Genomic DNA, 144,179 nt, shown 5'->3' on the forward strand with positions numbered 1-144,179 from the left:
TCTGTGCCCTAGTTTCCTTATCTGTAAAATAAGGATAGTAATAGTGCCTTCTTCCTGGGGTTCTTTGTTTGATTAAACAAAATATTGCATGTGTGGCTTTTAGGGTAATGCTAGCACAATAAGAGCTCAATGACCTATTTTGAATATTTACTATACTGTCTTCAGATCCCCCCTTACAATGACTTTATATGATTAAATTGAACAGACATAATAATACCTTGTCTGATATTGGATATTTAAGGTGTTTCTCATTTTTTAGAAATTTTATTTATTCATTTGAGAGAGAGAGCACGAGCGGTTTGGAGGGGGGTGCAGGGCTGGAGAACGTGATTGGGGGAGAAGCAGAGGGAGAGGGAGAAGCAGACTCCTGCTGGGTGGGGAGCTGGCCTGGGGCTGGATCCCAGGACCTCTGGATCTTGACCTGAGTTGAAGGCAGCAGCTTAACCAACTGAACCACCCAGGTGCCCTTAGTGTTTCTGATTTTTCAACACAAAATTATTATTCCTAAGAAATGAAAAAAAAAAGTTATCTTGTGGTTTAGAGATAGAGGCAGAGCAAAAAACTTAAAGAATTAATTGTTGAATGAGTTGACATTTATCCACTTCAATTAGCTTTCAAAATAATTCAACATTTTCTAGACACATTACAGGGTAATTAACCCATTTTAGAAGCCTGGTCATATCCCTGTCTGAGGCAGAGTGCTGGCACTTTGGTAAGGGCTTCTAGTTTTTCTCTGTGATTCTCCAGGCAAAGAAGCTGCATCAGCTTTTCTTCCCTACTGCCAGAGAATCTCTGATCTAGCACATCTTAGGGCCAGCCCAGCATTTTTCAGCTATCACTTGTGGATAGCTGGTAGGGCAACCATCAGACCATGATCACCTGATGGGGAAGCTATGACACAGGTTTTTGTCGTGGTCCTTCAGCCAACAAGGCTCAAAGTCAGCACTGGTCTAAAGGAAAAATGAACGTACACAGGTTGAGCACTTTCGGTATACCGGGCTCTGTGAAAAAATTTTCTTCGATCTTCAGCTCCCCTAAGTGAGACATAATTTACTGACCTCACTTTATAGACAAGAAAACTAAGACTCGGAGAGGTAAAATATTTCCTCCAAAGTTACATAGCTGGCGAAATCATGAGCCAGGTCTCTCTGACTCTATGAGTTCTTTCCATGGCACCATCTCTTTTCAATTTAATTCAATTTTATCAGCATGGATTAGTGCTCACACATATTACCCCTGCTAGGCACTAAGAACAGAGAGAACAGCCTAATGGGAGAGACAGACACATAAATTGCAAGTTTTAGTATTAATGGTTGATGCGTGCCTGTGAGAAGTAAAAAAAGCCGGGTGGGCAGTTCAATTTATCCTACTATATACATTTCTGAAAGCCATTCTTAATCCTTTCAGGAAGAGGCAGGGGAGAGATAGACTGATAGATTGGGACTCTAATCAATGAATAAACAAAGGGCCATGGGCAGATGGGAATGGAGTGTTTAATTCCAGGAAAGTCTCTTAAAGGATATGGTATTTTGGTTGGGGTTTGGAAGGCTAGGAAGAATCAGCAGGAGGACATGGGGAAGGGGCTGACCTGTCCACCTCCTTACCCAAGAGAAGTAAAAACAGAATCTTAATTTGCATTTGCTAAATATTGGTCTGAAACCAGAACACCTACACACACCCCTCTCATTTTGCAGTCCTCTTCCATACATAGACAGACCTACCAACACACACACCCATATATGCTCAGAAATAAAAAGAAACTAACCCTGCAGAAAATACCCATAAAACATACACCAGTACGTGTGCAGATACGTAAAGCACACAATACACAAAATAGACACCAGTCTCATAAACTCACACAAACACATATAATACTCAGACGCACAGACTCACAAAGATGTTTATGCTCATCCACAAGCCTGTGCAGATCCTTTCCCCACTTACTACTCACGCAGGTGAATAAACGCGTTTTTAGATTAACATATACCCAAGTCCACATACAAATCTCATCCGGCCTTTCTGGTTGGAGGCCAGTGACTAATGGGAAACCATGCACAAAGGCAAGCATCCCGTAGGAGAGGCCAGGAATGGGTTGGCGTTGGGGCTGGGATTAAGCCCTGTCAGATGACAAACCCGCCCGGCCTGGCTCTCCCTAGAAGCCGCAGCGCCTGAGCAGGCTCTGGATCCTGGGCAGACGGCGCGAGGCTGCGCGTCGGAATTCCAGCTTTACACAGGATTTGGTGTCACCCGGGGCCAAGCTCTGCTATCAGACCCACCCCAATCCCTGCAGTGGGCAGGCGGCTGAGGACACTTCAGGGCTGGGGCGTGGGACTTGTCCGAGCACAGTACCCTGCGCCTAGTGAGCATTGAAGAGGGTTTACTGCGAGCCGGGGACTGGGTTTAAACTCTTTCAGTGCATTACTGAATTCTCACATCATCTCTGTGACAGGAGGTGTGGGGGTGTTCTGTCTATCATGCCCATTTTAGAGGTGAGAAAACTGCGCTCAGGCCACAAAATCGCTCAGCAGGAAACAGGACGCTGAGGTTCAAACCCCATCCGAGCCTGTTGTTCCGCGGGGAGGGGATGGGGTGCAGGGTCAGGGCAAAGTGTGCACGTGAGTCTGTCTCCACTACACGGGAAGCTTGCACCTTCGGCTGCCGGCGGGTCTCTACTACCCGGGTCCCGCCTGGCACGGCGCCGAGGCCCACAGCAGGTGTCTGGTCCCGGCCTGGGTCTTGGCTCAGCGGGGCCCTCAGCATGGGCCTCAGTTTCCCCATCCCTGAAATGGGAACGGCAGGGCGGACCTCGCAGGGCCGAGGTCAGGCGTTCTCGGGCAGCACAAGCAATGCTGAGCTCTACATCCTCGCTGCTGCCGCCCTCGCCCATTGTGGGGGTTCCAGCCCAGTCTCCACCCGAGTCCGGGTGCGGCGCCGGCGCCCCATTGTTCAAGAGGGCGGGGAAGCTCCCGAGAGCGGATTCCCCGCCCCGGGTCGCCCTCGCCGCCCAGTGGAGTAGACGACTTGGCCCCGGCGTTTGCCGCGCGGGGCGCGTCCTTTGTCTGCTCGGCGTCGCCCGATGCCCGCGGCCCGCGCCCCGCTCCTCGGGCAGACAAAGCCGGGGCTGCCGCGAGCCCGAAGGGCTGGAGAGGGGCTCGCACCACCCTCCTCCCGCCTTAACACCGCCCCCTCCCCTCGACGCCCTCTGATTGGCCCGCGGGGCTACAAAGAGGCCGGGAAGCGGGCGGATCACGTGGGCCAGCGTGGCCTCCCATAGGTCGACGAGACTGCCAATCGGGGAGGGCGGGCTGTCCGCGCTCGGCCGGGTCGCTCCCTCCGCGCTGGGGCCCGCCCGCGGGGCCGGCCGCCTGTCAGAGGGAGGTGGCGATGGTGCGCCCGGTGGCGGTGGCGGCTGCGGCGGCTTCCCTGGTCCGAGTGCAGGGAGGAGAAGATGACTGACCGACCGACTGAATGACTGAATGAATGAATGGCGGAGCCGAGCGCGCCATGAGGAGCCTGCCGAGCCTGGGCGTCCTCGCCCTGTTGTGCTGGGCCGCCGCCGCCGCCGCCGCCGCCGCCGCCTCAGCTACCTCGGCGGGGAATGTCACCGGTGGCGGCGGGGCCGCGGGGCAGGTGGACGCGTCTCCGGGCCCGGGGCTACGGGGCGAGCCCAGTCGCCCTTTCTCTAAGGCGACGACTCCCACGGCCCAGGCCCCGAGGACCGGAGCGCCGCGCACTACGGTCCACCAGCCTCTGGCGGCGTCCTCGTCAGCCCAGTCCCCGGAGACCACCCCTCCTCGGGCGACGGCCGGACCCGCCTCGACCACCTTCCAGGCGCCGCTCAGCCCCTCGCCGACCGCCCCTCCGGCGGCGGACCGTACTCCGACCGCCCCTCGCGCGACAACCCGACCCGCGCCGACCACCCTCTCGACGACCACTGGCCCGGCGCCGACCACCCCCGTTGCGACCACCCTCCCGGCGCCCACCACTCGGCTGAGCCCGACCCCCGAGCTCCCGGGCGGCAGCAGCGTCCCGCCCACCCCACCTGCCACCGAGGCCCCCTCCGCCCCTCCCCCAGGTGAGTCCCCGCGCCCCTCGCGGGCTGCACCCCGCGGCGCGACTGCCCACCCTCACCCCAGCCCCGGGCCTCCAGGCTTGGGCTGGTGCCCGGAATTGATCATTCCTCACCCCAAAGTTTCCCCGGATTTGGAATCCCAAGGGGGAGGTTCGAGGTCCAGCTCGAACGCCTCCCCCTCCCCAATCTGGAAAGTCTTTTGTCGCCCCCCACCCCTCCCTACCCCGGGCTGGGCTTCCCCGGGAGGGGGGCGGCTGCGATATGGAAGGCATCGCATCTCCTTCCAAACCGGGCTTTCGGGCCTTTGTCAGAGACCCTGAATGGGCGCAAACTTTTGGGTTCGGTTCATTCACCCTGCCTCTCCGCCTGGGTTATTTCGGGAAGTTTGAAAGCCAGAATAGTACCTCCTTCAACAAATGGGTCAAAAACTGAGTAGAAGGGATTCCTTCCGAACCCTCCGTGTGCTTGCTCATTCGTCCCTGTGTGTGTGTGTGTGTGTGTATAATGTGTGCACGCATGTACACACAGTGCATATATGTATAACGTGCATGTGACAGGTGGAAGAGATACTGAGGAATTTGTTTACCACAGTTGGACAGACCACGGGGGCGGGGGGAGAAGACATTGTAATCCATGTTTTCCCTGCAAATAAGTGGATTCAATAGGTCATCTGGGACAGGTGTGTATCTAGGTTGAGCATGCCTATAAATTAGGTTAAATCCCTTCCTTGCACCATTTTTTCCTTCCTCAATTACAAGGTCAATAGGTTTGGACCAATGCACAATTTAAGCAGGGACGCCCATTTTTTTTTTTTTTTCCTCCTTAAGTTGGAAGGTTCAGTTTGGAGGATGCTCATAGATGCCGGCGTCTGTTTTGAGTCCGCATAGAAAACAGGCCCTTCTTCCTCCTGACTGGAGTCTTCAAGCAGAGTTGAAGACAACTCCTGTTGTTGTCTCCTTTTAATCTAAAACGGGCCTGGAACGAAACAAATAAAAACTCCCTTGTCAAGACCTCGGACAAGAGTTTCTGAATTCCTTTGCTACGTTGGGGTGGAGATTTGTCCAAACTATTTGCCAAGCTGTACTTACAGTAATGGATCTCTGACCTAATTCTTAGGCTCAGTGATTTGCTGTAGAGTCAGGTATGGACTTTGGACTATAATTGAATTTGTGGAGAGTTTTCCCACATGATTATGAGTCTTAATACCGTCTTGAATCTTGGGTTGGAGCGTGGCATTGACATCAGTAGGAATGCAGATTATTCAACCATAAAAAGCTAAGTTGGCATCTCTTCTAGCTTGAAGGAGTATATTAACTAGTGGGATTTTGACTGTAACCTTTTTTGGCTCTGGTATAGAGAGATTGACATATTACTAAGACACAGGAAGTACAGTGGTTCAGAGTATGGACTCTGGAGTCCATTTTTAGGTTTGAATCCTAGCTCTGCCCCTTATTAACCGCGTAATCTTGGTCAGGTCACTGAACCTCTCTTCAACTGTGAAATGAAGATAATAATAGTACTTACTTCATAGGATTGCTGTGAAGATTAACTAAGTTAATACATTTATGGTGCTTAGAACAGTTCCTGGTACAGAGTAAAAGCACCATGTGTGTGTTAGTTATCCTTATGACTACAATTTTTTTTTTTTGAGAAACATAGTAGTACTGTGATAATTTTTTTTTGTTGTAGTAAAACATAATAGAAAAAGGATGAATTAGATTTTCCAGAGTTTGAAGCACACAGTAGAATTTAAGTAGTAGCAAGATTACTTATTTTGAGTGGTTAGTATACGATAAATAAGTCTGTATAATTGATGTTATTTTACCTTTATTATTTTTGTATTGCTGTTTTTAAATCACAAAGTTAACCTTTACTTCCAAAAAATACAAAGAACAAGAAGTCTACAAAGGAAAAAGTGAAAGTCACTCCTTTACTGCTTCCTAGTTCCAGTCAGTCCCTAGAGGTTCCTACTGTTAACAGATCTCTTTTCAAATGTTTTTCTGGGCATATATGAACATACATACACAGACGGTTCTTAAAAATAGTTTTAAAACCTCAAAATAATTTTACACATACAGTTTTTACAGCTTGCTGTATTCACTTAACTATATATCGTGAATTTGTTTCCATGTCCATACTTAAGACCTACCTTATTCTTCTTAACAGTTGCATTTTTTGGTATAAGCATAAAATAATTTTTTAAAGCAATCCTTTACTTATGGACATTTAGATTGCTTCGGGGGTTCAGTTTACAAAGCTCAGGGAAGAATGTGTTCTTGTTAAGCCCATCATGGACATATTCTCCAATACTTCAGTTGGAGTTTCAGAGAATCCAATTTCAAGTGAAGTAAAGCTGGATTGAGTAACAGGCGCCATCCGAACTGTTCAAGGCTCTAGTAATTTCCATGGGCTAACTTAGACTGTTGTCTATCATGGTCTTTGGGTGGCAAAAGTTTTAGAAGGCTGTCCAACTTTGGTAGCTCTTCTGTGTCTTAAATATAACACAGTTCTTACTTTTTTGATGTGAATGCACTATGGATTGCCTATGTCCAGTTCTCAGCAGCTGAACTGCACTTTGTGGGCCTGTTGATATGTAGTTTTGGCTTTACAGTGTGATGCAATCAAGGATGACCTTTTTATCTGAGCATGGGTTCTAGTCTACTTCAAACAGTACCCACATCTCTTTGACAGAAGGAAAGCTTCTAACTGATCTTGAGATACCTAGTTTGATTTGCAGAGTTGGATTCTCTGGCATTTGGGAAGATGATTGTACTGGGTATTTTATTTTAGTGTTCCTGTAAGGACTGAATGCTACTGATAATATATTATATAATTAGATGAGTCTTCTACCTGCTCTTTGATTTCATAAGAATTTCTTTCATTTCTCAGGTCTAGCTGAGAGCTCTTGCCTGCCCCTCAGCTAGGGCCCTCTTTTGTTTATAAGGACACTGATCTGCAAACTGAAACTAATTGCCCAGCAAACAGGCATTTTCCTCCCACAGGCTTCGCAAAACATTTGGCTGATTGGTTGCCTGGGTAGGACATTTTAAGAAGAGTTAAGGGAGAGGTTGTGATGCCAGAGGATGGTGGTTACCAGCAGTAAGAGATTAAAGCGATGACAAGTGTCTGATTTTTTAAACTGTGGACCTTTAGGGTTAGATAGGACTTTAGAAGCCACTACCTCTTAGTGTGGCTCTACATTTTAAGAAGTACTTCCAAGAGTTAGCTGAAATCTTTCTCTCTGTTGTTAACACCAGTTGGTTCTGGTTCTGTCCTTTGGAGCCATGCAGAGCAAGTCTGTTCTCTCTGTCTCTCTCTGTGCCATGACAGTTCTTCAGGGGCTTGGGGATAGTGAGCGTGTTGTCTCAGAGTCTGGACTAAATAACTTTAGCTCCCTCAACTGTTCTTTATGTGACATGGTTTCACATTCCCTCACTGTCCTCATCTTTCTGCGTCTCTCCCAAAGCGTGGAGCACCGAGCTGAACATAATACTCCAGATATGGTCTAACTAGCTTGCAGTAGAGAGGGCAGTTACCTCGTTCCTTCTGGATGCTATACTACTCTTGATGTAGTTAGTTCCTAATCACAGTACCGTTGTGGGGCAGCCACATTATGTTGTTGACTCATTGAGTCCATTAAGATAACTAAGCCGATTTTTTTTTTTTTAAACAAAACAAAACATGTACTAGATGACTGTTTCTTCATTCCAGGCTGGGAAATTCTTGTTATTTTCTAAAGTATGAACTGAGACATTTGCCAGACATGTAGATGTATTGTGTTAGATTCAAGCCATCCTTTTAGATCCCAAGTCTGTTAGTGTACCCCACCCAGTTTATTCACATTCACCTACAGGGTGTTCCTATAGACAGAGTCTAAGGACAAGTTAGAGCAGGTTATTCTTACCTCACAGGGTAGAGCAAATTTATGAATTATAAGATAGTTTGGAAGGGAAGGAGTAATAGTTTAGTTCTAGCTTTAAAGTTCTGTGATGATTTGGTATGCATGATTCAGGGCACATTATTGCCCCCAAAGAGTCTTAATCATTTATTTATGGTCTAAGTTAAGAGAATAAGCCTTGTTTAAGCAAGCCTTAGAATTTAGAGCTTTTTAAGAGCTTTTCTGACTGGTATGACAAGTAAATAAAATATCACGATTGGATTTTGTTTGAGAGGAACGTTCTGGGAATGCAGGGCCCTCCTAACTATACCGGGTAATGTTTTCTTCTTCCTAAAATTTTTTTCCTCCTAAAATCCAAAAAAAATTGCTGTAGGTACAGAGCATCATTTGCTTGTGTTTATTTAAGAAGATACCATTTGTTTTAGGGACATAGAAATTGTTCAGGCTCCAGAGGTAATGTAGGTCCACTATCTTTTATCCAAAACCTATAGGGCTTGATGTGTTTCAGAATTTTAATTTTTTTTCCCTTGGATTTTAGGAATTTAATAAATGTACCCCAGTGAAGTCTGGGGCAGCATCTTGTGATCAAATACATGAAGATATTTGCAGCAAAATGAAGAAATTTGTAGCAAAATATTTGCAGCAAAAAAAAAAAAAAGAAAAGAAAATTTGCAGCATGTATATTTACAGTGAGTGGGATAAATAAAGACTGTAAATAGCCTTGCATGTGTTTGGGTCAGGTTTTGCTGCCAAATGAGTTACAGAAAGAATTTTGGTTTTTGGGTCTTCTGATACTTGGCATCAGGTCTGAGGGCTTATGGGCCACTGTAACAGTAATTGCAAACACATATCGTATTTACTATGTTTCAGGCCGTGTTCTGAGCACCTTATACATACCAATTTATTTAATCTTCACAACAGTTAGGTACAATTGAGTTAGATACTATTGTTATCCTTATAGATAAAGAAACTGGGGCTCACAGAAGCCCAGCTATGGCAGAACCTAGATTCAAACGTAGTCATTCTGGTTCTAGAAGAGAAGGAAGCTGGTCTGCTAAAAATTATTGGTCCTTGGATACCAATCTGAGAAAATGTCTACTGTTCTACTGGCATTTACTCTCTTCACTCCATTGTATGCTATTCATTCACCTCCTTAAATTTTCAGTTTTGCGGTGTTTTACAACTGTGATTTTAAATTGTAGTTCTAAATCTTCCTTTGATTCAATTTTAATATGGTCTGTGATAGAGAAGTTTGTCTGTACTCATTTTAGGGCCAGGCCCAGGGACTTCTCAAATTTACTGTATCTTATTCATGGCTTAAGTGCCTAGCTTTCTGCAGAAATTCCTTAGTCTGATTTATTTTTGGAATAGCATAGTTAAACTCCATAACATTAGTTTCAAATCTTCTGAATTACAACCCCAGGGAGCCTTCTGGCTAATTGAAAATGTACACATTGAAATAATCTGACCAGGTCTTTTTATTTTGAGTTTTTTTTTAAAGACCCATAAAATTAAAGTGTGCATTACTTTTCGTCTCAGCATTTCTAAACATGTACATATTAACTTCCAGACGTTCTGGCACCCATATAAAAAGAATGGAAGAAAAGTATCACAGTACTGTTTTTACTGATGGGTAAATTATGGGTAGAGAGATTACTGCTCTAGGGCACTTAATAGATCAGAGGAGAATAGAAATATAAGATCTTGGTTAGCTGAAAGACAGTGTTAGATGATATTTTTCATTATAAAGAGCTTTAATTCATGCTTTTTGCCTTGATCTTGATTTTTGTTTATTTACTATAGATGTGATATAAAAATCTTTATTACTAATGTTGAGATTATGTTACAGGCACCTCTTCTGTGGTCATTTAGTCTTTTTCAAGTACGTATTTTGGTTTATCTGTTTTTCACTGGAAACAACTACCCAGACTACACTAGTAATTTTGAAGGGAGATTTTTAAAAATTGTGGTGAAAAAGATAATGTTTGGACACCTATATGTTTTGATCACAGAAAAGGCTTATTCAAAAGAATTATCCTCGTAGATGTCTCTTTTAAGTACATATGATAAACTTGTGTCAAAATAATCCCTCTGGTTATGCTACTGTTTCACAGATAAGTACTATTGTAAACAAAACAAAACACCAAAAAACCTTTCCCCATTATTTTTCCCTCATTAAGAAAACAGAAAACAAAAACAAAAAAACCAAAATCTTTCCTCTGTTCTCCTTGCTCATTTTTCCACTTCAAATTCCTCTATATGTCCCTCTCACTCTTGTCTTTCATTCTTAGCCCCATCCATTCTTCCATGTTCTTTAAGGAATCAAATTATCCTCTCTATTTAACAATTTACCACTTTGTCCTCCTTCAGTGCCTTCTCAAAGCCCAATTCTTCCAAGAAGTCTCTCTGGAGGAACAAAAGATGTCCTTGAAGATGGCCTGGTAACAGGGTGCACAGGGTTGAACACTTTGCACTTTGAACAAAACCTGTCTGTCTTTCTCTGTGACTTTGACTTTTTTCCTATGGATTTGTTTTTAGTCTATTTAATTTAGATTATTAAGCCCATTTGAGAAGAAAGTGTCATAATTTATATAGTTTTCAGGACATGATATTAATTCTTTATATGAAAATAATGAGAGGAAAGTTTTTTCTTTTCACTCTGAGCTCTTTTTTTATTGCCCAGATTTTTGTCTGTCTTTCTGTCTTCCTTTCTTCTCCCAAGGAATAATACAGAAAAAACAACCAACAACCTTGTCACAACAGAAATTATCTGCTTCAAAATAATTAAATACTTTGAATAAGTAGCAAATGTATTTTTCTGTTTACAAATAATATAAGTTGTTTCTGTTGGATAGGTGGATTTGGGCTTCATACCAATATGAAAGGTTTAATTTGGTTGAGAAACAAATGTTTGATCTGTTGAATGACAGAATTTCCTTTGTAGAAATCTAAAGTTGATTGTGAACAGAATGCTTCTAATAATTAACAAGTATACAGTACTTTACAGTTTATAAGGTATTCTTAGAGAATCCAAGACATTCATATTTTGTTGAGTTTTCTGTGTGTGTGTGTGTGTGTGTGAGAATAAAGCTTAATTTCTTTCCTCTGTTATAATATTCACTATAACTGGTGAATATTGACCTAACCTTTGCAGGTTTTTGTGGGTTTCACATTTGATATTTTGTATTTCAAAATATCTTGTCTTTTAGGTTTATTCTGTTGAATATAAATCTTTGACTGATTTGCTGCCCATAATTACAGGATGGAAAAATGGTATGTGAAGATGAGGATTTCTTTCTTTCTTCTTCTTTATTTAAAGATTTATGTTTATTTCAGAGAGAGAGAGAGAAGATGAGAGAGAGCATGAGAGGGAGGGAGGGTCAGGGGAAGAAGCGGACTCCCTGTAGGGAGCCCGATAAGGGACATGATCCTGGGACTCCAGGATCGTGACCTGAGCCGAAGGCAGTGGCTTAACCAACACAACCACCCAGGTGCCCCTGAGGATTTCTTTATATTTTCTTTGCCAGACATTCTGTGGGGTTGACTGTGAAGGAAAGAGCCCACTGGTCATTGAAAACAAGTGTGATGTAGATGACAAGGTGAACTACAGTACTTGATGGGAGGGCTCATGTAAATATCCTTTTTTTCCCCAGATTGATATATTATTTACTTTCTTTCTAGTGTAGAAATCTGTTTGGAATTACCTTAATATACTATTTCAGGTGTATTCCCTCAAATCAGTGTGTTAGTAGCACAGAGACTTGATACTCTCACTTCTCACTTCCTGATATTTGACACTTAGGCTGGAATAGTAACTAATGTTAACTGAGCGCATATTACTATATGCCTGGCTACCTATCAGGATTGTTTCCCCATATATCATGTCATTTAACTCTTCAACAAAGCAGTAGTTCAATATTATTTTTACTTTCTGGATGGCAAATATAGAGATTCAGAGGGTTAAAGTAGCTTATTCAAACAAATGAGGCTTATAAAGTTCATGAGGGCAGGGATTTCTGTTTGTTTTGTTCACAGTTATGTTCCCAGGGTCCAGCCCAAACAGTTTCAATAAATATTTAATGATTGAATGAGTGAAGAAGAGGGAATGGTTTGTTGCTATACTATACTCAGCAGTGTATTCTTTTTTTTTTTTTTTAAGATTTTATTTATTTATTTGACAGAGAGATCACAAGTAGGCAGAGAGGCAGGCAGAGAGAGAGAGGAGGAAGCAGGCTCCCCGCTGAGCGGAGAGCCCGATGCGGGACTCGATCCCAGGACCCTGAGATCATGACCTGAGCCGAAGGCAGCGGCTTAACCACTGAGCCACCCAGGCGCCCCTCAGCAGTGTATTCTTGGGGAAAATATTGTAATCTCATGGTCTTTTCCCTCAGTTTTGAAATGAACTTTTGTCCTTTTATCCTTCACTCACAGAGAGAGTATGAAACTTACTTAGGGTAAGTGGAGTTCTTTGAGATCTAGCAAATTACATTAATTACTCAGTTTTTTTTTTTTTACCTAACTTTGTTCCTTCTATTTATCTTAGTGAAGGAAGAAGAGCAGTAGGCAAATGAACATCTGAAGACTTTTGTAGAGAGAGTGGCTAAATTGGAGAAGTTGAGCGTTTGTCTGTAAGCCATGGGACCCAACGTTCTTTCTCAGTTCTCTCACCAGTTCTGGGATCTTGGGCAAGAAATTTCTTCTGTAAAATGAGAGAGGTAGATTAGATTTGTGGTTTTTAAACTGTATTGTTTGGGGGGACCTGAGTTTCCTCAAATGTGTTTGGGAGCCAGTAGAGGGACTAAGGAGACCAAGTGAGTCTACTTCTGGGCCCTCCTCCCAACCCTCACCTCTCACTCCTACATCATTGTTCACACTTGAATCAGTTCCACTCTCATTTGGTTTACATACTTGTTTTGTTCTTTCAGTAAAGATTTTTGAAATAGGAATTCTTCTAAACTTCTGTGATAAAGAAATTATGGCAATCTCTGAACTATTATGCGGGCATTAAAATGCTTACATTATGTTTAGTAGCAATATACGTAGGAAAAGAGAAACACACCAAAATATGAAATGGCTAAAGCTAAGTAATGGGATTATGGGTCATTTAAATCGTGTTTTTCTGAATTTTCCAAGGGCTTTTTTTTTTTCCCAATGAACATATCCAATTTTAATTTTATAGTCATAAAAAATAAATGAATAAAATGGGGAGAATGAATAAAAAGGTATGACAAGCTTTTATTTATGTGAGATTAAGTCAGGTGATATCACCAGGGCTAGTTTAATTTTTAATTCTTGACATTGACTCAGCAATTTTGATCTGCCTCAGAGATAATTGTTCTCTTTGAGTTGTGGTTCTGAAGAAAATAGATTACTGAAGACAATACCCAAGAAAGGAAACAATTCCTGAGGACTGACAAATTTTAAACATAGGGTCGGATCAACATATCTACAATTTGATCCCTCTAGGGGATATTTAACTGATATCTTAGTAAAGGCTGAAAACGGAGCTCGTTCTTTATCTGTCTTATTCTGTTTGGGGGATGTAATTCATACATCCACTTCAAATTAATTAGTAGTTTAGTGAAGTATATCTGGTTTAAATTGTGCAAAATTTGAATTCATAACATTGTTCACAGCTCTTACCAATAGAAGAGCTTTGATTATTTCTTCTTTTAAAGATACAGAGCCCCCAAAAGTTTGGTTTCATTCTGTCCATATGTTTTGCAATTAGATCAGCTGGGATTGCTTTTATACTGGTAATACAACAGCTGTTCTATATGATATCCTTGCCAGGGAGACAGCTAAGCTCTGAGGGAAGGGGAAATTTATTCAATTACAAAAAGGAATGTATTCTGCCTAGTCATAAGGAAAATGATAGGAGTAGGAATGTTTTCAACCTGCCTGTAGAATGTTAAATAACCTTGCTTAGTAAATTGTAGACTCTTTAGATAACTCATTTTTGTAACTTTTGTTTCAGTCTTAGATGCATCCTAGAAACTGGTATATTACCAGGAATCTTGCTAGACTTTTATTATTTATTTTTAAAAATTGAGTGCTTTTACTTTTTTTTAAGTACTTTTTACTTTTTTTCACTTTACTTTTACTCGCAAAACCAAGAAATTATGAGTAACATGGTTAAATATAAGGAGAACATCATATTCTCTGATCCTTTTAATTTTGGAAATGATTTTTTAAAGTGTAATCCTTAAAAAATATTCCAGAGAAAGTTTAGATGTTGTTGTCTCTGAAGGAGATTGGATGAACTGAGTAGTTTTTAGGTTCTCTTCAGTCTCATCTATCATTTTTGGGATGTTATATTCAGTTTGGGAAGCATTAATGGAAATAATAAGGAAAAAGAAGGGATGCTTGGTATTTCAACAAACTTATCCTGTTTTATTTGTGGATTGAAGTTTGATTAGAGGAAAGCATTGGATTTTTTCTGCTGTAGTTTTCTCATTTGATTTTACAGTCATTATAATCCTATAGTATGTTTTTACTTATTCATTCTCTATGAACTGCATTAACAATATAGCCCCACCATCCATTGATGTTGTGTGGGTTAATGAATAGTTATAAAGTGTACCAAAAACACAAAGCAATCTAGCTGTTGGGTATTATTATACTGAATTGTTGGTGTATTGCCTGCAAACCTATCCTGTTCAACTGGTTTTAGTTTCTAAGTTAGTTTGTTGCTTCAACTTGTCCACAAAGGCAGGGCTAAATGGCTTAGCTAATCAGTAGAATAGCAGTCAGAACTAAATCCCAGTTTGCCTTTCTGTTCACTTTGTATGTTCCTTTATACAGTTTTTAAAAAATGGCTCTGTTACTTAGTTTCTCTAGCTATAAAATGAAACTTATTCCTTACTTCCAGTCTTCCAAGGTTTTTGAAAAGTCTCACTTGCAAATTACTGTGGGCTTTTTTCAAGTGCAGTGGCTTTATAGAATTCAACCTGTTTTCTGGTTTTCTTTCCTGATTACATGGTTCATAGCTTATAATATAATGTGGATAAGATAGGTTTTGACTAAACAGAACAAAGAAATAAACAGATGCATTTATATGTGGCTTTCTTATAAAATGTATTTTACACTGTTTTGTAATTAACATATTTGTATAATTTATAGACCGTAATGGTATTTTCCAAAGTTTGGTATACTTTCGTATTATTTTTCTTTGTATACTACCTTGAGAACATAAAACATAAAATCTTTATCTCATATTAAACATAAAATAAGTTGTTCTTTTGTAGATCTTTAGTATCACTTTTTGCTGAGCTGTTTAGAAGGGATTCACTTAACCATTTTTATGATTATAGAAACAATATATGTTCATTTTAGAAAATATAAAGAAGTGTAAAAACAAAAAATGAACCCAGATAACTAGAAAGTTAACATTTTAATGGTAACTATGGAATTTTTTTACATCTATATTTACTTTTCCCCCTTCTCTGCCATTGAGATAGTTCTATGTGGATGTATTACTCTGATACTGCTCTTGAACAGAAAATATTTATAATAAATACAATAAAATTAGTGCAAATATTTTAACTTTTTAAAATCGGACATTTTTCAAACAAAGTTGAGAGTAGCAGTATTGGTGATATACTGTAATCTGAGTGATCAAATTCTAAATGCCAAGTTACTGTATTAGATGCTTCCTAATAGCTACAGAAAAAATAACTAAACCATAAAGCTTTTTATTATTGACTGAGTTTAATATTTAATTACTGCATACATTGCTCCATTTCTCACAAATGGATCTCACAAATGAGATCACTTATTTTTTTATGAAAACAGATGTGTGAGTTGGGTTTAGCACTCTTCTGATGTCAAGTATATTACAGATTAAAATGGGAAAGAATTTACCACATTTAAATTATTTGTCATATTACCAAAAAGAATGTGACTCTGTTTTGAATGGAGATGTTAGTTTCCATATGATGCTCTGCTTGAGACTTGGTACTCCTTGTCAGAACCAAACTAACAACTACTTCTCATGTGTCTGTTCCAGCACAAGCATGATTTTTCCTGGGTTCAAGTGGCCTTCAAAAGCCCAAAGCAGTCTGGAACCATGCCAGGCATTTGATATTTTCAATTCTATGATGAGGGAAGTCAAAGTGCCCATCTGCCTGGCTCAGATATTGCCAAAAAAGGCCTGGGTGCTGTGTTAGAAAATATGCCAGAAAAATGGCTCTGGCCTCCAGGAAACTGATATCCACCTCACATAATGATCTCTGTTCTCTGAGTTTTGTGAAGAAAAGGCTATAACTTTTATATCAAAATAGTAATGAACTACAGTGTTATTGAGAGAGGATGAAATTAATGCATGTAAAAAAACCCTTGATTTAGTAGTGCTTAATAATCAGCACAGAGTAAACACTCAAAGATAACTATTATTATTATTAATATTGTTTTTATTACCTATTCACAGCATTTAAAAAACAGCAGAGAGAACTTTGTCAGTTCTAGATTAATACATTTACCGACTTTTCTAACATAGTCTGTAGATTGGCAAGACATTGGTAATCAGGAAGGCTTGCACATTGTCACAGATCAACCTTTTCTAACAAGTGGTTCTAAGGTATAGGTAGGACCTTTTGCTTGATGCAAAAGGCTACCTCCTGTCCTGTCAGAGTGGCCTAGATTGAGCCAGAATTATCCTGTGCCATGTTGCCAGATACACAGTAATGGTACTGCTCAGAACTGAACTGAATGGAAGCTTTTTTCAAAAAGCAAATGCAAAGATGGGACTCTAGGGAATCCCTGAAATAGCCATTGTCCAGTTCTGACAGATGTTTAATCCTCTGGGATCTTTTGTACATATTCATCCCTAGCCACAAATGACCCAGTAAAGTGAAAATCAGACTGGGGCCTATAGAAAGACAAGACCACTCAATTTTATATTGGTTTCACATTGATATTTTTGAAAGTATGGCAAATACAGCATGCATATACACAGTGCAAGTCAGTTAAGCTTTCTGGGCTTCTCTATTGTCGTCTGTAACATGAGTATAACAGTGCCAACCTAATAGGGTTCCTGAGTGTTGGCCTAGAATTCAAACCCAGCTCTGTCTGACTTAAAAGTCTGTGCTTTTTTCTTTTGACTAGACTATGCTGCGTTGCCAAAGCAGATGGGAGTAGCAGAAATGAAATAAAGCATTCAGTGGGCACAGAACACATTTTGGGTTCTGTTTTGTCACCTTCCCTAGCATCCCCCAGCAAGCCCATACATTGTCTTGTCAGCACTCATTTTGAATTGCACAGTGACTCTGGTTTGATTTTTTTAGCTACTGGGAAAATCAAAATTAGATCAAAGAGTGTTTCTTGGAGGTAGATATGGGTGTGGAGTAAGGGTGGGGAGAGGAAATAATGGTGGAAATTAGATGAGAATAAACAGGTAGACAACCATAATAAATGGAAAGCAGAACTGAACACTAACTGTAAGACTGTCTAATCAGCACCAGAAGGATTAGTGCTAATACAGACAATGTAATGCTTATTAGCATTTGGCAAGATATGCCACATACTGCAAAATGGTAGTATTGATTGTTCTTGACTTGACAATAAAGCCTTTCATCTTTAACTTAATATGGACTCTAGGTCAAGATGCTAGTGCAAAACAATGTTATAAAAATAGCAGGTGATATTTGATTACATTAAAGTCAGAGAAGAATCTCAGACTGGCAAATGTGGTTCATAGTTCTATGGGTCACCTGAGGATGCATTCTTCCTTTCCATTTTATAAACTTCCCTCCTCACTAGAAGGTTAATTGTCTCTCAGATCAGAGAAAGGAGAAACTATTATTTCAAATATAGATCCAGCCCCTTCTGATCCAGTTGTAAGGCATATTGATGAATGATATATATGCACACCTTTGGACAGTTTGTATTTATCAGAAAGAAATCGTTTCAGTTTTTATGACATCAAGACTCCATAACAGCAATTTATATTACTACATCCTACAGTGTACAAGTACAGTGTCAGGTTGAGCTCTACAACTAGCTGTGGAGGATATATATATATATACAATGCAATCCTGGTTATATCATCTTCTAATTCATTTAAAATATGATATTTATACTTCGTTATAATTCTCCTATTTAATGACCATGAGCGGTCCCAGCCCGTAACCCAAGTTTGTTATTATGACTTGTAACTTCTCCATAATCTGTCTTTGTCCTCATTTCCTACCACCCCTCTCCTTGTGCTTTAAATCCCCGCAGAATAAAACTGCTTATATTTTCTCCCAAAAACCATGCTATTGTCGTCATCATTATTATTAATAAAGCAATCACCTGTGGAGGTCTTGTTCTGTATGTGATACTAAGAGCTTTAAATGAGTTATCAAGGCCTTGTTTAATTCTCAAAAGAACCTATTAAGAAATACACACTACTATCCCCACTTTACTAAGCAGGAATCAAGGCTTTGAAAGTTTAAATACACCGAGCAATGGCTCATAGCTAGTAAAATATAGAACCTTGATTCAGATTCAAATCTGTCTAGCCTCAGAGCCCTCTCTCTGAATCACTAAGCTAACTAACTGGCCTCTTGTTCTTTTGCTTATACTGTTCCCTCTGCCTGGATTCTCCTTCTGTTCAGTTTTAATAAAGGCCTTAATTGTAAGCAATAAAAATCCAATGCTTGCTGATTTAATCAGAAGTGGAAATTATTAAAAGGATATGGAAGATTTCACAGAATCTCCAGGGGAACCAAATTCAGGATGTGGAACTGAAGATAATGCTCAATCATGTCCCAGGGAGGTCCACTGAATATGCCACTGGCACCACCACTGAGCTAGATGCTGTTGTTTGCACCGTTGACACTAACACTAGGCGGTGGGTATGTTGTAGTAGCAAGTACTGCTGCCACTTGCCATACTGTAACCATCTCATCTGCTACCAGAGAAGGGGCCTCATGCTCATTCTTGGAATCTTTAGTTGCTCATTCCAAGTGGAGGGTGGATAGGATTGTTGGAGCCTCAAACACTTTCTCAAGGCCTGGATGCAGGTGGGGGTGGAGGGCAGGGAGAACAATAATTTGGCATTACGAACCTTTGAGATGGGAGAGCCAGGCTTCTTTCCCTAGATAGGAACAGATTCTAAAATAGTGGGAAATTATACAATGATACTAGGTGGCCAGAAACAATGACAGATGTCTACCATATCCCTTTCTTTTGCCTGAGAAATGTATTTGTCCTTGAAAAACACCACCCACGTGGCCTGCTATACTATGGTACCTTATACAGTCTAGTGTGTAATATATATATATATATATATATATATATATATATATATATATATCTTTGATTACTTGCTTTTTAAACATTCTTATTTTAACTATTACTCGTTTTTGTAAATGACTCCTCTATACCTTGTCCTCAAGTAGCTTATAGGCTGTTTTATTGATGTCTGTACTCTAGCATCTGCCTAGGATACTGTTTAGCACATAGCAAGTATTTGATAAATATCTGAAGGGTAACCCTCCTGCTCACACCCACCAGAATGTAGGTTCCATAAGGGCAGAGATTTTTGTCTTTGTCTTTCTCTCTTTCTTTTTTTTAACCACTGTATCCTCAGAACCTAGATTAGTCCTAGGATATAGTAGGTCCTCAGTAAATGTTTATATAACAAATGTATAACCCTAAATAATAAATTATTCATTTCTGGGAATGACACTGTCAGAAAGACCTTTGAATGTGACAGCCGAGTCAAAACACTCTGGCTTAATTTCCAAGTAGAGCACATACAATGTGAGGCCAAAACTGGCCTCATTATTCTCTGCTCACCTCTTCCATTTAGAAGCATGACCTGAAAAGGGCAATTTGGAATTCTTTCCCAGACCTTCCACAATAGTCACCAGCCACAAAAAGGGCCTGAAGTACCATACCTGCTTGACATGAAACTTTTTTTGTCCCCTTTTGTATAACCAGCCAAATCCTGAGACTGCATGTATTCTGGGAAGAAAGGCTTTTGGACAAACAGTCTTGTATCTTATATTAAAAAGCACAATAACCTAGGGAAGTTAGTATTTCACTTTGAAGAAATAAGGAAATGAGGGCCTATAATCATGGAATGATTTGTACAAGGGCAGCGGAGTAGTGGAGAGGTACTACAGACCAGGGTTCTGTGGCTTTTAGAGGTTAGATTTCTGGAGGGAGCAAAAGGACAATTTAGTCAAGCTGAAAGAGAACTTGTGTTCAAACTAAATTAATAATAATAATAACTATTATTATTATTATGAGCAATACTATCATCTAGAGCCAGACTGCCTAGATTTGAATCATTTTCTCTGCCACTCACTGTGTGACCTTGGGCTGTGCCTCAATTCCCCCATCTGTAAATTGGGACTAAGAATAGCACCTACCTCACTCCATTCTTATAAGGTTTAAGTGCTAATGTATGTGAAATACTTAGAATGCTGGCATAAGTAGGCCTTCTACATGTTAGCCTTTCTTTTTATTATTATACTTTGAATTCCTGTTTATTTTCACTACTTTCAGTCTGTTTAATTCTTCACTACCTCTAACCGTTTCAATTCTGAATTAGTAGCATTACCCTGTTTTACCAAGAACCCGGGTCTGAAATGAGATTAAGTTGTTAGCCCAATAGTCACTAGCTGAAAAGTACTGGTTAGCTGGGATTTAAACCCAAATCTGTCTTATTTTTCAAGTTTTTATTGGGGCAAAATAAAAATCTCAAATTGAGTTTCTTGTGCTCTATTATATTCTTCCAACCACTCCTTTTAGTTTTGATGCATCTTTTTTCTCGTGCCGCCTTCACTCTCTTCTGATTTGTAGTCATTCTCTTTCTGTCCATACCAAAGATCCGTTTACCACCCTAATTGGCTTTCCTCTTGATGCTTTGGACTTTTATTTTTTATTTTTTCCAGAATTTATTTATTTATTTATTGATGCTTTGGACATTTAGTAGAAACTATGCTGTTTACCTAGAAAGACCAAAGCATTTCCTTGTTTAAGTTAAGTGGACATGACTGTCTACTTAAATTTCACTTTTACTCTTTTGTTAGCCTAATTGATCTGTTCAGTGGACTGGTTTCCAGAAAAGAAAAGTTAGATATCTGTTATGAGTCAGGTAAGGAATTTTGTACATTAGCTAGGATAGCATTGAAGGGCAAATGGCATACATCCAAGAGATAAGGGCCATTTCAGCCAGTGTACAAGTTCATCAGATATAGAGACAATATCAAATAATGATATTGAGTTGTTACAAAAGTTTGCCACCTAGTAAATTACTTCTCTGTGTATTGATTAACTTGTGCATAAAACTTCTGTTGAGAAATTCCAAATGGACTCCAGACATTTGGGGCAAAAAAAAATTATGATTACTTAAAATTTACTGTTTTAGAGAGTTATTTGGCTTAGTATGTGATCTTTCTTGTTAACAACAAGCCTTTAAACAGCTTATTGGAAGGATTTCTCTTGCTAAATTTATTTCAGTTTATAATCTTATATAATTGATCACTTATTTAGAAATACACTTAAAATCAATGATCAAGTAGTCTTCAGGGACTAAAGCCACAAGTGTCAGGAAGCTATTACTTCTATTTCCTTATTGCTTAACCAATCTACAATGGTAACTCCCTCTTGTTTTCCCTTTTCTCCTTCTCCTCCCTCAGGCTTTTGCCCCCCTCCTCCCTTTTTTTTTTTTAACCAGAAAAGACTTTAGGCCCTTTTTTCACCTGTTTTTTCCTAAAAGTTTATTTATTTATTTAAGCAATCTCTACACCCAGTGTGGGACTTGAACTAATGACCCGGAGATCAAGAGTCGCATGCTCTTCCTACTGAATCAGCCAAGCGCCTCCACGTGATTTTTTTTTCTTTTTTTTTTTTTTTGTGGGTCTCATGATGCACAAACTAGCCTTCAACTGTGTTTTCCTAAAACAGCTCAGCTTAAGACTTTGCATTCATTTTTACTTAAGTAATAGGGAAGAGGGTCTGCCTTTGTCAATAAATTTACAGTGGGCTTTCCATGTTAACAAAATAAGATTCTTTAATTCATGTATTAGATTGTTGTTAGTCATCTGCTGTACATCTAGTGCTGGGCTAGAAAGATGCTGTTGAGACAAATAACACATGGTTTCTGCCCTTGAGCGCCCAGTGGAGGGTAGAGAAGATCAGACTGCAGAGTGATAAGTTCCATCATAGTGGTGTGCACACACTACAGGAACAAAGAAGGACTTCTTCTCACCTGGACTTTTGATGGGGGTGAGGGCAGAGGATGTTGTCAGAGCAGCCTTTCTGGAGGAAGTTTGGACTGGACTGAAATAGGAATTACAAGGTGGAGGAAGGGGTGGCCCTCTGGGAAAAGGGAACAGCATATGAAAAAGCACGGAGGTAAGAGAGCACGTGCCTAGCCTGAATGGCTTGATTAGGGAAGAATAGGATATGTGAGGAAGAGGAACTAGTGGGATTTGAGTCTGAAGTGGTTGGCAGCCATCAAATAAAAAAGTGTTTTGTATGTTATACTCAGGTGGATTCTAAAAGTAACAAAGAAGTATAAGCTCCCAGGTGACATAGTAGGGTTTGTGTTCTGGATCAGCCTAGAAACTGCAGTGTACTCCTAAAAGAGTAAGTGATCCCCAGCAAAGATAATTAGAGGCCACTGACGGTCTCTCTAAAACTTTTCGAGCATTAATTTTGAATTAAAGGGTTTACATGTTAAGATAATGTAATAATAGAAGGGTGACATGAATTAGTTCTTCTATCCTCTCTTATTAAGAAAACATTTTGCCTGTTAGTATAACACACAGACTTAGGTGACTAAAATTAGAGACTAAAATTAAAGCCAACATTTGGTGCTGGACCTCTTAAGGGATCTGGTGTTAGGTCAAACAAACCTATTGGGCCTCCTGAATGCCAGGCACTGTCCTAGAGCTCAGGGTGGAATTGTGAATGACTTAGGCATCTAGAGTCTGGTGGAAGGACGGACTAATATGCAAATACGTTCGGATACTTGTGTATTAGGTTCCTTTACATACATTTTCACTTGCCATCTTATATCTTTGAAGTATGGTTGAGGAAATCAAAGGTAATAGAGTTCCCCCCCCCAACATTATTGAGATATAATTGACCTATAACATTGTGTGAGTACACTATACAGTGTGATGATTTGATATACATATATATTGCAAAATGTTTACCACAATAAGGTAAGTTAACACATCCTTCATCCCATGTAAGTATCATTTTGCTGGTGGTGTTATGGTGAAAATATTAAAATTCTACTAAGAGAAGTTTTTAACTTAGTCAAGATCATATCATGATGAATGGTAAATAGCTACAATTCAATATTCAGCATACCTAACTCCCCAATTTTTTCCATTCAGCACCCCCCCCCCCCATATATACTGCTTCCCTGACAAGGCAATGCATATATATTTTTGACCCTGGTGTAGTTTTCTTCTCTTCTCTTAATTCTTTCCAACACAACCTAAACAAATATTGAGGAGCCTTGAAGGATCAAGTCATTGGTGGATGAAAGTGCAGACTTTGGGGGTGCCTGTCTGGCTCAGTCAGAAAAGCATATGACTCTTGATCTTGAGGTCACAAGTTCCAGCCCCAGCTTGGGTGCAGAGATTATTAAAACAAACAAACAAATTAACAAATAAAAAAACTTAAAAAAAATTGCAGGCTTTAGAGTCATAATGTCTGGATTTAAATCCCAGCTCTGGGTGGGCTTCCTGCTAGGTGGGAAGCTTGCTTCTGCTTCTCCTACTCCCCCTGCTTGTGTTCCTGTTCTCCTTGTCTCTCTGTCAAATGAATGAATACAATCTTAAAAAAAAAAATCCCAGCTCTGTCACTAATCTAAGCCCACTTCATGGAGTCACTTTTATGAGATAATGTTGCTAAAGCATTTAAAACAATGAAAGCACAGAAAAGACTTCAATAAAGACTTCCGTTAGTTGTTAAAATCATCTTTGGAATAGCAACCCATCTTTTTTCATTTTATTAAAATGAATTTAAATCAGCCTATTCTTATTTAAATTAACCTTAAAGAAATGTTTACCTAGCATGCATATTTGAAATATGACCTCTTATTTAGGGGATCAATGAGTGGCCTTGTTATTATAAACAAAAACCTAAGAAAAATATGCCTATGAAAGAAACATAAAGACACTTAAAAAACTCTATCATTATTGAAAATTTTGGAAGAGTTAACAGAATAGTGTAATGACCTCACTCATACCTATCTCATACCCACCCAGATAATCATCTAGGCCAATCCTGCCTCCTCCATACCTACATCCACTTGCTTTGCCCCTGTATTATTTTGAAATAAAATCCAGACATAATATTATCATTTCATCCAGGAATATTTCAGCAAGTATTTCTAAAATACAAGGCTTCTCTTATGGTTCTTAAATAATCACAAAGCTTTTATTAGATATAGTCAGCAAAATGCTTTCTTTATGACTGAGGGGAGATCCTTTTTTCTTTTTAAGCTAAATCTAGAGACTTGATCATTTTTTTGGGTGAAGTAATGAAAATTGGTAGCTTTTTTGGTGGTTGTTTCTGACATGCTAAGTACTTCATATAGCCCAACTGAAGATGAAAACTAACAGAAGGACAACTTGAATTGTTTGGGTAGAGTTGGGTACAGACTATTGTCCAGTTTTTACATATGAGTAAACTGACTCAAAGAAATGATTTGTCAATGCGGTCATATAAACAGCAATTTGAAAGTGCTGAAATCCATCATTTGAATCACGCTCATTCTATAAAAATTTACTGAGTTCAAGAAACTTGCTATTTATATTTCTTTATAAATGCCTATGACCCACATTATTTTTATAGTAAGGACATTCTTCTCTTTGATTACCTAATTTCTTTTATCTTTTGTTGTCTTAGAATTTAAAGTACTTTCCCCCTCCCTTGCTCTACCCTAGTTTTTAGCTGGTGGAGTGATGACTTCAGAGTAACAGAGGTGCAGTTTTGGTCTCCAGCAGAGGGTCAGTTGCAATGATGAAAACAACTCAGGCAAATGGTCTATTGATAGTAGAACTTTTCATTATAAAAAGTCCTTTTCAAATTCCAGGATATTGGTTGCTTAGTCACTGAAGAGTCTGTCCTACCATTCACTAGCACCCTGGGTGTCTGAGCAGACCTGGTGAAGAATGTACTTCTCATTTTGAAAGAGAAAAAAGGATAGAGAAGCTGCCTCAAACATTGTATCACCTAAGTCAAACATTCTATACATTATATACAGTTGATATAAGACATTAGTCTTTTAGACTATACTGTAACACACAAATAATTTTCATTTTGAGTGGTGCCATCTTGGACCACAGCCACAAATCTTTTAATATAAGTTAAAATGGGCATTGATCAAAGCACATTGCTTTCCTGGTCTCTGTGGGTGAGTTAAATTGTTTTAATGTGTCAAAACTGATGCTGCCAACAAAATATCCCAGTGTACCTACCTTCTTTATTACCCTTCTTTCATTTTTAAGCCCTTCAACCTCAAAATTTGCCCTGAAGTTTTATATACTGTCCACTCAACAGCGAGCAGAAATGATAGTGCTGATGAAATCTGTCTTTGATACTGGTTCAGTTATGTATCTGGAATGTTTATTCCCCTGGGCTTTCCAACCGAGGGAACCCGGCATGAACTCCTACTTTGGAAAATATCTGAGTGGGCAGACTCGTTTGCCACATTGCCCTCATTGTCTGTCTTTGTTTATTCAGCTGAAAAGCTGTACTTGTCTCTTATACAGCCAGGCATGAATCTCAAGGTCTCAGATGCTGTTAAAATGGGTAGAAAAATTGTTTGGGGGAGGGAACGAATGAAAATTATTATTATATTATTGTTATATTGAAAATTATTATTATATTGACATAATGTGCAATGAAGGTGCTGTCTTATGGAAGGGCAAAATGACTTTCGGTGGTTATAAAATACAGCTCTGAGAACAGTTTTATGGTTCTGTTTTATTAGGGTCTTTGATTTTCTGTGATTTCCCCCACCTTTTGGATAAGAGACATTGATTATTTATCAGTCAATATGATTTGGTTTTGCTACAATAGAAAACTAGGTTTTTGGGGCATAAGCATACCTTTGGACCCAAGTAATGATAAATTTCCTGTCGTCATAGTATCATATACATGCTCTTGGCATTTATTTTTCTGGCTATCTTTATCTTTCAACATGATTATTTTAGCAGGCTACTAAAGGACTCTTTGCCTTAGTTCTTTCCCAGTCCATTCTTTCCACTGCAGTCCAAGTTATGTTTGTAAAATGAATATCTGGGGGCACCTGGGTGGTTGAGTTTGTTGAGCATCAGACTCTTGATTTCAACTCAGGTCCTGATCTCAGAGTTCTGAGATCGAGCCCTGCATCAGGCTCTGTGCTCAGCAGGGAGTCTGCTTGAGATTCTCTCTTCCTCTGCCCCTACTCCTTCCCCAGGAATGCTCTTTCTCTCTAAAATAAATAAATATTTAAAACAAATAAAAAATAAAATATAGATATGATCATGTCATTCTATCTTGTTTAAAATTCTTCCATGCGTACTTAAATGCCCTTGACCTGTCACTACTCTGGCCACCTATTCTATGCCTATGCCACAGTGAATTTTTCTCTATTCTCTGTGGTACTACGCTGTCTTAACCTCTAGGTCATTACATATCCTGCCCCCTTAAATTTGGGATATTCTTCCCCTTTACTCTTAGCTTGGCTAAACCTCTTCTACATTTTTGTGTGCCTTTTTAGATTTCTTCCTTTGGAAAGACTTAATTAGGTGTTTTTCTCCGTACAAACACACATACCATGTTTCCCATAACACTGTATGCAGACTATAAGCTGTATGAGGTCAGGGACCATAGTTTTCTTCTACATTGTTGTATCTCTGGCATCTAGAAACTATATTCCCCATTTCTGGTACCATACTATTTTGTAGAATGAGTGAATTAATCATTATGTGCCTTGCCAAGATTCTCTTCTTTTTTTTTTTTAATTTTTTAAAAATATTTTTATTTATTTACTTGATAGACAGAGAGAGATCACAAGTAGGCAGAGAGGCAGGCAGAGAGAGGGGGGGAAGCAAGCTCCCCGCTGAGCAGAGAGCCCGATGTGGGGCTCGATTCCAGGACCCTGAGATCATGACCTGAGCTGAAGGCAGAGGCTTAAACCACTAAGCCACCCAGGCACCCCCAAGATTCTCTTCTTTAGCAACCTCAGAGAAGAATTAGGGTTCTCTGTTTTCATGTTCTTGGTATTTTTCTTCCCATCTTTTAGTCCTGTTCATTCATTCATTCATTTTTTAGAGAGGCAGCAGGGGGCAGGAGCAGTAGGAAGGGGCAGAGGGAAAGGGGGAGAAAGAATCTTAAGCAGGCTCCATGCCCATTATGATCTCATGACCCTGAGATCATGACCTGAGCTGAAATCAAGAGTCAGACATAACCAACTGAGCGACCCTGGTGCCCCACATTCATTATTTATTCATTCAGTTACTCAACAAAACATTGCTTTGAACCTTTTAAAGCTCTTAACCTTGCCCAGAAGCATGTGAAAAGAACATGTCAAAGGAAAACTAATGCATACACTTACCATATGCTTCTTTCGTCCATTCTACCATTCCCCATATGCATGCTTACAGTTTCTCCTCCTCTCCCCTACCCCTGCCATGTTTCCCTTCCCTACACTGGGTTTTCTCCTTACCATTGAACTACCTTTTAACATTCTAAGTATTTAACTTGTTTGTATTTCTCCCCGCTACTAAGATATAAGGTCCATGAGGGTGTGAATTTTTGTCTTTTTTTAATTGATTGCTGTATCCCCAGCACCTGATACAATGTTGGGCACATGGTAGACTGATGCATATATTTGCTGACTGAATGAATAAATTCATGCCCATGGAGGTGCATTTTTTTTTCTACTTTACGTTTTCAGTGCCTCTGATGAAGTCCTGCTTATAAAACTGTGCTATTTATATTCTTTCTTTCATTTCTTGACTTTACATTTAGTCCTGTTTTGGGGCCATAGTTTTGGCTGCCCAGGCAAAGATTCTGTTTGTCCATTTTATTGCCTTCAGTAGCCATCACTCCACTTACATCTGACCTCTTCATCTCCAACTAGTATCTGAAGCCCAAGAAACATGTCTGTGTGTGTTGGGAAAGGGTGAGGATGCATTCAGGGATAAGTCAGATGTAAAACCTGTTCTTCTGGAACCTAGATTGGACGAGTAGATAAATACCCATAGTACAAGGTTGAGTAAGATAATATTTATTAATGAGAAATGTTAATTAATGGGGAGAAACTATGTCTCATAAAAATTATGAAATATATCAAGCTTTCAGAAAAGCTTACAGAAAGTGAACACTCTCTGTATACCTGCCTTACAGCTTTATAATATCTGAGTTTTCTCCCACATTCACTTTGGATTCTTTTTTCATTTTGAAATAAAACTACTAGGTATGATTAAAGCCTCAAGTGTTTCTCCTTTATCCTGTTTTCTTCTTTCCCTATTCAGATGTAACCACCATTCTGAATGTGGTCCCATACATTTAAGAAAGCTTATACACACATGCACACACACACACACACACACACACATAAATATAGTGCTGTTTCAATGTTTTGGCATTTTTTTTTAAAGATTTTATTTATTTATTTGACAGAGAGAGATCACAAGTAGGCAGAGAGGCAGGCAGAGAGAGAGAGAAAGAGGGAAGCAGGCTCCCTGCTGAGCAGAGAGCCCCATGCGGGACTTGATCCCGGGACCCTGAGATCATGACCTGAGCCGAAGGCAATGGCTTAACCCACTGAGCCACCCAGGCGCCCCAATGTTTTGGCATCTTATCTTGCTGTTCTCCCTCAGCAATTTTTTTGAGATTTATCTTTGTTCGTTCATGTAACTCTGAATGTATTCATTTTCTTATTGAGAGTCACTTCAAATAATGTTACAGTGAACATCCTTGCACATGTCTCTGTCTTCAATATGGGAGACTTTCTCTAGGGTAATGCTCCTCAACTGATGTGCATAGGAATCATCTGAGTACATTGTTAAAATGTAAATTCTGATTCAGTTGGTTTGAGGTGGGTCTGAGAATCTGTATTTCTCTTAAGTTCTCAGGTAATGCAGACTCATGAACACACACTGGGTTCCTAGGCACTACTAGGTTGTAGCACATCATTATCCTTCTAGATATTGCCACATTATTATGTAAAGACCTTATACAAGTTTGTGTTTCCATAAAGACCGTGTGAGATATTTGGTTGTTCCAGGAATAGCCTCTTTTATATGACCACCTAAATTTAATCTGTTATCATTCTCTCCTTAAAATTAGATAGATATTTGGGAAGGGAAATATTAAAAAATAAAGAAAAATTACTTCAGTAGATAGCTTACTTTCAACATTTCTTAGGAATTGATCTAAATTACATATATAGTTTTTAGTTAAAATATTTTATAAAAATTCACCTGTTTCTGGGACACCTGGGTGGCTCAGTTGGTTGAGTGGCTGCCTTCGGCTCAGGTCATAATCCCAGCGTCCTGGGATTGAGTCCCGCATCGGGCTCCTTGCTCGGCGGGGAGCCTGCTTCTCCCTCTGCCTCTGCCTGCCTCTCTTGTTTGCCTGTGCTCGCTCTCTCGCTCTCTCTATCTCTGACAAATTTTTTTTAAAAAATCTAAAATAAAAAAAATTAAAAAAAAAATTCACCTGTCTCCTTTTAAACAGTCACTCTATTTATCATTGTCAACCCAGATGGAGCTCTTACTCTAGAATGAACTATCCCAGTTGCTGAAAGGGAAAGAACTGTGTGTCAGGCCCTGTGCTACATTGTTTCATCTCCACAGTTGTCCATGCTCACATTTAAGTGGTAGAGCCAATGTCTGTGGTCTGGTCTTTCTGGCTTCAAGGGGTATATGGGAAATTACTTTACTACTCTTAGCTTCAGTTATCTGTAAAAAGGGGGTAGACCAGACAATCAGATTCCTAAGTCCCAGCACTTAACATTTCCTAGCTCATTTGTTAAAGTAAGAAATATATACAAACATTCTCATCTTGCATTCTGATTTCTCCCCCTTCATTTCCCCCTTCCTTCTCCTAATGTCCTCCCTGCTATTTATTATGTTCCACAAATAAGTGAAACCATATGATAATTGATTTTCTCTGCTTGACTTATTTTGCTTAGCATAATCTCCTCTAGTCCTGTCCATGTTGATGCAAAAGTTGGGTATTCGTCCTTTCTGATGGCTGAGTATTATTCTGCCGTGTATATGGACCACATCATCTTTATCCATTTGTCTGTTGAAGAGCATCTGGGTTCTCTCCACAGTTTGCATATTGTGGACATTGCTGCACATTGGACATTGGGGTGCACATGGCCCTTCTTTTCACTACATCTGCTATCTTTGGGATAAATACCCAGTAGTGCAATTGCTGGATCTTAGGGACACCCTCACTTTTTAAGGCTGAATAATATTCCATTGTATGTATATCCCACATTTTGTTTATCCATTCAACCATCAATGGACCTTTCAGTAGCTTCCACATGTTGGCTATTATGAATAATGCTCTAATCAGAGGTTTAAAAATGTACAAGGCTCTGCTTTCAATTCCTTTGGATATTATACCCAGAAGTGTGATGAATGGGTCATATGGCAGTTACATTGCTATAGGAAACTCTATACTGTTTCCTATAGTGATTGCCCCAATTTACAATCCAGCCAACAGTGTGGTGAAAGCTTTTAAAGGTATAGAAGGTGGTGAATGGGATGCCTGAAATCAGAAGTGAAGGAGGAATAGGTAAATTCCACTAGAGTGGTGGTAAATTTCACTTTTCTGTTTCTCTCTCTTGCCCTCTTTTTAAAAGATTTTATTTATTTATTTGACAGACAGAGATTACAAGTAGGCAAGAGAGGCAGGCAGGAAGAAAGGAGAGGAGATGTGGGGCTCGATCCCAGGACCCCGGGAATCATGACCTGAGCCGAAAGCAGAGGCTTTAACCCACTGAGCCACCCAGGCACCCCTCACTTTTCTGTTTCTCTTAGATATTTTGGCTAGTGTTGTTTGTTTCTCCAAGACTATTACTTTAGGAGTGGAGGAGGGAGTCAAAGTATTTCTTTTTCGATTTGTTATTAACCACTGGTCCCTGAGAACTTATGAGACTGCTAACCGCCACTAGTGCCTTGGGAATGATTAGGGGAAGTCTGAGCGTTGTGTTTTGTATTGTTTGCGAACTTAACATCTTGGTGCTTCCAAATTCTCATTAAAATAAATAAATAAATAAATAAAAAGCCTCCCAATGTATTTTAGCACTGACTTCTGGCCATTTCTGTTTTCTTTTGAACATCCTTTTGGGGAGAGAGAGAGAGAGAGAGAGAGAGTGTGTGTGTGTGTGTGTGTGTGTGTGTGTAAACGGGGTTTGATTAGGTTCCTCTAACAGCCTGAACAAAATCAGGAGTGAGTTGTGGAGTTGGAAAAGGGGTTTCTCCTCTCTCATGCCCATAAGGTTTTTGAATTTGAAGTGTCACCCAAATGCTTAGTCATGATGATAAAGCAAAGAACTTCACAGCTTCCAGTGTAGAACAATGTTTATACTGTATAAGTGTTTGATAATAGTGAAGAGTGGCAGGAGAGTGGGAAGAATTTGTCAACATGTTTTGAGGAGTAAGAGGATTAGATAGGGCATACAAAGTAACATAGCCCACTTCCAGTTTCAAAAGAAGAAAGTACTTCTTTTAAGTGTCCTTTGAAAGAACTCAAGGCTCAGCTATTTCACTTGGCTCTTAACTCCAAATCTATTAAACTTTTCGCAGACAACTGTAGACAGGTATATTTTCTGCTTTGCAGTGTTTATTTATTTAAAAAGCAAACAGATTTAGTTTCACTGTACGATATACAGACAGGTATCTGTATGTCCGCAGGAGCAATCTTTACTAGTGACAGTGCCCAGATTTAGATTTTCCTGTTGGACAGCTGCAGTTGATTATCTGTAAATCTGCCACCTCCAGTCTTCTCCCCCTGGTCCCTTCTTCACACATCCCTTCTGTTAAAGGTGATCTAATCTCAGTTGGACATCAGTGGCCTTCTGACTTTGGGGAAATTCCTTACTTTCCCTGTGCTTCCATTTTCTTCTTTTATCCCACTATCACCTGACCTACCTTAGAGATAGGACCTTTGAATACTTTAAATGTTTGTGCATGTAAAGTACATAAAACAGTGCCTGGCATAGACTGAGTCAATACATAAGTAAGCACTAAGTAGTGGACTGGAGATCATTACTGTTGTCATTATTGTTATTTTTGTGTTTGTTGTTTTTACTTCTGAAGCCTCCCTCTGGCCACGTCATTACTGTGCTCAAGAATTTTCCATATTTCCCTTTTGCTTATAGCAAACTTTTTAGGTACATCAGAATCACTTTTGAAGCTTGTAAAAAAATGCATATTCCTGAGTGCCCCCCCCATTCAATATGTGTATCATGGGACCCAGGAATCAGCATTTCACTATGCTCCCCAGGTGATTCTGAAGCAGGTGGCACTGATTTGGAGAATTGTTCCATGCAGGATAAAGTGCCCAAGTATAACTTTCTAGTAGGTATTTTCTTCTCCTATTTCTCCCTGTCAGTCTTTGTTGCAACCATAATAAGTAGATTTTCTCTCTACTTACATGTCCGTACATATCCCATGTATTTTCCCAAGATGGCATGGCATAATTTTGTAATCAAATACATATTTATTCCTAATAATCCACAAACCATCCACTTAATAATATGTTTAAAAATTGGCTGGGATGAATGTTAAACTGTAATATGTGCGGCCAACCTTCTTTTATTGGAAATTAGGAACAATTTCTAGGTTAAATCCTGGGTACCTTAGGACAGTATATTTAAGTTGACCTTTTCTCTTGCTCTCTCTGTGCTCCTTTTCTCCAAACTAATTTTCCAGGTATTACAATGAGCAAATAGTGCTAGCCTTTAAGTTGCTCAGCTGTGCTCTGTAAATAGACACACTAAGACAAATCTAATCCCAACCTCAGAAGCAATCGGCAGCAGTTGAAATTAAAGCTCTCCTCTTTTTCTTGTCCTTTGTGTTCTATTGCTACAAAATTAAGGCATTAATGGCATTATGTAGGGTAATTTGAGTGCATTTAGAGATCTCTGATGGTCCCTGTTCTCAATTCTTGCAGTCTGTAGTAACATCTAAGGATGCTACTTTGCTAAAAAGGTGGCTTATGATAAAAACATAGGATGGGGAAAGAGAAGGCCCTATCCTAGGTGTTTTTTGTTTTTTGTTTTTTGTTTTTTGCCTTGTCTCGGGTACTTCTTAGAACATCCTCGTAAGTTAGGTATCATTACCCCAATTTTATAAAAAATCTTTACAAAGAGGGCATGAGTTTTAAAATCATAAACATTGGTTTCAGTATTTGAACCCAGGTCCCTTGACTTCAGATTTTAAGTTGCACAAATCCATTTCCTGTATTTGCTCCTCCCTCCTCCCCACCTCCCCTTAAATTGAAAGATACTGTGAACATTTTCTAAATAAAAAAGTTCATATAAATTCAAAGTTTGATTGAGCAGTTATTCTTTCAGGGCATATAGACAGTATTTGGCCAATTCTTGCAGTACATTCTCAATTTGATAATAGCCAGAAAGAATAAAATGTCCTTCCAAAAAAGTAAATAATAACTCTTACTAAATGACAAAATTGATTTTTAAAAAGAAGCCTTGGAAAATGCAAACAAATAGGAAAACGGTGGCACAAAAAGAATTTTTTTTTCTTTTAACTTATGTTCAGGTAGCAGTTTTGTAGTTCAGCATGGTCTGTATCCAGAATTTAGAGAGATACTGGAGATACTAACAGTATTATTTTAGCAGTGAGATTGTATTTAAATAAAATAAACTGGTCCCAAATACAAAATCATGAGTGTATGTTGTAGCTCTGAACAATATATTAAGACTCGGTGACCAAAAGCAAATGCAAGGTGTCCTAAGTCTCCCGCTGAGAATTATTTCTGTAGCTTGAGCAGCTGTTTTCCCCCATCCTACTGTTTGCTAATCATCTGAATTGATGTCACCAGCTTACAAAGAAAACAGACTGGAGGGAAAAAAAAACAAAAAACAAAAAACACCCCACCTAACTGCATTTAACAGTAGTAGGTGGAATTTCGATTTCTCTTTCTTGTTTTTGCCCTTCCCTCCTTCCCTTTTTTTAAAGGAAGAAAGTTCTGTGGTGAAGTGGAATGAGGAAGAACTCTAGAATAAGAGAAACCTGGGTCTGAATGCTGTCTCACCATGTACAGTAACTCTGTGGTCTTGGGCAGTAACTTTGTTTCTCTGAGTTCTTGTTTCCCGAATTTATAAATACTCCTTGCAAGGTTGTTGGGAAGCAAAGTGTTCATTCAAGTCAAATGTGTGACTGATAAAGCCTGAGACATTGTAGGTAATAGTAAGTGGTAATTGCTTTTCTTATAATTAATAATAAGGCTCACCTAGGGATTAAGATAATCAGTTGTGTGAAATGTTTTTCTCTATTTTCCCAACAAACTGTTGTGGTTGAGGAAACTCAGAGCTGTATCTATTGATAGCCAGGTAAGATATGACCTTCAGTGGAAGACCACCATGTAATTTAAAATAGAAGTCTTACTCAAAATAATCAAGGCAAAAACCACTGGAAATAATGAGAGTTCATCAAAATGACTATGTATATGTCTCCAAAAAACACAAAGTTAATAAGTATTTCTAGCTAATAGCTAATTAGAAGAGATAATGGGAAAAAAGTCATACTAATACTGCCACTACTACCATGAATGATAAAAAGTTTGGGAATAATGTCATCAAGATATGTATGAAACTCATATACATATATTTTTAAGTTATAAAATTTTGCTGAGAGATACAGAGGAAGGCTGAGTACATGGAAAGGCATTTGGTAGTTGTGAATTTAAATTTATAAGAAATGGCCAGATTGTTTTGTAAGCATTCCTATTAGTAACATGGAATAGTTCCAGTTGCTCAGCACTGTTATTAGTACTGGGTACTGGCAGTTTCTTAAAATTTAGTCATTCTATTAAGTGTGTAGTAGTATGTCATTATGGTTTCAATTTGCATTTTCCTAATGAAAGATGTTGAGCATCTTTTCAAGTGTTTGTTATACATACATCTTCTTTGGTGAAGTATCTGTTCAGACCTTTTACCCATTTAAAAATTGTGAGTTTTTTTACTGTTAAGTTTTGAGAGTTCTTTGTATATTCTTGACACAAGTCCTGTGACGGAAAGGTGATTTGCAAATATTCTCCCAGTTGGTGACTGTTTTCATTCTCTTAGTAGTTTTGTGTGGAGTGAAAGTTTAAAATTTTAATAAAGTTCAATTTATAAATTTTCCTTTTATGGATTTTGCTTTTGGTGTTGTATTTAAAAGTTCTTTGCCCAGTCCGAGGTTAATCACATTTGCTCCTGTGTTTTCTTCTAGAGGTGTTGTAGTTTTACATTTTACATTTGATGCTGTGATCTGTTTTGAGTTAATTTTTGAACAAGGTGTGAGGTTAGGTCAAGGTTCAGCCTTTTGCATAGGGACACCAACTGTTGCAACACCATTTATTGAAAAAACGATCCTTTCCCCTTGAATTTCTTTTGTACCTTGTTGAAAACTAGTTGATAATATTTATGAGGGTCTTTTCCTGGGCTGTTTTGACCATTGACCTTTGTATCTTTTCTTTCAACAATAACACATTGTCTTGATTATTATAGTTTTGAAGTAAGTCTTGAAATTACTGAAAGTCTTCCAACTTTATTCTTCTTTGGCTGTTCAAGTTTCTTAACTTTTTAAAAAATTTATTTTAGAGTTAATTTGTGAATACCTACCAAAAAATCCTGACGGAATTTTGATTGGGATTCACAGAATCTATAGATTTAATTGTTATGTTGTGTCTCTCTATTTATTTAAGTCTTTTTAATGTTTTTTCCCCTTCAGTGTCTTATAGTTTTTAGCATAAAGATCATATATATATTATGCTAGTTTTATTGCTAAGTATTTCATAAAGGCAGATGATAAGAATTATCTACATTTTATAGATTGAGACACTGAAACTCAGAGCAGTTAGACTTGTTTTTTTTTTTTTTTTTTTTTTTTAAGATTTTATTTATTTGACAGAGAGAGAGAGATCACAAGTAGGCAGAGAGGTGGCGGGGAGCAGGCTCCCCACTGAGCAGAGAGCCCAATGAGGGGCTTGATTCCAGGACCTGAGCCAAAGGCAGAGGCTTAACCCACTGAACCACCCAGGCACCCCAGCAGTTAGACTTACTAAAGGTCATGGAGCTGGTTAATTGGCAGCAAATTCTGATTGTAAGATGTCCTGGGTCTGCCTAGTGCTTTTTTGTACTTGTTTTGATAGAAGTTTCTCATAGTGAAAAGACATGGATTTTGGAGTTCTTTAGCTTGGGTTACAATCTGTTCAGTACTGGTTGGTTGTGTGGTTGTTTCATTTCCCTAAGTCTTATGTTCCTTCTTCAAGACACCTACCTCGCAGGATTGTGGTGAAGACTGAGGGATGTGTACATGTGAAATTTTTAGTGTGGTGTTGGATATACACGTAGTGTATGCTCTGTAACTGGTCATATCATCTTGGTTATTAGTAGTAGTGAAAGCTTGTTGTGACAACCTTTCCCAGAAATTGTCATTTTGTCTCATTAATTTGATGAATTGTCTTTGAATTGTGGAAAACTGTCAGTGAGCCAGAGGCAAGCACTAACAAAATGGTCCTTAAATGTGAGGCAGAAAGTTTTCTACAGAACCTGTGCCAAGCATCAGGGAAATACAAATCAAACCACAATGAGATACCACCTCACACCAGTCAGAATGGCTAAAATTAACAAGTCAGGAAATGACAGATGCTGGTGAGGATGCGGAGAAAGGGGAACCCTCCTACACTATTGGTGGGAAAGCAAGCTGGTGCAACCACTCTGGAAAACAGCATGGAGGTTCCTCAAAAAGTTGAAAATAGAACTACCCTATGACCCAGCAATTGCACTACTGGGTATTTACCCTAAAGATACAAATGTAGTGATCCGAAGGGGCACATGCACCTGAATGTCTACAATAGCCAAACTATGGAAAGAACCTAGATGTCCATCAACAGATGAATGGATAAAGAAGATGTGGTATATATATACAATGGAGTACTATGCAGCCATCAAAAGAAATGAAATCTTGCCATTTGTGACAACGTGGATGGAACTAAGGGTATCATGCTTAGTGAAATAAGACAATTGGAGAAAGACAACTATCATATGATCTCCCTGACATGAGGAAGTGGAGATTTAATGTGGAGGGTTTGGGGGGTAGGAGAAGAATAAATGAAGCAAGATGGGATCAAGAGGAGACAAACCATAAGTGACTCTTGATGTCACAAAACAAACTGAGGGTTGCTGGGGGGAGGGGGGGAGGGGGGTCGGGAGAGGGTGGTGGGGTTATGGACATTGGGGAGGGTATGTGCTATGGTGAGTGCTGTGAAGTGTGTAAACCTGGTGATTCACAGACCTGTACCCCTGGGGATAAAAATACATTATATGTTTATAAAAAATAAAAAAATAAAGATAAAAACAACAACAACAACAAAACCTGTGCCATGGTTACCCACTTTTTTCCCATGTGTCTACCATAAAGTAGAAGAAATGTTTTGTGATAGTGAATTATGACCAGGAATTTCAATGGATACATTTTTATTTTAAAAGGTAAAGCTTAAAGCTTTTCTTTAAAAGTAGTGGCTTTAAAACTTTCCACATTTCCGTGAAGTCTGATTTAATGCAAAAAAACTCATCAGCTTTAATATTGAGTTTCCCAGTTTTGCAAAGATTTGTGATCCTACCTTGGCATAACATAAATATGGAATGTAATTTGAGTATCAGTGTTATGCTAGAGTAAGATCTTTTATAAAAATAAAAATTCTGTGTTGATAATTCCTTTTCTCCAGAATGAGGCCTTTCCAAGATTTCTTTACTCTAAAGCTACAAAGATGGAATATGGGCCTAATAAAAAGTACATTTTGAAATAAATACACCATTTTTATTTTGAAATAAATTATTTATTTTTAAATAAATACACCCTATACTTTGGAAATCAGGCCTGTAGTAAAGACAATATTATTTGTTGTTGTTGTTTTGTATTCTTTTGATGTATAGACAGAATTTGAATTAAGTATTCCCACTATTGATTCTGACAACTATTTTTCTATTTCTTTCTGATTTGAAAATAAGGAGATATGTTATTTTTGTAGATATTATCCTAGGTTTGTGGAAAAGACAGACTGGGTAGATTCGAAGTCATTATACTTACATGTATTTCCCTGGTGTTTGTTTAAATAGAGTAGTGTTTTTAATGATGAATCTCAAAGGAAAAGAAACAGTTGTGTATGAAAAAGGAATTCGAATCCTATACCTCTTTATCTTATTTTTTCTTTTTCTTTTTCATTTTATATGGGAGCAATTATAACCAAAGACTTAAGTTGGAGCCAAAGGAAAAAGATTCTACTTCTTTTAAATAACATTTTATTTATTTATTTTGTTATCAGTTGATTAATTAATATATTTTGAAATTATTTTATTTTTTAAATTTATTTATTTGACAGAGAGACACACAGCAAGAGAAGGAACATAAGCAGGGGGAGTGGAAGAGGGAGAGGGAGAAGCAGGCTTCCCGACTAGCAGGGAGCATCCTGTGGGGCTTGATCCCAGGACTCTGGGATCATGACCTGAGCTGAAAGCAGAGCTTAACCACTGAGACACCCAGGTGCCCCTAATTAATCTATTTTAAAGAAATAAAGAGCACATGTATATGTGAGAACTGGAGTGGGGGGTGAAGGGAAGGGGCAGAGGCAGAGGGAGGGAGGGAATTTCAAGGAGGCTATGCTGCACTCAGAGCAGATCCTGACACTGGGCTCGATTTTAAGACCCTGAGATTAGCACCTGAGCCAAAATTAAAAGTTGGATCTCAACTGACTGAGCACCCGGGTATGCCAGTTAAATAGCATTTTAAATCCTAAAACGTTCCACAACTTTTTAAAAACATTTTATTTTATTTTATTTTTTAAAGATTTTATTTATTTATTTGACAGACAGAGATCATAAGTAGGCAGAAAGGCAGGCAGAGAGAGAGGGGGAAGCAGGCTCCTTGCTGAGCAGAGAGCCCGATGAGGGGCTCAATCCCAGGACCGTGAGATCATGACCTGAGCCGAAGGTAGAGGCTTAATCCACTGAGCCATCCAGGCGCCCCATTCCACAACTTTTTGGCAGTAATCAACTGAAGCATTCATCAGTTCTTGCTATCTTAATTATAACATTAGCTTTGCAAAAGGGTTCAATTATTAGTTGGGCCCCATGTGATTTAATGTCACAGTCCAGCTAAAGTAGTTGCTTATGGGACACCAAGGCTTCTTGTAAAATCTAAGAATGTAGGAAAAAAACCCCAAAAGAAATGAAAAAAAACGAACAAACAAAAGAAAACAGAGTCTAGTAAAACCTCATTGCTTTAAAAAAAAAAAAAAAAAAACTTTTGTGTTTTTTAAATTTACATCCAAAAAATTTTATTCATATGGTATTCAGTTCTATTAATGTTTAAAATTTTGGCATTAAGATTAAGTGCTGAGCCTTGATACATTTTAAATACATGTCTTCTAGCTTTTGCTACTTTGACATTGAACAGCAGACACATCAGTAAATATTATAGTACATTTTTTTTATCTCTTCTGAATATGGGGAAGAATGAAAAGTTTTAGAATAGCCTAGAGCAGATTTTTTAAAAAAATATTCTTAATAGATAATTTTTTTATTCTTCCAATATCTGAAGATATTGAAAACAAGAGTGAAATCTTTGTTAAAGGAATGAAAAGGAGTCGGAAATTGAGTTTTGCAAAGGTATTTCCACAATTTTGCAAGAGGCAATAGATAGAATTCAGGCTATATTCCTGAACCAGATTCCTCTGAGTGCTCTGTGTTAGTTATATTTATGAATATTTTTCCAGCATCTGTGCATAAATGCAATACTTGCTTTGTAATCATTTTAGTTCAGTAACAGTGGTCTTATCAATGAACACTTCTTTGTTCTCTGACATTTGCATCATGAATTGATGGGGGACATATTTTTTCATTTTCTTATTCAGATCTTTCATTTACTGCTTTTATAGTTCTTTTTTTATCTGCAAAGCCTGACAGAAAAGGTACAAAAGGTTGTATCAAATTGTTTGAGTCTCCAGACCTCATAGTTAATTACAACATTCAGAAAGGACTTCAAAAAGAGACAGGGAGAGAAAACACATTAATTGGGACATAGTATCACAATTAATAAATTTCTAAAAACTACCATCAAAGTAGCTGCAGATACCAAAACACAATTAAAATTCTCTAGAAGATACGGTGAACTTTTTTACTGAGTGACATGAGGTGGTTAAGAGCTGGATTCAGAAAGAAGACTACCAGGTATATGAGAATAAGTCTTTAGTATGTTTAGGGAGACAATCTCTTACCAGTAAGGGTGTTTGTGCACAAAGGCAGTGGAGAGTTTATGGGGCTTCTAAACAAAGTTACTCTGTATTTATTTTTCATTGCTAAAAATATTCATCTTCCTGGACCTTGGTAAGGAATGTTTGAAAAAGTTCAGTATTTGATTTAAATGCAATGATTACTTTGGATACTATTACTACAAAATCATAATGTATGTTTGAATTCTCAGAGAAGAATGCCAAGTTATTGTCTCTTCTCTGGGCCTTTGTATTTCTATTTTCAAATAAGTTTGGCACCAGATTTTAGTTTCTTATTCTTCCTTAGCATTCAAGTCATTGCTCCTCAAAGTATTTCATTGCTTTTCAGAAGTCAAACAAAAAGAAAATATATTGCCAAAGATTGCCATCTCTCTGCTAACATTTATGTTACTTTCCTCTAATTATTTCTTTGTAGAGCTTTCCCAAGAATCACAGGGCATTGAAAGAAAACCCACAGCTCAAATGATGGAGAATTTACTTCATATGTACTCTCAGGCAGCCAAATGAGATTTTTGGCATTTCATCCAGACTTGTCTGGGATTAGTTTTTGTGTCCTCTTCGTATTGTTTCCCATTAACACCCATACTAGTGACTTGCCATCAGTCATGTCACTGACTCCTTTGTGCTGCTTTGCTAAGATTCTACCTCATTAAAAAGTCGGCACTTCATCTCTTGTTCTTGACTGTAGGTCCCTCCCACTGCTTCTATCATTTGAAATTCCTTTCTTTTTCGTATTGCCAGCCTCCTAGTAAATTGCATGGTTTCTGCATTAACTTCTGTCTGGTTCTATATGAATGTCAAGAACTGTGAAGGCTCTGAGTTTTTACTCTACTTACAAGCTAACAAGTTATCCTGATACAATTTATTGGATATTCATAGTGCTTTACATTTATCACTGTTGCTCATACTATTCATTTAACTTGGGTCATTTCATTTGAGGTCAGTCACTTGGACAGGGCCTCAGATTCTGAGCTCCAAACAGAAAAGACGCATATGTCCCCTGGCATTTGGTATGCTTTGGTTTAACTTCCTTTCCTTTGGTTAATTTGGGGAGGAATGTTAACACGATAGTGTATTTTGTCTCCATAAATCAACCCCCTTCCTGGCATGAGGGTCGTCCCTCTTGCTGAAATATTTGCGATGTATTCCACTACTGCTAGGATGATTAGTACAAGGGGCATATAATGAATAAATGCTCTTTTTCATCCTCCCTAAAACCACATCCACAGCCCTTCTCTTTTCATCATTGTATTTGTAGGCACCTATATCGTTAATATATGAAGCTCAGGATACATATTATACCCCTTATTTTCTTCCTAGATAACCTACAACTTGGATTTCTGAATGTTGAGACACTAACTCCATTTCCTAAACATTGTCAAAAACCACCATGGTAATAAACCCAACCCCAGGCTTTCTTGTCCACAGGGTATAACAAAGTGGCCTATGAATCTGACATCTGAATTGTTGTTTATGTTATCTAGTATCTCTTTCTTCCAGCTGTTCTACTACTTCTCACAATACCCCAGACTACCTCCAGCTTAGGGGTTGGGGCTGAGTGTAATAGGTACTATATTATGCCCTGTTTACAGAAGAGAAAAGGAAGGCACAGGAGGGTGGTTAACTTCTCTAAGGTCATAAAGTTAGTAATGAGAGTTGGACTTCAACCTATAGCTGTCTGCCTTGATGACTGTACTCATAACTGCTTCACTTGACTGCCTCTTCAAATTATTGGCATATAAGAGTTATAGGTAGTAGATGTTGTTACAGATTCACACTAGGGATGATAGAATTAGAGTTTGAGGAGGAATAAGTTTCAGCTGATTCTTGAAATAGGGGATAGGTTTGAATATGTGAAGAGTAGAGAGCATTTCAAGGAGGACAGAATGAGCAAATGTCCAAAGATGAGGCCAAAAAGAATATGTTTAGAGGATATTGAAGAGATTGACTAGGCTTTATAGAAGTATAAATAGCTAATTAACTTGATTAGTACTGAAGTATATCCATTAGAACTTTATTTAAAAAAAACAAATTTTTTTCTTCAAAGTTTTTAGATTAATTGTGTTATTGAAAATACTTATCTAATTGATTGGGAACACTGATCCAGGTTTCAGATGGAAGTACATTAGTAAGGAGATAACAGAATAAAATTCTCAGTCTTAGACTTTTTTCTTAATCTGTTCATTTTGCTTCAGCTAGTTCTGCCCACACCAACATAATTTGGTCAGTTTAATTTGTGATGAAATTGGTCCAACAGGAGGAATTGGATGTATGTTGAAATTCTTCCAGATTCGGAAGAAAAATGTTATTTTAAGCATTCTGGTCATTTTTGGTAGAGTGTAGGTCTTACCATGAAGTTGTCACTGGCAACTTTTCAGACCACTAAACATGGCTTCCTTATTTACAAAAACCACACACACACACACACACACACACATGCACACACACCAACCACTAGAAATAATGAGAAAAAAAGGTAACTCTGTCAAAGAAATGTCATGCTTACATAGGCTAGTGAAAATAAGAACGTTAACTGTGTTGAGAAAGTTTACTGATAACTTTCCTAATTTGGAGTTTAAGAAATCTTGAAGTCTTCTCTGAGATTTGTAACTAATTTACCCCTCATACTTGAATTATGCATAAAGTAAATCACTCACCGATATATGTATATTCATGCATTTGATCTATTTACAGATTAGAAGAGATGGAAAGAGCAGGGAGATAAGCTGACCCCAAAGGTTAGGAACTGAAGAAGAGTGGGAGGTATGGATTGTATGGGCACAGTCAAGTGGGAATTTCTTTGTGGAATCATTTGCTTTGACTAGTATGGATAAACAGCTTGTGATGACATTAGGAATCTCAATTTCCTTTTCCAGACTAGAGAAGCAAATGCATTTATAACATTGTATTTAAGACCTATTAAGACCCTGGATTTGCAGTTATTCAGTAACTTTTTAAAAAATCATCAAAAATGGCATTAAAGATTTATTTTTCCAAGCTACATTTTTATCAGTATAATGCCTTATCTCAGAAGTATACTCAGATGTATATGCCTTATACTCAGAAGTATAATTTATGCTAGATTTGGCGGGGTGGAGGACTTGTTAAACCTAGATTTGTGGCTATTTTGGAATTGGGGCTATTCCTAAACTGTGTACAAGGTTTTATTTTATCTGCAGTTGACTTTACTTATTTTTCACATGCTCACAATAATTTGTGTTGATACTGTGTCAAACCATGTTGAAAATACTTTCTTGGTAAAATGAGTATAAACAATAGCAAAAACCAAATTCAAGCTGACCTTTAAATACATCTACATTTAAAGGCTAAAGCCAAGGACTTCAAAATATTTTCATCCAAAGAACTCTTTGAAATGTAGCTAAAGGAAAGTTCTTTTTCTAAATCTTAAAACTTAGGAAAGATATTCAAACTGTGATTGGTTTTAGCCCACTGATCAAAATGACGGTGTAAACTTTCTCATCTGGGATTTATTGTTCATCCTTTCCTTAAAGTTTCAACTCTCCATGAATTCTTTCCAGGGAAGAGTATATTAGCTTATGATTCCAGCTCTAGCATAATTTTGTCTGACGTGAATAAGTGACCGCAGTAAACCATTTGAGCTTTAGACTTGTGCTGCTATACAATGCGAGTATTCATTATTTAACATGTTGCCATTTCCAGCATATGATCTCAGTGCCATGTAGGTAAGAATAGGTCTTTAGAGGTTTCCAGTCCAGAAAAACTGAATGGTATACAGGATTTCCCTCATTCTCCCCACCCCCCTCTATGGGAGTGTATAGTGTAGGAGGCTAGAAGATAAAGATTACTGGCAAGGACATTGAGAATATTAGCTTCATAATTATGAGTGATGTATGGTTTTACATTCTTGACTGTCTATATTTCCCGTGTTCAATAAATGGGACAGCAAGTGAATTTGAACCCAAATTCATGTTTTTCCATCCTTATAAAATTGTCATGAATACTTATTAGGAAAAATAAAATAGCATTCATTTTATTAAGAAAGCATTAAATCTTAGCTACTGATGTCTCTTCTCTTCTCTCCTTTATAGAATATGCATGTAACTGCTCTGTGGTGGGAAGCCTAGATGTGAATCGCTGCAACCAGACCACAGGGCAGTGTGAGTGTCTGCCACCTTATCAAGGGCTCCACTGTGACACCTGCAGGGAGGGCTTTTACCCGAATCACACTTCTGGGCTCTGTCTGCCATGTGACTGTAGTCCACAGGGAGCCCTCAGCGCGCTCTGCAGCAGGTAAGCAGCAGAGGGTGGAGGTGAGGCTATTTTTTCAAGAAAGAGAAAAGGCTCTTGTTCTCAAGGACCAGAGTGGTTTAAATAAAGGGGGAAGGGAGGCATCGATTTATAAAATATTTCATATACTTGTATCTCCTCACTTTGTGTACTTAATATCAAAATTTAAAAGCCTCTAATTTGCTGATCTAGTTCTTCAAAAGCACCTGGTCACCAATTTTGCTTTGTGATAATTTTTCTAAATTTCATGGAAAAAATTATTGAGAAAGCAATCTCCTCTTGGAAGTGATAACTTCCTGGCATTTCCAGTGGAAACGTTCTTGTTGTTTATTCACATGCCATTGGATTTTCAGAAAACTTACTCCTTGCTTTATTTTGTCTCTTATCCAAATGCCAGAACTGTTTCTTTGCACATCTGAGGCTTAAAGTTGGTAATATCCTAATTTCTCTAACTTTTGGGGAGAAGACTGGTTTTACCAACACAGTTTAGGGAACCAAAACTTGATTAAGTAGGAATTACCTGGAAATTACCTTTAAAATAGTACGTTATTTGGAGACTATTTAATGTTGTAAAACAGTGTCCCACCATCTGAGGATTTGCCTTCTACTACATTGAAAGTAATTATTCTTTGACCTTGTATGAGGCACCTAGCTTTTTGTGAACCCCAAATCAAAAAGCTGAAAAGACAGTGTTATGTGATGATAAAAACATAAGCTTTACAATTGGGCTAACTTGGGTATAGATCCAAGATCTTTTGCCACTTGGAGCTTTGTGCTTTCAGCAAGTTATTTCATTTTTCTGAGCCTCGCTTTCTCCTCAAGTTCATTGTGAAGGTTAAATGGATAAATGCACGTAAAATGCCTAACACACATCACACAATACATTCTGGTTTGTTTTAATGTCAAAGGAATACTGTTGGCTTAAATGAAGGAATAGTTTTGAAGAACTTTTAGCTCTTTGGTAGAAGTCTCTTTATACAAGCAGTAGTTATCTTGGATGCTTTATAAATCATACTATACACATGATATGCAATATTGTATCATATCATACCTCTATTAAAAATATGGATGTGAACTTGATTAAGAAGTTTATAATTTTAGGTGCCTGGGTGGCTCAATTGGTTAAGTGCCTGCATTCAGCGCAGGTCATAATCCCTGGGTCCTGGGATTGAGTTCCACATTGAGCTCCCTGCTGAGATGGAAGTCTGCTTCTCCCTTTCCTTCTGCGCCCAAACCCCACGCATGCTTTCTCTCTCTAGCTTGCTGTCTCTCAAATAAATAAATAAAACTGTAAAAAGCAAAGAGAAGTTTATAATGCAACCATAATCAATGTTTATGATGATTGATACTTTTAGAGAGTTATTTGTTTTAATCTTTGGAACTCTATTTACATGGGTTTTTAAATCACAGGTAAACTAAGTGGCAGAGGAAGAAGTCTCAGTTAGGATTCTAAGCCCAGTGTCCCTATCACCATGTCCTGCAGCTTCTGTAATGAGAAAACTGATAATCATTCTGTTATTGGAGACTGAGAATATAGTAGTTGCTTATCATTGCTCCCTTTGCTCCCATGTTTTTATGGGAGCAAAATAAAAACATGCCTGCACAAGCTATCCTTAGAAGGTTCAACTTTCTTACCATTTTACAAGATGAGATTTGGATAAGTTTGCTCATTCTAATATCTAATGGCATGATACCGCTTCCTTTAGAATGCGATTCTACAAACACATTGTTTTTCTTGAGAACCTTGGAGACATAAAACAGTGTTTACTTCTAGGCCAAACTGCTTTATTAGAAGAGAAAGAAATAAGGGGAGCATTGAGAGGGAGTTTTAAAAGTTGGAGAGGAGGAAAAAACAGTAATTTTAAAATTCATGTAGTATCTTGCTGTGTCCATTGATCTTTTACAGATTATTTCTTTTTAAAAAATATTTATTTATTTTAGACACACAGAGAGAGGTGGCATGTGAGTGGGGGGGGGGGGAGTGACAGGGGAAAGAATCTTCAGGCCAGCTCTCTGCTGAGCATGGAGCCCTACAAGGGGCTCGGTCGATCCTGCCACCCATGAGATCGTGACCTGAACTGAAACCAAGAGTTGGATGCTTAAGTGGATGAGCCCTATAAATTATTTTGTAATTTATAGGCAGCCCTATAAATTATTTCTGATTTTTTCCCCCGACAGTTAATGCCATTAAGTGACATAGGCTAAACACTGTTCTGAAAATAGGTCGTAACTAGAGAATAGTGGAAAAGTGCATTGGACTAGTAACTCAAAGATCCAGGGCTGGGGTCGGTAAGCTACAGCCGTGAACCAAATCCAGCCTGCTGCTGCTTTTGTAAGTAAAGTGTCATTGGGATGCAGGTGTACTCCCTTGTTTATATATCATCTGTGATGGCTTTTGTGCTGCCATGGCAGAGTTGACTCATTGCAGCAGAGACTGTGTGGCCTGCAAACGTAACGTATTTACTGTCTGGGTCTTTAAGAAAAAGTTTGCCAATCCCTGGTTTAGAGTTCCAGTCCTAGTAGATATTGCCGGGTAACCATGTAGCTTTGGGAAAGTCACTTTACTTTTCAAAGGATTTATCTTTTAATTTGTGCAGTGGTGGTTATAATCCATGTCCTGTTTCTCTCTTGTATAGAGTTGTTTTGTCTTAAGGATCAAACAAGAAAATTCACATGTCAATTTTTACAACCCATACTTTCTAGACATATAATAAAAATACTAGTAGAAACCATTTTAAGCATATACTTTATGCTAGGTCACTTACGTTCATTATCTCATTTAATTTTCAAAAAACTCCCTTGAGGAGAGCACTGTTATTTTCCCACTTTGAATATGAGAATTTTGATGTTTAGGGGGTACAGTTAACTTACATAACTTACACACCAAAGCTACCTTTCAATTCATTTGAACAAATGTAACAAGCAAGTGCTTATTCCTTGAAGCAGAATGACTTCATACTTACACAATTGTTTTTCTTAGTAGAAAGGTTCTTGGTATTTAACACCCAAATATCCCAGAATGTTTTTATCTCTCAATTCAATGTGTTTTGGCTGATGGTTATAGAAGAAAAATTTGTATTTATATCCCAGGAACACAATAATGTCATATACAACATTTTAAACAAAGTAACATGTGGGAAGTCTTGTAACTGGGGTAATGTCAGAATGCCATGTAAACAATTTGTAAAGTGCACCACACGTCAACAAAGAGGATGTGCACATGTTACTGCATATAAGGCCCCTGGTGACAACCGTGGGAATTGCTTTGGATCAGGAAGGGACGTCGTGGGCATTATACATCTTAACAAGGGAGTTTGCTACTTATTTACAGGTGCTTTATTGTGTTTTAGTTACACTTTAGAAAGTTGATTAGTAGTTTTTGGTTGATAGGTAATGGATTGTAATTATTTTCATTTGAAATATTGGAAAATGGGTTTTTTATTGGCGTTTCATGTAGAATATATGATTTTCAGTAATGGATGCTTGATGTTAAGCAGGAGGGAGAAGATACCTGTATTATTATTATTATTATTACTTGATCTATATGGACTGTTTTCTCTGTATACCTAATGTACCTATCCTTAGTAGGTCTTTTGTTATAAATAACATGTAATTTTATAATATCTGCATGCAGTCAAAGTATGTTGATTTTTCACATCATTTACCATCATCTTCTAATTGCCATGGGAAAGGACCTTGTTTCCCCTGCAGCCCTTAAAAGTGATGTCTGTTTTCTCTCTCTGATTCCTCTTATCTTAAGACCTGGAGTTGGAGTAGATCATCTTCCTTGCTCCTCATTGCTGCTTGCAGAGTGCTCTCCCTTCTCCCTTTCTAAAACCCTGCATCTGAAGCTCTTAGCAGCAGAGCACGCTGTTCTACTCTGTGTCGCTGTTCCCCTACCAGGAACCACCCTGATCTCTTATCCATGGCTCACTGTTGTCTTTCTGCCATGACATCTGTCAAAATCCTGCATGATTTCAGCATCTATAGATGATCTCAATGCTTTGGCCTTTCAGTTTCTTGACCTCTCTTCCAATAAGCCTTCCTCCTTGCTTCCAATAATCTTTATTTGTTTTACTTGCCCTATTTCTTGATTGTCTATGGCCCCAAAGTTAGGTATATTAATTTTTTGAGATAAATCCATAATCTTTTTCTGTGGGTTACTGCAGAGTAATATTTAATTTTAAAAATTTTAACAGTGTTATTTCAGAATGTCAGGCAATTTGTCAGAACAAACAGCACATCACTGAAGTCCTTTAAAAACCTGTAATCAAAGGAAGTCTTTAGAAAGAAGATTTGGGAGTTCTAAATACAGCTGTAAGCAGTGCATTTCTCACTACCAGAACGGAAGTTAAATTGACATAAGACCAGAAGAACAGAAATGGGAAGTTGCAGGACTATGTACTTTGGCAAGAACATGTGGGTGAACCATGAAGAAACACCTCTGTGTTCTGCTCTACTATAAATTATATGAGTTAAGGAAAAAGGAAATTGTAGGCAAGTAGCATATGTGTAGTAGAAAGGAAGTGGAATCTGAAATCAGTGACTTTGATTCTATTCTTAGTTTAGCCCCTACTAACTGTATAACCTTCATACTTATGGAATATAAGGAATAACATGGAGGACATTGGGAGAAGGAAGGGAAAAGTGAAGGGGGGGCATGGGAGGGGGAGACAAACTATGAGAGGCTACTTTGAGAAACAAACTGAGGGTTTTAGAGGGGATGGGGTAGGGCGATGGGAGAGCCCAGTGATGGGTATCAAGGAGGCATGTATTGCACGGAACACTGGGTGTTATACATAATGAATCTTGGATCACTACATCAAAAACTAATGATGTACTATATGGTGACTAACATAATATAATATAAAAAATTAAAATTAAAAAAATTAGATATCTGACCTCTCTGAGCCTCAGTGTTTTCATCTGTAAATTATATATTTGACTTGAAGGATTTTTGTGAGACTTGAATTGTGTGTGTGTGTGTGTGTGTGTGTCCCCACTTACATTATGACAGGCACATAGATTCAGCTCAATAACTCCCTAGAGGTTGAGTCTATTTTTTTTTTTTTAAACATGATGAATAGAACTGGTGACTCACCAAAGAGGAAGGTTAAGTCCACCTGTGTTGTGCATGAGGAGGGATTGGGGTATTTGTTTTTGTTGGTAGGCTAAAGAAGAAATTGTTCATTCTAACAGGAAAAAAAAGTTTAAATTATTTTCCTCCATTTTCACAAACATGTTAAACCTCTTAAAATTGGACAATCTGTATTTTCTTTCTTTCTTTTTTTTTTTTAAAGAGGTGAGGAGAGAGAGAGAGGATAAGTGTGGAGGGGCAGAGGGAGAGGAAGAGAATCTTAAATAGGCTCTACGTCCAGCTTGGAGCCCAATGTGGGGCTTGATCTCACAACCTGAGATTATGACTTGAGCAAAAATCAAGAGTTGGATGCTTAACCAACCGAGCCACCAGGCACCCCAACAATCTGTATTTAGTAATAATAATAATAATAATAATAATAGTTAAAGTTAATCAAACACATGCTAGGCACTATCCTAAGACCTTCATTTGCATGTAACAGTTGATTTAATTCCTATAGCAACTGTATCAGCAAGCACTATTATTATAATTCTCATTTGCACAGGAAAAAAAATTGGAAGCTAGGTAAATTGCCTAACTTATGAGTAATAACCAGTAAGTAAAAGTGTTGGGATTGAAACATTTGTAACTTGGAACATTTGGGATATATTAGATTATACATACTAAAACTATGTAAATTATACGTTCGATTATAAGATTGTTAACTCACAAAGAGGAGCAAAAATTCTGGAGTAAAACAATATTGCTTTTGCTCTTGTCTAGAAGCCTGTAACCTATGCTAGACAAAAGGGCACAAAACTACTAGAAGACAATAAAAAAAACAGTTTATTAATACATGCTGAATTTCTAGGTCAAATAGTCTAGAGCGAGAAAAGAATAAACTGAAGTAATAAGAGAAAAGGCTTTCCACAGGAGGTGGGAACCGAGATGCACCTTCTAAATTATGATTTGGGAAGGCAGAGGGCTGAGAAGAAGACCTTATCAGGAGACAAAAAACCATGCAGATTAAAGTGAATTTCCTAAGATTATACAATGAGATGAGAAATCTGAGCTCTTAACACCTACTCAAAATTCTTTTCTGTTTCCACCTCCTTGTTCTCTTTTTAAAAACAAATAGAAGTAGAAGAGTGGACTCAATTCTATCCTGATTCTCTTGTACATCTAATGCTCATGGAACAAACAGCTGGCTTTTAAAAAATTCATCTCCCTGTTCTTTATGCCCCTATATTTTCAGTGGGAGTTGCCCTAGTGAGGGTAGAACTTGGCTGTGGGAACCAGATGTGGGTTGAGCAATGTCTTTATGTGCAAACACAAAGTCCTTTATGTACTGACAGATGGCCACCCCCGCACAGCACCATTGATGTTCCAACCTGTTTAATTGGGAGGGAGTCGGTCTACGATATCTTTTCATTTTTGCTTTTGCAGTGCATTTCTAATGTTTTCCTGATTTATATTTGGACATATGTTTAATAAGTGAATGAAGAAATCATATAACATTTTATCTCAAAAAATCAGCTTGCCTGGTGAGAGCTTGTATCTCTTACTACAGCCCTTAAAATATTGTCAGGGTTGGCTTTATATGGGGGCAATTATATAATGATTTGAGATTTTTAAAATGCATCTATAGTAGGTCAGTATGTTAGGTGCATCGTTATAGACTGTCTCTGTAGGATAACAAAGAAGCTCTGCTGTGGTATAATATCCTTTTACATAAAATCTGTCATTGCTGCCATACCCTGAGTGTATTTTGAAATATTTATTATTTTACATCTTAACTGTGGGAATATGCCCCAGGACAGAGGGCAAAATTTTACTCATGAAGTCAACTTGAAATAAATGTCAAACAGAAAGATGGCAAACCACTGAGGCACACATTCACATGGGACTCAGATAAATCATCGCTTGTGTAATAATTTGGAGTAACAGCTGCTTGTGTAAACTCTTCTTTATTACTTTGCATATAATCTGGGAGATACAGAAAAAGTAATTTGATTACTGGAAACAATTAACAATTGAGGAAAGCTGTGTCATTTTATTCATTCATTCATTTCATTCAATAAAGGCATTGCCCTTGCCAACTCTGTGTCCAAAGACATTATCCCTGTGCTCATGGCACTTATTGTCAGTGGAAAGATAGAGCATGGGATATTTTTCCATCTTTTTGTGTCTTCCTCAATTTCTTTCATAAGTGTTCTGTAGTTTCTAGAGGTTAGATCCTTTACATCTTTAGTTAGGTTTATTCCTAGGTATCATACTTATGGTTTTTGTTGCTATTGTGAATGGAATTGATTCCTCAGTTTCTCTTTCTACAGTTACATTGTTAGTGTACAGAAAAGCAACTGATTTGTGTGCATTGATTTTGTATCCTGCCGCATCGCTCAATTGCTGTATGAGTTCTAGTAATTTGGGGTTGGAGTCTTTTGGGTTTTCCACATGCAGTATCATGTCCTCTGCAAGGAGAGTTTGACTTCTTCTTTGTCAATTTGGATGCCCTTTATGTCTTTTTTTGTTGTCTGATTGTTGAGGCTAGGATTTCTAGTACTGTGTTGAACAATAGTGATGAGAGTGTGCATCCCTGCCCTCTTCCTGATCTTAAGGGAAAAGCTCTCAGCTTTTCCCCATTGAGAATTATATTTGCTGTGGGCTTTTCATAGATGGTTTTTCTGATATTGAGGAATGTTCCCTCTATCCCTATACTGTGAAGAGTTTTAATCAGAAATGGATGTTCTATATTTTCAAATGTTTTTTTCTGCATCAATTGAGAAGATCATATGGTTCTTGTCTTTTATTGATGTGCTCTACCACGTTGATTGATTTGCAGATGTTGAACGACCCTTGTGGAAAGATAGAAACACAAACAAAATATGAGTATTCAGAAAAGTGCACAGGAGATTCAGGGAAGTGCTGAGTGAAAAAGTTGCATTTAAATTGAGACCTGAATAACCAGGTTATAAAAAATAAAAAATTAAATTGAGACCTGAAAGAGGAGTAGAAATTTGTATGAAATAGCAAGGCATCTTCAGTAGAGTGCAAGTGTCTCACTATTTCTCAAAGGCAAGAACACTTGTTAGTGGTAGAAAAAAAGGGTTGAAGGAGAGTGGGAAATGATGAGATGAGACTTTTTCTCTTTACTGTTGTTATCTTTAACACTTAGAACAGTGCCTGGCACACAGTACATTCAGTAAATACTGGATGAATGTATAGAATGAATGAATGAAGAATAAGAAGGACCAGACCATAAAAGGCCTAATTTTATCCATTGAAGAGATGCAAATTTTATCCATTGAAGAATATCAAAAAAGGAGTGATGTTGGATTTGCTTTCAAGAAAAATCACTCTGGGGCACCTGGGTAGCTCAGTGGGTTGAGCCTCTGCCCTCGGCTCAGGTCATGATCTCAGGGTCCTGGGATCGAGCCCCGCATTGGGTTCTCTGCTCAGCAGGAAGCCTGCTTCCTCCCCTCTCTCTATGCCTGACTCTCTGCCTACTTGTGATCTCTTTCTCTGTCAAATAAATAAATAAAAATCTTTAAAGAAAAATCACTCTGTCAGAAATATGGTAGATAAAAGAGAGTGAGCTCAGGGGAGGAGACCAATGAAACTGGACACTGGCATTGGTATTGTCAATGGTACAAGAGAGAAGGGAACTAATATAAGAGGTAATTGGAGAATAAAATGTGACAAGGCTAGGTGTTTGTTGGTACATAAGGAGTAATGAAGAGAGCAGTAGAGATGACTCCCATGTTTCTTTCTGGCTTGGGCACATGAGGGAAGAGATATTCCATTAACTAGATAAAGAATACAGGAAACTTAGCAAGTTGGAGGGAGATGATGATGTTAGGGTTCAAATGTGTTCATTTTGAAGTAATTATGAGATATTCAGATAGAGATATCTGATAAGATAGGTGCATATCCATTGTGTAACAAACTCAAGAAATTTTCTAGGATATTCTTCTGCCATTCCTTTGGAAAATAGAGCAGAGCCTTACAGCTTTAATTTTATTTAAACATAATTTTATTCTGTATCCCAGTTATTCTGGCAATGGTACGAATATCTAGTTTAAATTATCTTTTTTAAATTCACTTTTACGTTTTTTTCCTTGAAGGTAGAATTTTAAAAGGTGGCTGTCTTAGTCAAAAGCAGGTAATTGACCCCCTTATCCTATCATGATTAATTTGTTTCAAAAAATGTTCATACAGTGCCAATGGCTTATGTGTTAGAAGATGTTTTAAGCACATTACACCAAGCATCCTGCTAAGTTCATGGTAAAAGAAATTAGACTAAAATTTGAATGTTAACAAATGGCTAGACAGGGCCCATTCAGAAAAAGGCACCAAGAGCATTGAATTTAAGTATAAATAATGTATGTCTATTACAGTTTAGATGGCTCTGTGTGTTTTTCAGTATACTTCTATTTTAAATCCTCCATTCAATACAGGGCATGTTCTGCTTTCCTGGTCTTCTAATTATTAACTAGATAACAGCTGTAGTCAAATGAATGGAAAAAAACACAACACATCTTTCTTCCAGCTATTGGTGACCTTTGAGAACATGGAAATAACATGTCACAGTGAGTTGGTATAGTGGCTGTTGATCAAACAGGGTATTTTCCCTAACCCATGCTGCAGACTCTTCTTAATTATTTTTTTTTAAGATTTTATTTATTTATTTGTCAGAGAGAGAGCGAGCGAGAGCGAGCACAGGCAAAGTGGAAGGCAGAGTCAGAGGGAGAAGCAGGCTCCCTGCGGAGCAAGGAGCCCGATGTGGGACTCGATCCCAGGACGCTGGGATCATGACCTGGCCGAAGGCAGCTGCTTAACCAACTGAGCCACCCAGGCTCTTCTTAATTATTTTATTAAGCCACTTTAAGGCCAGTTTGAGATTTTTGAAAGAAATATTTTAAAGCTTAAATTTAGTTATTGATAATGTTAAAAGTTCATTTGTTTGGCTTCTGCTGAGAGACTCTCCCAAATATGTAGATGTATATATGCTAATAACAAATAATCATGTTCATACAAATTGGAGTATTTGGTATCAGGGTGTTTATATAACAAATTATGTGCAGGATACTTTACTAGACTTTGTGGGGAATAAAAGATTAGTAAGACAATGGGCCTTGTTCCAAAAGAGCTTCCTATCTAGGAAGGACACTAAAAAAGTATAGAAATAATTATAACAGGAAGTAAAAATTGACCGACATCATAAACTATAAGGGTAAATTATTAAGGGGATTAAGAATCTGGGTGATCTCACTTATAGCTGAAAATATCAGAGATTATTTCATTGAAGAGATAACTTTTGACCTCAGTTTGAAGATAGAAAAGGATTAGGCTTACAGAAGTGGACAAGGTGGGAAAGGATGTTAGAAAACAGGAAAGAGGAAGATTAATGTCTCAGAGATGTGCTTACACAGGATGTAAGATGGAAGAGAAGTGGGGGCAGAGGAGATAAATCAGGCAAGTCCTGCTAGGGTCAGGTCACAGAGGGCCTCAAGGGCCAGATAAATGATTTGGCTTTTATTCATGATGCCATTTTTAAGCAGAAGAAAGATCAGCACTGTGTTAGGACACAGTAGTAGAATGGATGGATATAAGCAGGGGGCAATTAGAGGCAGAATGAAAACTAGTGAGGGCCAAAATTAGGATAATAATTAGAACAGAGAGAAAATTGACAGTGGGCAATAGTGAAAATGGTGATATGCCCCATGATAGCAGGGTTTCTGTGCATAATTGTCTAGCAAGTTTGTGATTTTTCACGCTACTACGTATCCACAAATCTAAAGGTAGTTTGTATTTCTAAATTGTATTTAAGGAATCGCTCAGTCCAAGGGTTCCTTCTCAGCCCATATTCTCTCCCTGTGTTCCCGTTCTGCCTTTGTTGCAGGCTGCGGAGACTGAATCTGCTCTCCTACATGCTTCAGTAGCTGCTGCCACACACCGCATTGCATGGCATTTGATCCCCCCTGAGCCTTGCTGCGGAGCGTCAAGCAGGGGTCCCCACACCCATGTTCTTTCTGTGCAGCTAAAAATAATTCCAAGGGCCCTTTACCTTTTGAGAGTTTAAAAACTATTAATCTTTGTAGAGAGGCCTGTGGGGGTAGCCAGTATAATACATATGGGAAAGTTGAATGGTTATATAAGTGGCAGACTTTTCCACAAACAAGGTTCAGATGTAGGCACACCTCTTTTATTTTTCCACTTAATTACTCTGAGACTCATATGCCTCAATAGCAACCCATTTTCCTTTTGAGGCAACCCATTCTCCAACAATTAATTACTCATTTTCCAATAACTCTAAGAGTTAGTCCTCTGATGCTAAGTATCAGGGGAACGGGATTCTGAACAGTTCACTGCCATTACTGGCTCCCACTCCTGTATGGCATTGCCAGGTTGGACAACCTGACAGGTGATGTAAGGATGTAATGATGCTTTCACTGTTCTGGATCCTTAAAGAGGCCAGAGCAGTTCTTTGAGGGAGGATGAACCCACTCCTCAGTGCCAAGTTCTTTCAAGGAGGTTCTACATTAGGGCTCTAGAGTTCTAGATCTTAACAGTCAGCTCCTTTGGTTTATACATGCAGCTGTATCTCAGTGTGCAAGCCAGTTCCAAGTGTTCTAGTTGAGGACTTTCCATAGAATCTTTCACCTAACAAACCCCAAGTCTCCCTCCCTCCCCAATAACAAAGTTCTTGCTACACTTTTGTCTCAGGACAGTAGGGCCTGTTCACTCTGTACTGACACAACTAAAGAAGCCTAAACAAGTGATTCTTCACCCAGATGGAAAAAATCTGCTTCAAGATTATTTTCTCTTCCTGCCCAAATGGCAATGCTGTTGCAAAGTTCTCTTGCTAAGGAAAAAAGAAACCACAATTTAATCTGTAGCTAAGCATCTCTCAGGACACTTTACTACACTTAAAGAGTGTAAAAATCTTATAAACACATCATGTTTTTCTGTCCTAAAATTTGACTTCTTTCTCAGATGAAATTATGACACAAGTTGGCAAATAATATTAACATTATTACTACCACCATCAACCCCAGAATGAACAGTATTAACATTTATTGAATGTTTGCTCTGTGCCAGGCTAAGTGCTTTATATATTCTAACTTCTAAGGATAAAACAACAACTGACTGAAGTGGAACTAGTCTCATTTCACAGATGAAGAAACTGAGACTTGAGTAATTTGCTCCAAAACAGATAACTAGTAAGTGACAGAAGCAAGTCAAACCAATACCTGACTATACTGCCTTTATTTTATCAATTGAGTTTTTTAATTGAGTGTTTTTTTGAGTGTTTATTAATTGAATGGCTGAATCTCTGCCTATTTTCTAAATATACCTGGTAACTGTTCTAAGTTTAGCTACTATACAGACAGATTCTTAGCATGAAGAGTTATCATTTGAGTGATCAAGATAACATCATCAGTAATAAGTCATGTATATAGTGTCGTGTATCCCCTAATACAATGCAGTGAATGAGAAGGGCATGTTACCTCTGAGGTAGTCTTTGCTAAAATTCATAATTTCAGTCTAATCACGATGAAACGTCAGACAAGCCCAAATTGAGGAACATTTTACAAAATAACTAACCAGTACTCTTCAAAAGCTTCAAGGTTATAAAAGACAAGGGAAGACCAAGAAACTGTCAGAATGGAGGAAGCTAAGGAGACATGCCCTGTAAACAAACATAAGATAATATCTTAGATTGGTTCCTGGAACAGAAAAAAAGACATTAATGTAAAAATTAGGGAACTCCAATAAAGTCATAGTGTACTTAATAGTATTATAGCACGGTTAATTTTCAGTTTTGATGAATATGCCATGGTTATATAAGAAGTTAACCTTAGGGGAAGTTGGGTGAATAGTATACAAGAACTCCCTGTACTATCTTTACACTTTTCTTTACATCTAACATTATTTAGAAATAAAAAGTTGATAGAATTATTATTTAGAGCAGTCAGTCAAGGGAATATGGATAGTATTACTGTCTTATGATGAAGATGTAGCTGGCCCTAGTGATAATTCTTAGTCTTAGGTGCAGACAAGGAATCACAGTAAGGAAATTAACGGACTTTGCTGGCATGGAGATCTGCCACTTTAGATGTATGGCATTGTGGTTAGAATATACAATCCAATTCATAGCCTCTTTTAATGTTTTAAGTATTTTTTTTTCCTATAAAGTTTTAAAAGAAAAGCTTCTAAATCTTATGTTAGTAGACGACTTAGGCTGAAATAGAAGGACACTTGTTCCCACAGAGAAGGCTTTGTCTTCCCCTGTGTCCCCTGAAAGAAAATTAAATCAGCATGACTTGTTCCATCTCAATTGTTTTTTTTTTTTTTAATAGCAAGAAATATGTTTCCTAGAGGGTAGAGAGAATATGGGACTATTCATCTTTTTTTCCCTTGGATTTGGCTTCCATTCAAAATACCTAAATTTGTCAATTCCAAAGAGAGATCTTGACTTGAAGTTTCTCTAGATTTCCTATAAAAAAGATACAAATGCTTTAGCCATGATTATTTTGACATTCAAAGTATATAGGGCTAGTTTAAAAAAGTATCAGTTCTGGGGCACCTGGGTGGCCCAGTGGGTTAAGCCTCTGCCTTCGGCTCAGGTCATGATCTCAGGGTCCTGGGATCAAGCCCCACATCAGGCTCTCTGCTCAGCAGGGAGCCTGCTTCCTCCACTCTCTCTGCCTGCCTCTCCGTCTACTTCTGATCTCTGTCTGTCAAATAAATAAATAAAATCTTTTAAAAAAATGATCAATTCCATGATTATGGTTCTTTATATATTAAATGAATTCTGTAGTATGGTATATTCCATGTGTTTTAACAGTGAGGGTATTTCAGGCTTGCTCCTGTTTTTATAAATTCAGTAGGTTTCTAAGTAATGTTAATAACTGATATCTGAACTAGTATTCTCATCTCCTGTACATTTTCTCATTTGATTCTAGCAACAACCCTGTAGGTAAGGTAAGGATGAGGTAGGTAAGGATGATTTTTACCAAATTACTAATGAGAAGAAATAATTAAAATGTTGGAGCCCAAGCTTGGACATTTATTAAATACCAGAGCAAGAGCAGTAGACTCAAGCTCTTCTGACAACTTATCTCATGTTCTTTCTGTTACCTTCAACTTCCGTGGCACTCAGTTCTGGGTTAGTGTATACTCCTAAGCTTGAGGTCAGAAGTTCTTAGTCTATGAAGGGGGAAACGCATGAAATATAATGGTGGATATGTATTTTTCTATGGAGAAGGTCTATAAGATTAAATGGGTTCTCAAAGAGATCTGGGATGTCATTAAATTTAAATTTTCTTCTAAATGCTGTACAGGAAAGTCATAGACATTCTTCTCACACTGCCAAAAGCATAATAAAAAACATGGCTTATATTGTCAATGACAGAATCCCTTCCTTCACTTCTGCCAATTCCTAACACATACATTGTGACCATTTCCTTAATTAAGTTTCACTTTTGCTGATCCTGAATTGATTATTTAAAGAGCTCTAAGGTAGAATACAATGTCCAGTAAAAGATATTATAGATATTTGAAAGAAGAGATTTCACAGGAAAATATATTCATTTTTTTGACTAAACTGTTCACCTAAGGAAGCTGCATAATGCAGGAGAGACAGCAGAAGGAAATTAACATTCAATGAACACTGTTTAACCTCTGTTCTTGATGCTTTACACATACGACCTCTCTGACTTCTCAGAACAACTTAGCTGTCTTGCTCTTGAGGTTGAGTTACTTAACAGTATGGCATAATTAATAAATGGCAGAGCTTAGATTTGGGCCCAGGTCTGTCTGATTCCAAGGCTCTCCCCACTGCACCCTAAAATAGAAGGGCGAGATTAGATATGGCAGTGTGAGTCTCAGTGTCAGTATAGGTCTAGGTATGGGTGAGCATGATTGATCAACCTAAGGAGTAGCCCATGGAGACATAAATCTAGAAGTCAGATCTCCTACAGTGAAATTAAATACTGTATAGAAGAAGTCAACTTGAAGTCTTGAGAGCATCCATAGAGAATCATTTGAAAGTCAGGAATTAGGACATTATAAATATCAAAGTTGAGTCCACTTGCCTTGTTGGGGCTTAAATGGGTTTAAATGTGGGAGATCTGAAAGCAAGTGTTGTGAACCTAGTCATTGGGGTAGGAAGTGGTGAGGCACAGCCACTGGGACAAGGAGCTGGACATCAGGAAACTAGGGACAGTAGTTGTAATTTAGCCATTGAGAATATAGGGACTAAAGTCAAAGGAACCAGTAGCAGATGAGACTTAATGATAGTTCACTGAGGTTGACTGCCTTAACTACCCACTTCTTAGATCAGAACTGATACCAAATTAAGGGTTAAGCACTAAGTGCAGAGATGGAAATCAAGCAGCTTTACTAGTCAAGGCTTGGGATTGAAAAGTAGAGTGAAGCAAGTATAGTGACATTTTTCTAGTTAATCTATTACAGTGGTTCTTCAAGTATGGTCCCCAGATCAATATCAGCATAACCTGGGGATTGGTTAGAAATGTAAATTCTTGGGCCCAACCCCTGGCCTACTGAATCAGAAATTCTGAGATAGGGCCTAACAATCAGAACCACTGATCAATCTGTTGACCCCCAAAATCTAATATATGCAGAAGAAAACCAGAAATAATAATGAGTAGGCTTATTTGAGGCATTCCAGTCTCTGCTCTTTACTTATATAAGGATTATATAAGCTAAAGAAGCTTTTTTAGTAGGGTCATAATAGAAAATTGGGGTTAAGCAAAACAGATTTATCTTTGTGGGCTAGTAAATTATTTTTTTCCCTTTCTGCTCTTCTTCGTCCTTTAAAAAACAAATCCAAGGGATCAATGTCTTACAATGTTGACTGGCCCATCATGGACCAGTCAGTCATTAAATGTCTCATTTTGCTCACCTAGATAAATATCCTGTTTCTAAGATTCTAAGAGGTTTATTTAAATGAAATCTTGCCATTTGCAACAACATGGATGGAACTAGAGCGTATCATGCTTAGCGAAATAAGTCAAGCAGAGAAAGACAACTATCATATGATCTCCCTGATATGAGGAAGTGGTGATGCAACATGGAGGCTTAAGTGGGTAGAAGAATAAATGAAACAAGATGGGATTGGGAGGGAGACAAACCATAAGTGACTCTTAATCTCACAACAAACTGAGGGTTGCCGGGGGGAGGGGGTTTGGGAGAAGGGGGTGGGATTATGGACATTGGGGAGGGTATGTGATTTGGTGAGTGCTGTGAAGTGTGTAAACCTGGTGATTCACAGACCTGTACCCCTGGGGATAAAAATATATGTTTATAAAAAATAAAAAATTAAAAAAAAAATTAAATGTAATATAAAATATTAAATAGGCTAAATTGAAGACAAATATTGTGCTCAGAAGGCATCATGAATTAATAAATGAAACATACATAGATTTTGAGCCAAATTACACTATCATTACATGAGAAAGTTTAAGTGTCTATCATGTGCCAGGTACTGTGGTAGGCTCTGGGAATATAACAGTGGAAACAAACAAACAAACAAAACCCTCTGATTTCATAGAGCTGACATTCTAGATGGGGAGAGAGATAATAAAAAATAAATATATATTATATTAAATAGTAAGAGATATTACAGTTTTAGATGGTGTGGCTGGTAGAGGCCTTGTTGAGAATATGACATTTGAATAAATAACAAAAAGAAGTAAGGGGGTATGCCATGTAGAATCCCCTGGGTGAAGGGTATTGCCAACAGAAAGGGCAGCAAATACAGGGTCTCTGATGCAGGAACATACACAGCACATCTGAACAACAGTAAGGCAAGTGTGGCTGAAGTGATGTAAGTGGGGAGAAGGGATTAGAGGGGTACTGGGTAAAAAGCAAAAAATATGTATAGATACTGAGAATACTGTTCTTTCAACAGATCTATATTTTTCAAAAATTTTATATGAAGAACTTAGGGGAATTAAAGCTGTAGTAATTAAGAGAGTTTTGTTTGGTTCAGGGATAGACAAATAGATAAATAGAACAAAAACAAAGACCCAGAAACAACCCATGTATGGAAAGATATTTGACATATAGTTGAGGAGGTACGAAAGCTTAGGGATAAGTTTCAACAACACTAGTAACATAGTAGCAGTACTTATACAATTTTTACTATGTGTCAGTCACTGTTCTGCATGCTTAACAAATACTAACTAAATTAATCTTCACAACACACTTGTGAGAGTGAGAAATTATTTTCTTCATTTTACAAGTGAGGAAACTGAAGCAGGAAGTCAAATGACCAGTAAGTCAAATGACCAGTAAGTGGTAAAGCCAGGATTTAAATCTAGGTAGTCTAGCTCCAGTGTTCACACCTTAACTACTTTGTTAAACTGTAAAACTTATACAAAAGACAAGCCTCCAACTGAGAGAAAATAATTGTAGCACATTATACTGACAAGGGATTGATTATTCCAGGAATAAAGGATATCTACAAATCAATGTCAAAAATACTCAGGGGAAAACAGTGTAACTTTGTATGGTGACAGGTAGTAACTAAGCTTATTGTGGTGATGGTTTTGTAATGTAAATAAGTATCAAATCATGTTGTATACCTGAAACTAATATAATATAACAATTATCTTTTCGTAAAAAAGAATGGTTGGCAGATTCTTCATAGACCTGGGTTCTAATTCTGGTTGCCCTCTGGGTGTGTGACCTTGAAAATTGAGTCATTTCATGTCATGGAAGCTATATTGTTTGGGAATGTTGAGTATCCCTAATTTGACCAGATAGAGTGCTACTAAAATTTGGAAGATACTTAAATACGTAGTTTTAACTAGTGTTCACAATCATTTGAAATAGGGATTATTATTACTTTTTCAAATGTGAAAACTTAATTTGGTCAACAATCAAACAGCTAGAAAGTGGCAAAATTGAGACTTAATGAATGTCACAGAATTATCATAAGAACGAAAGTAACTAATAAATATATAAATATTGTGCTATGCACTTTATTTATATTCCCCCCAGTAAAACTCAGTAGGTGTTAATATTGCCCCTGACTACTTCATTCCCTACAGGATTTAGAACTCAAAATCTTCAGACTTGGGTAAAAAGGACTTGGTTCTTAGCACTGTCAGTATCAACACTTTGAATTAAACAGGTTTTTGTTTGCTTATCTGGAAACTAAGCCACCACTTAAGCAGTCATTTCTGTGAGAAAATGAGTTCTAAATTCAAGGCACTACAAGTTAAGTTAATTTTTGAAACACAGCATATACACAGATCAAGTGTTAATAATTACCCATTCAGGTTAGTACCCAAAATATATGAAGACTGTATAAAACTCAATACCCAAAAAACAAAGAATCCAATTAAAAAATGAGCAGAAGATAGGAATAGACATTTTTCCAAAGAAGACATACAGATGGCCAGCAGGCACATGAAAAGATGCTCAACATCACCCAGCATCAGGGAAATACAAATGAAAACTACAATAAGATATCACCTCACACCTGTTAGAATGGCTAAAATCAACAACACAAGAAACAAGAGGTGTTGGCAAGGATGTGGAGAAAGGGGAACTCCCTTGCACTGTTGGTGGGAATGCAAATTGGTGCAGCCACTCAGGAAAATAGTTTGGGGTTCCCTCAAATAGTTAAAAATAGAACTACCCTACAACCCAGTAATTGTGTGGGTACTTACCCAAAGAATACAAAAATAACTAATTCAAAGGGATGTATCTACCCCGATGTTTATCTTTTTGTTTAAAGATGGACATGCTAGAGTCTCAGCAAGGTTTGACTTTATTTTATTTTTTAAAGATTTTATCTATTTGACAGAGTGAGAGAGCACAGCAGGGGGAACAACAGTGGGAGAGAGAGAAGCAGGCTCCCCCACTAAGCAGAGAGCCCTACATGGGGCTTGATCCTAGGACCCTGCGATCATAACCTGAGTCAAAGACAGTCGTTCAACCATCTGAGCCACCCAGATGCTGCTTTATATGCTGTTTATAGAAGCATTACCTACAATAGCCAAATTATGAAAAGAGCCCAGGGGTCCATTGATGAATGGGTAAAGGAGATGTGGTGTGTATGTATGTGGTGTGTGTATATAAACACACATACACACATACAAATGCAGTGGAATATTTCTTAGCCATCAAAAAGAATGAAATCTTGCCATTTGCAACAACATGGGTGGAGCTAGAGAGTATTATGCTAAGTGAAAAGTCAGAGAAAGAAATACCATATGATTTCATTCATATGTGAATTTTAAGAAACAAAACAAGTGAGCAAAGGGAAAAGAGAGAAAGAGAGGCAAACCAAGAAACAGACTCTTAACTATAGAGAACAAACTGATGGTTACCAGAGGGAAGGTGGGGGGGGATGGGTGAAATTGTTGATGGGTATTAGGGAGTACATTTTTTTTTTTTTAGGGAGTACATTTGTGATGAGCACTGAGTGTTGTATGGAAATGTCAAATCACCAAATTCTACAGCTGAAACTAATATTACCCTGTATGTTAAGTAGCTGGAATTTAAATCAAAAAATATTTTAAAAAATTAACCTTTCATTAAGCAAATCTTTAACAAAGGTTACAAAAGGATACAATGTTAATGTGTTTGAGGGCCATCTTCAGGAAGATGGTATTGGGACATGCTTTTTCTTTTTTCTCTTCAAAATGACTTTGGAAATGCAGAAATCTCTATCAAATAATGGAGTAATTGTGAAGATTTGAGTATTCTTTTTTATTATTTATTTAAGATTTTTATTTATTTGAGAGAGAGAGCAGGAGAGCACAGGCAGGGGGAGCGGCAGAGGGAGTGAGGAGCCCGATGTGGGGCTCAATCCCAGAACCCTGAGATCATGACCTGAGCCGAAGGCCGCCACACTTAACCAACTGAGCCACCCAGACGCCCCAGGGTTTAAGTATTCTTATGGCCATATTTATTCCACTCAAAAAGTGAAGGAAACAAGAAATAATTTTCCTAGTTGAATTAAGGTAAGCCTTCCCAAGTTATGGCTCTGGAAATATACTTTTTATTTTTTTGCCATTAACTTTTATTTCTGACTTTTCAAATAAGTTTTTAAATTTGATTTTAGTATGATTGGCTATCAGAAAATATTTTTGCACTTAGGCAATACCCTTTTGAGTGCTAAGAATTTCTGTCTGAATATGGATTTCCTCTAAGAATATTTTAGACTATTTGCCCGCAAAAATACAAGGAATGTTTAGTATAATAGCCCAATGTTTTCAACAATAAAGCTATCCTTTTTTTTTCTCCAGCAAATGAGCTTTGCTCATTGCATCATGGTCTTTTCCATGATTGTAGAAAGACAGAGGAATGCTAAATGCAGATGGTCTTTTGCCAAAATGTCCAATTACTGAGTTTCTTTCATAACCAAAGGAGAAACTATTTTTACTACCTTTACAAAATCATGACACAAACATGAAGTTAAGAATTGCTAATAACTTCACTTTTATTGTTTTCTCATATAAAGACTTTTTTCTAGTTAGATCAACTTTTCCCAGCTTCTTTTTAATATTATATATTTTTTAATATATCGAGAGAGCTTATAATCAACAATTTTGTTAATTTCATATTGTGTTTTAACTAGTGGTTCAATCTCTTTCTTCACTAAATTGTTTATATTATTTTTTTTCAAGATTTTTATTTATTTATTTGAGAGAGAGAGACAGTGAGAGAGCACAGACAGGGGGAATGGCAGAAGGAGAGGGAGAAGCAAGCTCTCTGCCAATGACACAGGACTCAGTCCCATGACTTGAGCTGAAGGCAGATGCTTAACTGACTGAGCTATGCAGACATCTCTATACTAAATTGTTGTTAGTTATTAAAGATAGAAGAAAAAATTCCTTTTATTATCCATTTTTTCTGTTTCTTGTTCTTTCCATATCAGAGTGCCAACATGTAAACTATGTGAGGAAGAAGGAAAAGCAAGGCTTCTGAATAACCATAAATTTCTCCTAATTAGAACTGTATCTTTTTAGTTATTCTATGACTTCTTAAGTTCAGATTGATAACATGATATCTAAAGATATGCCATGCACATGTAATTTATATCTTACAACTCTTAGGAAGAAAATAGATGATGTTTTTGATAACACAAAACTTGCTGAGAGATTTGACAACTTAGAAAAAATTTAAATCAGTTAGCTAGTTTGTACAAAAACTATCAAGTCTCACCGATTTAAGTCCTGCCTTATGTAGGCTTTTTCAGATACTTTCCCTTCTCACTTTTATTATTTTTGGAAAAAAATTTTAAAGATTTTATTCATTCATTTGAGAGAGAGTGTGCATGCACATGAGTAGAGGGTGGGGCAGAAGGAGAGGGTGAGGGACAAGATCTCCCCCACTAAGCATGGAGTCCAACGCAGGGCTCAATCCCAGGACTCCCAGAGGACTCTGAGGTCAGGACCCCACCTGGAGTCAGATGCTTAATCAGCTGAGCTGCCCAGGTGCCCCTCCCTTCTCAGCTTTAGAATTTCTTTCCCCAGACTATTTCTACTGTGCTTTTTTCATAATGTGCTCTTTTTTCCTAGCCACGTTTTTGCTCCAAACTAGCAATTACCCCCATAAATTCTTGCAGTTTCTCTAGGTTTATTAACAGAATTTTAAAAGTAACTTAGCCGTGTCTGCCTTTTTACCTGTTAGAGAGTCCAACCCATTTTCTTTATAATTCTTAGAAAAAATTCAAGATCTAGGATTACTGTCATCACCTTCATAATTCTTTTATTCTTGAGTATTGATTACATACCAGATGCTATGCTGAGTACCCTTGGTATATAATCTTTGATTTTCACAGTAACCCTACAAAGTTTGGTATAATTATCTTCATTTTACAAATGAGAATACTGAGTTTAAGATTGAATAAGCACATGGTCCCACCTAGTTACTAGCAGAGCTGGAATATGAACCAAGCTCTCTGTCTTCTTAGGCTATGAATTTTCCATAGACCCTGATACCTTCCTTCCTGTTCTACCCTTCCCACCCTAGTCAATGCTTTTATAAAATAATGGAAATTTTGGAGATTCTCCATCTATTTGTCTTAAACAGACAAAGACATTTTGTTTAGTACTTGTATGACATAAATACATACCATATCTTGAAATGTGATACACCATTGAATTCCCTTTTGAAAAATTAATGACTTCGTGTCAAAAATATATATTATTCATGTTTTAAGAGATAGGTTTTTTAAAGTTTTATTTATTTAAGTAATCTCTACACCCAGTGTGAGGCTTGAACTCATGACCTAGAGATCAAGAGTCGCATGCTCTTCTGACTAAGCCAGCCAAATACCCCTTAAGAGATCGTTTTTAAGTGATCAAACCCTGTAATAATGGTTCATACTTAGGAGTGCAATAAATTCTGTAACTAAACACCTGACACTCTAAGAAAATCTGAGAATCCTATTTGGGATAATATAAATGTAAAGTATATACTTAGTTATACTCAGTATGGCTTAGTTGCACAATGCTTGTGCTTCCTTTATAAATAACTCTATGTTCTTCTTTCTGATATAATTCTCTATACTATAGTAGTACATTGCTAGTAACTAACTTATGTCTATAAAAAGTGACACCAGATGAGCAAATTCTTAGTTTATCTGAGTTGATCTCAGTAGTAGAGATTTCTGACTTCTGTTCAAAATCTGGTTTTGTGCCCTTATTTTTCAGATATGAAGCTATGAGTCTTTGGTTCTTTCACTTCAAATCTATGGATAAGCATAAGTGGTCTGTTAACAGGACTTTTTTTTTCCTGTCTTTGATTTCATTGCATTTATATCATTGACCTTTGCTTCAAAAAGCATTCAACAGTCTTTAACAGAGGGAGACCATGAAAGGGGGTGTTGTAAAGGCTTTATTCTGTAAAAGAAGTCACACAGGCAGAGCTTTATATTTGCTGAGTGATTTAATTCTTATACACGCAGAAGCTGGCGATGGGCCATGAGTAACATGGAGAACAGTACTAGCGTAGTCTCACTGCAACTTTCCCACTCTCTGCTATATTTAAAAAGAGAGAGAGAGAAAGCACCTCCTTTCCTGTGTTTTAAAATTGACCCAGGGAAAGTGCAACATGGTATCTAGACTAGTCAATCGCTTTATCAGGATTCATAAAGTCACTCATGGGGTTTTTATTTTTACATCAACAACTAAGGAACATATTCTCCAGGGAGAAAGATGCCTGCTTAAATAAGTCTTCTGAGTATGCAGAGCAGAATTATGGAGGGAAAGTCCACTTACAGGAATAGCAACTACTTTGAGAAATGGTTTATGATTATGAGATGTTATGAAGTGATTAGCTATTCCAAGATAATATCATTTTCTTGTAGGTTGGTGAGTTCGGCAAACACTGCCATTAAAAGTAACTGTTAATTCTTCTGTTTACCGAATAATCTATCTATAGAGAAATGAGGAGCAAGCATATTTTGATTAACATTTTAAAAGCCTTAGAAATTGGCTAATAAAATGTTGTTAGCAATTCTTTGGAAGGCAATTTTATCCTTTATAATTTTCTGACAGTTGAGTGAGACTTAGGCTGACTAGTTCCTTCTTGTTGAGTAATTACATTCCTGAACTTCATATTTGATGAATACAGATTTGCTTTGCTAGCTCTTTAAGTACCTTGGGGTATTTTTGTGTAAGACTATGTAAGCGTATATGTGTTTGGATTTTTTCCATTTGTTTTATTTTTTTGTGAAGTTACTTAAGAGACATACTTAGTAATGTACATTTCTTTGCATGTTTAAAATCAAGGCTCATCTTCTTCACTATGATCAGTACAAATTTTAACTAAGCTTTAAGCATCAAAATATTTCACCTTACATCTCTGGGAACCTTGGACTTTTGCTAGGCTGCAGTTTCTCTTCAAGCACTGAGAACTCTTAGCTTTTGTTAAGGAAGACCTGATACTTACTGGCAGTGAGAAAGAGACCACTTTTCTTAGGTGGAGTTTATTCTGGGTAAGGCAGAAACAGCTCACTGGGGTGGGCACCTAAATAATTGGTGAGTTGTGGTACTTGGAATCTACAGAGTGACTCTTGATACTCAAGTAGGTATCAAGTTGTTTGGCATGCAAATTTCTTATGCAAATTTAGATTCAGATTTAGGGAGCAGTAGGTAACATGGTATAATAGGAAAAGTCTGGCTTTGTATAAATCAGCCTGACTTACTAGGTGTGGACAATAACTTTAACCTCTCTGATGTACTTCAACAGTAAAACGAGGATTAGGACTTCACCTAGTAGGGTTATTTTGAGGATTAGAGAGTATATCTATATTTATTGACATCATTCTCAGTAAGTGATGGCTCATTATTTTTATCATATTCAGCAGCAGCAACAGCAGCACTCCTGCTCAGATGGCTCTGTTTTTACATTTTCTGTAAGACTACTTGTTAGTCAAGCAATTGCATAACCTAATATACTAGACAGCTTTAAGATAGGAATACATAGGGCTATGGGTAGCTTCTCAGGACACAAGACTTTGAAACATATAAAGCATATATTATTTACATAAGCCTGGCTTCCTTTCCCTTCTGGACTGGCTTTGTTTGAGTAAAAATATATTCCATGTCGAACTGTTTTTCTACTTTTCTACTCCTTTTGACATAGCCTGGGATAGTGCAGAGAACTGTAAGTGGAAGAGAGAAGTAAACTTTGACTCTAGCTGCTCGAAATAGTTTTTAGGGCTGAAGGATGAAAGCCTCATTATTTAGCCCAAGGGATGCTGATGAAAAAGAAAGGCATTATCTATAAAAAAAAAAAAAAAAGAAAGAAAGAAAAAGAAAAAAAAAGAAAGAAAGAAAGAAAAGAGAAAAAAAAAGAAAAGAAAATCCTTAGATTTATATACTACAAGTAGAATACACAGGATTGAAAGTTGCTTTACTTGCATTCTGCAGAGTTCAACTGAAAATTCCAGTACCTCTCAAATTTGGAACTTCTGGTTTTATTATAGAAATAAGAATATGAGGATTTGAAGGGGATTTAACTGATATGTGTAAGAGCTGTGTAAGTATGAATAATTTGAGCTTGGTTTCTTGAACTAAAATTATCAGTCCCATGGGGGCTCATTATAAGGAGCTGAATCTCTAAAAAACATTATATTGAGAAGCAATTTTACCTTAAAAGTTTTCCATCCAATATGACTGGTGCCAAGATATGCTCAGGTGAAGTCTAAAAATTTTAGGTTCAGAATAAGCATATAAAGAAGAGTCACATTGCTAAATAAGTTTCTCTTTCTTTCTATTTTTAAAGATTTTATTTTTAAGTAATCTCTATACCCAACATGGGCTTGAACCTACAACCCCCAAACCAAAGGTCATATGTTCTACTGACCGAGCCAGTGCTGACTACTCTTATTTTTCTTACTTCAGATTTTAGACTCCTTTTTGGGCTGACAGTCTAGACTTTTGTATGGATTTAAGCCAGAAAGCAAGAGAGGTCCCCCTTACAGTCATATTTACTGAATTATAAATTCTAGTTTAATTGCCAGAAATATAATTTTAATATAACCTGGACCTAAAGTAGAAAATTATATCATTTTCAGCATCTAAATGAATATGAATTGACATATTTATTAAGATCTTTGCCTTCATATTCTTTAGCTAGAAGCTAGTTGGGTGAAGACAAGGTGGAGTTTCTTCTCTTCTCTATATTGGGCAGGGTGGATGCTGATGGAACTGTGGAATAATCTAGGGGTGAGATGCAGTAATGGTACCAGTTCTATGCCCCATTGTTTAGGAAACAAAGATTTCTAAGCACTGGGATTTATGTTCTCCATGGCTCCTTTATCAATTATTTTAAACTACATTAGTGCAGAGGATTAAATTGTCACAAATGATTAGTGTTAGTGTGTCAATTGAATGTATATACTCATGAAGTTGATCAACTTCCAATTCAAACGAAATCATAATAACCTAATAGTTAGAATCTAGTCGAAACTATTTCTACATTAAGATAACCTAGGATGGAATCTTAAAAAAAAAAAAGAAAAAGAAAAAAAAGGGGCGCCTGGGTGGCTCAGTGGTTTAAAGCCTCTGCTTTCAGCTCAGGTCGTGATCCCAGAGTCCTGGGATCGAGTCCCACATCGGGCTCTTTCCTTGGTGGGGAGCCTGCTTCACTTCCTCTCTCTCTGCCTGCCTCTGCCTACTTGTGATCTCTCTCTGTCAAATAAATAAAATCTTAAAAAAAAAAAAAAAAAAAAGATAACCTAGGATGGGATGTTAGGTAACAAAACTTTCAAACTCATTTATTTTGTTCGTTGTCTTTGCTTTTATTTGCAGTTCTGGGAAATGCCAGTGCAAAGTGGGTGTCACCGGCTCTACATGTGATCGATGCCAAGATGGATATTATGACTTTAGTAAGAGTGGCTGCTTGCCCTGCCGATGTAATAATCGGTCTGCCAGTTGTGATGCCCTCACAGGTACACACTTTCTTTAACTTTGTTATGTAATTAGTCTCTTGTTCTTTTCATAAATTTAAAAAATCATATTAGTTGGAGAACTATGGAAGCAAAGAAGACAATATGAACTAAAATTCTGGAAAGGGTAGAACTCTTCCCAAGTCAGTGGATGACGATTAGCCACTTTATTTCCAGAGGACATTTGCCGATTCTGGTCATAGGCTAAAGAGCAGATTTAGCCCAAGCAAAGAAATTCTTGTGGAAAGAGATACAAGAAGAATTTTTGGCAGTTGTTTGGGACTTGTATGATGGATTAGAACCTAGAGGAGCCCTAAACACAAGGCCAGTTTTCCCACAGGACATTAGTTGATTGTGTAAGAGATGAGAGGCTGACCCAAAAGGTATAAAGAAGACTCTAGGGCTTTCATTCTTAGGAGACAAAATCCCTTTAGAAAGAGAGAAGCCCTGTTACCATATACCACCATCTCTCTTTCAAGACATTACCAGGTTCTAAAGTATGTGGAGTGGGACCTGGTGTGAAACCACCAAAAGGCAGTACTGAGTCTGTTGTAGTCTCTCAGAGCTGAGGAGACTCAGGATGCTAGGCTCTCGGTCAAAAGCATTAGAAGGCCAGGACCAAGAAATAATGCCGAACCATAGGTGAACTGGCTCATACTAAAATTGCAACCCATCTTCAACCCATCTCAATTTCAAGTTGGATTTAGGTTATTCTCTCATTATATCTGCCTAACAGAGAAAAAAAGCAGTCATCTATGGCCCTTTTATACACTGTATCGGGCATTAAAAAAAATACTAGACAATGCTGAGGAGGGAAAATATGACCAATAATAAAGAGAAAAAAGAAACAATGGAAGCAGACCCACAGATGATCCGGATGTTAGAGTTAGCAAACAATACCTTTAAAATAACTAAAATTAATGTTTTAAGAAAATAGAGGAAAACCCAGAAAATAGGTAAAAGAGGCAAATTTCAAGAGAATTGGAATCTATAAAAAATCAAAAATTCAGTCTATAACTGAAAAATACAGCATCTGAAATGAATAACTCACTGCATAGGTTTAACAAAAGATTATTCACAGTGAAGATAAGGTGAGCAAACCTGAATTCAGCTCAGTTAAAAATATCCAACTAAAGCAAGAGGGAAAAAATGCAATGGAAAGAAAGAGCAGGAAGGAACATGTGGGACACAGCCAAAAAGACTAACATAAATGTAATTGGAGACTCAGAAAGAAAGGAGAGAAAAATCGGGGCAAAAGCAAAATTTGAAGAGATAATGACCAAGAATTTTCCAAACTGGTGAAAGACATCAGCCCATCGATTCCGAAATCTTAGCAAACCCCAGGCAGTAAAACAAAACAAAACAAAACCACAAAGAAAACCATATTGAGGCAAACTATAAAGACAATGAGTTCTTCCAATGGTCAGGTTTCCTAAATATAAGGAATAGAAGTTCTTCTTTGGAAATCTTGTTTTTTCCCAACAGAAAAATCAGGACAAACTAGTCTGACAAGTACAAGTATTTTTATGAGAGCAGGGTAGAGTACTTGAAATTGAAAGTACCCTGGAAAGCATTTGAAATTCTTCATTTTTCTCCTCTAGTCCATGGTGAAACAAATTAATTAGGGAGAAATTGTGTTATTTTTTTTCTGTTATGTGATCTGGTCCCTGGCTACTTACTGGCTCTTTTATGCTATTCATTTTCTCAACTGCCTGTGATCCAGTCATACTGGCTTCTATCCCTTAAACAAGCTAAGTTTCCTTGTCCTAAGATCTACATACATGATCTTTCCTCTGCCTAGAATGGTCTTTCTAATATTCCTCTACCCCACAGTCAGCCCCTTTGCCTTATCATTTTTCCTTAAGGCCTTCAGTTAAAGTTTACTACATTGGAACGCAGTTCCTGATACTTCAGGCTGAATGACAGTCCCCAATTATACACTGGCATACGCACTTGTATTTTTTGTTACAATACCTATCATAGTTTATAATTATGTATGTATTTGTGATTATGAGTCATGTGTGGCGTACTCACTACATTGTAAGTTCCATGAGGACAGGGGCAATATCAGTTTTGTTCATCATTATACAGAGTCTCTAGCATGGCGCTTGGCACGTAGTCAGTACTCAAATATTTGTTAGGTGAATAGTACGTAGGTGAACGAACAAATGAATGGAAAAACACGGAGCGGAAAGATAAATTTCAGTCCTGTTTAAGCACAGGAATGCTTCATCATACTGAGTTGATTTACATTTTTCCCTAGGTCTTATACAGTAAGAAGGTGGTCTACACTGCGGGCTCTCACTACTAGTTTTGCTTGCAGCAATGAGGTAGCTGTCTTTAATGTCAAGTAACTCCCAACCTGTCCTTGCTCAAGATAATTTAAGGCAAAAGATATCCTTTCCATGGTTATGACTTCTAAAAGCAGCTAATAATAAGAGAAATAAACGGGTTCTCTGTTTGGAAATATAATAAAAGTGGAACTCAACATGAAGGGATGCAAGTACTTAATTTAAACCTGCAAGCTTAATATATAATCAGCCTTTCCTTTTGTCTCAAAGATTTGTTTCCAACAGCGCTGTGATACGACTGCCCTCTGGTGGCCACTTACTATGTTTTCACAGTCCTTATGTTTCCCTTTTCTAGTCTTTTTCTAGACCTTGTGTTTTAGATGAGCCAGATTTTAAAGTAACCTTTTTGTGATAAAATATACTGGGGAAAAACACTTTGGAAAATGGTTCCACAATGTGTATTGCAGTCTTCAGAATATCTCCTTGATCCAGTAATTTTGTTTCCAGAAATCTGAGGAAATAATTCTAAATTCATAAAAAGCTTTGTGTTCAAAGAAGCTTACTAAAGTGGTAGTTATAATTTTAAAAATTAGAATTATAATTCTAAAAATTAGACAACCCTATTTCTATTAACAGATAATGAAGCCAATTATGTTACCTAGGCAGTTAAGAGCACAGCCAAGTGCAATCTTGTCTTTACTTTGGCCAAATTACGTAGCCGGTTTCTTCACGTAGAAATGCAGTTAATAACAGTAACTGTAATGATTCAGTGCAATATTATTTATAAAATCTTTAATACAGTACCTGGCTTATTATGAGTAATCAATAAATAGCAACTATTAGGTTGTCATTAAAATTTTTTAAAGAGTGGTGTATATAACAACATGAGAGGGTGAAAAAAGCAGGGTATGAAATGACATGGCCATATAGTTAGACTCTTTGAAAAGCAAAACTTAAATTTCTATACATAAGGAAAGTTTTCCAGGAAAAGTATTCAAAATCTTAGTGACATATTTCTTATGGTGATTTTTTTTTCTTCTACTCTCCTGTATTTTCTAGATTTTCTTTATTGAGTATATATTTACTTTAAAATGGAGGTGGGCAGGCTATTATTTTTTCAAACTAGAACTTATGTTCACATGGTGTATTTTTTTTCTTTCTTTCTTTCCTTTTTTTTTTTTTTTTTTAGAAGATTTATTTATTTTTGTCCTTCTTGGGGCACCTGGGTGGCTCAGTGGGTTAAGCTTCCCACTCTTGGTTTCGGTTCAGGTTATGATCTTAGGATCCTGGGATCAAGACCTGTGTCGTTCTCCATGCTCAGTGGGGAATATACTTAAAGATTCTTTCCCTCTCCCTCTGCACCTCCCCATACTGCGTGTGTGCTTTCTCTCTCTCTTCCTCTCTAAAATAAATAAATAAATAAATCTTACATGTTTGTCTTCTCCATTTATACTGTCCCCTAAGTTATCTCATTCAGTCCCCTGGATTTAATTTAAAATGCCATCTACCTCTGTGCTCACTACCAGATTTATATTTCTCCCTTGATCTTTACACTCAAAGGTCTAATAGTACATCGGACATCTTTGTCTGAATGCCTCAACTGGCATCAAAACCCCAAGATATCCAAAACAATTCTTTATTTTACCCTGTAGGCCAAGCCTGCCTTACTCCTCGTGTTCTTCATTTTGGTGACTGACACCATTCAGCCAGTTGCGCAGTCCAAAGCCTATAAGTCATATTTGGTTCCTTTCTTTTATTCACTGCAAATAACCAATCCATTGGCAAGTTCTGTCAGCCCAGCACTCAGAATACACCGTGAATCTGACCACTGTTTATGACCTTTGTTACAGTCATCCTTGTCCAAGCCCCTGTCATCTCTGAACTACTGTGACACTCTCTGATCTCATGTTATCTCTCTGCCTTCTCTCTTGTCCTCTCACGCCAGAGCTCAACCCACCACAGTCCAGTCTCCACAGAACAAGCAGAGTGATCTTTTTAAAATGTAAAACCACATCATGTCATTCCTGTGCTTAAACCCTTGGATGGCTTCCTGTCCCTCCTGCTGTAAAATTCAGACTTCTTTCTATAGCCCGCATGACTTTACATTTTGTGGCCCCCGCCTTTCTCTCCGACCTTATCTATTACTCTCCCTTGTTCACTTGCGCTTGGCTTTCTCTCTTTTTGACAGTTAAAATTTGCCTTCTCCTCTATAGGGAGGATCAGGCATTTCTTCCCATAACAAAGCACATTGCTGTATTTCCGACAGGTTTATATATAAACTATGAAATGACAAAATAAATAAGGACAAGTCTTTTTACAGGTGGCGATTTATGTTTTCAAAGCGTTGCATTGAATTTGGTTGGAAAGGAGCCCCACATTCTTTTCTTTGACTGGTTGCCTTCCTGGTTACCCCTACCAGGTTGGTTTGCTGCCTAGCCAGCGAGCATGAGATCATCTTCAGGAAACACTCACTTCTTTTTTTTCTTTCTTTCTTTTTTTTTTTTTTTTAATTGGTAATCCGCTCCTTTGGCCATCTTTCAACAAAAAGAATGTGAATTTTAAGACAGTGTTATTGTATTTTGGGAGGTTGCCGGCAAAGTATAATAAAATTAAACTTCAGCTAAATTTTACATATCTTTTATCATAAAAGAGAGACCTCAGCTTTTAGATTTTAATGGGAACTTAGATTTAATCCAGTGCAGCTTTCTTAGTTTATAGATGAGGAAATTGTAACATAGAGAGAAAATATTTGTCTTATGGAATAGTTTTTCACTCTTTGAAATACTCATGTTACATTAAATCATTAGCCCAAGAATTATCCCACTTTTTAGATTAGAAAAATGAGTCAGAGAAGCTACTTCCTGAAGGTCTCATACTGGTAAAAGGTTCCATTGGGAGTGGAACTCAGATCTGACATTAAAAACCAAGTTCCTTATGCCCTCTTGCCTCTTCAGGAGGAACTATAAGCTGTTAGAAAGGCAAATCCACACCATCAGTTCCTACGGGATGTGGGTTTGAAAGGATATGATCTTTATTATTATTATAAAAACATTTCCTCCAAGTTTCTCATGAAATGTTTTAAACTTGCTTGCATTCTTAAAATATTTTTATAATATGCATGTGATAGTTTATAGTATATTAGCTTTGTAATCAGGAAAAAAAATCGAGACAGCAACAAAAAAAGGATACATGCAGACCAGATGCTGGAAAATTAGAGGGGAGAAACCAAAAGGACGGTTGCCCTCACAGCTACTGTTAGCACTCTGCTGTATTTATGTCTATCTGTCATAACTTATTAATTTTTTTTCTCTGTGGCTGTGTTCCAGGTGCATACTCTTTTTGAAGCAGTGTCGAGTAATGAGTCTTATTATTAGACTTGTTTTCATCTTACCTTTTGAGTAAAGTTTTCATCTTTCCTTTTGAGAAAATTTATTTACCACATAGGGTTATTTTTTTCCTCATTGACTTCTCATTGTAGGGAATGGCATAAAACAAACAAATACATTCTTCTGGAAAAATGTTTAATTGTTAAAAATTTTATAATTTCTAAAAAAATTTGTATTCTAATATAAATGGCTTAAGAGACCAGAATGATATTGTCATAAGCGCCAAGGCTTGAGATTTTATCTAAAATAGTAAAAAGCCCCCAAACAATAAGCATGTAAGCCCAATAGCATGGTAGAAGCAAGATATTAACAGTATATGTATTTATCATTTTTAAATATATTTTTTTAAGATTTTATTTATTTATTTGTCAGACAGATCACAAGTAGGCAGAGAGGCTGGCAGAGAGAGAGAGAGGAGGAAGCAGGCTCCCTGTTCAGCAGAGAGCCCGATGAGGGGCTCGATCCCAGGACCCTAGGATCATGACCTGAGCCCAAGGCAGAGGCTTAACCCACTGAGCCACCCAGGCGCCCCTATTTATCATTTTTAAATAAGAATAGTGATAGGACCTGTTCTTGCCCCATTAGTCACATGCAAATGGCATGTTATGGGAACACATCTTTCCTCAAACATCCATATTCTGTCAGAGGACTATTAACATATTTTGAAAGTTTAGGACTTTATCAGAACTTGTTTTCTTAAAAATTATTTCTGTTGCACATTTTTAATAAGGGGCAAGCAGGTGGCCACATTTTATACATAATGCAGGTTTTGATTTTTCCTAACTGCAGAACCCTTTAACATTTCAGATTATCTTATCTGTTGGGGCGCCTGATTTTGGCTCAGGTCATGATCTCAGGGTTGTGAGATGGAGCCCTGTGTTGGGCTCCTTGCTGGGCATGGAACCTGCTTAAGATTCTCTCTCTCCCTTTCCCTCCACCTCTCCTCCTTCCTCCCTAAACAAACAACAAATGAAAGATTATATTATTTGTAGAGCCAAAATCTGCCGTTTGCAGTTTCCTAGTATGTATTTTTTAGCTATTTTTATTGTCGCAAACATACATAGCTGAAGGGGAATCAGGATATAAGATCTGGAAAGATATCAGTGCCTCATGTGTTTATCACCATATGAAAATATACTACCACTTTGTTATATATGTGAAAATTATCATTAACACTAGCAGGCCTTAAAAAGTTATATGACTGGACACCTGGCCAGCTCAGCCAGCAGAGCAGGTGACTCTCAATCTTGGGGTCATGAGTTCAGGCACCTTGTTGGGTGTAGAGATACTTAGAAATAAAATCTTAAAAACATTATATGATTGAAAGCAACATTTTCATGCAAGTTTGATTCAGTTCAAAGTTAATTGTTTAGGTAATAAGCTTTAGAACCTGTCTTTCCCCATCTGTTCATAAAGTTTGGGGGAATTCTGTTGTAGTCACTTAAGAATTTAGATGTGCCATGTGTGTTAATAACATTGTCATTATTTGGTTTTTCAAATTTTGATCCAGTTGTCAGACCATTTTATTTCACAACCTCAGTCTCTCTCTCCTTTTTTTGTAAATATTTTACTCATACTGAAAAGAAATCAAATACAACTGTTTATGAATAGTTTGAGTATTGAATGGTTTTTGGCTTATCATGTGAATTTTTATTGTCTTAGATTTCTATGTCATATTTTCTCACTTATTCCTATAATGGCAGTTGGAAGAGTCCCTGTGCATCTTTGTGGCCCCTTACAGAAGGGCTGTTAATTACACTATACTTTTTCATCTTCTGTTTTCAGACACTGTGCTGCTTCAGTGCCAGGACAGTATCTTTACTAATACGGTACCATATGAGGATTATTACAGAATACATCACTTTGCTGTTACTCCTTCCTTTTCATTTTCTCTACTAATTTTTTTTTTAAGATTTTATTTTTTTATTTGACAGAGAACGAGATCACAAGTAGGCAGAGAGGCAGGCAGAGAGAGAGGGGGAAGCAGGCTCCCCGCGGAACAGAGAGCCTGATGCGGGGCTTGATTCCAGGACCCTGAGATCATGACCTGAGCCCAGGGCAATGGTTTAACCCACTGTGCCACCCAGGTGCCCCATTTTCTTTTTTTAAGTTTTTATTTACTTTTTTTTTTTTTTTTAGTAATCTCTACACTCAGCATGGGGCTCAAACTTATGACCCTGAGATTAAGAGTCGCATTTTCCACAGACTGAGACAGCCAGGCACTCCTATTAATTGTTTTTACTTTGATCTTGAATTTTTAAAATATAAAAATTTATGGAGAATAAAATAACACATACTCATATACCTACATCTAGAATTAATAAATATTAACATTTTGGTATTTTGCTTAATATTTACACATATTATATATAGTTATATATTTGAAATAGCAAATTTGAAATACAATTGGAGTCCTCTCTTTTTTTCCTTTTTTTGTTTTTCTCCTTCTCTCCACAAAGATAAGCAGAACATAAAATTCCCCTATACCTCCTCAATCCACATTTAATTTTTACTGCATATCATATGTATGTATCCATTTACCTAGTATATTCTGTATCCATTTGCTTAGTATTGTTTAATATGTTTTTTAAATTTATTTATTTGACAGAAAGAGATCACAAGTAGGCAGAGAGACAGGCAGAGAGACAGGAGGAAACAGGCTCCCCACCAAGCAGCGATCCCGATGTAGGGCTCGATCCCAGGACCCTGGGATCATGACCTGAGCTGAAGGCAGAGGCTTTAACCCACTGAGCCACCCAGGCACCCCAGTATGTTTTTTAAAATTTTACATGATAAAGAAGTACTCTTTATCTGTTTTTTGTCATTCTGTAATTGGCTTTTTTCAACCAACATCACTTTCAAGATTCATTCATATTCATACATATAGGTCTAGTTCACTTATTTAACTATAGTATCCAAACTATGAAAATAGTATATCATTTATTATTTTTTTTAAGTAGTTCTTTAGATTGTTTTTATTTTTAACTTGCAAATAGTTGACCTGCTTTCCATATGTTGTCAACCATCAACCCAGGCTTAGTGCTCTCTACTCATGTAACCAGACTTTCCCTAGAGTTTACAATCTGGAAGGGGACACAGACCTCACAGACGTGGCCAATGTAGAAATAAGATGGGGTAGAAACTGAACTCTATCTAATTCCTGTCAGATCACTTCTTCCGGTGAACTCATAAGGTCTTTTGGTCACAGGAATAATTTATTTACAGTTATTGTGCTTTCAGAGTAAATCTTTAACTTCTTAAAATAATTTGCTTCTTTTAGGTGCTTGTTTAAACTGCCAGGAAAATAGCAAAGGGGATCACTGTGAAGAATGCAAAGAAGGTTTTTATCTGAGTCCTGGCGCCACGAAAGAGTGTCTTCGCTGCCCTTGTTCAGCAGTGACATCGACAGGCAGCTGTGTCCTAAGTAAGGCCTTCCTCGAATTATTCATTTTGAGAGGAAAAACCAGGCAATCAGCTATCAGTTCCTCTCAAGTGTGTTGAAAAATGAAGTTCTGGGTAAAGAGGAGTGAGAATAGGGTGAGAGGGGGTGAGAGGCGTTATAGAAACAGCAAAGGTTTTTCTTTCTAGGGATTTGCAGCCAAATCCAAATACCTATATGAAATGAGGCTTGAGGGAGAGATGAGGAAGTTTTGTTAGAGTCATGTTTATTCCATCTGTCAGGACTAAAAAAGCAATTAAAAAATCATGAGTATCTCATCATTACAATTATTCGTATTCCTTATGTAAACATATTTCTTCTGTTCTCTACCTGGGTGGGCCCCCATCATTTTTACAATAAACTGGATAGTTAAGAATTAAGAAATAAGCTAGATCATTAGTCTCTTTATGTTTGAGAGGAGATAGTAGGGAAGGTTTAAAAACCATTTTGAGGACTAGCAGTTTTTTGCATTTTTAACTGGAGCTTGGGACTGTGCTGAATTACTTTGGTGTTCTCTCACTTTTAGAATTGGGTAAATTGGAACCTGAGTGTATCCAGTGTAAAGATGGTTACACAGGCCAGAACTGCAACATGTGTGAAAATGGCTACTACAATTCTGACAGCATCTGCACCCAGTGCCAGTGTCATGGCCACGTGGACCCAATGACAACTCCAAAGATCTGTAAGCCCGAGAGCGGTGAATGCATCAACTGCCTCCATAACACCACTGGGTTTTGGTGTGAGAACTGCCTCGAAGGCTATGTCCGAGATCTGGAGAGAAATTGCATCAAGAAAGGTAAAACTTCACCTAAGGTGGTACATTTAATATCTAAGCCTAGCAATGAAAAGTTCAGGACACCTACCTTTAGCTTTATAAAACCTTCCAATCCCACCAGAGGAGTTTTCTGGAAATAGATTTTGATAGATATTTGCCCAAAGGGATCTCCTTCTATTCTTGCTGCTCCCCTGCTGCTCCAAAGTCAACTCCAGAAATCTGAGGCCCACGACAAAGTCATTTCAGGGTTCCCACATTTTCTCTTCATCTATTTTCATTTTTATGTTAATAATTTAAAAGTCCTATCATTTCTTTTATCCTTTCCTTCCTATATTCTCATCACTCCCAGGGACGATCAAAGGTCTTTGGAAGTAGGGACCTATAATCTGGTCAGAAGTTCCACTGAGAAACAAGAGTCCACCGTGGCTTCTGCCCTCACTTTGGGCTTGACTTTCCCATGGATGGTGAAGGAAAGAGGAAAGAGTAATAATATTCCTTTTGACTTTTAAAAGAAAAAGTTACTCATATGGCAAAATGTTTCTTGCAGTTAAGGTCCATAAAGGTTTAGATAAAAATTGATGATTAGAGATTCAGGATGAGTTAGAGATATCCAAGCTTTATTGGGTCACAGAGTGATTAGACCATGCTCTTCTAGAAACCACTCTTTGATATCGTGACAGATGCTGAATACTGGGCTGATGATCTGTGGCAAGTGTCAAGTGTCATCCCTCTGCCATTTTCTTGATATCCTTACTCTGTTGTGATCAAGGTTAAGAGACAGAGCTAGAATGCTGTCACTAGCCTGGAGGACTAGTGACATTTGGAGGCATGCTTCATTTATACTTAGCTGATAGGATCATGGTGATTTTTTTTTTTTTTAGTTACTAGATAATGTAAAAAAAAATACCTTTTTTGGCGACAAATTAATGTGTCTGACTGTGGTGATGAATTAGAATGACAACAGCAGCATTTTATCGAGTGCCTAGGATGCGCTGAGCCCTGGGAACGTTCTTTGCAGTAACGCTCCATAGCACACTGTCTCAGCTAACCCTCCCAGGAACTCCGCAAAGTAGGTACTATCATTCCCATTTTACAGATGAGAAGGCTCAGTGTTAACAAGATTCACTTACTCATCTATAGTCACACAGATCTACTTGATTCCAAAGCCTTTTTTGGGTATTTCTACTGGACTGTGTCACAGTAGCACTTTAATTATGAAATCATCCATGATCTACACGAAGGAAGAATTACTACACATATGATTAAAGGAAGGCTGTGTTTTCTCTTGGCTGACATCAACTTTGGACATTTAAATTGTGTTTTTCAGAAGTGACTAGAAATACAATTTTCTTTATTCCATTTTTGCCTCTTTTGAAGAGAATTTCACCCTTATGAAATGCCATCAGACATGTTGAACTTTTTAGTTCAAATGATTGCCTTTTCATCCCTGTCACTTTTACCCAAGTGACTCAGGACTCAATAATGATGTATTTAATGTTTGCAGGAATCTCTGTGAATCTGTCCAAGAATCAAGGATAGGAAACTCCAACATCAGAATTTTCCCAAAGATTTAATATTATACATTATGGAGAACAGCCATAGAATGTAATTATCTAGCTTTCTAGACCTTGATTCTTTTCACTATATTTCTTTAAAAATTATCTTTAACTCGCATTGCCTTAAAGCAGAATATCATGTCAACATCCCATACCAACTTCCACTCCCATGTGTATTTCTTTTATTGTTTCTTAAAACTAGATAATTTTGTCTTTTACATTTCATTCTCTGTTTTTATTTTCAGAAGTTATTGTTCCAACACCTGAAGGTTCTACCATTTTGGTTTCCAATGCCTCTTTGACCACATCAGTGCCCACCCCTGTTATAAATAGTACATTTACCCCCACAACCCTGCAGACTATCTTTTCAGTAAGCTCTGCTGAAAACAGCACGTCAGCATTAGCTGACGTCTCATGGACCCAGTTTAACATCATCATCTTGACAGTCATCATCATTGTGGTGGTGCTGCTGATGGGCTTTGTGGGGGCCGTCTATATGTACCGGGAGTACCAAAACCGGAAACTCAATGCCCCCTTTTGGACCATCGAGCTAAAAGAAGACAATATCAGTTTCAGCAGCTACCATGACAGCATTCCCAATGCAGATGTGTCAGGACTCTTGGAAGATGATGGTAATGAAGTGGCTCCCAACGGGCAACTGACCCTGACGACTCCCATACATAACTACAAAGCCTAAGGAGCGAGAACCGTTGTCTGGATGGTTAGAACACAGGGCTCACTAAGACTGCATCAGCTCCTAGGCCAGACAAGGCCTGGGGAGAGTTTGCAAATGCATAGAGAGCATCTGAAATTTTCAGGTACAAATTTGTAATGCACTTAGCCCATTACTCTTAATTTCCCCCATGAAGATCTGAAGCAGTCACTGTCAATAAGGACTTGTAGTAAAGTATATTTTTGTACCAAACTGCATGGGAGTAGAGAAAGGCTGAATCCCGCAGTGCAGCCCACATCTACTTTGACCTCTGAATGGACTCCCGGGGAAGTGTTCACTAAACCAGCGGAAACAGGATGGAAGTGGAGAGGGAAGGACTGCCCGAAGACTTCATCTCCATTCCCGAGACACCTTTTTTAAAAAGGAAAGTCAGGGATGATATTCCTTTTACTGTGCTAAAAGACATCACCGAAGAAAGTTTAATGTCTGGGCCATGTCACAATAAACAATCTCAATTGTTTCTAAAATAAGGACAGAAGAGTCTCAAGAAGATCTTTAGAAAGGCTGATTTTTCCTTCCTAAATTCTTGCTCGATGACAGGATCAAAGCACAGGATAAACTTCTAATGATAGAAAGATGAAGGCAACATCTGGGAGCAGGAAGCTGATGGTCCTCCTTAGGGCTCAGTGTAAATGGTAAATTGTCTAAAAATAAGGACTCTTCCTGCCTCTAGAGAAATAAGGTGTATATAGTTAATGTAGCATATCTGGTCAACATTGTATTTGTATCTATTTGTAAAAAAAAATCATGTCATATTTTATCATCTAGAATTTATTTGTACAGCAGTTAATGGTGTTGTAAAAAGAAAATACGGGATTGGTTAAAATAGCATAACATAGATGGCAATATTGCTAGAGCTGGGACTCTGGTGACCATCAGTCATTTTTAGTCCCTCTTTGGACACTGTTGAAATTTATAAGAGGTTGAATGTTTCTAACTTTTCTTTCCCTTTCTCAGTCTCAAAGTAGAGTTATATGTTCTCTGACTTACTATAGATACAAGCAATAGATTTTTAAGTCATTGATAGTGAAGCTGGGACAGAGACTGCACTCTCCAAAGGACTCCCCCGATTAAATGTTAACCAGTCTGCATATTTTACATAGATTAATGTAGAACATATCCTCATGAAAAAAGAAAGTCTCTAAATGTAAAAGATAGTCTTCCAAAGGAATTAGAAATATTTTAGTTCCAGAAGAAAAGCCATCCTATCACTTGGAATCCCCTGTTTCCACGCCTGTGAAATATTTATATTCTTCCTCCATCCTTCTCCAAAAAATACCTTCTACATTTGAAAGCTTATCACCCAGATGCCAGGTACACACCAGATGAGGTGTGTACCATCTTCCTACAGAGCTACAGTTCTGCTATCTTCTTGTCCAGTTAGAGGGTAGTTCTGGAGGTGGGTGGGTACAGTTACATCCTTGCTTTTAGACATGGTTTTTCCCTAGAGGCCACGTACTGTAGCTCTCATCTGTTATGATACTGACTGTAGATTAAGCAAGCCAGGACAAACAGCAAGAAGTCAAAGACGATATTTATTAGGAACATCAAACTGTCAAATGGTTAGAAAAAAAGCAAAGATTTATTAGATCAGACCTAGGAAATCCAAGTTGACTGCCTTGCCCAACTCCCCCGGAGAAAAACCTGGAATTTGGTCATCCCTCAATAGGACACCCCTAAGTTTTCTCAGGTTTTAGAGATGATGTTCTGGAGGAAGAACAGACAGATAATGGACTTCTGGTAACCCGGGGTGCTCTGAACATTTGGCCATTGCTCATGAGAGTAGAGGTTAGTGACCTTACATTGTATTAAAATCTGTGAATGTTGATAGAACCCTTAGCAGTTCACAAAGCACCTTTCTATATATGTGTCCTCTGTTCCTCACCATAGCCCCCTGAGGAAGTAATTATTGTCCCCATTTTATAGATGAGGTTAAATGTCTTGTTCAAGGCTATACTGTATGTCATTATCAGGCTTGGGATCAGGCCTCCTAACTGAAGCACATGTTCTCTTAAGTATATGCCAATGCAGAAACCACCTAGCCACAGACAAAGAAGGCTGGGGGGAAGAGTCCTGTCTGTGACTGTTTCTAACTTCTGTGGTACAGTCCACGACCATACAGCTGGGAAGGATATTGTGAAAAGGACACAGGAGGATTACTATCTGAAGCTAGTATTGGTGATAAGAAAACAGAACTACCAGTTTGTCCTTCATTAAAGTGAACTAATCCTCACAAGCAACAGGGGGGATATGTGCTTTCCCCAGCAGCTGCCACCTATGCACATACAGACTGGGCACTGCACAATTCCAAGAACTGTGTAAACTGACACACCTGCCTCTCTCCCAGATTGCTGACCCCCACCCCCACAACATGACGGATTGGGGTGGTAAAGAAAAAACATTTGTTAAGTAGAAGCTAACCCAATAGAGAAAGCATGAGTGTTTGTCAGGGTCTAAGCGCCAAAACCAAATAGTCCAGATTCTGGCCATATAGAGATTTTTTTTTGGAAACAGACCTTAAGAGATATTGCAAACATTGAATCACAAGAAATGTTAACCTCTAAGTACTTATTAACAACTCCTAGGTCATGTTCTTAATTCTTTCCAGAAAAAAAAATTAAGATCTTAAAATTTGTTTTAAACAATATCCTTTTTGCTGGGGGAAATAATTTTGCTGTAGAATTTAAATCAATCATGAAGTGATCTACCAGCAAAATCAGGCTAGGAAACTAGTAGGGAATATGCATTACACAATATTCATTCCTCTGAAAGCAGGATCCCCATGAACTATGGCGTTCAGCACCGGGATCCCACCTCTCCTTTAGAGAGATAATATTGGAAGAATTTTTAAATAAGGATGAGAGATGTGTTTATTTTCAAATAAGGCGAGTGTGAATCTTATTGATAAATGACAGATACTGCTATTAGGTGATAATTATATCTTCATTCATTCATTTTCATAAACCTTGACTCATTTCTAACCGATGCCCTAGGTAGTATTGTTATATCTATGTCTATCCTCTCTTCTTTTCCTCTCCTTCCCTGCACCGTCAAGCTCCCCGGTGTCTTTTATCAATGGAATTTCTCCAGGTATAGAGAAAAATGCTAATAAAAACTAAAGCTCACTTATACAAGGTCCTATGGATTTGATGTGTTTCAACTCTTAGGGGCATCTGCATTTGAAGAGAGAACAGAGCAGATGTGGGTGGGAAGAGAGAGATTGGGGCGGGGGGAGGATTTGTCCAAGTGTCTGATTACATGGCTGCTCTCTAGCCCTAACATCCCCCAGAAAATTGGTCAGTAAAGCAATACTCAGTTCCCCACTCGTTCATTTCGGTCAGCCAGTGCCTTCTGGACATTTAGCCCTTCTCGTGCTGTTTTGGAGGCAGAGAGCTAAAGCAATACATCTTCCTAAGAGCCTCAGTTGGGACAAGGTTATTAGATTATTCACCTCGGTCCTCTGTTTTTTGTAGGACACACGGTGAACATAACAGCACTGATAATGAACATTCCCTAGTTCTTATACTTTGAGGTGTGTGGGTAGGAGTTGAATCTTTGCATCAAGGAAAGCTCTCTGACAGAAAGTTCAGAGAAGAAAAAAGAGACCCAGTGTAACCTGTCAGAGCTAGGAAAACATTTATGGCCTCATCCGCAAAGAACTTTTGGTCTGTTATGATCTTGGACAGTATGGGGTTTGAGAACTAACAGGAGTTTGCTGTGTGCAGGGGAGTGACAGAAGGTTAGCGACAATTTTCCTCTTTAAACTGAGCCAGTGACTATGCTGAGGGAAAGGTAGGAAGAGCGCACTGGTTCATCCGAAGATGTCCAACAACGTCAAATGGACTGAAGGTTACGGATTGTTAAGGTGGCAGCGGTTGAATGATGCTTTTCCAAAGGCAGCTGGGAGTCTCTCTTACTTGTTCCTTCTGCATATGCAATCACTGCAGCGCGGGGTGACCACGTGAGCCACGTTAGCCCAGAGCCCGTGATCCGCAGCTGAGTTCTCATGCTAGCCACACGCACTCTGTCCCGCATTACATGTCAGCCCGAGTGATTAGGGAATGTTTCTGAAACATTAAACTCATCTGTATGTCACTAAAATTCTAACACAAATTATAAAAACGTGTCTCCTACCTATGCTGTACTAGGCTTCATGATGCATTTCTAAATTTGTGTATGATTTGAATATATGAAAAGAATTTATACAAGAGTGTTATTTAAAATTATTAAAAAAATAAATGTATATAATTTGTACCTATTGTATATTTGTTGCTTTACTTTTTTTTTTTTTTAATGTGGTCAGAGTTGTTGGAAGTATGTGAGTATATGTCACAGAGCATTTATTTTCAAACCACTTCATGAAAATCTTTGAGCCCTTCATTTATTGACCATACTTTTTGTTTTAACTTCCTTTGAATAATGTTTTTCCACTTAGGAAAAAAAGTGCTGTAAGATTCCCCCTCTTAGAACAAAACAAAACACCCTGAAGGGGGGGGAAAAAAAAGCATTTATTAGCCTAAATCCTTGTTTGTGCTTTTGCCTGTCCCCTGTGAGATTCACTGGGATTTCCATGAAAATTTTAAAGAAAAAACTTGTTCCTTTTGAATTTCTTTTTTCATACCTATGAAAAATTTCCTTCCTTTAGGATAAATCTAATGGGAACCATGTTCTATGTGTTTGTTAGACCTGCAATGAGAGTACATCTTTTTATCATTTTGAGATACCCCTGAAGATCCTGTATTTTGACAAAGCTCACTGGTGTTTAATGGGATGCCATCTGGAGATCCAAGGGGTACTCTGAAAAAAAAAAAAAAAAAGACAAAAAAGAAACACTAAGTCTGGCCTTCCTTCATGCTGAGACCTTTATAAACTTTGATTGGCTTATTCAACTTCAGACAGTAGATATTTAAACTTCAAAACCCTGTTTTTCCTTTCCTAGTCACACAAGAAAACAAGTCATAGTACTCTATAATCCCACCTCGTATTTTTATACAAGTGGTTCTATACATGTAGGTCTCAATGTATATGATTTGGGTATAATTTTGAGGAAATGGAATAAACATGGAAGAAATCTAACCAAACAAAATTTCAAAAGAAAGGAAATGTATGTATAATCTTAGCACACAAGGAGGAAACAGTAACAAAAATATTACTTTTATAGTATTGTATTTGTACTTCGGATGAAAGTCTATTGAAGACCTTTATTAGGTTATTAAAACTGGGTGTATTCCTTTTCCATAGGAGTATACGGGGCCTATGTTTTACAAAAATTCCACATCTTCTATTATAATTAAACCAGTGACTTCAAAGGAACAATTATGTTTAGTTACATTTAAAAAGTGAGACTAAATTCAAAACAACAAAATGATTTTCATGAGATGATAGTATTAGAAGTGTTTACTGACAGGCTGGAAAGAGGTTATTTTAGGTGAATGTTAAAAAGACATAGTTTTACATGTAAGTTAGCTTTTCAAGACAATTTTATGAAGAAATTATTGCCATACTTAATGTACTGGCTTCCTGATACTTCCACTTTAAAAATGAAAGCCATCAGACTTTAATGTGTTGTTTGTATTAAAAAGTTCTTTTTTAAAAAAAAAGATTTTATTTATTTATTTGACACAGAGAGATCACAAGTAGGCAGAGAGGCAGGCAGACAGAGAGAGAGGAGGAAGCAGGCTCCCTGCTGAGCAGAGAGCCTGATGCGGGACTCGATCCCAGGACCCTGAGATCATGACCTGAACTGAAGGCAGCGGCTTAACCCACTGAGCCACCCAGGCACCCTAAAAAGTCCTTTTTAAACCTTAGATGTTGAGCACTGGATTTTCAGACAGTTGCACAAAAAACAGGAAAAATATTTTCCTCTGTGTTTAATAAGAGTAGGTTTAGGGTAATAAAGGAAGTGTTTGGGAGGAAATCTTTTGCAGTTTCTGTTGTCAGACCAACAGCTACAGTATTCTATGTCCACACTGTTTTCTTATCTCACTCCCAAATAAGGAAGAGTCTCAGCCCTTCCTTACATTCATTACTATTCTAACCCAATAATACTTGACTCATGTATGACTTCCTATAGGTGCCACATTATATGATGCCTTTCTCCCTTTGCTGGTGCGGTTTCTCCTATCTATAACATCCCTGAGAATGTTTATTCACTCTTCCCAACCCCTTGGTAAAGGAAAGTTGACCAATCCTTAATTTGTATCTCTGCTTTGACTAATGAATAGCTCTCTTATTGCACATGTTTTATTGGAAATACTTGTAACTTTATGGCTTCCCCAGTAGACTCTACATTCCTTGAAGCGAGGAGTGTTTATTCTTCTATCTCTAATATCTGGCACGGTGCTGGCACATTGTAAATGCTCAGTAAATTGTGGTTTGAAACAAAAGTTACTTGACAGATACAAGAGTTGGTATGAGAACTTAATTGGCAAAGTGTAAGAAATATTCATAGGCAAGGCAGTATTTCTTCTTTAATAGAGATGTTAGCATATGTACTTCAGAGGGTCTGTGAAACTCTTGAAGTGGCATTCCACTTTGTTTGTGAATACAAATAATTTGTGTGTGTGGTGTGCATGTGTACACGTGTGTGCTTTTTTGGAGGAACGGCCATACCCATAATCATAGTCTCTAAAGGATTTATTATGCCCACAGGATTAACAACTATTTGGATGATGATTACTCTGTACATCGGCAGTAAAAACCTTCCCACTGAATGGTGATCAGTACAACCTTGATTCAAGAAATCCACTTCTGGGAATGCTTCATAAGGAAATGACCTAAAAAGCAGAAAATTCTGTGCAAAAGAAAAAAAAATCCCCAGAGTGTGTCTAAAGGTTAAAAAAAAAAAAATGGGGACAAACTCAGGATGGTCAACAATAGAGATGTGGCTTAGCGCAGGCACTTGTTGAGATAAAATACAATCATTGAAGAGAATTAGGAAGAATGCCTAAAAACAGAATCAAGGGTTAGTGAAGAAAAACGGGGCATTTGCAGCTGTGCGTGCCATTCCCCTTTTGGTATACAGTTTAGAGAAACTCTGATGTATATGCACAGGACCCACATTTCAAATTCTTCACTGCAGCATCATTTGTTATAGCAAAACAATGGGAAACACCCCAAGTATCTTAGAAGAATGGATACATTGTCATGTATCCAAATACTTAACCAGAATTTTACGCAGTAGTCAAAAACAAATGAATTATAGCTATATATCAATATGGATGACTCTCAGAAATGTAATGCTGAGAAAAAAAAAAGCCATATACAATATAATTTCTTTTCTATAATGTCCCAAAATGGGAAATAGAATATATTGTTTAAAAATACATACATCTATGAGAAAACTATAAAGAAGAAGAAGAAGAGAATGATTAATATAAAAGTGAAGATAACTTTGGAAAAGAGAAGGGGATGCACAGATTACTTCAAAGGTACTAGTAATGTTCTTAAGAAGTGTGTGTTTACATGGGCTTTTTAATGTATTCTTTTTTTAGTCCTGTGTGTGTATACATTCAAGCACACACACATAGTCTGGTATATATGTGTCACATTTCACAGTGAAAATTTTCAATAAACCAGTGAATATAACGTGATTTCAACTATGTTGGAAAAAATTATACAGAAAATGTTTGGAAGGTAATACCATCTCTTGTGATACCTGTACCAAAACTGAAATGTTCCTACTGATACCACAGAAATACAAAAGATTCCAAGAGACTACTATGAACAATTATATGCCAACAAATTGGACAACATAGAAGAAATGCATAAATTTCTAGAATCATGGAATCTACCAAGACAGAATCATGAAGAAATAGGAAATCTGAACAACCCGATTACTAGCAAGGAGATTGAATCTGTAATCAAAAACCTTCCATCAAAAAGGGTTGTCTGGGTGGCTCAGTGGGTTAAAGCCTCTGCCTTCGGCTCAGGTCTTGATCCCAGGGTCCTGGGATTGAGTCCTGATTCGGGCTCTCTGCTCTGCAGGGAGCCTGCTTCCTCCTCTCTCTCTCTCTCTCTGCCTGCCTCTGCCTACTTGTGATCTCTGTCTGTCAAATAAATAAATAAAATCTTAAAAAAAAAAAAAAAACCTTCCCTCAAACAAAAGTCTGGGTGAATTCTGCCAACCATTCAAAGGAGAATTAATACCAATCCTTCTCAAGCTCTTCCAAAAAGCCGTAGCGGGGGGAGCTCTTCCAAACACATGTTATGAGGCCAGCATTACTTTGATACCAAAACTAGAAAAGGATGCCACAAGAAGAGAAAATTACAGGCCTATATCCCCTCAACAAAATATTAGCAAACAATTCAACACTATACTGAAAGAATCATACACCATGATCGAATGGGATTTATTCCAGTGATGCAAGGATGGCTCAACATTCACAAATCAGGCAATGGGATAGACCAGATTAACAAAATGAAGTATGAAAATCATATGATCAAAGGGTCACCTACCTGGCTCAATCACTAGAGCATGTGACTCTTGATCTTGGGATTATGAGTTCCAGCCTCATGCTGGATATGAAGATTACTTTAAGAAATGATTTTTAAATCATGTGATTATCTCAATAGATAAAGAGAAAACATTTGCCAAAATTCAACATCTATTTATGATAAAAACTCTCAACAAATTGGATATAGAGGGAAACTACCTTGACATAATTAGGGTCATATATGACAGATCTGCATCTATATCACACTCAATGGTGAAAAGCTGAAAGCTTTTTCTCTAAGATCAGGAACAGGACAAGGATGTCCACTCTTGCCACTTTTATTTAACATAGTATTAGAAGTCCTAGCCAGAGCAATTAGGCAAGAAAAATAAATAAATCCAATCCAAATTGGAAAGAAAGAAGTGAAACAGTCACCATTTGCAGATGGCATCATATTATATATAGAAAACCACAGAGACTCCACTAAAACAAACCAAACGAAAACAAAACAAAAAATTGTTAGAACCAATAAACAAATTCGGTATAGTTGCAGGATACAAAATCAACATACAGAAATCTGTTGCATTTCTTTTTTTAAAAAAGATTTTATTTATTTATTTGACAGAGAGAGAGATCCCAAGTTGACAGAAAGGCAGACAGAGAGAGGATCTGTTGCATTTCTTTACACTAATAATGGACTATCAGAAATTTAAGAAAATAAACCCATTTACAATTGCATGAAAAGAATAAAATACCCAGGAATAGACTTAACCAAGGAGGTGAAAGACTTATATATTGAAAACTCTGAGACATTAATGAAAGAATTTGAAGACACAAATAAATGGAAAAATATTTCATGCTCATAGATTGAAAGAATTAATATTATTAAAGCATCCATACTATCCAAAGCAATGCAGAGATTCAATATAATTGTTACTGAAATTCCAATGGTTTATTTCTCAGAAATAGAACAAATAATCCTAAAATTTGTATGGAATCACAAAAGACCTTGACTAGCCAAAACAATCTTGAGAAAGAAGAACAAAGCTGGAGCCATCATGCTCCTTGATTTCAAACTATATTACAAAGCTACAGTAATGAAACAGTATGGTTTTTACATAAAAGCAGACAGATGGAACAGAATATAAGTCCAGAAATAAACCCATACATATATGGTCAATTAATTTATAGCAACAAAGGAGCCAAGGATATACAAGGGGAAAAGGGCAGTCTCTTCAATAAATGGGTACTGAGAAAATTGGATAGCCACATGCAAAAGAGTGAAACCAGACCACTGTCTTATACCATACTCAAAAATTAACTCAAAATGAAGTAAGGACTTGAATGTAAGACTTGAAACCAATAACAGCTCTTATCTGTGTATTTGTTTGTTTGTCTGTTTATTTATTTTTGTAAATCTTTTTTTTTTAAGATTTTACTTTATTTTATTTATTTGACAGACAGAGATCACAAGTAGGCAGAGAGGCAGGCAGAGAGAGACAGAGAAGGAAGCAGGCTCCCCACTGAGAAGAGAGCCCGACACGGGACTCGATCCCAGAACCCCGGGATCATGACCGGAGCCGAAAGCAGAGGCCTTAACCCACTGAGCCACCCAGGCGCCCCTGTTTATTTATTTTTAAGTAAGCTCCATACCCAACATGAAGCATGAATCCATAAACCTGAGCTCAAGAGTCACGTGGTCTACTGACTGAGCCAGCCAGGTGTCCCCCAATAAGTCTTATAAATGAAGAAAAAAAATCAAATTGTACAAAATATTTTCTCTGACCTCAATGGAATTAGAAATTAGTAACAGAAATATAGCTGGAAGATTCTGAAGTCTTTTAAAACCAACATACTTCTAAATATAAAGGTCAAAGAAAAAAATGAAGAAAAGAGAGTATTTGAAACTGAATTAAAATGAAAATGCAACATTTCACACTGGTGGGATGTAGCTGGAGCAGTGCTTAGAGGGAAATTAGGAGCACTGAATGTGTATATTGGAACAGAGGAAAGATCTCAAATCAAAGATCTTAAAAACAAAACTAGAAGGGATTTCATCAAGATCAAAAGCTTTTGCACAGCAAAGAAAACAGTTAACAAAACCAAAAGACGACTGACAGAATGGGGGAAGATATTTGCAAATGACATATCAGATAAAGGTCTAGTATCCAAAATCTATAAAGAGCTTAGCAAACTCAACACCCAAAGAACAAATAATCCAATCAAGAAATGGGCAGAGGACATGAACAGACATTTCAGCAAAGAAGACATCCAGATGGCCAACAGACACATTGAAAAAAATGCTCCACATCACTTGGCATCAAGGAAATACAAATCAAAACCATGATGAGATACCACCTCACACTAGTCAGAATGGCTAAAATTAACAAGTCAGGAAATGACAGATGTTGGGGAGTTGGCGAGGATGCGGAGAAAGGGGAACCCTCCTACACTGTTGGTGGGAATGCAAGCTGGGGCATCTGGAAAACAGCAGGGAGGTTCCTCAAAAAGTTGAAAATAGAGCTACCCTATGACCCAGCAATTGCACTACTGGGTATTTACCCTAAAGATACAAACGTAGTGATCCAAAGGGGCACATGCACCCAAATGTTTACAGCAGCAATGTCCACAATAGCCAAACTATGGAAAGAACCTAGATGTCCATCAACAGATGAATGGATAAAGAAGATGGGGTATATATATACAATGGAATACTATGCAGCCATCAAAAGAAATGAAATCTTGCCATTTGTGATGGCATGGATGGAACTAGAGGTATTATGCTGAGCGAAATAAGTCAATGGGATAAAGACAACTATCATATGATCTCCCTGATATGAGGAAGTGGAGATACAACGTGGGGGGTTTGGGGGGTAGGAGAAGAATAAATGAAACAAGATGGGATCAGGAGGGAGACAAACCATAAGAGACTCTTAATATCACAAAACAAACTGAGGGTTGCTTGGGGGAGGGGGTTCGGGAGAGGGTGGTGGGATTATGGACATTGGGGAGGGTATGTGCTATGGTGAGTGCTGTGAAGTGTGTAAACCTGGCGATTCACAGACCTGTACCCCTGGGGCAAATAATACATTATATATATATTTTTTAAAGGAAATACTAAAAAAACAAAAATTAAAATTAAAAAAAAAAAAGCACTAGAAAAGGAAGAGCAGAAGAAACCCCAAATAACAGAAGATAAGTTATAATGAAGATAAGGGCAAAAATAAATACAAAGGAAAATAGAGAAAATCCACGGAACTAAAAGTTTGTTCTTTGAGCAGTCCAAATAAAGTCGATAAACTTGCAACCAGAATGATCAGGAAAATTTTAAAAAGAGAGAAAGAAGACATACAGAGAACCAAGACTATCACTATTAAAAGAGCAATAAGGGAAGTTGAGGTCCTCATGAACTCGCTCAGAAGGCGCACACAGTTGTCTTTCCACAATGTTGGCTTTTCTTCAGTCGTAAAGCAAAGTTAACACAATTATAAAGCAGGATTCCAAACCCGAGGACATTTCACTAGGTGTTTAGCTTGGCTTCTCACACATCACACAAAGCAAAGTGCAAGACAAGTCACACAACCGACAAGATAGAACGGGGGTAGGAAGTTAAAGGACCCAACGTGGAGTCAGTCTATGGGTGTGCCGTTGAGATACGGCCTCGGTCCCATCCAGGTCTGTTGTCGGCACTTGCTGCTGCTTATGTTCAAGCAGGGAATGATCTCAGTTCTTTTTGGAGATCAGCTGGGCAGAACCTTCGGCTGCAGCTGCTTTTTGAAGTGGTCGGACAGAGAGGGGTCTGTGTCTGAGCAGTCTGGCAGCTGGCTACAAAAATCCTCCCTTTTTAAAAGGGATATAGTCAGACTTGGGCCTTTGCAGACTCTGTTTCTGCAGGTTCTTGGCTCTGAGTGTGTCATCAGCCGTCTCGGCGATACCCGGTCTTAGCTGCAGTGCCTTTAGCTGCTTGTGTCATTGCCTGGCCCTTTCTCGACAAGTCACTCCATCTCGTTCCCCACATAGTCAATACAAGTGATGACTTGGGCAAAACACACAGATTCCCTGAAAGACACAGACTGTCAAATCTCTCTCAAAAAGCAATAGATAATATCTATTAGGAAAGAGAATTTGTACTCAGAAATGGAATTTTTACCCACCCACCCCCAAATCCAGGTTTAGATAGATTCACTGGTGAATTCTACAAAACATTTAAAGAAGAAATAATACTAATTCTACATAAACTCTTCCAGAGACAATATGTCCCAACTCATTCTAGCATTACCCTGATACCAAAACGAGGCAAAGCCATCGCAAGAAAACTACACTTCAACTTCCCTCATGAGCACAGACATCAATATTTCTAAGAAAACTTAAGCAAACTAAATACAATGAAATATTAAAAAGATAGAACTTCCTAACTGGGATTTATCCCATGATTGCAAAGCTAATACAACATGCAAAGTCACACAAAGTGGAAAAGAATTATATGATGATCATCTCCATAGATAGAGAAGAAACATTAGACCAAATCCAACATCGATTTATGATCAAGATGAAGAAGAAAATGATGATGATGGTACTTGGTCTACTCTCAAGTTATCTGTTCAGTGTGATGGCTGGGCCATCTTCACCTGTTTAAACCCACTGCTAAGCATAGGGTCTAGTCCCAGAAAGAGCTCCACAAGTATTGGTAAATGAATGGGTGAGTCAGCTACATTGCAATGTTTGGATTGGGTGAACTTGGTGGAGAGACCTAGGTATAATTTGGTTGGTAAAGGCTTCCAATTAATGTAAGCCTGAACCAAAACCCAAATAGACTGTTATTCTGGGCAGCACCAAGTCACTTTTAAGTAGGAATGTTTTGGGGAGGGAAGAAGCAGCACAGGATTTCCTTCAGTGGAATGGTGCTGATCAAGTTCATTGCTTCAGAGAGAGCGAGATCTCGCCCACACACCGGACTACAGATCCTCAGACATGTTGGCACCTGCTGACCGTGTAGGAAGGATGCTCCGTCTGATCTATGGATGCATTGGGGGCCCGCCCCTCCCTGCCTTTATTTTTAGTCGCTTGCAGAACCAATAGGCTATCGCTCAGCTTTTTAATTTCCTCCAAACATTTTCTAAATGAGCCATTGTTATCTTCAATCACCATGCGAGGGGATTATCCACTTTCACTTGAAGAAGCTATTTTTGCCAAGAGATGAGATTCTTCCAGACAAGGACAAAGACATGAATGGTTGTCTATTAAGATTCTGTTTTAGTTGAGATAATAATTTGGGGGCAATTAAGCAAATTGTATAGACTCCAACGGACCATTAATCTCCAAAGGAATTGTCTGAAATGGAGAGATCTTTATACTCGGGAGCAAGAATCAGAGTTTGGTGACAGTGATATTTGGAATTTCCTGAATTAAAAAGGAAAAGGTAGCGATGTGAACAGGCATGGGACCTGGGCAAAGGACTAGCTTTATTTCCTTATAACACGCACCTCGCCTTTTTGTTTGAAAAGACAGAGATTATCGTACTATTAAACGAAGGTTAAAGCATCAGTTAAAGGTGACAAAGAGGAGGCAGAAGTCTGTCAGCACACCTAAGCCAAAGGTCGCATTAGCAGCTGACACCCAAATTTCGCTGAGTTTCCCATCAACCAACAACATCTGTGACTTAGCGGTTACTATCGAGTTAGAGGATGCATCCTGGCCCAGCAGCAGAAAAATCTCTTTCATGGAATTCTAAAACACAATCTGTAGCAGTACAAAGAGCATCAGCTTTGTACTCAGAGCAACAAGGATCCCAGCGCAGCCAGCAACCCTCCAACCTGGGAAGGTTCATAAATGGCTTCGTGCTCCTGTCCGTACCTGTACAAGGAATGATGCTGACCTCAGAGTTGCACCGAGATTAAATTAAACCTTATACGAGAAGCATCCCCGCTCATGCCATGTCTACCCTGAGTGATACTTCCTCCCTCCCTCCTTTTGTCTAAGAGATCATTAATAAAAGCTTTCCCCAGCCCACGCCCCCCTCCAAAAATGCAGTGTTGTGTGTTGTTCTTTCTGTGATGACTGGGGAATTGGACCAGGGACCAGGGGACTTGTTTTCTGAGTAGAAAACCAACCCACAGCCCAGTGCCGGAGTAAGGCTACTCCTCGGTTTTAAGTATATTTGGAGTGAAACGAAATACTTTTCTAAGTTCAATTGCTGGTGTTTTGTGTTTTCAGTTGGGGGGGGGGGGGGGGAGGAGGCGCTGCGGAGGGGTCCGCGGCCAGGAGGCTGAGTGTGACAGGTGTCCCTGCAGTCCCACAGGGTCTCGTAAGCATGGCTGTGTCCGCCTGTGGGGAATGGGTGAGACGTGGGCTCTGTGAGCGGAGGGAAGAGCAGGCCTAGGAGTCTGCACGCTCAGTGTGTAATCCAGGCGGTGAGAACCGTACAGAGTGAATTGCCACAGGCCACTGAACCCACCTGGGGCTCAGTTTATCCATCGGAACATCCAAGAGACTTAGTTAAATGTCCTCCGTGAGGGCCCTTCCTGCCCTTGTAATTCTATGAGGGCCAGAGAAAAGTTTGGGGAGGAGATTGTTAATTCTAACTCAGATCTATTCATTCTCTTGCCAACATGTATTAAACACCTATTATCTGCCAGGGACTACCAGAGACCCTAGGATATGCAGTGAAAGGTCTCTCTGTCACAGAAAGCCAGAGTACACACTGTAGGACTCTAGGTATCCTCAAGTCGAGGTAAGATGTATCTTTGGCGACAGAAAGCGGACCAGTGGTTTCCTGAGGTGGAAGGGAGATTCGACCGCATTGCAAGGACACTTTTTGGGGCGAGGGACATACCTCATATCTGCGTGCATACAGCAGCCACTAGCCTCACGTGGCCGTTATGAATTTCAGTAAGATCAAGCTTTTTATTTTATTTATTTATTTAAAAAAAGACTTATTTGACAGAGAGATCACAAGTAGGCAGAGAGGCAGGCAGAGAGAGAGGGGGAAGCAGGCCCCCCGCCGAGCAGAGAGCTCGATGTGGGACTCGATCCCAGGACCCTGGGATCATGACCTGAGCCGAAGGCAGAGGCTTTAACCCACTGAGCCACCCAGGCGCCCCCAAGATCAAGTTTTTTAAAGATTCAGTTCATTGTTCACACAACCACATTCCCAGTGTTCAACACAATCTCAGTGTTCCCTTTGGGCAAGTCAGAAAAGGATGCGCCTTCTTTGGTATGGATTCATCTTGGGAAACAGAACCTGCAGCGTGGCGAGCAGAGCAGACTGGACTTCAGCCTCTACTTGTCCTTTGGCTGGATGTCCTCCAGCAGGACACAACCTAGGCAGCGTAGCCGGTGGCCTGCCAGCGGTGGGGAGGCAGATGTGAAGGCCTTACATGCATCCCTTTGAGGACGTGTGTCCTGCGGCCACACACTTGTGTCCCTCCTTCCCTAGGTCCTGACCTGCTCTCTCAGTAGAAAGTCACTGCATTTGAGGGAGAGGGGAAGGCTCCCCCTACCCCCTGCAACTTACAGTCAAGATGTTTTGTGCTTCCTTTAAGCTGCAAAATGTTCAGTTGATTCATTCCATGATCCTTTCTTGCCTGTGGCTATTGCTACTTTACATACTCCCAAGTGCAGCTGGGAAGGATGCTGGAAACCTCTCCCAGCATAATTTTCCCAAAGCCTTTGACTCTCTAATCCCCCAGCCTCTGGGTTTAGACACACGGGGATCTGGCTGGGATACTGAGGATGATCAGTGACGGGACATTTTGATTTGGGGTGGAGCTAGGCCTTTTGGAAGTTGCCAAGAGGCTCAGAAGCATCAGCTTTTGGGAACTGTGAGACTGAGGTCCAAGTTCCTTTCTCTGTCACTAGCTTTTGCTGTGTGACTTTGGGAAAACTGGTTCATGTCTGGAGCCTCAATGTCCTTATTCATAAAGGCTCACAAACTTGCCTGCGTGTAAGAAAGCATCAAGGGATGAAAAATGTGATACAGACTTTGTAAATAGTGCTGCATCAAACAGTGGTTTTATTTCTGCTGGACTTAAAAAGTGAGGGCCTCGTGAACATAAGATGTGAACAAGTTTGTATTTTCTTTTCAGGGAATGGATCTTGCTTATTAAAACACCTTTCCCCAACCCCTCAGTCAGAATGACTCAGTCTCCTCTCTTTGTGCCCCTAGAATCTTACTGTTAGTTTTCTTTTACAGGCAAAGTATTGAAAATGTCTTTTTTTTTTTTATTTGTAATGATGCCTTTTCACCAGCTTCTGAAGGCAGGGGTCAAGGGAACTCAGTGAGAAGCATTGTGGCTTCGTGATTAAGAGTATGGGCTTTCGAATGAAGTGCTGGGTTCATCTGGGTTCAACTCCCTTCTCCTCCAGTTCGCTGCTGTGTAGCCAGGCACCTCCCTCTTCTGTCTGAGCCTCAGTTTTGTCAACTATAAAACTGGAGTATAATCTGTCCCTGCTTCATGCAGTTAATGTAAGAACTGAATAGAATGTTATTAACACACGTCCGGCTCATAGAAATAGCTCATCAATACATGGTGTCTAATATCAGTTACTCACGGAATCAGAGCCAAGGGGCCCCTCAATGTTGTGGTCTGAGGCACTGAGTTCACAAATGAGAAAGCAGGCTCAGAACATTGAATTGGCAGGTCTGTGATCACATCCGGTGGCTGTGCTACCCTCGTTACCTGTTGTTTGTTTGTTATGCAGAGTTTCTCGTTCCTCTTTCCATTGCGAATCAAAAATCAGGACTTGGTGTGAATTTGACAAACTGGCATTGGGCACCGACTCTGTGCACATCCTGGGACTCGTGTGGGCCCAGATGGCATCACTAGCTCAGTAGCCCATCATGCTCTGGAAAGGACAGTGGGTTCTGCTGATGGGGAGGGCTGGCTGGGATGAGCTCCTGAGAGCAAGGGGCTGGGGTGACATGCTAGAAATTCTGCCGGCCTTGGGACCAGTCACACCTGGGTCTGGAACTTAGCACACCTACATATTAGAAGGGTGCCTTGGCCAAAACTGGGACCATCTGTGTAACAAAAGAAATAAGGATAGTAAGGGATTATAACCCACCACATAAAGCGAACACCCACACGTCCATATGCATTTCAGTGAATAACTAACTAAAAGATGGAGAAGAGAAAGCTCTTTCTTCCAGTAGAATTCCAGTTCAAAAATATAGAAGGAGGGGCACCTGGTTGGGTCAGTTGGTGGAACGTGCGCCTCTTCCTCCTGGGGTTGTGACTTCCAGCCCCACACTGCGTGGAGAAATTACTTAAAAATAAAATCTTTAACAGGCATGTAGAAGGAAAGATGAAAATAGTAAATCACCAGTTGGTGAATCCACAGTCATGATTGTGCAATGTTTTAGGAAGGAGTTCTCCTCAGATGCTAAAACTAGTGAGTGAGGGTGCTTGGGAGCTCAGTCAGTTAAGCGTCTGCCTTCCGCTCGGGTCATGATCCCAGCGTCCTGGGATCGAGCCCCGCATCGGACACCTTCTCCCTCTACCTCTCTCTCTCTTTGTCTCTCATGAATAAATAAAAAGATAAAAGTGGGTGAAAGTTTGATGAAAACCAGGATATCTGCATAGTCCCAAATATCACCTCACAAGACTTTTTAACAAAAAGAAAAATAATAATGTTGCCAGGGAGAATCTTGGCAGATAGGGCCTCAGCCAGGATCAGGGTTGATATTACCAATGAATGAGTTGTATGAACATTCTCTCTCTCCTGACATCCTGGGAATGGCATAGTATCACTTTGGTGGCCTTCGTGTCCAAAGTGCATAACGTCTTGATTTAATCATGAGGAAACACCACGTGAACCCAAACCGAGAAGCATTCCCTCAAATAACTGGCAAGAATTTTCCTCAGGTGTCAGTGTCATGAAATCGAAAGACAGGGTAGCTGTCACAGGCTGGAGGAGAGTCAGGAGGCAGAATAACTAAATGCAGGGTGGAATCCTTTCTTGGATCCAAGAAACAGGCATTCATGGGAAAACTGATTAAATTTAAAGAAGGTCTGTAGTAAACAACACTGTATCAATGCAATTTCTTCATTTTGACAATTACACCATGGTTATATAAGATGTTACTATATTGGAAAGCTGGGTGAATGCTCTCTGGGGAATTCTTTGTACTATTTTCGCAACTTTTTTTTTCAAAGTCTGAAATTATTTCTGAATGAAAAGCTAAGAAAAAGAGAAGAAAACAAAGAGAGAAAGAAAGAAGAAAAGAATGCTTTTGGGAAACCTCTTCCCTTCCATGATCCTTTCTTTCTCGGTCTGCAGACTAGGGCACCAGCTCCAAAGACTTCCTAGTGGCATGAGGATAAAATGAAATAGTGCAAAGCCGCAACATGTAGGTCTTGATGTTACAAAGTTATTCTTTCTGCTAGTAATGGCAGCCCAAGTGTCTTGATGAGATGCTGAACTGCAAAAACTTCGGAAGGTTCTACCCTAATGAGAAACATCTGCCTGCAAGCTACTTCCTCCCAGCCATTTGCTCTGACCTAGCCCAACAGAATAATAATGCCAGCTTTGTGGCTGGGTGGCTGTTGTCAAGGAGATGGAGCCAGATAGCCCAAACAGCTGGTGGTGGTGACGTCATCTCCAGGCTTGGCAGAGAGAAGGGCCCTGGTGAATCAGGGATGGGGCAAAGGGCTCATCCCTGACCACGAAAATGGGAAAAACAGCTTCCCAAATAGGCTATCCGTTGTCAATTGATTCTATTTTCAGTTTCCAGGTTCACTAAAGGGTTTAAGCATACCATCCAGGAACATAATCATTCGCTGGACAGGGCGATGGATTCATCATAAGGAAAGGAGCTCACAGGCTCTTTCTATATAGTTTTCAAAGTATCTAATTAGATAATGCAACTGTGTGAGCTCAGCATTGTCTGGCCTATTTTACACATGGGAAAACCAAGGAGGAGCAAGGCGAAGGGACCCCAGTCATAGGAAAAGTCAGAGGACTTTCCAAAGTTTGAATCCAGGTGTGTTGACACTTCCAGTCCTGCAATCATGCTGCCAACACCAAGATCCGCCTTGTGGCCACCTTGCCGTAGTTACCCAAGGACTAGGGTCTGGTGAGCACATCACTGAAATACTGTTGTCTGGATGTAGACCTCACCTCTTAATCCTAAATCTTAAAGTGAAAGTTAAGAGAAAACCAAACAGAGAGGAAAGACAGTCTGCCTGAAACAATGAAGACACTGGAGATTAGAGGAACCTGGGCTCCAATCCCACCTCTGGAACTTAGCAGCAATGAGACTGGAAGTGAGTTATTTTTACCTTTTTTGGTCTCTGTCTTCTCACCTGTGAGTAAAACAAGAATAACAGCTGTACCTACTCCAGAGGACCATTGCGAGAGTTCAGGGAGGTGGTACATGTGATTAGCTGGACACAGGTCACACATGAGAGATGCTCCAAAGGTGTAAGTCCGTGTCCTCGTTTCTTTCCTCAAGACCTTCCATCTGTGGGATGGAAACTTAGTGCCTTCATTTGAGAAGTGATGATTCGTGACTCAGCCTCCCTCACCAGAACAGAATTGGCGGTGTGTTTGGAGCTTTGAGGACAGTGAAATCGCCTCCAGAGCTGTGAGGTCCTGAGACATCCATCTAGTCCAGCCTTCTTATTTCAGAGGTGTAGAAGCTGGCCCAGAGGAGTGGTCTGCAGAGATCACAGAGGGCTGGGGGCAGAACCAGGGCAGACGTCCTGATACCTCCAGCTCCCCTGCTTTGGGACACACTCATCTCTTTGGTTGAACTTAGTGCCATTCCAGGGTGTCAAGGACTGTCTCTTCCCTGGGTCAGGGCATCTGATGTGCCAACTAGTTCCTGGCCACTCTCTCTTTCAGGCTGCTGTTTTATTGCTGATTCACCGGTGGCTGAAGAAGAGGGACAGGTACAGGATCATGAGTTTTGTAGACTTCACTGAAGCTAATAGAGGGATGTATGGGATTACCGTTGACAGGGCTTCTAGACGTATCTTGGGTCATCCGTTGACAGGGCTTCTAGACGTACCTTGGGTCATCCTCACATCTTCACAAAAATCTTGCAGGATAGATATTAGCCCCCACTTTCCAGATTGGTTGAATCATTCATTCACATATATTTTAAAACACCTTCTGGGTGGCAGGTGTAGTGTAGGGGATATAGCAGTGAACAATCAGAACACAGTATCTGTCCTCATGGAGTTTCCAGTCTAGAGCAAAAGGAAGATTTTTTTTCAAAACACAGAAATACATAATTGCAAAATATGGTTAAGTGCCACAGAAGAAAAATATGGATTGCTAAAAACAGAAGGGCGTGTCTCGAGGATTAGAGAAGGCCTCTTTTGGGAAGTACACCTACATTTTAGCACACCTAGAGGACTGGTACCTGATTACAGGCAAAGTCATCCTCCCCCCACTCCTCCATCTTTTCAAGTTATTTTCTTCCAGGATTCTTCTGATGGCTCACACGGGGAAGGTAGAAACACCAGATGGGGAGAGGTAGGTTGACTTTGCCGGCCACCTCTGTCAAAATCTGTGTGTTTGCTGGTTGCTCTGTGCTGTAGGAAGGGCAGCCGGAGTTATGGAGAGCCCCGATCTAGTTGGCAGGAGCTGTGGCTCTGTTGACAGAGTTACTGTTCCTGACTTTGGGGGATTCATTTCCTTTCTCTGGGCCTCATTTATTGATCTCAGGTGCGTTTAAGCCTCGGGAGATTGGAGGAGTGTTGCTAACCACCAGCTCTAAAGGATGAGCTTGTTTGCCTCAAACTAAGTGCAAACTATTGCTGGAGTTGGGATTCCGCAGATACGATTTTTATAAAGTGAGGCGGCATTTGCTTATCTGAGTTTCAGCTCAAGGCGAAAGCCTTCTGGATGCACAGTATAATGACCCTTAAGATTAGGGGGTCTTTGTTCTAGAAAAACATTTCCTGGATTAGGAACTCTGACGGTCGGTGAAAGACTGGGTTCCCATCTCCCGCTTGAATTAACGGACCAAAGCCGGCCTTTGCCCTCAACAAAGATGGCGATTGCCTCGGCCTCGGCCTGAGCGCCCTCACAAAAAATGGCAGCATGCCTCTCTTTCCATAGTCTTGCTGGTCCAAGTGCGAAGGCTTCTGCCCTTAATCAAGATGGCACCTGCCAGCGATTCCCTGCCCGGCCTCTGGCGCCTGTCTGTCGGCTTCACCGCGCACGCCTGGATGACCCCGCCTCGTTTCCGTAGGAAGAAGCGCCGGGAAAGATGGCGGCGGCTGCGGTTTGAATTCCAGCGGCGCCGCCAAAGTCCGAACAAGAGCAGGATTGGAGGGGGCGGGGACCTGGGGAGCCTGCGGGTCGCGACAGCGGGGGGAACCAGTTGACCCCGCCGCCACAGACACCAACGCCACCACCTCCTCTGTGTCCACGATGGACTCGGTGTTGGAAGAGGACGTCACCCTCCCCGGGACGCTCAGCGGCTGCAGGTGCGGCCGGAGATTTGCAGGGGCGCGGTAACCCGGCCGGGATTCCCGCTGATGCGGGTACACCCTAACCGAGACTTGGGGTTTCCCCTTGAGGGAGTTTGAAGGCGTCCGGACAGGGGCAGTGTGTGGGGTGGGGTCTGGGATGGGGCGTGTCTCGAGGACCCAGCAGCTTATACTGATGTGGGGGAACCGGGGGTCCCGACCTACATCACACCTGCCTCTCGTATTTCGGGAAATACTTTGAAGAGGATGTGAGGGTCCGCTAAGGGGTTTTCTGAAAGAGGGAGAGGTGGGGACCTCTTGGAATGTACCACTGGTAGGGGCTGGTTGAGGAGTAGGAACCTTGGGGGCACTTGATGGTTCATTCTGACTTGGAGCTTTGCTTTCATTATGGGCAAGGTATCATGGGGTCACATAGTGGCCCCCAAGACGGAGGCAGTGAAGTGCAGTTAAGAACTGTGGCTGGAGTTGAACAGAACTGGATTAAGGTCCAACCCTTTAACCTAACCAGTTGTGCGACTTTTTAGTAAAGGGATTTAACCTGTTTTCCCGTCTGTAAAATGGGGCTAATAGTTAACATCCACCCAACAGAAATTGGGGTGAAGGTGAAAAGAGAAGATGCCTTCCCCGCGATTTGCTTGGCAAGAGTAGTGTTTGGCACATAATTGGTGCTTAAAAAATGATCCTGTGTTACCATCTTTAGCATCGTCATCATCCGTATGTCAAACTGGGGACTAATGGCTGGGAGTGGCCTCCCAATGGACCTGACCCAAGAGGCTGATGGAGCCCACATTGTCTGTGGGACCTTTTGGTCGGAAAGCCTGACAGAGCCCTAGACTGCTCCAGGGCTGGGGCCGTTTGGTTTTTGGGGGCTCCTGGTGGAGAGTGGGAAGAAAGACGTGGAGGAGAGCGCTGACTGAGTATTCATAGTGTTTATCCAGCTCTGCTGGGGATAGGCTGCTGATTTTATTAAACAGACCCTCACTGAGAGGGTGCCCATGTTGTTTATTGTGAAACCCGGGATACTTTTAAGAGTGAAATGGGCACAATTAATATTTATGTCTAGACAGCGGTCATAAACTGGTCCTATCTTGGGCAAACCTGGACACACGGTTACTGTGTTTACTGAGAACCCATTATGTATCAGGCACAGAGCAAGGCCCTTTGCAGCTCCTGCCTGACAGCATCCTTGGTAGCCTTGGTAGTTCATCATGGCCCTTTCTCTTCCTCTGATTACCACTGTCCCAACATACTGGGAGGACCTCTCACCTGGATTGTCCTCACGCCGGTAATAGTCTTTATACTACAGTGTGAAAGCCTTTTTACGGTGTGAGTCTGATGGTCAGTCTGCTGCTGTGTATATGTTTAGTGCTTCTCACCGCCATTAAGACAAAGTCCATTAATGGTCTCAGCTCTTATCTCTGTGCCAGCTGACCAAGCCATTGGGCTTTGGGACCCAGGCATAGGTGGATTTTAATCCCAGTTCTGTATTTAACAACCCTGTGGTCTTGGGCAAGACCCCTTGGGAGTTTCCATTTTTGTCCTCTGAAAAATGGCTGAATCTGAAAGGATTTTGACCAGTGTCTGAACAGCACAGCGACTCCGCCGATGAACACATCTCCTCCCTTGCCTTCCTCTCCTGCCTTCGCTGTAGACATTCCTGTGACTGGTCTCTTACCCGCTTCAGACCCTCCCTGGCTCCCCAGCCCTCTCAGGATGAAGTTCTTTACCATAGTTTCCAAGGTCCTTTGTAAGTTGGCCCCATTTACCTCCTAACCTCCGCTGTCCTCTGTCCCTGCCTTTCTCGCCCCCAAACACTTCCCTCTGCCTGGCTGCCAAGCTCTTTGTCACGGGTGGCCTTGCCTTGTTCTTTCTGACTGTCGGGCCTGTGCACCGTTCTTCCTGCTGCCTGGGTTGCCTTCCCTTCTCCCCTTTTGCCTTATTAATGCCTCTTATTTTTCAGGTGTCACTTAGATTTCAATGTCAGGAAGACTTCGCTGACATGCCCCCATCCCCACCTGGCCCCTCTGGGCTCTTCCAGCCACCCCTACCCATCACTGGCCCCAGCTCAGGCCTTATTTATCTCACTGGTTTTGTTTTTTTTTTTTTTTTTTTTAAGATTTTTTTTCTTTGAGAGAACGTGCACAAGAGAGGGAGAGACACAGAGAGAGAGAGAGAGCCCATGCACATGAGCGGAGGTAGGGACAGAGGGAGAGGGAGAAGCAGACTTTCCGCTGAGCAGGGAGGCCAGTGAGGGACTCTATCCCAGGACCTACGAATCATGACCTGAGCCAAAGGCAGATGCTTAACTGACCGAGCCACCCAGGCGCCCCTACCTCACTGAGTTTTATTGACTAACACTGTTCAGTAGAAATATAACGTGAGCCACCTATGTAACTTAGACTTTTCTAGGAGCCGCAATGAAAAAGTAAGAAAGAAACAGGTGAAATTAATTTTAATAATATATTGATTTAACCCCAAATTTCCATATATTATCCATCTAACTTGCAAACAATAAAAAATGATTAGTGAAGTATTTCACATTCTTTTTTACCTTACAAAGTCTTTGACACCTGGTATGCATTTTATGCTTACAAGCCCTTCTTGGTTTGGATTTACCACATTTCAGGTGCTCAGCAGGTACGTGTGGCTGGTGGCTCTGTGTTGGATGGTGCAGGGACACCTATAACGTGTCTGTCTTCCTAATTCAACTCTGACCTGTTGCCGAGCAGGGCCTGTGTTTTGTTCATCTTTGTGACTCCGGTTCCTAACCTGGTATGAGGCACATAAATGGACAGAACTATCCCCTTTTATAGGTGGGCACACTGAGGCTCAGAGAGGTGAAGTGAATGGTCTGGGATTTCATAGAAAAGTACATGAGTGAGCAAAGATTTACTTTATTTATTTATTTATTTATGTATTTATATTATTTAAATTTTAGGTAGTTCCCATACAGTGCAATATTGGTTTCTAGAGTAGAATTCAGTGATTTGTCACTTATACTTACAACACCCAGAGCTCATCATAACAAGTGCCCTCCTTAATCCCCATCCCCCACCTAGCCCATCCCCCACCCATGTCCCTCCATCAACCCCCTTTGTCCTCTATCAGTTAGGAGTCTTATTGGAGCCGGGATTTTAATCTAGGCTTTCTGACTCCAATGCCTGGCTCTCGGTACCTGTCATACCTTCAGCTAGTTCTCTGAACTTGTGCTGAGAGGCCTCTGGGAGGATCTTAGGGAGCTGCTGCCACGTGAACTGGTCCTTCAAGAGTGGCAGAAAGGTCCTGAGTGAGACCGAGTCTCTATTAGCTGGTCGCAGTGGAAGAGAAAAATCCGTGGAATAAAATCATCTCTTTTTAAACTAACATGAGTACTTCTGGTTGGTATTTCCAAGCCCCAGTTTTAGAGACGAAACAAGTCCAGTTTGTCCTCAGACTTTTGTTGAATCGGTTGATCTGCATCATTCTCTCCAAACTTGATCACCTGTGGGTGCCCCAGAGCGCTCCAGGCCTGTGAGAGTCGGGCTCAGATGCCATGCCTGGGAGCCTCCCCAACGCTAAGGCCCTTTATTAAGCCCTGCCAGGTGGTTTTGGAAGATCCTGGTCTTTGTACTCAGGACGACTGGATCTGAATGCTGCTTCGGCCACTTACTGGCAGAGTTGCTTTAGTAATTCAGTCAACCTCAGTTGACTCAGTTTCTCTTCAGTGATAACGCCTAGTTATCGGATGACTATATGGATGGAGCAAAGCTTTGTGTATTCTGTGCCAGACAACTGCTGGGCATACATTACATGTTAGCTGTTTTTATTTTATTGTTACGGTGTTGCACGGTTTCCTGGACAAAATCCTTGCTGCCCACTACCTTGGATTTGTCCCTTAGTTTTCATGTCTGCAGTTCTGTCTCTCCCTAACTGTGAATTTCTGAAGGCCTGGGCCCAGGTTTGTTCTTCTGTAGGTTCCTCTGGTGCATGACCAATAAGTGCTTGCTCTCTGGTGAGGGGCAGACCAAAAGGAAATGTTTTCCTGCATGTTTGTACACAGACATACTTTGTCAGGCCAAGAATGCCTTCACGGACTTTTGTAGAAGGAGGTCGAGAAAGAGGATGGTGGGATGAAATTTTGGTGACGGTTTGTAGGCTTGAGCTAAGACTGAGCTTGGATCAGGGGTGCCCCTAGGCTTGAAGTTTGTAGAACGTGTTCCCAGTCACCAGTATAAGCTTAGTGAGGGCAGGGAGCGTGGCTGGCTTGTTCCCCACTGTATTTTTAGATCTAGAACCATGTCTGGCACATAGATAGTAGAGGATCAACAAATAATGAGTCAATTTTGTTCAGTCTCTAAAAAGACAAATACCATGTAAACACAGGCTCCATATTTAGCAGTGAAATGCTGCATTATAATCACTCTGAAAAAGTGCATACACAGAATGTCAACTGCTGTAGTCTTTCTGGAAGACAGTTTGGTGTTAAAAATATGCCCAGGTGTGTTTTTTTTTTTTTTTTTTTAAACAGCTTTATTGAAATGTAATTTGTATGCCCAAAAGTTCACCCATTGAAAACAGACTAGTCAATGATTTTTTAGTGTATTTACAGAGTTGTGCAATCATCACCATAATCCCATTTTTTAAAAAAGATTTTATTTATTTATTTGGCAGACAAAGATCACAAGTAGGCACAGGGGCAGGCAGAGGGAGAGGGAGAAGCAGGCTCCCCGCTGAGCGGAGAGCCTGATGCAGGGCTCGATCCCAGGACCCCGAGATCATGACCTGAGCTGAAGGCAGAGGCTTAACCCACTGAGCCACCCAGGCACCCCTCCATAATCCCATTTTAGAATACTTTCGTCATCTAAGAAAGAAACCCTGTGTCCATTAGCGGTCACTCCCTGTCTAAGCTTGGCTGCTGTAACAAAAATGTCAGAGACTGTGGCTGACTTATAGATGACAGAATTTATTTCTCCCAGTTCTGGAGACCGGAAGTCCAAGATCAGTGTGCCAGCATAGCTGAGTCCTGGTGAGAGCCTTCTTATGGGTTGCAGACTGCTAACTTCTCATTGTTTCCTCTTCGGGTGATGAGCAGAGAGAGGAAGCCGATCTCCTGTAACCCTAGTAAGGGCACTAATCCCATTCATGGGGCTCTACCTTCCTAGCCTCATCTAATCTTAATAACCTCCCAAAGACCCCACTTCCTAATGCTATCACTTGGGACAGGGAGTAGGGTTTCAACCTAGGAATTCTGGGAGGGGACACAACATTCATAACACCGGCTAGTTCTCTTCCCCTACGCCGCCCCCAGCCCTGGGCAACCACAGTCTAGTTTTTGTCCATTGATTTGACTGTTCTGGATGTTTCATATAAATGAAGTCTTATACTATGTGGTCTTCTGTGAGGTTCACCCATGTAGTGGTATATCTGTGACATACTTCATTCCTTTTTATGGCCAAATAATATTCCACTGGATATATGTAACATGTTTTCTTTGTTCTTTTATTGGCTGATGACATTTGGGTTGTTTCTGCTTTTTTTTTTTTGGCTCCTGTAAATAATATTGCTATGAACATTTATTCATGTATAAGTTTTTGTGTGGATGTGTGTTGTCCTTTCTCTTGGATATAGAGCTGGGGGTAGAACTGCTGGGTCATATGCTAACTCTGTGTATGTTTGACATCTCGAGGAACTGCCCAGCACTTTGTACCCTCCCTCCAGCAGCAGAAGAGGGTTCTTCTGTATCTTCACAGCCTTGTCAACACTTGTTATTGTTTGTCATTTTGGTGAAGGCCAGCCTCCGGGGTGTGACATGGTATCTCCTTGTATTCGTTTATATTTCCCTGATGACTAATGATGTTGAACATTTTTTCTTGTGTTTCTATAGCCGTCTGTGTACAATTTATTCCTGAACAACATGGGGCTAGGAGCGTGATGTCCTACATACTGGTTAATCCACATGTAACTTCTGACTCCCCCCAAAACTTAACTACTAGTCTATTGTTAACCAAGAGCCTGATTCATAGACAGTCGATTAACACATATTTTGTGTGTTATATGTATTATATATATACTGTATTCTTGCAGTAAAGCAAGCTAGAACACAAATAGAATTTATTATTAAGAAAATCATAAGGAAGAGAAAATACATTCACAGTATGGTACAGTATTTACTGAAAAACATTTGTGTGTAAGTGGACCCATGCTGTTCCACTCATGTTGTTTAAGGGTCCACTATATTTTCACATCCTTTGCCCATAAAAAAATGTGAATATGTCTTGACCCAGCAGTTCCACTTCCTGTTATCTTAGAGAAATTATCATGCACCTGTACAGGGAGACCTGTATGAGGATATTCATAAAGCATTGTTTGTAGAAGGAACAACTTGGGAGCAAATTGAATTACCGTCAGGGGATCGGGTAAATACACATCCTTTCAAAAGTGAATTTCAGACTGTGACACATTGGCAGCTCATGAAATTCAATTTTGTAGGTGTCAACTAGAATTTTAAAAATATAATAGTATAGAATAGAAAGCATTTCAAGAATTTAAGGGTAATATATTTCCTTCTCTGGATTGTGGTCAGTGAAGTTTGAAAAACACTGCTGCAGAATGCTTTGTGGGAGTTAAAAACCTGAAGGTACTTCTATTTGTACTGTCATGAAAACATCTTTGGGACACATTATGTAAAGAACAGATACTGCGGAATAATATGTACAGTTTGATGGTATTTGTTTTGCTTTTAAAACCACAAAATGAAACTATGTCCCTGTATCTGTAAATACATAGAAAAAGGCCTAGAAGGACACCTGTCTTGCCAACAGCAGTGACGACCTCCTAGGGGGCTCAGATGGGAGTGGGGCGTAGTCAAGAACTTTAGGCTGGTCTTTTTTCCCTCCCACTCCCTTCCCCCATTTTGCCCCTTCCTTCCCTTCCCCCTACCCTTCTGGCAACCACCCATTTGGTCTCTGTGGTTATGAGTCTGTTTCTGCTTTTTTGTTTGTTTTGTTTTGTAGAATCTATTTTAGATTTGTAGAATCTATTTGTAGAATCTATTTGTAGAATCTATTATAAATGAAACCATATGGTATTTGTCTTCCTTTGACTTATTTCACCTAGCATAATACCCTCTAGGTCCGTCCATGTTGTTACAAATGGCGAGATCGCCTCCTTTTACATGGCTGAGTAATACTCCAGGGCACGTATATACCACGTCTTTATCTGTTTGTCTATTGATGGACCTTCAGGTTGTTTCCTTATCTTGGCTCTTGTACATAATTCTGTGATGACATAGGGGTGCATCTCTCTTCATATTAGTGTTTTCGTTTTCTTTGGGTAAACACCCAATAGTGGAATTACTGGATTATATGGTAATTCTAGTTCTCATTTTTTGAGGAACCTCCATACTGTTTTCTGCGGTGGCTGCACCAATCTGCATTCTCACCAGCGGTGCAAGAGGATTCCTTTTGTCCTCACATCCTCGCCAACACTTGTTTCTTGTCTTTTTGAGTCTAGCCCTTCTGACAGGTGGGAGGGCGTATCTCATTGTGGTCTTGTTTTGCACCTTCCTGTTGGTCAGTGATGTTGAGCATCTTTTCTTGTGTCCGTTGGCCGTCTCGATGTCTTACTTTGGATTTTTTTTGTTTATATATTTCTTCGCTAATTTAGGATAAATAACAGAATGAAAAATGAGTTGTTAAAAGACAGACCAAAGTGCACTTGGTATAATTGTTTTCTGAACGTGGTGCCCAGTTCCAGTCACAGCTCTCCCGACACTTTATCAACAAAGCCCGCGGTCCGCTGGGCCTTCCTGGGGCTTGTGGTGTGAACGGACAGCGGCTCTGCCACCCACGGCACAGAAAGCGACTGTGCCTTTTGGGTGGTGGTGGAGCGAGACAAGAGGGTGAGTTGGCAAAGCGCGGCTGAGCGTCTCTTCATTGACCCAACACGGAGTCGACAAAAAGCCTTGGAAAGGGTGCTCTGTGCCGGTCACTGGGAATCCTCTGCCTCGGTTCATTTGGCCTGTATCATGTTCCCCTGCAGGAAGGCATGAGGGGCATCTATGGGCGGAGGGAGGTAGGGGCTGTAGAGGTTAAGAGCACGGGGCCTGAAATCAGGCCAGCTCGGGTCTTTCAGCTTACTAAGTTTTCTGAGCTTCTGTGTTACTTGTGTGTGTGTGGTTTATTTTTAAAAGGCAACAATTAAAAACTACCACCTTCCACAGAAGGGCCATGGTGAGGCCACAGTGGGAGGCCACCTGTCCCGAGTGTGGTGCCTGTTCCCCTGTGGGTGCCCCACACGATAGCTCAGTAGGGTTATGCTGTACTTGGCCTTTGAGGAAGCTAGCGGTGACTAGGTGCCACATTCGTCTAGGAGCTTTGGGCGGCCCGGGCACAGGTGAGCAAGTGGAATATGGACCCCGAGAAACTGGATTTTGGTCTCTGTGTGGCTGAGATCCCCTTGTGATTTTGGGCCAAGAGGTTCTTCCCCTTTTGGGCCTTTATCTCCCCCACCGATACCGTGATAAAATTATACCTAAGCCCTCTGCTTTTGCTTGCATAGTTCTGATTTCTAGTGGGGGTCCTTGAAGTCCCACGGCTAAGAGCAAAGGGGACGAGGAAGCTACTTGAAGCTGGAGGGTGGCTGGAGCTGACGGGAGATGCAGATGACAGAGTCATAGCATTTTGAAAGTGGTTAGGTAAAGTCCAAATAGGAATTTGGCAGGAACGAGGCAGGAACTTCTGCATTAAATAGTGGTTTCTTTTCATAAATGGAATGTCAAGTGTCATTTTTCAAGCTTCATTGTTTGCCTCTTGGAAACTTGTATAAGACCAAATTCTTTGGCTTTGCTTGCCATGTAGTTTTCCAGTGTGTTTCATCTTCGCTGGAGTCATTGATGGGCCAGTTCAGCCCGTGGTGGTTAGTTAGTGGCTGTGGTGGAGAGAACCCCAGATTGGGAATGTGCAGACCAGACTGTCAGCTAAGCCCGACTAGTAAGCCTGTGTAGCACTTTGGACCTTTGGGCCACCATCTGCAAAAGGTGCTGATTGAACTTGTTTTTAATTTCTAATATTCAGTTTGGGGAATGGAGTTTGTTCTTCTAGTGATGGTTATTGGAGGAAATGAAGAAGTATAGAAGATTTGAAAGGAGGAGAATATCTCTCATTTTCCTACAAATGATAATTTTTTAATATTCCCTTTGTCTTCTTACAGATGCATAGCCCACTTGGTTTCCAGGAAGGATTTGAGGTGACTTTAGTGTACATGTATTTTTCTTTTTCCATAGTTGAAGCCATAGTCTACTGAAGTTTTTTTCACTTATCTTTGTAGCAGACACATACTATGCCATTGTTCTCTTGATGTTGGAATCTTATGATATCCAATTTTTTGCCTGGCTCTGATGGCAAAGGTCTATTCCCAACCCCAGAATTGGGTGATCAGACAGAATTTTCCTCAGAACAGGATGGATTTGGATTTAGAAACATGGAGAGAACAAACTGCCGGAAAGTCAAGCTGAGCGTGCCTCAACCCATCGTTTATAGCTCGGGACAGGGAAGCATTATTGGAGGTTAGACAGAAAAGGCTCGGGTTCTGGATTTGGTTGTCCACTTGACTGCCATGTGACTCTGGCCAGGCTGACTCTGTGCCCTAGTGCCTCCCTCTGAAAATGCATGGACTCTTGGGGCACGGGCAGCTCTCACAATGGGAAATCTTTCATAAATTTCCAAAGCACTGGATATTTTATGGTAACAGTAATATTTTGTTCCTATTTTTGGAGTGCCCTCAATGTGCCAGGTGCCTTGCTGGGCACTTTGTGTCTTTGATATTCGGTGACTTATGAAGTAGCTGCTGTTCACCTTTTACGGATGAAAGAAGTGAGGCGGGGAGGGGTATATGACAGAGCTTAGAATAGAATCTAGCGTAGTGTCTTTTCTGGCCAACGACACCTCCTGTTATGGTTCAGTTTTCTGTCAGTGTCTCCAGATCCTCACTTAACCTGTTTTTATAATTCAACCAGTAAAATTTCTTGGAGTTTGCATTTTTGTTTGACTTTTTAAAAGCATCTGAGTTGGTATCAGGTTCTTAGAAGTTTAATTTTTGGTCGTGGTAGGCATGTCAATAGTGACAATTCTAGTAAAGACAAAAACAGTGTATAGCACTTATCGAGTGCTTACTATGAGCCAAGTGTCATAAACATGAGCTCATTTAATCTTTACAGGGAGGGGGTGGTAAAGCCCCATGTAGCAGGTAAAGCGAGACTCAGAAACGTCAGTAGCTTACAGTTGGCACAGTGTCTCTGCGCCTGGCATATATACGCTACTTGGAACACTTGCTGTCTGAATGAATGAATGAGGAATGACCGTCCTTGCTGAAGGTCACTCAGCCAACACATGTTAGAGCCCCAGAGCCAGAGTCCGTCCCCTCTGCGCTGTGTGTCTCCCAATGAGCTCAGCTATGCGCTGCTCACTGCCTATGGCCTGATGATTGTCAAGTGCAGTCCAGGCAGTCCTCACAGTCTCTGTTGTTCAAACACTGACTCATGTCTTCCTGCGCATGCTCTCTCCTAGTGGCCTTGTTCCCAATTTACCGGACGAAGTGGATGGCATCAGCCCCATTGCTGGTTTGGGAAGTGCTGGTAAGTATATAGAGCCGGGCATTCTCTTGACCATGGGGCCCTTGAGGCCTTGGGCCTGGGACTGGGCTTCGAAGTCTCTGGGGCCCAGAGCCTACCCAGGCATGGTGAGGGGCTCTCTGGCGGTGCTCAGTGTTTTTTGTACCCACTGAATTGCTGTCTGCCTCCTTCCATAAACACTGGCGCAGAGGAATTGAGGTCCTTTATGCCATATTCCATGAGCTCGATTTCTTGCCACCAGGCTCGTAGAGATTGAGCCGTCGTTCGCCGAACTGGGCGGCTTTGCGGAGGCTGGACTGACTGGGTCAGGCCTGGAGAATCTGCTGGTCTCGGCCGCCGAGCAGCGGGGGGCCCCTGCGTGCTGCTGAGCGTCCGTGTGCCAAGGCCTTCCTGGCAGGCTGCTGGATTCCATTTGCTGGTCGAGGCCCAGCATTCCTCCACGGGCCTGCCCTTTGGAGACAAATAGTTGGTTAGACCACAGGAGACGGCGCTGAGGAAATAAGCAGTCTGTTGTGTTTAAGCTGGATTAGGAGGAGACTTTCCACGGGGCAATTTGGCTTTTGCTAAGCATTCTTCATAATTTTTGTTTCTGAAAGAAGCGAATGCTGTCATAAGCATCTGAGGGATGTGCTGCTAATCTGCCTTGTTAAGTATCTCAGAGAGGATTTCACTTGTGGTTGTGTTTGTATTTTTGTTTTCCTCTTCTCCAAAGTGATGAGACATGCAGAAGGAAGAAGTTTTAAGAACAGATAGTATCAGTGTCATGAGGTGTAATTTCTGGAGAATATTTTAACTTATAGGCCCCCTCAGGTTTTCCTTGAGAACCTGTTAACTTCTTCTTCTTCTTCTTTTTTTAAGATTTTATTTATTTATTTGACACACAGAGGTCACAAGTAGGCAGAGAGGCAGGCAGAGAGAGAAGGGGAAGCAGGCTCCCTGCTGAGCAGAGAGCCCAATGCGGGGCTCAATCCCAGGACCCTGAGATCATGACCTGAGCCGAAGGCAGAGGCTTAACCCACTGAGCCACCCAGGCGCCCCGAGAGCCTGTTAACTTCTACCTTAAACGCAAAATCCATCAGTTTCTGTTCTTCCTGTGAGCAGGCAATTAGAAGTGGAGAATTGATAGGACTGCTCTTTGCTTCAGCCCATAGTGTATGTTGCCAAACCCTGGGCTAAATGGTGAGATTCAGCCTTGAACATGGTTGTGACCCAGCCTGGAGGATAGAGAGTTCAACAAAGAAATGTCATGGTAAATCATATGATTCATGTGATGAACAAAGAAAAAAGGTGCTGTGAGTGGGGATGTGGGTGAGGTGGGCCAGGCAGTGAGGGGGTGGGGGTGTGTGCCCTAGTGTGGAGAAGGTGGGCCAGGCAGTGAGGGGGTCAGGCGGAGTGGTACCCTGGTGTGGAGGAGGTGGGTCAGGCTCGAATTCTTAAGACAGTGATCGTGGAGCTGAGACTTGGGGAATGAGTAGGACCAGGTAGGACGCAGGCGTAGGCAGGCGAGCATGGCCAGTCTGAGAAGCAGGAAAACAAGCCTTTGTGCCCTTTGCCTGGTACACAGGGCTCTTGACAGTCTGCCCCTGCCTCTTTCCTGAGCCTCTTTTGGGTCAGTGGTTTCTGAAGACCATGCCTACCTCTGGGCCTTTGCCGGGAAGTTTCTTTTTCCTTTTGTCTTCCTCTGCCTGCTGCCTCTTTGAGACTCAGCTCAAGGCTCACCACCGTCTTGGCTCTCCCCAGGCTCATTTCTTGCTTTCCTCTCCAAGCTTACACGTTTCACCTGTTTCAGTTCACTTATTCCTTTTGGTGACTTTAAAACATCCAGGATCAGACCCTCCTCCCCTGCTCGTCATCCTGCCACCTGCTTTAAGCCACCGTGGTCTCCAGCCTATCCTGACTGGTCCCCTTGTTTCCCTCTAAGTGCCTTCAGTCTGTTCTCAGCGAGGCAGCCAGAGGTAGAAACCTAAGTCCAGGTGTGTTACCCCTCAGCCATGGGCCCTCTGGGGGCTCCCTGTCCCAAGAAGAGCCCACAAGGCTGTGCTCAGTCTGTCCGCCAGCACCTCACATACCTCCTGTCCTGTGGTCGCCTTTGTTGACTGCTGGTTCTCGCAGGCACGGGGCTTCTCACTTTGCCCTTCTCTTCAGGTTTGCCCGATGGGCACCTTCTCAGTGCAGACTTCCCGATTTGGCCCTGACTTAAAATTGTAGTCCGCTCCCCACTCTGGATCTTTCCAGTCGTTATCCACTGAAGTTTTCTCCATGGCCTTTCTCACCTTCTCACATCCTATGTAATTATCCTGTTATTTTGCTCATTTCCATCTTCTCTCTCAAGCCCATCAGCTCCATTTGTTTGTTTCCAGATGTAGCCAGATCTAGAATTGTGCCGGGCGGAGAGGAGGCCCCCAGCGCATATTTGTTGGAAGAATGGATTCATTCACTGATGCCGTGCACGTTCCCCCAACATCCGAACAGCGCCAGGCACTCTGTGAGCACGGTGCCAGTTTGGTTACCCACCTGTCTTGCCCCCTAGGTCAGAGCCTTTTGAGCACAGGCTCACCATCTCTTTGTCCCTTCTTTCCCCAGCACCTAGCATGACGCTTGGCACACAGTAGGTGTGTAGTAAGCGTTTGTTGGAAGAGAGGAACTGTGGAAAGCTTTGGGCATCGGCCAAGTCTGTAATCACCCTGAAGCGGGGATGGGCAGTTTCCAACCTGCTGCTTGCATTTGGAAGTAAAACTTCCGGGAACGCAGCTTCCTTCCTTATGGATTTTCTGTGACTGTTTTTTGTGCTACGACAGAAGAGCTGACCAGTTGTGACAGATTTTGGGCTTTATGTTCTACAGAGCCTAAAATATTTATTGCCTGGCATTTTAAGGAAAAGTTTGCCAACCCCAGTCAGTGACCTCTGCTTCAGTCGCTGGCACGTGAAGAGGGTACACCGCGCAGCAGGAGAACCGTATGACAAGCACTGGGGAAGTGCTTATCAGCACAGTTTGGCTGGGCCCCAGCCTGGCGCGTTTTTTGGGTTTGTTCTCTGACACGTTACACTGGGGCTACTTTAAGTAATTTGTAAATATTTGAAATCTAATGGTTTCGAGCTTTCCCTAGACTCAAGCCAGTAAATCGCAACAGACAGAAAATGCCAGCAGGATATACTGTGGGAGCTGTTCTTGCCTTTTTTTTTTTTTTTTTCCTTTTTTCTTTTCTGGGCTCTATTCCCTAATAAAGTTTCTGGGCAATTTGCATACCATGCCGTTTTCCTGTGTCTGTTTTACCTTTTTTATAGTGCTCCCAAACGTGTCAGAAGAAACGGTGTCTCCCACCAGAGCACGGAACATGAAGGACTTTGAAAATGTAAGTGGAGATGCCACATCATCTTCCCTCACAAACCACGTCTGCTGCTGCTGTCCAGCCAGGCCCGGGGGGAGCTGTAGTTCTTAAGAAGTGTCGAGGCTGGATAATGCCAGAGTCAGGGGCAGTGCTGTGTCTTATGGGCGTTCTCCGTGTGACAAGCCCATACCTATGCCGTCAGCCCTTTTGTACACGGGGCCAGACACGGGTTCCGCCAGGATCACCAGTTTCCAGCTTTGGGGAGTTTGGTGTCCTCCCTGTGGCCCGGACATAAAGCTCTTCCCAGACCGCCCAGTGAGAGGAGCTCACGTTTGCCAAAGGCGTCCCTGTAACGTAAGGCATGTTACTAATGGTCCCATTTAGTCCTTGCCAGAACTCTTTGAGACACTTATATTATCCCCATTTTACAGATAAGAAATCTTAAGCCTAAGAGAGATTCGTTTACAGTCACATAATTCTCGAGTGGCGGAGCCGGGATTGGAATCCAGGTTTTTAAGGATTCCATTATTCTTTCCACTATCGTGTGCCAGTGCCTTGCCTTTTGCAGGCTTCATCTTTGTTGCTGTGGAAGGAGACGGGAGCTGCCTGTCCCCAGGTCTGCATACAGAGTGAGGACGGGTTACGTGGTGACGGATCCGGCTCCCGTGCTAAGTGTCTTCCAGCATCGTGTTTTTCATCTGTTAGTGGAGGGGGCTTGTTGTCAAGAAACAGGAAAATGAGGTTATTTTTCCAATTCCAATTCTCCTTAACAAGTTACCTGTTCAGCGTGCTCATTTATCATGGGAAGGATTAGACCCTTCTTCATTTGTAGCCAAATGAAAGCCAGACTATGCAAGACACAGGAGATGTTTATCAGGGAGAAGGTGGAGGACAGAGAGAAGGACGCTGCACAATTACGTTTCTCTCTCCCCAGTCGTCTTTACAGAACAGAGCGGTACTGTCTCTGGATTTAATTTAGAATACTCATTACTGCTAATAGTTATCTGCAAACCACCAGTGACCAATTGAAGAAATGACTTGTCAGATCTCTAATGGAAACAAGTAATTTCCGAGCTTTGAGTTGTTCTAATTTCAACTGTACAACCCGATCTATGCTGTGGGGTCTGGGGCCTCAAACAAATGAGATTTGATTATTCCACATCGTGTATAATTAAAACGTGCTCTGGTATTAAATGGCTGTTGCTGTTTTATCATAAGAGTAATAATAGCTGCTGTTTATTGAGCTCTGGCTCTGAGCTGGGCACGTTAAATGTTCAGCTCTTCACGTGTGTTCCTTTAATATAAGAGCTGCTCCGCAAGATACAGAGTTATTTAATTTTTGAAGGGCACCATTTTGAATTTTATTTCTAGATGGAAAAACTTAACAGAATCTTGGAATGGTGGTTTCACACTTAATCGTGTGCCTTTTGAATGGGAAGGAATCTGAGAATTGAGTCCAACCCTCGTTCTGTAGGTAGGAGACAGCGAGGCCCAGCATGTGACACGAAGAGCTGCTCTGGGAGGCTGTCTGTGCCACCTGGGGGCCCGGCCTCTGGAGCCGGCTGCCTGTGGGGGGACCTTGGGCCGGTCCCGTCATCTCTCTGTCCTTTGTCTCTGCCATGAGCACAATCACAGTTTCTGCTGCTTCGGGCTGCAGTGAGGGCGGAGCGGGCGTGTGCGTGTGAGGCGTGGGGAGGCCAGACACTGAGTTCCTTCTTTGTGTCAGCTCTTTCTCCTCACCGTCATGTCGTCCGTCCGCTCTTCTTTTCCTTAACTCTGTCACGGACTTAAGTCTCCCTTCCCTAGATGGGTTCCTGAGGACCTAAACATTGTTTTTCTTGAAGGTGAGAGGGAGCCTTCTATGCTGATAGGTTTTAGGATTTATGTTTTTTCTTTATGACTGAGGTCCTTCGGCTGCTGTTCGGTTTTTATGGCATTAATATTTTTTATTGTAGCATTTTCCAGAGCAAATTCTGCTGTTGAAATGGAAATGACCACAGTGTTCTCAGCGTCTCCCTTTCAAGTCTTTATGAGTCACTGAAATGTTCCATTTGGCCTGAGTTGCGAAGTGCATGATCTCTGTGTGGAGGTGGTCTGAACTTTCTGTGGGATGCTTATAGGAAATGCTTTTGGCATTGAATGCTAATTTTAAAGTTAGCATGCATGTTAAGGAGGGGTTGGAATACTTTTGATTTAAAGGGAAACTCAGGCTTCCTAATACTTTTGATTTAAAGGGAAACTCAGGCTTCCTCTTATGCTAGTCTCAAATGCTGGGAAACTGAGCGTCAGGGTCTGTTAGCTAATGTCTCGCAAGACATCAGCCTCCTGGTTTTGGTCAGAGTTCATCCATTCATTGACAGATATTTTGAATATATGCCCTGTGCCAGGCTGTGTGCCCGGAACTAGGGAGTCTGCAGTAGATGAAGACCAGGCCCAGGTAGGCATCCCTGTCACAGGCTGGTTGGGGAGATGGATTGGGAAACAGTGCAGTGACAGAGGTAAGTTCAGAGTGCTGTGGGGGACAGAGGAGGGCTCTGAACCTGGCCTGGGGGATTCAGGGAAGCCTCCCTGGAGGAAGCATCCCTCCAGTTGGGTCATCAGGGACAAGGAGGCATTAGCCAAGGTGAGAGACTAGGAGAGCATCCCAGGCACAGGGACTCAATGTGGGCAAGGGCAGCACAGGAGTGCTGGGCTCAAGGGGTTTAGGGGATTGTAAGCTCCCTCTGGCTGGAAGGGGGCCATGTCCGGGATCCTGAGACAAGTAAGCCACCAAAGAAGGCAGGGGTTGGGGGTCTTGTGTGTTACACTGCTTTGGTTGACCTTTGTCTTGAAGATGAAGGGTTGCTGGTGGTAGATGTTAATCTGGGAGGGAAATGACCAGAATTGTGCTTTTAAAAGCCCCTGGGGTTGGTGCTGGGAGGAGGGAACAGCCAGCCTGGTGGTGGGCTGTCGGTGAAGGGCTGCTGCGAGGGTGATGCTGGAGCCCAGGAGGTGGTCAGGAGGGGTCAGAAAGCGGGCAGGGTCCCAAATCTGGGGGAGCTCCTCCTGTCCCTTCGTTGGACACGCAGGTGCTCTGCAGCCCAGGGAGGGCACAGACTTACCCAGGCTGGGAAGCAGGTCTACACGGGCAGATCTTTCCTTACTCCAGCATGTGGAAGCCACTTTCCTTCTTTTGGGTCTTTCAACTGGTGGTCTCTTGTCTCAGAGCTCATTAGCTGAGGCTGTACTCACCGATAGGGCAGGCCTTAGGGGAGAAGGCTGTCCAGTCAGCTTGGTCTTTGGTAGGAGCCTGTCTCACTGGTCCTTTCTAGCTGAGAGTGTAGTGGGGGCTCCTGACCTGAGGAGGCCCGGCAGAGGCAGCGTTTAGTAAAGGATTATGCTGTTGTGGTGAGACCTGTTCTGGATGTTAGAGTCAATCGATTTTTCTCTCTCGCTCTCAGAATTTTTCGGGTGATTAGGGAAGGCCCAGAACCTGGATCAGCGTAAATGTTCATGTTGCTATCTTTATCTGTACATGGAAAGTTTGAATTCTGGCTTTTCCTGTGGCTTCTAGACAGAGAATGACATGGGTAGCTTTCCATTTCAGTTAATACAGTAGATAGTATTATTTAATGACCAGCTGTTCACAAAGACTTGTATTAAAAGGGAGGGCTAGAAACTTAGTTCACATAATCTCTTCCTGCGGGTCATCCCAGGTGGTTTCTAATTTTTCACCTTTTTTTTTTTTAAGGTTTTATTTATTTATTTGACAGAGAGAGAGAGAGAGATCACAAGTAGGAAGAGAGGCAGGCAGAAAGAGAGGGGGAAGCAGGCTCCCTGCTGAGCAGAGAGCCCGATGCGGGGCTTGATCCCAGGACCCCGGGATCATGGCCTGAGCCGAAGGCAGGGGCTTTAACCCACTGAGCCACTCAGGCGCCCCTGATTTTTTCACTCTTACGAAGCTTCGATGAGTATCCTTGTGCGTATATCATTTTACGGTTCCAAGATGAGGTCCTTAGGGTAAATTCTGCAGCTCTTGTCTCACAACCACCTGCCCTGAGGTGCTGGTGTTCTTGTATCTGGGCCTTTAGTCCCTTCTGTTGGCAATTCCTGGTCTCAGCTGAGGCAGTTGGTCAGATTTAGTGTTTTACCTAGGAGGTTTGCATCACTAGATTTGTTCTGTGACCTGTCTATGGTGAGTTACTTATCCCCAGAGAAGAGATGCCCTTGTCCTCCACCCCATCCCGCAGGCCCTGCCTGGGAAGCTTTTCATGCACCGTGGTGCTCGTATATGACATGGACTGGAGAATGACCAGGAGGGGGCTTTAGGTCTTGCTCTGCCACTAACTGACCTATGAGCTCGGTTAAGTCGTTTTGAGAAGCCCATCTGTAAAGTGGGGCCGGTACTGTCTTTTGAGTCAGAGTAGTCCTGAGGGTTTGGGAAGCATCTCATGGGATGCCTGGCATATGGTGGGTATATAAATGCTGGTGTGTCCATTCTAATCTGAGGACTGTTTATCACAGCCAACTCCTTCGGTTCTGGGGACATTGATAGGTCCCAGCAATGTTCAGTTTCTCTTGATCCATCTGTGAAATTTTTTTGATCTTGGAATGAAATCCTTAACTTCTCGCCATGGTCCACAAGACCCTGCCCTGTGTGATGGGCTCGTCCTGCGCTGCTGAGGTCAGCACCTGCCTGTCTCCATTATGCCCTGTGATCGGCTGCACGGGCTGCTCTAACTAACCCATGTGGGTAGGGCCTTCTCACGTGCTCCTCCCTCTGCCTGGAATCCCCTTTCTCCCTCTCCTTGAATGGCAGGCCCCTGCCCTTCATGTCCCAGCTTTAATGTGACCTCGTTAGACAGGCTGTCCCTAACTCCTTCCCCAAATTGCCAGAGACCTCCATTATTCTCTCTGATAGCAGGCACTCAGCACCCGGCCTTTTCCACTCTGGATCTTACAATTGTTTGTAATTACATGTCCTGTTTATGTACTTGCTTAACATGTGTCTTTCTACTCTCTCCCTGGTTCTCAGCAAACCTAACAGGATGGTGGGCGCTCAATAAATGTTTGTTAACTAAATGAATGTATGACCTTATATAAGAAACCAGATCTGTAAATTTTGGTTGCCTTGTCTGTGACATGGGTAAATAATTTCTGTCACGTGCGGTTGTGATGAAGATGAAGTTAACGGACGCCGGGACAGCTCCTGGGGCCTTAAGCCTGCGGCGGGGTGGGGGCTGCTGTTGTTGAGATAGTGGCTAAGACTGGTAGTTGGAGCAGGCTGGAGTTTGTGATTGGGGTGGGGCCACACTGGGTTATAGTAGAGCAATCAGTAATGCAGGCAGGTGAGGCTAAGAAGGGAGAACAAGGGGTGTGATTCGAGCAAGGCAGGAGACCAAGAACTGTGTGGGAGGCGGGTCAGTGGACAGCGTTCAGGATGGTCTGTAGCTGGCCAAGTGGGGTTGTGGCCGCTGTCCTTGGTGCTGGCTGTGTTCCAGATGGGACTTGGCAGCACCCAGGGCTGTGGGACTCAAGTTTGACTTGTGGCTGGTGGGCTGTCTGGTCAGTGTTAAGTGCAGGGTTCACCCTTGCTTACGGCTCGTCCTTGGCCTCCTGCTTACCAGATTGAATGCTGTATGTTCTCACACCTCTGCACGTCCTGCCCGTGCCCTCCAGAACCTGGCCAGATGGCGGGCTGGGCAGTGTAAATTTTTACAATCTTTTTGAAGGCCATTTGGAAAGAGATTTTGATAGTCATAAAAATAGTATTACTCTTGAGTCCAGTAATCTGTTTTGGGGAAATTTGTCCTAGGAAACAACCCAGTGGAAGGAAAAAGCTCTGTGTGTGAAGCTGTTTGTTGCCACATTGTGTACCATTGTGAAGAAATAGAAACAAGGGAATTGTGTTTTACATTTTTTATCTCTTTGTCTTGCAACAAGTTCCTGAGGAAGGTGTTTCACAGATGAGGTTGGAGAGCTCACATGACTTGCCTGTGAGCATGGTGTGTTGAGAAACTAAAAGAGGCAAATTTAAAACTGGTCTTTTTGATTGTAAAGCCTGTCCACTTTCCAGGAGACCCACTGAAACCATAATCTCTCAGTAGAGGAATGGCCAAGTAGTTGGCTGAGAGCCAGTGCAGTGGAACCTAGGGTGGTTATGAATAATTATTCATAATAATTATGAATAATTCTACAACAACATAAAAAATATGTACGACAGACCAGCAGGCTGAAAAAAACATAAAAAGATTGGTTTTGTAATGTAGTTATATTCCAAGTGGTGTTTGGGGCTCAGTTTTTAAATTCTGTTATGGCTACAGTATTGTTTGTGAATAAACAGATGTTTGCCTAATAACGGTTTTCGTGATTTAAAGACACGAGGGAGAGAATTGGAATCAGAAACCGATTCCAAAGTGTCCTCCTCATTTTACAAACCTCGCTTAGCTGCTGCTGGCAGAATGATCTCACATATTGTATTTTTGAGCAGAGGTGAACTTTGGGCAGCAAGAGGTCATGGTTTTTGTGATGTCTAGGTGAGTGGCCTAACAGTTTTTGGACTTTCAAAGAGCATAGAAAAACTGATGATGGCCCAAAGATCTGTTTATCGAGGGCTTGAGTGAGACATGGGTTCCTTTGAAAGCTGTCCTCTGTTTTCTGCCTGCAAGATAACTCCTATCATTGTCACAACACTCCCATGAGGTAACTGATTTTTATCCTTATTTATGGATGAGCCAGCAGTGCCTCAAAGATGTTAAATAATTTTCCCAAGGTCACATGGCTCACAAGTGGTAGCACTGGGAGGTCAGTCTTTTTCCAGTGACCTGAGAAAAGAGCCCTTTGCTCTTTGAAGGGCCTTGCTTTTTGCCCTTGCTGCCTTGAATCCAAAGATGACCTGGTGGGGTGAGCTTCAGTTCTGAGTGCCCAGACTCTTGCAGGCCACTGAAACTGATCACCAGAGTTAGGTGCCTTGCTCAGATTTTAGTAGAGGTGGGCCGAGGTGGAGTTGCCCTGGTTCTTTTTTATGTTGTTGGCTTTTGTTTTTCTTCCCTTCCTGATGGAGCTCTAGGCTAGGCAAGCTTTTGACGGGGAGTGGGAGGAAGCCAGAGTGACAGCAGCTTCTTCAGAGTCTGTCCTGCTGCTGAGCTGGGGCCTCTTTCCAGCTTTGGAAAGCACCACCCATCATCATGTTGGGAGGTTTCCCATTTCAGACGACTGCAGTTCCACAGTCCTGGGGTTCCAAGGGCTGGGATGTGGCAAAGTACAGCTCATGTATTAGCTTATGTTTCAGCATTAAGTTTCTAAGTCATATTTGGTGGGTTTTATTTTGGGGGTGTTTGTTCCTACTATATGGTAAGCTGTTTTCAGTTTTTCCAGCTCAAGGTTTTTTTTCCCCCCGACTTCTTATTGAATTTGATTCTCTTAAAGGGAAAAATACAAATGAGAAGATTATTAATATATTTTAAGCCCTTATGTCATGCTAGGTACAATACCAAAAATTCTAATTAATTTCTTTTAATCCTATAATCAGTCTCTGAGATAAGTATTCCTGTAATCTATAAAAAGGAATGGAGGCACACAGAAAAATGAACTTGACTGCGGTCATACACCTAACAGGGTGGTCTGGATTGTATTCACTCATCTGTTTATTTGCTCCTTTAATAAATGTTGATGCAGCAGCCACTGTGTTCCAGATACCGTGCTGACACCTCAAGGGAAACAGCTGTGAGCAGATAGCTGATGTCCCTGTCCTCCAGAAGTGGAATATAGTCCTATACTCAGAGTGAAAATGAATAATAGATGTGTAAATAAGTGAGTACAGATTGTAAAGAGTTCTAGCAAGAAAATTAAGAGTTCTGTGTTCAAGAGTGACGAGGTGGAGGTTGTAGAGACGGGGCCACTTTTGATGGGGTGGTTAGGATGGGCCTCTGAACTGTGATGAGAGCACGGGACTGAAGCGGCCACCAAGTGCTGCCCGGAGAGCCAGGCGGCAGATGGGTTTGGTGCATTTGAGGACCAGAAAGGAGGCCAGTGAAGTGAGAACATGGTGTGTGAGGGACAGGATGATAGTGAGGCTGGAGAGGAGGCAGGGTGGTCAGATCATACAGGTCTCAGTACCCATGGCAGGGAGTTTAATTCTAAGAGCGATGGTCAAAAATCAATGGTGTGATGGGAACCAGATCTGAATCTGAAGTCTGTGGACTCTCCTTGTATCATATTGCCTTTGAGAAATTCTTCTTCTTCTTTTTTTTTTTTTTTTAAGATTTTATTTATTTATTTGGCAGACAGAGGTCACAAGTAGGCAGAGAGGCAGGCAGAAGAGAGAGAGAGAGAGAGAGAGAGAGGAGGAAGCAGGCTCCCTGCCGAGCAGAGAGCCCGATGTGGGGCTCGATCCTAGAATCCTGGGATCATGACCTGAGCCGAAGGCAGAGGCTTCAACCCAAGAAGCCACCCAGGCGCCCCTCTTCTTCTTATATATATGTAGAGAGAACGTGTGTGTGTGCTCACCCGTGTGCGCAATTAAGTGGGCGATGGGCAGGGGGAGAAGGAGCAAGAATCTCAAGTAGACTCCCCAATGAGCGTGAAGCCCAACACAGGGCTCCATCCCACCATGCTGAGATCATGATTGGAGCTGAAACGGAGTCAGACGCTCAACTGACTGAGCCACCCAGATGCCCCAAGAAATTCCTAAATGTATCCACCCATCCAGTCAGGCAGCCACTGGGTATTTAGTAACTGTCTCTTAAGTTTCAGACGAGAACGTACAAGGTGAGCGTGGCTCCCAATCTCCTGGAGATGGCTTGGTTAGAAAAGCAGGTTACCAGCTGGTGCAATGCAGTGTGATAACTGCTATTGTAAAGGAAGTAGAGGGTATGTGGAAACATGTAGAAGGGTCCCCAGTCCAGCGTAATGGGGCTAGTCAGGGAAAATCTTGTGGGGGAAGTGGTATTAAGTGGAGAACAGGGTTGGCGTTGTGGGAAAGATGGTGCCTCTAGTTGATTGTGTTCACTTGGGCCTATCTGTATTAACCTTGTCAAGGCTGATTGGCCTTTCTCTTGTTTTGTTTAAAACTCCTTTACCTATAAATAGGACAGATATTCTTTCAAGTGTTATTAAGAATTGTAGCAATGTGTACAATGCAGGTATTCTAAGCAACCTCCATAAATATTTTATTGCTGGCTGTGTAATAGAATAAGGCTTCTCTTTATAGGAAGCATCTGGTGGGGTAGACTTTTTTGTTTCAATGTTTTATGTGCTGTTTCCTTAAAACATTTAAAGGGAGGCTTTAATGAACTTACCAATTGTTTCTTGTGCTGTTCTCGTTAGTGACAAAACAGAAAATGTAAGTGTTAACAAGAGGGCAAAGGACAGACAGTTTGATGCAGAGTCTGTTGAACGTTTTCTTTTATCCAGTCCAAAAAAATATATATATATATATTTCTAAGATTTTATTTATTTGACAGACAGAGATCACAAGTAAGCAGAGAGGCAGGCAGAGAGAGAGAGGGGGAAGCAGGCTCCCTGCCAAAGCAGAGAGCCCGATGTGGGACTCAATCCCAGGACCCTGGGATCACGACCCGAGCCAAAGGCAGCGGCTTAACCCACTGAGCGACCCAGGTGCCCTGTCCGAAAAATATATTTATTGAAAAGTATTATATGCTCTAACCAATTATTTTTTTTAAATGCTGGACCCCTCCCCCACCCCCCGGAGATGTATTAACATTCGAGTATAGCTATTACTATTTTACTGTATTTCATTTTAGTTCTTTTAAAATCAACTTTATTGAAATATAATTAAAACGAGCAGAATTCACCAGTTTTAAGTGTTGGATGAGTTGTGACAAGTGTGTACTCCCTTGTAAGCTGTCATAATCAAAATACACATATATATATATGTATAAAACATATAAATATGTGTTTTTTTGGGTTTATGTCTGTACAGTTCTAGGCTAATATAGCCATCACCACAATTAGAATACAGAACATTCCATAATGCCAAAAAATTCCCTTGCGTTGTCTCTTTATGATCAAGCCCTCTCTTTACCCCAAACCTCTGGCAACTAGTGCTCTGGTCTCAGTCCCTATAATTTTGCTTTTTCCTGATGTCTTATAAATGGTATCATACAGTAACATAATCTTTTGAGGCTGACTTCATTCCCTTACCATAAGGTCTTTGAAATTCATTCATATTGTTGTTTGTATCATAGTTACTGGGTATTAGTCCATCATACAGATACACACTTTATGTAGTCACCCTTTGAAGAACATTGGGTTCTTTCCAGGTTTTGGTGGCTCTTATTAAAGTTGTTGTAAACATTTGTGTACAGGTTTTTGGGGGAATGTAGGTTTTTATTCCTCTAGGGTAAGTACCTAGGAGTGGAATTGCTGAGTCATGCCCTAAGTGTAGATTTTTTTTTTTTTTTTTTTTTGGTGGGGAGGAGGTGTAAGGAACTGCTGAACTCTTAGGCAGTGGCTGTGCCATTTTTGTGTTCCCGTCTGGAGTTGGAAGATCCCGTTTGCTCCATGTCTTCAGCAGCATTTGGTGTTCTCAATTAAAAAAAAATTTTTTTTTAGCCATTTTTAACAGGTACTAAAACTCACTGTAGTTTTAATTTCTGTTTTCCTAATGACTGAAGATGTTGAAAATCTTTTCTTGTGATGATATGCCATCTGTATATCTTCTTCTGTGAAGTTCCTTTGAAAAATTTTGGCCTATTTTTTTTTTCTTTTTAATTAGATGGTTTTCTTATAATTACATTTTGGGAGTTATTTATGTATTCTAAATACTGTTCCTATGTTGGATTTGTGATTTGCATATATTTTCTCCCAGGAGGTAGCTTGTCTAATCATTTTCTTAACACTGTTTTTCAAAGCAAATGTTAGATTCTGACAAAGCTCAATTTATTGATCAAAAATTTTTTTAAAGTGGATCATGGCTTTGGGGTGTTAGATAAGATCTCTGCCTAGCTCTGGGTCCCAAGGATTTCTCCCATCTATTCTTCTAAAAGTTAGTTAATTTTATATTTTACATTTAGATCTATGATCTAATATGAGTTAACTTTTATTTAAGGTATGATAGGTTGAGGCTCATTTTTTTTTGGAAATAGATGATGATGTCGAATCATCAGATCAGATTTATTATTTTGTAGATGGATGTTCAGTTGTTCCCATGGCATTTGTTGAAAATGAAAAGACTAGCCTTTCTCCAAATACAATTCTCCACTGAATTGTTATTTGCACTGTGAAAAATAGTAAAAGGAAAACCTTGTTTAGAAGGGAGTTAGAGGCCAGCAGAGGGAGCTTTCAGCCCTGTCACTTGTCAGTCTCTGAGCCTGCCGGAGGAGAAGCTCCTTGCTCATAGGTACTTAACTATCCCAGCAGGAGGAAGGAAGGTTTCTTATGCCTCGCAACAGCCCAGCCAATGAGAGACTGTCACCCAGGGAGAAGCCACCATACTTAGAGCTCCCAGTTTACCCCAGTGGACTTTTCAGCCCTTCCCGACTTATCCCTTTCCTGTGTAAAACAGCATTTCTTGCCTCTGTTCTCTGGACTGGCCTCTGGTTTTTCCACAGCTTGCTTGTCCTGGATTGCAATTCTCTGCTCTTCCTGAATAAACCCATCTTTTGCTGGTGGAAGAACTGGCAGTTTCATTTTTAAGGTTAATAGCAGCTTTGTCAAAAATCAATTAGCTGTAATTGTATGGGTCTATTTATGTAGTCTGCTTGATTGGATTCTCTTTCAAAGTTGTTTTCACCCATCTAGCTCTTTTACTGTTCCATATAAATTTTGTAATCAGCTTGTTTCTACCTACCAGAAATCCTGTGGGCATTTTGATTGGGATTATGTTAAATCTATAGATCAGTTTGGAGAGAATTGACATCTTTATTATATTGTCTTCCAATCCATGAATTTGGTAAATCTCTTCACTTATTTAGGTTCTTGATTTCTTCAGCATTTTGTGGTTTTAAGCATACGTAATGTTTTATCAGATTTATATTTATAAATTTACATTTTTTTTGGAGGTATTCTAAAATGGTGTTTAAAAAAGTTCAGTTTCCAGTTTTTTGTTTCTAGTTTATTGAAATATGCTTGGTATTTGCATATTGACTTTGCTAAACTCAGAATTCTGGGATCTTTTTTGTAGATTCCTTGCGATTTTCTATGTAGATAATCATATTGCCGTCAGATAAGGATGGGGTTTATTTCTTCCTTTCCAAACTGGATGCCTTTTATTCCTTTTCCCTCGCCTTATTACGCTGTCTAGGACTTCAAATGCAATGCTGAATAGGAATTGTGAGAGTGGATATCCTTTCCTTGTTCCCAGTGTTAGGGAAGTAGCATTGCTTTTCATCTTTAATTAAATATGTTGTTTGTAAATGTATGGGTTTTTTTGTAGATGCTCTTTAGCAGATTAAGAAGTTTCCTTTAATTCCTAGTTTGCTGAGTATTTATCTTGAGTGGCTTGTTGGTTTTTATCAGATGCTTTTTGTGCATCTGTTGATATGATTATATATTTTTTCTTCTTAGTTTTTTAGTCTGGTAGATTACATGGATTGCCTTTTGAGTGTTGAGTTAGACGTATATTCCTGGGATAAATCCCACTCATGATGTATTAATCTGCTTTTTCAATTTGCTAAAATTAATTGAGGATTTTCCATCTCTATTCATGAATGACTTAGTCTATAGTTTTCTATAGACTATAGTAATGTTTTTTTTTATCTGGTATTGGTATTGGGGTAATGTTGCCCTCATAAAATGAAGTGGGAAAGTTCCCTTACCTTCCATTTTCTGCAAGAAATTGTGTAGAAATGGTATGATTTCTTCTTTAAATATTTGATAGAAATTGCTACTGAAATCATCTTGTTTCAGAATTATCTTTCCTGGAAGGGTTTTAATTACAAATTCAATTTTTAAAATAGATACAAGACTATTCTGGCTATCTGTTGCTTCTTTGGTGAATTTTGATAAATTGTGCTTTTCACAGAATTGGGTTATTTCATCCAAGTTGTCCAATTTATGTGCATAGAGTTGTATGCATTTTTCTCTTAATACCCCTCTGCTGTGGGAACTGTAGTGATAACCTCTCTTTTGTTCTTTGATATCGGTAACTTATGTCTTCTCTTTTTTTCTTCTCCAGTCTTGCCAGAGGTCTGTCAATTTCATTGATCATTTGAAAGAACCATCTTTTCAAGTAGGCTTTTTTCTGTTATCTTTCTGCTTTCCATTTTATTATTTTCTGCTCTTATGTTTAGTATATCTGTCATTTTGCTTGCTTGGGGCTTTTTTGCTCTTATTATAGCTTCTTAAGGTAGAAGCTTAGATTGTTGATTTGAAACCTTTCTTATTTTCTAACACATTTAATCATATAAATTTTCCCCAGTCACCACTTTAACTGCACTCTACAAATTTTGATAATATTTGCATTTTTATTTAATTCAAAATATTTTCTGATTTCCTGTGAGACTTCCTCTCTGACCCATGGATTGTTTAGAAATGTGTTATTTAATTTCTAAGTATTTGGGGATTTTCCATTTTCTTTGTTATTGATTTCTAGCTCAAGTTTATTATGGTCAGAGAACATGGTTTGATTTCAGTTATTTAAATTTGTAAGCTTTGTTTTACGACTCATGGTATCTGCGGGCGTATCCATGAACAAGCAAAGTGAACCTATGGAAAAGTTGCAAAATTGCCCAACAACCAACTGTATATACTGTGTCTAGGTTCATCAATTAATATTTTGCTTCATTTGCTTTCTCCTCTCTTTCTATTCCTTCTTACTTGTTAGAGTTAAGTGCAGACATCATGACAGCATCCTTAAGTACAGAGCATGTATTTCTTACTTAGGACATTCTCCTGCAAAATCATAATACTGTTACCCAATACAAAGTTGTTACTCAGATTCCCCCACTTAGCCTCATGAAGCTTTTTTCTTTTTTTTTAAAATTCAAGATTTATTGTATGTTTTCATTGCACTTAGTAATCATGCCTCCATTACTTCTATTTATTAAAAAGAATTCCCCAACCATTTTTGTCTTAAGATTGTTGTTAAGATTTTTGAAGGGGCACCTGGATGGCTCAGTTGTTAAGCATCTGGCTTTGGCTCAGGTCATGATCCCGGGGTCCTGGGATCGAGCCCCACATCCGCTCCCTGCTCAGCGGGAAACTTGTTTCTCCCTTTCCCACTCCCCTGCTTGTGTTCCCTCTCCTGCTTATCTCTCTCTGTCAAATAGATAAATGAAAATCTTAAAAAAAAAAAAAGATTTTTGAAGAGTTCAGGCCTATTATTTTGCTAATATCCTTATATTTGGCTTTGTCTGATGGACTCCTTAATTGGGTGCAGGCTCAAAGTTGTGGGCAGGAACATTTTAAATGAAGTTGCTGCTTTCAGTGCTTTATTTCAGGAGGCACGGCACGTCAGTTTGTCCTACTACTTGTGATATTTAATATATTCCCTTGATTGAGGTGATGTCTACTGGATTCCTAAATTGTACCAATACCAGGGCACCCAGGTGGCTCAGTCTGTTAAGCATTGGACTCTTGATTTCAGCTCAGGTCGTGATCACAGGGTTGTGGGATTGAGCCCTGTGTTGGGCTCTGTGCTCAGCGGGGAGTCTGCTTGAGATTCTTTCCTTCCCCCTCCTCCCTCTCCCCATGCATGCCCATGTTCTGTGTCTCTCTCAAATAAGTAAATTTTAAAATAAATGAATAGTAATGGTAGCTTTTCCTTTTGTAATTAATAAGCCATTTTGGGGGCATTATCTTGAAGCTGGGTGAATATCCTTTTCTCCAGTGATCTTTTATCTGATGCTTTTAGTGCTGGTGATTCTTGCCTGAATCAGTTACTACTGTGGTGGTTGTATAATGGTGGTGTTCTTTTCCTTTTATCCTTGTACGTTTATTTACTGGATTTCTTTTGTAAAGAAGAGATTTGCCTCTTTCTTTCTATTTTCTTTTTCTTTTTTTCCTTACTTATTACCAATGTGGAGACATGAATTCTTTCCTGTCAGTATCATTCCAGTGCTCAGCTTGTCTTAAATTTGAGAACAACTTACTTAAAATTGAGAACGACTTACTCCTGGGTTGGTACAGCTGCGGCAGAGGGAAATTTTCTGTAGGATTTAACATTTAAATCCTAACATTAAATCCTTAGGCCTTAGGCCTTAGGACCTGTGGGGGTTAATGCAGGTACCATGCTTTAGAGCTTGCTTTTCGATAACCCTTCTGTGCTTATTTTCCAGCAAATCACTGAATTGAAGAAAGAAAACTTTAATCTAAAGCTCCGCATCTATTTCCTGGAGGAAAGAATGCAACAGGAATTTGACGGCCCCACCGAGCACATCTATAAAACTGTGAGGTCCCACTTCTCACCGCCACCCCCAGTGTCTTTGCTCATAGTCCTTCCCAGCAGAAATTTGATTAATATTTGTTCTCAGAGTGAGCCTGAATAGACAGAGCTGCTTTCATTTAATTTGAATTGATTATGGGCAGCATAAAGACAATAGGATGACCTTAATATTAAGCAAAGAGATACAAGATTAATTTTAAGGGAATCTTTTCTCTCGTTTTAAAATCTGAATTCTGATTTACTGTCTTTATCTCCATTGCCTTTTCGTAATTATTTATAATTTAGACAAAAGCAGTGAAGTGGTGGAATGTCTTTGGAATCGCAGATTGCCGGTAACTGCTGTTACCAACTAACCCGTGTGACCATAGGCAGGATACCTCAGCTCCCTGGGCTTGCTTTCAGGGGGAAGTGATCATCCCTCTGTCACAGAGTTGTTGGTGTGGATTAGAATGAGATGACAGACGAGGAGCCCCAGCACACAGTCAGTGCTTGACAATTGTCACCATTGTCTTACCGAGCTTCCCTTGGCAGCCCCGGTTAGGACTGTCAGTTTTCTGTGCTGTGACTCTTCTGGATTCCTTGTGCGCTTGCTTGTAAACTGTCAGAAAAACGTCTGTTCCCTTCTAAAGTCTTGACCTGGGGGCCTCTGCCTGAGAGTGGAAAACAGAACTTGGCTTTCGTGAAAAGACATGAGTACGAGCAATATTTCAGTGCCCAGTTTTTGGCTTTCTCTAGTAGATTCGCCCTCGGCCTGGGAATTGGTCCATCTTTTCTCCTCTGAAGTTCGGACCAGTGGAAACTTTTGGAGGGAGAAAAGCACCTCTCCTTGAGTTTCAGCAGCTGAACTTAAATGGGCTTTTCTTGAAGAGGGATTGTTGTGCTTCTGAGCTTTTCCAAGAATTGAAAAGCCCCCTTGTGCCTTAAGACGGTTTTCTTTTTTCTGTAGTGTGGGGGTGGAAAGGCAGTGAGAATGTCTCCTTTTCTGGAAGGGAGTGAAGATGCAGTCACAATTTGAAGGAAAGGCCAATAGCCTAAAACATTTTCTATGTAAGTACGGTTACATACTTCTGGGCGATAAGGAGCCAAATTGTGTTAGTTGCTTGTTCTGTGTCAGGCACTGTCCTGGGCGTTGATACATTCATCATCTTATTTTAATTGTTGGGACAGCCCTGTGCAGTGGAGATTATCCTCATCTTACAGAAAAGGACACTGAAATTCAGAGATGATCAGTAACTTGCTTGGTGTCACATAGCTACTATGAGAGGTGGATTTTGCACATAGGCCTGCTGACCTTTTGTCCTATGCTGTTTAGCCTTTCTTCTTTTTACATGGCTTGAATAGATGACCTGATTTAACTGCGCTTTTATTTCAAGTTTTTGGATAAGTACATGGCTCGAAATTCAAAAGGCATCAGAGGAATACACTAAAAAGGCTTTCATCCACCCTTGTCTCCTAGTTCCCCAGATCTAACTGATGTTATTAATTATTTATGCAGAGGAATTTTATGTATATACAAGCATGTGTGTGTGTGTATGTGTGTGCGTGTGTTTGTATTAAATCCCCTTTCTACATAAACACAGGCACGTCCTGTTCTGCACCTTGCATTTTTCCTTAACACTATCTTGGATATCTTTCCTTAACCGTGGTTTGAGAGCTTCTTCGTTCTTTTTTATAATGGTATTCCATTTTCAGCTTGTACGGTGTCTTGATTTGGGGTTGGGAAACTTACTATCACATGCATGAATTTATAACTTGAGGAATTGGGCTTGAGAAAAATAGCCTAGAGGACACATGAGCCCTCCATCCTTTTAGATCCCTGGGTTGGGAGCTAGTTAGTTTGTCAGAAAGCAGTTTAGAATATCTGGTGTCAGTTCCCACACAGAAACCCTCTGCCCTTCCTGGAGCAGAAAAGGAACCCTCTGTCTGAAGGGTTTTCACAAAATGCAGTTGAAGACCAATGCACTGGCATGTAGCATCCTTTCTTCGAAGATCAGCTTCTTTTAGAAAAAGTTGGGCCTCACAGATGACTTGTTCAGCTCTTGTTGTTGACAGCGAAGAAAATCTTGAGCGCTGTCTGCCAGGCCCTTCTCATCTGTTAGCTCCTTTGCTCCCCACATCCCCTGTGTCAGGTGGGCTTGTGTCATTCCTTTGACGCTTGAGTGGCCTGAAAGGACACATTCTGCTTTCTTCCCTCCTGGACTTGTGCTTGCAAGGGCGAGTACAGGCTGGTGCTTCCGGTTTTGTGTTTGATGCTAGCGTGAAGCCAGGGCTTGTGTCTGCCTTGTTTACCATGGTGTCCCCAGTGCTGAGTGCCATGCTCAGCCTGTCCCAGGTGATGGGGATATGTCTGGGACATGACAGGAGAAATACACGAGCAGCTGCTGACTTAGGACAGTTTCCTCCTGGTAAAGAGGGGAGGGAGCGTTCGAATTCCTGTCCTCGTGAATGGATTGGTGTTCATTCCTGCTGACTTCTCATTCTGGGGTCCTCGTTCCCCCAGGGCTGCTTGGGAGAAAGATGGGAGGTGTGTCCCCCGAGATGGTAAATTTTCCTGGAAATGGGGCTTTTATTTAAAATAATATGCATGTATTATGGAGTAAAATATAAAATTGTTATGAATTATTAAAACCAAACAGGAGCAAGATCTCAGAGAAATCTTGGGTTTATAGCAACCCCGTTGCAAACTACACACTCAGACCCCAGTCTCTCCTACTTGAGCTCATCTGATATTCTGTCTGCAATACACTTGTGGACCAGTTTGGGCAGCTCGACCCTGCCCCTCTGTCTCACATTGCAGTCTGTTAGCCAGAGAGTCTGTCTTTGGATTCCCGCGTGAGTTAGAAGCCCACTGCCATGTGTGACTCCCCTCATCCCAGTCCGTTAAGAGAAGGGTGGTTGGTTGGAGAGCACCGTGGTGTCCCTTATAGACAGCTTGCCCCATGCAGTCATGGCTCTTTTGGATGAGCCGTGAGACCGTGAGATGCACTGATGTGACCTCCCAGTTATCCATCCACATGTTGTGGGGTTTTTTGTTTTTGTTTTTGTTTTTGTTTTTTTTTTTGAAGCTGTAACACATTCCCACTGCTGCAGCCCCCGCATGCATGATTGTAAACAACCAGAAGTAATTGCCTTGGAATGGTAAAAGCAAACTGCAGAATTGCTTGTAAATTTGCTTGGCGGAGGGCAAACAATTTTTAAATCAGCCTCACTTGTATGACATTTATGCCTCAGTGTTTGAATGCTCTGGCTGTTAGAAGCTTGGAAAATTTACATAATTGTTCCAAGTCTTGAGAAACCCAGGGCTTTCTTGTGAGACCACCAGTGTTTAATAATTCCCTTCTCCCTGTGCCCTGAGGCTAATGAGGTTTTGAATCTAGCACCTGCCTATTATAAGCATCATGTAAGTTAGTGTGTGCTGAAAGCGGTTTCCCCACTGCAGACGTTCAGGTGTTCCACATTTTACATTGTTTCTTTTCTTTCCTGCTCTTGACTGGAAGAACATCGAACTCAAGGTGGAAGTAGAGAGTCTGAAACGGGACCTCCAGGAGAGAGAGCAGCTGCTCATCAAAGCCTCGTGAGTACCTGTTGTCCTGTCACCTGCTTGCAGGGCGCTTGGGGTCCCAGTGGCGAAGGCTGAGTGGGTCAGTAGGACACAGCCGTGCACTTTCTAGGCCAGTTTGCTCTCTCTGGGCCCCAAGGATGCCAAGGAGGTGTTCGTTTTTATTTAATTAATTTTCAGCAAACTTTGAAGTGTAATATAATGGGGAAAACTATCCCATCTTAGGGGTACAGTGTGATGACTTTTCAGTAAGCAAACACAACTCATGGGGCACCATCCAGATAAACCAGAACATCACCAGTCCTCCGGGAGTCCCCTTTGTGCTCCCAGAACTTAGCCTTCTCCACCAGGATAACCACTGCGCTGACCACCGATAGCATCAGTTTAGTTCTGCCCGTTTCTGAACTTTATAGGAATGGAATCGTGCACTGTATACACACCCTTTTGTGCCTGGCCTCCTTCCTCAGCACTATATATGTGAGATCCATCCCTGTCCTGAATTCTAGTGGTAGCTCATTCATTTTCATTGCTGTGGAAGCTGGAGGGGCTCACAGGGGTCCTGAGTGAGGCTGGGGGGCAGAGGGTAGGGCTTTTTTTTCAGAATAACTAATTTCTGTATCTGTTCAGCGCACTGGGGTTTCTTGTAATATTTTATTTCAAAAAGGTGTCCTGCTTAAAACTAACCATTTGAAAACTGTTATTTCAGTTAATCACATAATTAATTTAAATATTTATTGATCAACAAGCCTAGCTTAAAGAATGCAGTCTATGACTTGATTGGTTATCCATCTATTCATAAATGCTTACTGCGTAATTGTGCTATATACTGCAGATCTGCAGAGCCCGGGGAGGTGTATAGCACGCCTGGAGTCTCATGGAGGCACAGGGACAGAGGGCGTCTGGGGGTCCAGGACCCCAAAATGTACAGAATTTTGCTTGGTGAGCATGGACTAAGACTTCCCAGGGCTGAGCCACCAAGGATGTGGCTGAAAGCTTAGGTGAAAACGCCTCATCTGTCATGGGAGCCAAGCTCTGGCGTGATGTGGTGGGCCAGGAGCATGGCACCTTCGGTTTAGGACGAGTGGCACTGCTCTGGGCCTGGCCCTGTGATTCCTTTCACTGCCACGCTGCTGGCCGCTGGAAGCTGGGCCGCTGCTGGCTCTTAAGACTAGAGGTTCCCGGGCTTCCCTGAGTTACGGCGGCCTTGCACATGTGGTATTTTCTGAACGAGTCAATGAATAAGTGAGTGATTGAACAAGTAAACTAGATTGATAAGTTTTTGTTTTTTTGGTTTCTGTTGCTATTTTGCTGCTATTCTTGTTTTCGTTTTGAAGCACAGCATCTCTCTGGCAGGAAGTCAGATCGACTTTACCAAGTCGGAAGCCAGTAGGAGAGTTTGAACTTGGTTTTTTTTTTTTTTGTCCCCACCTGCTGCAGGTCGTGGCTAGGACTTGTTCACAGGCATGCACCTGCAGGAACCCAAACCCATGAAGACGATGCACTCTTTTCCATGCCATACACAGGGCTGAATGGTTTCAGGGCTCGTGCACGTGTTTCTGTGCATAGGTTCCCAGGTCACTGAAACAGACCTTTTTGGGTCTGATCAGTTTTATTAATTTATCCAGAAAATATTAATAAATATTTTCTGGATAAATAAAGCAGCTGTTGTGTGCTGCCCTGGGGATGCATTGGTGATCCAGGTGGACACTTGGGGCTTAAGTTCTAGAAGGGGTGATGGCGAGAAAATACTTGGAATAGTCAGCGTTTGGATATGAAGTGGGAAAAGAGCTGTGAGAAAGGAGAGGAGCAACGGGTGCTGACAGAGTAGGAGCAGACCTGCAAACAGAGACGTGTGGCTAGGAAGGGGCCCCGAGGAGCCCGTAGGAATGAGCCGGTGCCCTTGCAGGTCTGAGGAAATATGGGAAGTCTGGGGGGCCTCCCCCTTGTTCTGGAGGGTCTTGAGGCCACAGCAGAGATTATCCCAAGATAAATGGAAAGCAGTCACGGGTTTCCAGCAGCGGACACAATGAGAGTTTAGTTTTGTGGAGGTCACTGTGGGTGCTGAGTGGGAAGTGATGGTCCACAGAGCACGAAGGGAGGCAGGGAGACCATGAGGCCGTCCAGGAGTTCAGGTGAGAGACTAGTGACGGAGGTGGACGGGTGGGTTAGAAGGACATTGGGTGAGCAGCGTCAGCAGGGCTTGGTAATGGCTGGGAAGGGCACGTCAGGGACGACTCCTAGGTTAGGACCCAAGATCCAGAGCTCTGTTTTTAAGAATGTTTGCAATGACTTACCCGTTCCAGCTCTCTCCACCAGCTCTTCATCCCACCGGCATAAGCTCACAGGCACTAAAAATGTTCTGTTCCTGCTGCTCTAGCTTTGGCCCAGCTGACACTTCTGCCTCTTGTCCTCTCCCAGTCTAGATGCCTTCCCTGTCACTTACCTGACACGGAGACTCATGGTGAATCCCGCGTGGCTGCCCAGAGCCTGCATCTCAGACTCTTCCTGAGCTTCTCTGGTGTAGAAGCTCACTCCCATGTGTGTGCAGCACTTGGCTGGTTGTTGGTTTATTTATTTATTTATGTATTTTTAGAGGGGGGCAGGGGAGGGGCAGAGAGAGAGGGAGAGAGAGAATCTCAAGCAGGCTTCATGCCCAGCACGGAGCCTGGCACGGGGCTCGTCTCAACCCTGAGAGCATGACCTGAGCTGAAATCAAGAGTGGGACACTGAACCGACTGAGCCTCCCAGGGACCCCAGCACTTTACAGTTTATAAAACACTCTTGCTTCCATTTGCACGCCATCGTCCTGGGAGCTAGGCACATCTGGAGGAAGATCTCACTTTGGAGAGTCGGGGGTTTCGGCCTGGAGAAGGGAAGGACCGTGAGGAGCACCGCTTCAGCAGGGTGATGGAGGCTGGGATTCGAACACGAGCCCCTCACTTCTGGTCCAGCACTGGTTTTGTATTCTTTTTTTCTTTCCATGTGTGTGATTCTTGTGCCTCCAACATGACTCTTGTGTCATGACAAGAGTCTGTTCTCCTTTAGTGGAACATGGGGCTTCTCGCCCGTTCCTCCTTTGTGGGGCCTCTGTGTGCCTTGCCCGCCCTAAGACAAGCCCAGGGGCTGCCACATCCCAGCGAAGTGTGCCTTTCCCTCTACCCTCACTGCCCAGCACGTCCAAGTGTGTGTGGCACATTGTTGTGGTGGAAAAATAACCTTTATTAATGCCCTCAGCAACCTTTTACTACCCTTTCATGATGGTTGCTTTTTCGGAGGGCGGGGGCAGGTGGAAGATACGGGACCTGTCACAGGAAAAGCCCCTGCTTATTCTCAAGAACTATAATTAGAATGGAAAGACTCAAGGGAAAGTGTTGACAGTTAAAAGGGGGAAGCGGGGGTGGTATTTATAGAAAGTTCTTTTTTGTATCGGGGAAATGCTGGGTTAGACCACTTTGTCCTACCCTTGCCTCGCCTTAGGCCTTGCTCTCTCTCTGTCTCTCTCTCTCTCTCTCGTCTGTTGGCCCAGATTCTATAAGGAGAGACAGGGTAGGAGGAGTGAGCTGGCATTTATTGAGATCCTACTCTGCCCCAGACCCTGTGCCAGGCACTTGACACACTTTATCAATTTCACAACAATGCTGTGAGGCAGCTGGGATTCCCATTTGAGTGTGGAGAAAACTGGGGCTCAGAGGAGTTCGGGGCCTGTCCAGCTTGGTACCAGAGGGTTGGGATGGGTCTGGCTCGGGAGCCCACTCTGTCTGTGCCAGAGTAAACATGTTTGTGTGCTGGCTTTTCACTGTTATATTTATCAGTTCCAATAAGGGGACATTAAAAACAAAAGCAGACATATTGTCGGGAGTAAATTTTATCTCTGTAGCTTTAAAACACAAACAAAAATAATAATTCCATTAGTAGAGGAAAATTGCACCGTACTGCTGAGTATAAATTTTATTGCTACAGTAACTGTAAAATACAAAGATGATAAATGAGAAGTTGGAACATTTATTATTGGGAATATATTTTATTGGTATAACTAAAATGCAAACAAACTGAATAATACTGGTACTTGTTAAAAATTGTAGTCCGCCTCTTGACAACGTATATGAGTCCAACTGTAAAACACCAAGGTTCGATCTGAGTCGACAGCAAGGAGACGGTGTGCTTGCCCTTGCTGGGCAGGGGTTGGGGTGCGGGTCGGGGTGCGTGGCCAGACGGAACCGTTCTGTAGAGGAGGCCCTGTATAACCCAAGGGCTAAAACAGTTGGTGCCTAGTGGGAATTCAGGACTGGGAACATCCCATGTCCGAGGCTCAGGAAGAAAAGCCGCTAGTCTGGAATTCTTCAGCCATGTGTAAGACGTCTTGAGGAGTGGTAGGAATGACTGGATCCCCGTGAACTCCAGACGGCACTGCTGGAGAAATGACCTGAGGGAGTGGTGGCCGAGGACATTTCATGGCGTTGGGAAGTGGAGTGGTGGCCTTAGTTCTGGCCGGAGGATGACCCGTTCTCAGCTCAGAGGGGTAGACTGAGGCCTCTCAGAACATCGCAACAGGGCCTGTCAGGTGGCCTCAGGGACAGCAGGCGGCACTCGGATCCGCGAGGAAGGGGCACGGTGATGTGGCCCCCACAGGGGTTAGCACGTGAATTCTCAGAGGCAGTCATGTCGTTCTTCAACCGAGGAAACTGAGGTGTGGAGGTGATTTCCCCGGAGGCGCCCTGAGGACATAATAGAGTCTACTTTTGGAAGCAAATTGGTTCAAGCTTCAGAATCCCACGTTCTTTCTTTCAGTTGTTCGCATTGGAGTCCTTTAAAATGATGTCCCGTCACTGGGGCCTTCTGAAGGCTTATTGGTGACAGGAAGCATGATATGAATAAAGTCTGTATTTGCAGGCAACTCATGTTTGATGGTTGGGCAGCAAGTGTGGCCTTCCCGACTTTCCATTGTTCTCAGTCAGAAATTCACAGGGCCTGTACACGTGAGTGTCTGATCACAAGGCTCTTGGTTGGGAAAATTGTATATACCCCAAAGTAGGGCAGGGAGGCTGGTGGTGACCAAATCTGTTCTGTGGCAGTTTTTCCGAGAAACCAGCTTTAGGTGGAGCCATTTCCTTTATTATTCTGCCTTCTGGAAACCTGCAGTCATTTTAGAAATCTGATGAGAACTGCTCTGAGTATATGTCTTACAAATTCGTATCTGACACTTATTTTTCTTTTGAGGAGAACCAAAATGAAAAGCGTCCGTGGTTGTGGTCCTGTGTCTGATTTTGGTGTGTCATCCCCACCCCACCCCATCCACTGGACACAATATTCCGTGGTGTCACCACTGTGCGAACTCTGCATTTTTCCGGAGTGGGTGCTGCTTGTGCAGGGTCTCTTCCTCATGCCCCAAGTGGTAGCTGATGCTTGCAGACAGATCGTGCCTTATTTAAAATGCTTCCCACTCCATTTGGCAAAAGCTGATGTATAAAAGCCCTTGACCCCTCAGATTTATTTTTGGGGCATGCTACTTCTTTGCATGTTGGTTTGTCAGGCCTGTCCCCTGCCCCCCGCCACTGGTGGAGGGGTACTTTGTTGGAAATGTCCTGGTGGGAAATTGGGCAACAGCTATCAAAGGTCTTACATGTGTGCTCACCCCTTGACCCAGTGATTCCCTCTGTAGGAATTGATCCAAGGAAATCACTAGATAATAAACATACAAGGATGCTTTTATGATAACATTGCTTATGATACAATAAATAATAACACTAATGTTTATTTGGGTACTTCATAGTGGGCTCTGTGCTTTAGACATATTTTCAGATAATATAAAATTAGAAATCTAAGTTTTTTTTTTCCATCTGAAAGCTTTAAAAATAGGGGATTGAGGTGTGTCAACTGTACATCAATAAAAAAAATTGGGGTTTGATTTAATATATTACAGTATATTTTGCACAGTGAATTAATATGTAGCCTTTAAAAATGATAGATTTATATTTATTGACCCAGTATATTATGTGATAAAATCAGATCATAGATATATGATTCTCTTTTTGTAGAAAATGTCTGTAAGTC

General features: G+C 40.4%; 2 protein-coding genes across 2 annotated transcripts in view; both read left to right on the top strand.

Annotated features, from left to right (window-relative positions):
- Positions 1–3,336: 3,336 nt before the first annotated feature.
- On the top strand, positions 3,337–87,691 carry MEGF9 (multiple EGF like domains 9). The gene is made up of 6 exons (XM_059410928.1): positions 3,337–4,075; positions 44,528–44,729; positions 71,112–71,251; positions 80,206–80,349; positions 80,891–81,160; positions 82,941–87,691. Exons 1-6 carry the CDS (start codon positions 3,481–3,483, stop codon positions 83,390–83,392), a joined length of 1,803 nt encoding a protein of 600 aa, XP_059266911.1. The 5' UTR covers positions 3,337–3,480; the 3' UTR covers positions 83,393–87,691.
- A 17,386-nt stretch (positions 87,692–105,077) lies between these two features.
- Positions 105,078–144,179, top strand: part of CDK5RAP2 (CDK5 regulatory subunit associated protein 2) — a 169,933-nt gene continuing 130,831 nt past the window's right edge. The window contains exons 1-5 of the mRNA XM_059412174.1: positions 105,078–105,302; positions 115,850–115,917; positions 119,201–119,268; positions 134,463–134,573; positions 138,067–138,143. Coding sequence (XP_059268157.1) covers positions 105,247–105,302; positions 115,850–115,917; positions 119,201–119,268; positions 134,463–134,573; positions 138,067–138,143 — 380 coding nt within the window. The 5' untranslated portion in view covers positions 105,078–105,246. The remainder of the gene's footprint in view (positions 105,303–115,849; positions 115,918–119,200; positions 119,269–134,462; positions 134,574–138,066; positions 138,144–144,179) is intronic.

This window comes from Mustela nigripes, chromosome 9, assembly GCF_022355385.1.
Source record: "Mustela nigripes isolate SB6536 chromosome 9, MUSNIG.SB6536, whole genome shotgun sequence".
Taxonomy (NCBI): domain Eukaryota; kingdom Metazoa; phylum Chordata; class Mammalia; order Carnivora; family Mustelidae; genus Mustela; species Mustela nigripes.

Coding starts and splice junctions, on each gene's coding strand:
- MEGF9 (XM_059410928.1), top strand. CDS start 3,481: ATGAATGGCGGAGCCGAGCGCGCCATGAGGAGCCTGCCGAGCCTGGGC. Junction 4,076..44,527: donor CCCCTCCGCCCCTCCCCCAG/GTGAGTCCCCGC, acceptor TCTCCTTTATAG/AATATGCATGTAACTGCTCT. Junction 71,252..80,205: donor CAGTTGTGATGCCCTCACAG/GTACACACTTTC, acceptor TGCTTCTTTTAG/GTGCTTGTTTAAACTGCCAG.